Consider the following 144,179-nt stretch of genomic DNA (forward strand, 5'->3'; position numbering starts at 1 on the left):
CACTTTCTTTCCCCTCTTCTCTCACGAAAGATCAACTACTATAAAAGACGCAGACAGGCAAAAAGGACAAACCCGTTGCTGTATCTAAACGAAGAAATCAAAGGGGTTGCTTTTACGAAATGCCACTCAAGGAGCAAACGCTCGAGAGATAATCAATAGTCACATTTTGGATGTTTTCCCAGTTCGTCTTCTGTCATTTCTCTCTACGTAGCGGAAAAGCAAAGGGTTTAATGCAGATTTTACAGAGGCAAGGACCTTCTCCCCGGGGAACGAGCCACCCCCGGGCGGGCGCGGTTCCCGCCCGGGGCCCGGGCGGGAACCGCGCCCGACCGGGGATGGCCCGCGGTTTCCCCTCCCTCCTCCGGTCCCCCCCTCTCCCCGCTCCGCCTCTGCGGACAGTGCGCATGTATGGGGCGGCCACCCAGCCCCTGACTCACCCCCTCTTCTCCCATCCGTTCCCCGGAGGTATTTCCCCGCCGCGGGCTAGGAGGGAGAGAAAAGGCGGCCGCCATGAATCGCTTGGGGAAGAAAGGGAATGAGACCCTTATCGAGATGGCTCTGTCTGCGGATGGTAGGAGACGACGGGGATGGCGCGGGGGCGGGGGGGGGGATCGGTGCTTTGTTCCGCCTCCCCCTGTGAGGAGGGTGCTGCGGGGACGGGCGCGGCCGGGGCTTCCTGCCCGGCGGTGACTCGGAGCCCGTGGAAGCGTCGCGGGTGGGAGGCAGAGCCGGAGGGCGGCGGGGGGTCCCGATCCGCCCCGGGCCTCTGCAGGCGGGCGTCGGGGGTTGGGGCTGATCCCGGAGGACTCCTGCCGCCTCCCGAGTCTGTCTTTCATCCTCCGGCTTCCCCTGAAAACAGCAAACAGCAAGCACGTTTGCATGAGCCCGAGCGCAGTTTCATTAAGTCTTCATTAACCCTAAATAAACCTTGAACAGAACGGTTCCTGCATCAGCACGCTGCTCTGAACCAATACTAGAGATAGCTCTTAATTTTTATTTTCAAACACCCTTCAAATGCAAAAGTTGCCTTGGCCTAACAGCAAACTTTTAGCCTTTCGCGAAGCACCAGCTGGCCTCAAGGTTGAGGTGAGCCTTCAGGCTCAGGTGAGCTTCAGGCGGAGGTCTCCCAGAGGGGCTGCGATGGCCATGAGGAGAAGGGTCAGAGCAGACCCGGTCACCCCGCATCGGAAGGTGGGAGCAGCCCCTCGCTCCCACCCAGGTGCGCCGGTGCCCGGGGCCTCGGCACCAGCTGCAGCGCGGCCGGTGGGTTTGTGTTGGGGCCTTGCTTTTTTGCAATAACCAGGTTACAGTTTCCAATTCGTGTCAGCGTGTAATGTAATTACTTATAATAAATGTGGTAATAGTATGATTTTGTAAAATAACGTGACGAAATGCTAAGTGTGTATTTATCAGTACCTCACCTGGCAACATGAATCAACAGTCAGATGTGAGACAGTATGTTGATATTTTCAGATGGATTCTAAGATACTTAAAACCAAACGAAAAATGCTGACCTAGAAAAATTTCTTCATGCTTTGCCATCAGTCCTAGAAGTGAAGATCTTAAAGCAGGAAAGAACCACTAAGAGTTTCTGGGTTGGCTGCTTGGGTTGTATGTTTTCCCTCACAGCTTGACTACACTCTTTCTTTCAGAAAAACATATAATGCCATTTTAAACACCTCAAGCACTAGTGTAAAATCATGATTTTCGAAATATTTGACAGTCTTGTTTCAGAGAGATGCGACAGCAGGTAATGGCTGTGAAAATTATCCAAAAGAAGCTGCTTACAGTGACAGCAAGGAGCGGTGTCCAGCTGTGGCGAGGCAGGTGTCCGCAGCAAGCGTCAGACAAACATTTGCCCTCTCTGTGAAGGCCCGGTGGAGCTGGCAGGCTTGCTCGGGAACCGGAGCAGATGGGTGTTACAGCCTCTTGGCCAGCAATGCATTTCCAAAGTCTTGTGGGGAGGCCTGAGTCATTGCCCGTCCCGCTGCCTGTGAGCAATGAAAAGTGCTTAGGACTGAGCTGCTCTAACCAGTGGTTGTTCTTGAGACTGAAAAATATTTACAAAAATACGCAATAACCATTTAGGGAATGATGTTGGAAGCCAGGTTTGTAACTTAATTCTGCAACATTCAGTTTTCCCATGAGCGTTTTGTGGGTTTTTTTGTACTCATAAACATTGAATATAAGGAGATTTGAGGGGTTTCAGTGAATGAGGATGATTTAGTAGGATTTACCATACAGTAGCACATAACTGTCCATACAAAATCCTACACCAATTCTTTTTTTTTAATCAAACGCTTTTCTGAAACAGAAACAAATTGAATTTGGGGTAAAGTGAGTAGACTTCTTAAAGTTTATGTTAATTTGTTGTCCAAAAATCTCTCAGGGGTAAAAAAAATAAAATCTTCTTTAAATTATTGTTTAGAAAAGTTAACAGTATGTATATATTGCCGTTGGGACTTCTCCTAGATCTAAACATCTGCTTTGTGCTTTTAAGGAACAGATAGCCTCTTAAGGAGGCTCCAGGCTATAGATGTCTGACGTGCACAAGCAGGGTCTATGGGAGTCAATAGGAACAAGGCAGAAGAAAAAGCATCTGCTACTCATTTTCCTTAAAGATCTGATTATATTTGGATAGTACATGTATATTTAATTCTGGTTTACTACTGCATTTCATCAAACTTGAATGCTGAGGAACAGGTTGTGCGGGTGAAAAACTACTTACCAGCAGCAGAAAGTTTAGCTTGCAGAGTCTGTGTTTAGAGACCGTGTGCCAAAAGCCACCTTGAAGGAGGCTTTCTGGCTTCCTGTTGAATTACACCCGTGTGAGGTAATAACTTCCATTTTCATGTGCGTGATTTTGCTTTCTGTTGGAAGATGTGTGGCATTTATCTCAAATATTAAAAACTAAGAAAAGTGAACTTGCAAAAGCGGAATGTAGGTATCAGAGGAAGAAGACCACAGTATGTTGTTAGGAATATTTCTTTATGTCTATGCTATCTTTCAGCATTTTTTTTTCCCGCATGAAATGTTAGTGCTACAGTAGCTGTGTTGTGGGATATATCCCCAAGACTGTGGATCTTCTGGAAACTCTGAATTGGCTCCATGACGCGATTTGAAATATGCTGCCTTTATATGCATGGTTCCTTTTTCAAAACTTCCAGGAGTCTGGTTTGAACTCAAAATGCTCTAAGACTGATCTAAGTTCAAACACTTTCTTAGGTTGGTTGTCATCTTGCTCGTGTTCCTTCTGAGAAAGGCAGCAAAACATCGGGAAAAGCCAATGGCGTGACTTGCAAATGGTGCTTGTGCCAGTGTGTCGCCTTCTCAGAATGCCTCAGCATTCAGGGCCAAATACTGCTGTCGTTTAATAGAATGATACTTCATTTATTTAATCAGAATTATTATGATTCATACTTGTAACGTAAAGTACAGGCCTCTGTTCAAAACTACATCTGTCTCTATTTGCTGGAGCAATGTATGTAGTAATTTCTGATCTATTTGTGGAAACGCTGAATGGGATATCATGTTCCCACAGGGCCAAAGCAGAGGGTTTGTTAATGTGAAAGCTTTTTTTAAAGATTATTACTAGGTGAAAGCTTTTTTTAAAGATTATTACTAGGTAATAAAATAAAAGCTCCGAGAAATTTAGACACAGTTCAGAATATAAAAGGCAGGAGAGAAAATACTCCCTTAGACCAACCAACGGGTAGTTCCTGAGTGGAATTTCTTTACTGGCTGCGGTGCGTCACTGCGGGGGCACAGTGTAAATGCAGGTTGGTTGTCGGAAGGTAAACCTCCTTTTAACGGAAAACTCTGGTTTGTAGTAGGAAAGCCTGCTTTTGGGAACTGATCCCAACAACTTGCATAATATCGCCTTATATATTTTTTTGTGTACATGCTGTGGTGCTTTTAATGAGAAAATGAAAATGTCAAGCCCATTCCACCACAGCTGTTAAATATGGATTTTATCCAGAGATTGTGTTAGTTTAAAAAAAAAAAAAAAATTGCCCTTGGACTGGTGACTGAGACGTATAGCACTTTTCTTTTAGATGAGGACCCTGCATATGAGGTTAAAGTCACTTTTATACCCTCTCTCTGCAGCCTGGTGAGTGGCAAAGCAGAGCAGCTCCACAGGAGGGATTAAGCATCTCTCGCATGCCTTCTTAACCCAGTGGCAATTATGTGGGAAGTTTAAGCCATGCTTCAGAGAGCTGGGAAATACAGCTGAATTCCCTCAGGTAAAGAACTGAGTGACTGTGCTGCCCATTGCAGGTAAACGTAGTTTAGCCTCTATCTAAAAAAGGGGTCTGCAGTTCACCTTTTTGCTGAGAAAATGGAAGAAAATGCTCTGCAGCTCTTTCTCCCTTGGACGGGTTCCTGGAGGAAGGGCTTGGTTCCAGCTGGGGGCAGAGGTTCTGGGCTGGGAATGCCAAATAAATGCTAAGGAAGCAACTGAAACCCAACTGCAATGTGAGGCAGAGAGATGTTCTCTCCATGTTTCCCTCCCAGGCAGGTTCCAGCTAAGGTACTGTCTGGTATGGTGTCCCATTCTGAGGTGTTTATAGGACTAATGGTCCACAGGTTTCCAGTGCATAGGGGTTTGACTATCTTTTTTTTTTTTTTTTCAAATAGAAATTTCGCTTTGGATCTGACTAAAATTCAAAATTTTGAAAGTAGAACTACAGCTGGAAAGTTTCCAGTCTTTGCTGCTGGTCAATGAAATTGTGCCTTAAGTATGGTGTCACACCCTGGAAGGTTTTTTTAAGTAATTCTTCTCAACTTACAAACAAAATTCAAAGTTACTTTGCTTTTCAAGCTTTTATTTAACAGGTGCATTAGCAGCACGTGTAGAGAACTGAAAGCTGTGTTGAAATGTGAGTTTTTGCATTCTGGAAAAGTCTGTACAGAAATGAGATAACTGTATCATGAAATGGAAGGGCACTTTAACATTTATGTACAAATGATTAATAATTACTATGATGCAAGGAAAAACTAGGATAAGATATAAGGGAACTACTGAAAATGTGCTTTTAAAATTATGTCGAGAACTGTTGGCAGATATTTTGTAAAAAAAACCAACCAACCAACCAAAACAGAAAACCAAACACCATTGTCTTCATATTTAGTATCTGTAAACTAATTAATGAGTTTTATATACACGTGGAGAAGTACAGTCACATAATATAAACGTGTAATTAAGAAGCTATAGGTAGTGTAAAAATGTGGTGAGAGTTGCTGTGTCAGATGTTAAGCGGCAAGGTAATAATACAGTGAACTTTTCCGCCAGTGTTTTATTGTTTTCTGGGGGTTGACCTGAAGGGCAGCATAGTTGCCAGGTTGTGCCTCATTATCTAGCAGTAATTTCATTATATTTGGTAGTAGCTTTTCACACGTGCACGTGTATAAGTGCAGGAAGGGGAAGGAAGATCCTTGTGTCGTGTTGCTAGGGATAGTTCTTGCAATTATAACACAGTTATGGAAGGATTCTGAGGTGTCAGCTATCTGCAGGAAGCTGAATAATATGTCAGAAATTATTTATAGATTAAACATTGTGTGGGGGAGGAGTTGATTCTAGGTTGGGACTTGGTTACTTGGATTTTACTAGAGAGACGTGTGTTTTTGTTTGAAGGGCCTCTTGCAAGAACCTACAGCTGTTAAACCTGTGGTGGTCATTGCTTTAGTCTGATGCGTGCCAAGAAGAGGCATGCTAGCAGGCTGCTTGGCTGCTGACGATAAAAAGGCGCAGCATAAGGCAGGACGCCTGAACCCGTGCTGGAAACTTCATGTCTTGTGCAACTGTGCTGACATGCGTTGTAAGCACTAATTACCTCTCTTAATGTAACGTAACACAATTCTTAACTCGCCTATCTGCTAGGCTAAGGGATATAATGTGAAAATCTCTGTGTCAGTGAAGCTCTCCAGAACAACTGAGAGAACACCTTAATTCCATACCTGCAATACTTATATTGCAGTAATCCAATAAAGGCTTCTGAATCTGTTTCTGTGTACTCAGAATACATCCACGTGTAAATTTGGATCACACTTTTCACACTGCATCATGGCAGAACTAGCATGTATTCTCACACATTGTAGGCCTGCCTCCAGTCTCTTCAGCCCCTGTTTTCATCATTGGTTTCTGCTAATGTAGGGTTTCTGCTTTAGTTGTGTCTGGTGCCCAAGAAATGAGGAGAGAAATTGTTTTAGGTCCTGTTTGCACAGTTGTAATCTGGAATTTTCATTAGATCCTGTAGATTAAAGGGTTATGGGATCAATGACTTTTTTTTTTTTTTTTTTTTTTTTCATTTTTAGTATAGTAGTCTGTTACAGATCTGGCCATTAAGAATCAATTAAGAATAGGCCAACATTTGATGTTACTTGTGTTAAAAGACTTCATTCTAGGCTTCAAATCAGACTTTTTTTCCAGCGCACATGGATCACTCACACACAACAGTATGATATAAGCACCTCATTATTTCGTCTTATTGGTTTGTCTGGATCTTTTGGTACGGTCAGAGCCATTCTCCGCTGGTTCTCAGTGAGGACCAGTAGAGGTAGTGAAGTTCCAAATGCTGTTTTTTAGGAAGTGAGAGTATCTTTGGGTGAAGTGCAGTCTTATAACTGGAAATCCCAAGTGATCCCCTTGTCTTCCTTAGCAGGTTCCCAAGGGTAAATGTGAAATTTGAGGCCTTTGGCAAGATAGCAGAACCCCAGCGAGCCATGTGGGTAGGGCTCGTGATGCAGATGGCTGGCCTTTAATTTTCTGTGCTAGCCCTAAATTAGAAAGGGCCTTGTGGTTTGTTATTCAAAGAGGTTTTCTTAACTATCAGGTAGGAAATCAGAGAGCCTATGTTTGCACAACTTCAAGTGTGCTCAAAATATACCATGCTAAGGAGTAATGACTAGCAGACGTGGTTTTGAGGCCATTGGCAAGTTGGATGCCTTTGGGTACTTCAGTCCTTTTAATCGACTGGTGCTTACATAAATGACTGTAAGTGATGGGAAGCCATGGTCCATTGCCCTCCTCATTTTCTTGATTGATAGGAACTGTTTCTCTTTGGGGTCAGTATATGACTTGCAGTTATTCTGTCATCTTTAAAGTAATTTGGACAGAAAATGTTATGTCTTGCAAACTCATACTTCAGAAAAAAAAATAATTGGGATTTGTTTATAAAAAGTCTTTCTATACTGGTATATTTTTATGTTGTTTAATATGAGAAAATGCAGTACTTGTCCTGGGGAATACAGTAGCAGAATTCTCAGTGACACATTTCATTGGAAGCATAACCAAAATAGCATTGAACTAGGTAGAGCATGAGGACCAGAAGGAACAAAAAATTGCAGATGAACTTGGCCGTCTGAAGTTAAATGTCCAGGTAGCATGAAACTGAGGAATACTGCCAGAGGATAGTAAATTTGAGATGTAGTTTTTTATATATTGCTTTTCACTTTCTTAATAAACGTACAAGTCGTATGTTCCTAGTTTACGCTAAACTTATCCCCACCCTTTTCACTATTTCCCTATCTTTAGTTCCCTGTTCACGTATCGCTTTTCTCTTACAGTATCTATAGAAGATCTCTCACACAAAGATGGGAATATGCTGTGCGTCCGTAGAATGAACAGTAGGTTGGGCCCTCCGCTGCCCCTCCGCTACTGTTGAAAACTTGTGTATTGCAAATGACGGCAGATACCAGAGACTGTGTTGCTTCAGGGTTACATCGGTGATTCCAGTGGAAGTTGGAGAAATGCATTAATGAATAATGCTATAAGATTTTAAGTGTGCCTCTGGGAACACTGGGAAAGCAGGTCTATGCCTAACACTTTTTGAAGTCCTTGTGACTCCCTCGGGCTGTGATGAAAAGCAATACCACCGCTCCCCTTTCTTCATCTTTTCTTGAAGGAGATGTGAGTGCACCCGGCACTTTCATATATGTGCAAGGCCATTGCCTGAGCTGTTAGTTTGCCTCTGCAGTCAGATAGTGCTGATGACATCTGGCCCTGCGCATATAAATAGTCTTAAGTGCAAACAAGCACAGCTGTAGTGCTTCAGGAGTTGTCGGGACTTCTGCAGTCTGGTGTTTTACCACTCTGCTCTTCTGAGGTTTATTTGTCGTTCTGTTTCCCTTACTAACATGCATCTAAATGCTACACAATTTAAAAATACCTGACTTTATCCAGCTCTCACTGGTCCGGGCTTTCTTTTTTTAATTGCATTTCAACCTATTAATCAATTTACATGTGTCATTCTGCAAAATGATGATACCTAAAAGGTATAAGTGCTAACTTCAGTGCTCACAGATGCTTTAAGTCTTGTCTATGCTGGTACATACAATACGGTAATGGTTATTGCCTTAACCGCATTAAAATGCCATGCAAGTTCTGTGTTGCAACACTATGCTTGTGGTTTTTTTGCTAAAAACAGATTTACACAACTTTTTTTTTAACCCAGAGCCTTTTAATCAAAAGGGAGGTTTTATGGTTCTTTAAAAGGAAGGCAGCTGAGGGTAAACTTCAGTTCTGATTTAAAATACCCTTTTACTATACTAGAGATTAGAACTGTGGACTTCATGTCTTTTCCAAATACTAAATGAGATTTTCTTATTGTTAGGAACAGATTTCTCTTCTGTATATTTATGCCTATGTAAAACGCTGTTATTTTTTCTTTTGCTTTCTGTGTTGATAAATACCTGTTCTCTGGAATCGCTTGTTCAATAATAAAACACATGCTGAAAATTAAGATGTCCGTGAAGTAGACTATACTTGAATGCAATCTTTTTTTTTTTTTTTTTAAAAAAGGAATCATAAAGTTCTTTTAAAATGTTCCCAATAAATTTTCTTGGATTTACTGAGAATTTAATGTTTTCATTGTTAAGGCATAGTTTTAAATTTTTAGGAACAGCTCTTGAGTATGCATAAACCACCACTTCAAGCATAATTTTGAGATGGAATCTTTGGTTCAGCAGTGCAGTTATTACTCTTTAGATGATGCCAGGTGAAGTAATAACACTTATTTTACTTGCTCAGGAGCCAGCATACTGGGTGGGTCCTTAGTTCCCCTAGGCCCCTCAGTTGTCCAGCTCTGGGAGGGTATGGTCAATATGTGCATAAATTTAGTTAAGAAGTCATTTTAAAGCCGTGTTTTTCTTAGATACGGAAGCACAACAGCTTACTTGGAACGAGTGACCTTATTCTGGAGAGATCTTTGTTCAGTATGCATTTTTGTTAGTGACTCAGTGTGGAATCAGACTCCTTATCAAAGATGGAAGTCAGTCCACATAGATCCCACTACAGCAGGAATTCCATGGTGATCTTTTGGGAGCAAAGGACGCAGTACCGTAAATAGTGCATTGATTTAGTATAAATAGTCATGTTTTAAATTGAATTCTCTTTTCTGTCAGGCAGGCCAAGTTATTGAATAATAAGATGGTAACTTCAAGACATCTAGGAATAAAATCTTCTTTCATTGCTTGGTGAGAATGAATATTAAGAAGTTTCTATGTAGTGCAAAATAGCTACCTCATAACAACTGCAATGTAAACTTTTTTTTTTTTTGATTTATTTTACCCAGACCATCAAAAATTTGCTCTAGGGATATGTACGTGTGTAAACTGATATGCCGAAGGCATCAGACATACGCAGGACAGTATGACAGGTCTGCAAGTTGTTTTTACCTACTTGGTTTTGTTGACTGAAAGGGATGCTGTTACTATGTCTAAGAAAATTGTGGAAATAAATGGAAGCAGTATTTTGGAAAGAATGCTGAAAGTAATAGCAGTACCAGTAGTTATACTGTCTTACTGCTGCTAAACAATGAACAGTTTGTCAGCACCTGCCTGAGAATCCTGGCTCCAACTTCGCCTTTGGAATAGCTCTGTCAGAGGTCTTAGGTGTGAAAGTGCAGATGATGTTCTAGTTTTAGTAGCAAAATGAAAATTTTGATCCCTAAAACTGTCTATTCAGCTGCCACTGGGCTTTAGAAGCACCTAATATGTTAACACTTTTACTGGTGGAAAGACACCTGTCAAGAGCAGGTGAATCAGGGTGACAGAAGTTGAGAGAAGTTGAAGAACTGAAATGCCTTCTCTTGCTCAGTTTTCTGACGCAGAGTTGCTCTGAACTGTGCCAGACTGCAGCATCGACACACCAGCTGCTCTGTGCCCCGCTGTATCTTGAGTACAGCAGCATCGGCCAAGCTTTTTTTCCTTCCCATCTCCCAGCAGACCACAGCTTACCTAAGGATGCTGAAGTGACATAGATCATCATCTTCCAGGGAAATTGCTGTTGGGTACTGTTAAAGATGCTACAGCATCCCAGGCTGTGCCTGTGCTAGTAATTAAAAAAGCCAAGAATTTTTCATTGGCCTAGAGGGCAAGTAGCACAGTCCAGCCACATCCATACAGCTGAACTCCCTTCTTCCCCAAGCAGGGCAGACTTCTCCAAAGACCATATCTTGGCGTGTGGTGTCCTCCAGGGTGTGTTTCTGCTCTGTCGGGGAGAGTGCTAGAAGCCAAAAGCCATTCCACAAAGTGCACTAATAATTAAGTTGAGTGAGCAGTCCTGGACCTTTTATTTTCCTAGTTGAGGCACAGCTGTTGTGACCAGGACGTGGCCTGTGAGGGGTGCACTTCTGGAGAACGTGCAGCTCATTTTTGGTGCGGAGGGATGCATCGCTAGTCCTGTGGCATCAGTGAGCCGTGCTGCTTACCTCGCCCCAGCTGTCAGAAAATAGGAGGGTACAGGAGACCTTGATTTATAACAGCATCCTTACTTTTTTGCGACAGCGCTGAATACACTTATTTGTGTTTTATGAGGTTTTATAAATTAAATTAAACAGCGCTTGTCAAAATAAACAGAATTTATTTTCAGCTGCTTGTTTTCTTGCAGGTGACTTTAATTTTTAATTTTATAAAGCCTGTGTTACCATTGTAGTCATCAAAGAGAATTTTCTACTTTGTGTCATACTGTCGTATAAAGGGTAAATAGGTCATGCATGCGGTCTCCCATCCATTTGTCTGGTTTTAAGTACATGATGGCCAGTCGTCCTTGAATAGCTCGCGTGCCAATTCTGTAAATTGCAGCTACAGTAGCATCTTTGAAAAACTGTGAGCATGTTGGCATCTAGACCGCTAAGGGTTTTTGTGTTTCATCATGGAATGAATAGGAAGGTTTTGAAGGATGACTTTTTGATTCCTGAAATAGTAATCATATGAAACCACTTCTTTTAACCAGTAGATCCAGATGTGGAATTAAATTCCTTTTATTTTTTCCTAAAACGTCAGTTTTGCAACGTAGAAAAAGAAAGGCTCTGTGAACAAAGTTAAACTATTGTAGAATGACTAATCGTTTCATTACACGAGAGCCATTTTCCATGCTTGTTACAGGAATCATAAGATTGAGCTAATAAAAGTACCTTTTTTTTGTGGGGTAAACTACTTATATTTTAAGAGGCGAAATCAATCTTGATTATGTTCTCCAGTCTTCAGTTCTGAATGTTGATTTCTGTGAGCTGTTTTGGATTACTGTTGGTCTGATCATCTGGGTTTGTAATTGAAATAGAAACGGTCTGTAATTCTTAGGAGCGGCATACCGAAAGTTTATACGTAGGTTGCCCTGCGGTAGGGCGTAGTTTGGGAAAGCATATGTTAATACTGCAAAATTATAGGCCATGAGAAGCTCACTTATTTCCAATAATGTACAAACTCCTAAGACACGCGTGTTTAAGGAGTTACAAATAGCTGTGTGCAGAACTATAAGGCTGTTGGAGACAATGGTTACATTGAGAAAGAGGTATTGCTTTCAGATGGGATACGTGCATGCCCACGAAAGGCCAATGATTTGGATAAATATTAAAATTATATACGTTTGAAACAATTTTAATGGGTTCTGATAGTCATAGTGTGGTTCTGGGACTAATTTTGAACAAAAAATTTGCAAGGAGTGACTGCAATTTGTACAAATGGATTTTGTCTTGAAGGGCCACTTATGTTTAGTAGGTGTCCTCATTCGTTCTCCTTGGTGTGCTGGTATTTCTAGATCTCTTTACATACAGTAGAGCATGAAGTGTCGAAGAACAAGGCCGTGCCCTTAAATATGATGGTTTTGTCAGAATATTATTGTTTTACTCCATCTTTAGATACAAAGTTGTAATTTCTTGAAGAATTTGAAAGGCATTTTCTTGGCTAGCAGAAACTATTATTGGCCCCCCTGCTGCTGATACGGGAAAGTGGCATCCTGGTTTGTGTTGCTGAATAAGGTGCCTGGACAAGAAAGTGAATGTTGGTGTTTCAAGCGGAACCTGCTCCGTGCTTTCTGTCTCGGCCGCAGTCTCTTGTTTCCAGGGCTTGCTCTTCTGTTTGGATATGGTGGCCGTAGAGTAAAGGGTAGAGGAGAATTGTTAAATGGGTTCATGATAAAAGTGGATTTTACTTCTGGTTCTTACTGAAGTGTTTTTTCCTTTTAAAGATGACATTGCGATTCTCACCAAGTTCAAGCCATTGCGGTCAGAAGGTATTGTACTAACCGGCGTTACGCCTTCTTCCCTTTTGTGTGTGTCCTCTGTCCTTTTTTTTTTTTTTTTTTTTTTTTTGCCTGCTGAGAGCCTCTTGGAAATCAGACTTAAGTTTATATGAGTCATTGATATCACATATGAGCTGAGCTTTTTGCAATGTGATTTACAAGGCAATTTTTAGCTCTCTGTGGGCAGCTCTCTTGGTTAAGAACTAATTGGGCATCTCCATTCCCGGTGCTTGTTGCAGTTCTGGGTTGCGGCTCCTTTATACCTTCCTACATGACTTGGACATGCATTTCTTACAGCCCTTGGGAACCTGTTTATGTGTTTTTCAAGGAGTGAGCATATTAAGTATCTTGTACTTCTCAGTTAATACATGTTTTGCATTCTCTTTTTGCCTTCTTGCGTGCTGCACTAGGGTTATTCAGTTTTATTCCCCTGGATCAGAGACACCAAGAGGATTTCCCTTCACAAGTTCCATAAGGAACCAGCTATGGTACTGGGAGAGCATTTAAAATACAGAATTCTGAATCCTGCTTGTCCCTGAGGTAAAACTTTCACAACTGCAGAAAGGATAATCCAGAAAAAACAAACAGCAAGGCTGCTGCTGTAGGCCATGGGATCAGTTCAAGTCCTCTCAGCAGCACAGGCAGATTGAGTGTGACTGCTCCAGGGACAAGGCCAGGCTGCTACTGCCATGGAGGGCTGTGTGACCAAATGCTTGGGCTTTCTGCTCCTGGGCTTGCTACCTGCAGCCAAAGCTGCCGCAGCCGCCTGCTTCCCCGGGCTGCAGGCAGAGCAGGCAGCAGAGCGTGGTGGTGATGATCCCTTTCTTTCATCAGGCAGCGGTCCGCTGTCCTGGGCAGCTGCCACGTTTGCATGTGCTTAGAGCCAGCCCTGTATGAAGGTAGACCCTCTGCTTAGGAGTATTCTTGCAGAAGCAGTGCCTCAAGTAAGTTAATCTGAATATTTTGCTAGTTGGTTTTTTTTGAGTCAAGATTTCTGTGTTCTTACTATAATATTCTCCCATTTTGTGCCATTTGTTTCTCATACATGTTGAACGCTTGTGCTGTGTTGGGAGGTGAAGTGAATTCAGTTCTATGCTGAAGCTGTTCCTGTAAACCTTTTCTGTGTTTGGCGGTCTGTCTTACAGTGTAGTCCCTGTAGCATTTATGATATATTTGGGTAGGCAGAATGATCCCAAATTATTTACTTCCACGCTAGCTTTTTAGAGATGGCTTAACGCTGGTTTCCCAACTTGTATCAGCATATGCAAACATCCCTCTACAAGTGCATCAATAAAACTTCAGTGTTCAGATTATATCAACTAATACAGATTTTGCAAGCATAGTTTGCTTTAGCAAAATAGCATGCAACAGCTTTGAATGTCTTAGCATTCAGAAACTTCATTATATGTTATATACCATTAAATACTATTGCCCAGTTTCTCATCACATCGTATGTGCAGTTATAAATTACGGAGACCATTTTCTGTAAGTCAACTTAGGCACAGCTTGAGAGCATTTTGTTTCCTCTAGTTTTTTTCTTTTGTCTAAGTAGTTTATTACAGATTTTAGAAAAAACAGTTTATGTCCTGCCTGGATGCAATTTTGACATCAAATATTTGCAGGTTACAAAAAAAAAAAAAAAAAAAAAAAAAAGAGTAGGTTGGTTTTATTGCTAGGAGTAATCTAGCCATAGTTATCTGACAGTGGTCCAGTCTAAGCTGTGCTAGTCAGTCTGTCCAGTCTAACCTATACCCATCAATGCTCCCTTGCTGTTTGATGAAGAAAGGAGTATGATGAATCCTTTTTTTTTTGAAGAAAAAGGCAACTTTAGTAGATGCCTGCTCTAGATTGTGATGAGCTGTTTTCAAAACTGCTTATCCTTTTCCATTGGTGGTGGAGTTATTTAGATGCCTGATTTAGGAGACTTGGACCGTCTGTCTAATCAGCAGAGAGGTGGCTGTTTACAAAAACTTTTTGGAGCAGGAGCCTAGCTTCTGGGCTCTGAATTGCTCTCCAGAGGGAATTGTTGACAGAGCAGGTTCAGCGCCACAAACCCAGCAAATGTCTCAGTATCGTTTAGGGGTCTGAAGATATTCAGTGTGATTTTTCCCTATAATGTTAACATTTAAGTAACAGCGTCCTTGGTGGACTGACTATATTTGTGGGTAAGTTATGTCGGAGTTCAGTACTGTTGTTAAAGTGAAGGTGTTTTTTTGTTTTTTTTTTTTTTTCTTTTTAAACAACAAGTAGCTTGGTAATTTAAGTTGATATTACTATTCTTGATCCTGTCATCATATCTCCATTATGTGGGCAATCTTGAGGTTATGCACCATTAATCCCTTAGCAACAGAAAATTAATTCAATTTCTAGCAAGCAACCCCAGAGAAAATTGAACTTTCATAACTGAGGCAGCAAAGCTCCAGTTGTGAGACTCTCGTAGACAGTCACCTATCAGACATTTGAGACAAGAAAGAGTTTTATCTTATCAAATAGGTGATGCTGACAGATTTTTGTTTGTCACATTTAAAAATGTGTTTCTGTGACTGCAAGGTAGTACAGACTGAGTATATTGTGTCTCGCATTGTTTTTTTCCCTTCAAAGATCCATTCTTGAAGATTTTATGTAGCTGAGTGTTATTTTCCATCTTTTGCTTTTGCTTGTTCATAGTTCCATGCCTTCAAGGTTCACTTCATTTTCAGATACAATCATATTTTAAAATAAGAAATGTATTTATGTGAATCTTTCTTTCAATGTTCCTTAGGGGAAGAATGCAATGGACCTTTGTGTGAAACTATTTCAACTTCAGGATCAGAAATCCCAAGCAGCTCTGAGGTAAGCTCCAGTACAGACGATGTTAACACACTACTGGTAGTAAGAAAGAGGAACAGTTGCTGTGAAAGAGAGAATTAGTTTTAAAAATAATATTTCTTTTAGATTGTCTTATACCTCCTTTTTCATCCATGTAAAAATTTTCTTCCTCTAGCGTTCTGAAGGAGCAAAACCGTGAAAGCAACACTGATACTCACTGAGTCTTATAAGACTTTGAAGTGTTAGCACTACAACACAGTAGTAGTAGTAGTAGTAGAAAACGGTATGGGCTTAACAGTGTTTCTAGTATCAGTCTTGAAATGAGAATCACACGATCATTTAAGGTTTTGGCAATTGGAAAAACATAATGCTTCTGCACAAACCCAACACTTTGTTTTATGCTTATTATATTGCTGGCTTGATAGGGAAGTCACGGCACTCTTGCGTTTCTCTGCTCTAGGAACTTTTTGACAGTGCGGCAAGATTTATGAGAAAGCAAATGAAGATTTGAGTTGTAAGAATACCTCTTCCTTGCAACGTGTGCAATCCAAATAGCATCATCAGCTATTAATTTTTTTCACAGTACCTCATTGCTTAATATGTACAGTACACAATAGCTTAAATAGGATAAGAAACAGATTAAAAAAGAATATTGAAAGTATGAATTCTTGAAATCGGTATTTTATTTTAGTATCTATGTCTGATTTCTTTATTATGGTTATTATATGCTCAGAGGAAGATAGGAAGAGTTTTAGATAGGAAAACAAATAGTTGCTCAGTTAAAGTGGAGTCTCATACTTGCCAGGAGCACTCATCAGAAATGATGTCTATTGAATTGAGTGTTGGAAAATTGGTGTTGTTCTGCTGAACTTCTTAAGAGTAAAACATGTCCTCACCTACCTCTAAGAGGCAACTTTGGAGATGGTCCTGTGAAGACAGAACTCAGAAGTGCTTCCTAGATTACACAGATCTTTATCTTGCTAGCGCATGCAACCATATCACCAAAATGTTTTCATAAATCTGCCATTCCATCTTAAAAATTGTTAGTATGTTCACCCTGCTACTTTCTCAGTCTGTTGTAGGAGTTGTAGTAATCTTTTCCTCCAGGAAAATTTTCAGTCAACAGCCATATCGAATACTTCACTGAACACGATTTCAAATTACAGCGTATGAATCATCATACCATAATAAGCATCAGAGTCTGAAGCTGATGCTGAGTTCCTTTTGCGTGTCTCTGAGTAGATGGACTGAAAGAATTCACTTGATGACTTAGGACATAGGAAAAGGCAGGAAACATGGGAGAAAGGGTGGAATGCATGGGTCATATATGTAAAGGCATGGGACATCATTATTTTTCCTTACAATTTGTTCTTAAACATCACAAAGATTGTCATATTAGCACTGTTAGTCTGTAGTTGAATTGATGACTCGGGTTTTTTGTTTTGTTGTTTTCCTCTCTCCCTCTGAGAAGAGATGGCTGATTTGGCTTTAGATAGTTTGTTTCTCCAGATCAGCTGGTTGTCTGATGTTCGCTTGCATTTAAGTTAGTACTTTTCTGTGCTTTGCATTATCCTAGCTCATGTCCCCTAATACAGTCTCATTTGTCTGATTTTTGCTTTCTATGCATTAGCCAGACATAAAGTTACAGAGTTACTCTTAATCTTGCCCAGTTCCACACTCTGACCAGCCAGGACAAGCTTAGGTCTTGATGATTAATGTCCTAGATATTCAGGTTAAGTCTATCCTTAAAGTTTTTCCATGAATTCATTCCAACAGTAAGATAGTCCTGATTTTTTTTTTTTTTGTACAATGCTAATCCTTTATCTTCATGTGTTGTCACAACTTCAGTTTTCTTCGCTGTAAACTGGAAGAACTTCTATTCCCTCAGTTCTTCAGTAGGCTGCCTTTTGTCATCCTTGATGCATTCCCATAGGAATTGAGCAGGGTCGTCTATCCTGGCGTGAAGGACAAGCCATGGTTTCTCCTCTTTTCACCAAGACCCTTTTGAGCTCAGGTCAACATGCTTTGTTCTTGTTTTGACAGATAGCACGTTTCTCTAATTTTACTCTGCTGATAGTTGGTAACTTTCTTGTTGCTTAACCATGTACTTAACTTTGTTCCTGCAATTGGAAAATATGAATGCTTGGAAGTCTTAAAACAATTTAAGTCAGGTAATTTTAAATAAGAAATGAAATTCATTCATAAAAAGACCATTGGGAAAGAGTTAAATAAATTTACATTCAGGTCACAACTTCATTATGCTTGGGCTGTCTTTTCCTTTGGAAGAGAAGGAATGTAGCACGCAATGTCAGTATGCTTCTGCTCAGCAGTAGGGAGAAAAAGCTATGGCCTAACTGCAACAGAAGGGAAAAAAAGAAATCTAGATTCAAATACGGAGCAGAAAACATTACCTATCCAGAATCCAGTGGCATTTTTTTTCTTTTGTAATCCGTAAAGGAATACGTGATTTCTACATAAGGAATGATGCAAGTAAAACAAAAATGAAGGTGAAACATTGTAGTGAAGTGTGCCAACATATACAAAAGTCAGAAGAAGTCCAGGACTCAAAAATGGTGCATTTGGTCCTTCCTCCTGATTTTGCATTTGTGCTCTAATCCACTGCTTCTTCCCTACTTTTACCTTGTTTTTTTCTTTCATCTCTTCTTGTTGAGTCGCCTTATTTTTTTTTCTTTTTAATCTCCTGCAAAGACAAAAGAAACAGGATCGCTTGGAGTTCGACAGCTTTTCATATTACCAGCCTTCTAGCACGCATCATTTCTAGATGCTTTGTCATGCAGGGAGGCAAGGAGGTGTTTTCAGCACGGTGCATCTCTGTTCAGTGATTATCATTGGTTGCTCAAGTTGCAAAGTAAATGAGGATGAGGCCCACTTACAAAACGGAGTTCCTATTCTTAAGAGGGAAGAAGGTCAGTTAAATAATTCAAGATTGGAAGAAAGGTTAAAAAATGGAATTTATATTAAGTTTCCTGATAGTAAAATTTTAGGTCGTTCAAGTGGGGTAATTGTAAAATTAGTACAGATTTTATGGAAGATTGAATCACTAACTAGTTTGTTGTTTATCAACATCTGTAAGAGGTGCATACCGAGGACTGACTGTTTGTCTGCTATTCCAATTAAGTAGTACAAAGTACAAAGTCACTTAAAATGTTTGCTTTGTATGTATGTGGACCCTGAGTTTGTCATCCTCATAAAAGGCAGGTGGTTGCACTACTCTCTGAATAAAGCTGCAGGATTGTGGCCTATTCTAGTTGTGAGAAGGTAGGAATTAATTTTGCACAGTTATATATGAAATTTTCACCTTTCCTGTTAATTTCACACTAGTGAAATGCTCACTAAAAATTTCTGTTAATCAGGATTTTCCATATGGTAATTGGATCATGAGAAAATCTGAGAACAAGCGCTCTTTATTTAAGCCAGGTTGCCAGAAGTAAATTCGCAGAGCTCCATCAAATGTATTAAAGCAATGCATTTTACCAAAATTAAGGGTATGACACTGAGTTGTTTGTTTTTTTTTGAGAGCAGCAGGTACTGCAGGTGTTGCAAATTAATTGATCTTTTTTTTTTCCTGAAGAAACACCATCGTAATGTACATTACTTTTCATGCTTGTTCATTTTTCAATTCAGACCAGTGGGTTTTCAAGTAGAGAGAAACATAAAATACCATTATTACTATTGTGAAGACAGACCAAATCAGTTTCAAAATCTAGAAGGAAATACAAAAAGGCTTCTTTCAAGTGTAGCTACAAAACACAAGGAGTATTTTGGGGAGAGAGAGAGAGGGCATTAAAGACTTACGAGAGTGGATTCCAAAGTACGAAGGACCAACCCGCCACTGCTGCCACCACTGCCAACCTTCTTTATTCTTGGTTTTCATCTCAACAAAGGTGGACTGTTTGAGTGTTTCTGAAAGCACTGGTTGGTTCTTGTTTCGAGGGTCATGCGTTATCAAGATGGGAGCCCCTTTGTGCTATACACAGACTTTGGCATATAATGAAAAAGTGGAGTCTCTCTACAAGAGTCCTTACATTTTAAATGTGCCGGAAAAGGTATGTTGACTATCACCAGTTTTACAATACTTGCCCCAATGACTTGAGCTAATTGATTTCAGGCAGATGTATTGAGAGCAGGGTGAGTTCCCTAGTTTAACAGGAAAGCATTTCACAAAACACATGGGAACGTACAAAGGGTTTTTAGCAGCTGGACTCTGCCAGCTGTGCGTCTTCATCCCGCAGTTTAGTGTTTCACTAAATGTATTAGAAGTTTATGTTGGAGTGAAGCAGTTTGGGCAGCATATGAGGGCAGTGGGTGGCTAAAACCCGTATTTACATCCCCTCGTGGAGGAAGTGGGAGGCTGTGGGTGGGAGGAGCACAGGGCGGAGAGGTGGAAGAAAAGCAGATGGAAGAGCACCGGCTTGGACGGGGGCAAGTCTGCAAGGGAGAGGTCAGGAGCCATAGGGCAGCAGTGAAAAGCAAGGCCGCACTCTTATTGATGTCAAATTTGTACAGTACTTTCCATGGCAGATATTTTCAGTGTATAATTGGAGAAAAACTTTCCGCTTAACTGTCTCAGCCCTTACTTCTCCACAACTAGTGTCGTTTTTCCAGTAGCATCAGTGACGCGAGGATTAGACTTCTAAACCCAGTTCAGACTATCTTAGGGTAAGAGCACAGTGCAGCTGTTTATATTTGCACTGTTTCTCATGTGGATTCCTTGCCAAAAAACAGATCGATCTTTTTGTGTTGATATGACTGAATTCAGACAAGGATGTTTGTATCTTATTTAGGTAAGCAAATACTCAGAGATGGTATCATTAAGAAAGAATGTAAAGATGTATGTATGCATTACTTGCAATATAAATAGGAACAAAAATAGCATGTTTGTTTCACAAAATTATAGGAGTGGACCTGTGTGGTTTCTCTCTAGTAAAATTGTAATAAGGGTGAAAAATATTCATTTCTAATTTCAAAAATCATAGACAGTACTTTATGAAAATTGGATTTTGGGAAATATACTGTTTGAAATATTACAACTGTAAACAAATAAATGATGATACAATAACAAAATGAAGTTAGTATTCTGCTTCTGTTGAAAGTTAATTTAATTCCATAGAGAACGGTCATATTTTCATAATGCGCTTACACTATTCAGTTGCACTGTTTAAACCTGTCTGTGATTTGTTTTCAGACGCAAAAGAACAATGCGAGAAATTATTGACTACCAGAATTAAATATTGCAAAACAGCTTAGGTATTGCAGACCATCGTTCATTCCAATAGCGAAGCCAGATCTCAAAATCCCTTGCTCATGCAGTCACACAGCTGTGGGCCCGTACCCCAGGTAGCTTACGGACATGTCTTTGTAGGATAGCTGCGCTCTGCAGGGTCCTCTGCTGTTGGTATTCCTGTCATCCCTGTGTTGAGCCTGGCCAGAGGACGTTGCAGCACCCTCCAGGCCCACATACAGGAAAATAATGAGCACCCAGGTCTTGTACAATTAAAATCAGGGTAGGGCCTCCCCAGACGTGGATCAGAACTGGAAGCTGGAAAGCCCTCGCTAGTCTCATTAGACATAACAACTGCAATTACTGATACCAATTTGCCTTGTCTGCATCATGAGATTACTGATTTGTCTCCTCACATTTATTTTCCTTCAGTTCACATGGTGTAATTTCAGTTCGTATGGAAAAAATAGCCAAGTAAGGGGTGTCACGTTTGTTCTGAATGCGAGTGCGGCCGTCTGTACTATGTACATTTTCTCTCTTTGATATTAAAATAACAAAAAGTACTGTTCGAAGTTGTTTATCAGCTTGTAAATGGAAATCTGTGCCAAGTTGTTTAGACTTTATTTTTTATAATGGAAATGCTGAAGAGTACTGTATGGCTTTTATTAAAAGTTACTCTTATTAATATTTAAAAATCAGTATGGGCCATGTAAAAGTCAGTTGTGTAGGCTAGAGACCCAGCTCATCTGGGGAAGTAGAGGTTTGTTTAAACTTTGACTATCTAGACTGAAAATCCAACTGTCGCTCAGAATAGCTTTTCAGCAACTTAAACCAGGAGCTACACTGTTTCTCCTGAAATAGCCTTTTATTTTAAAGCATCCTTTGCATCATTGCTAATAACATTATGTTTTTCCCGTGGTGCCACTGGCAGGGCCTAAACAGCACTGAGACTACTTTACTCATCCCTGAACATCAAGTGGTAAGCAGTAAGCGATATTCATGCTTCCTTGCATGAATTTGTGTGGCGTCTTCTACTACCGTATGCCAAAAAGTCCCTCACCAGAAAATTTTCCAGTTTCAAGGAAGCCATCCTTCCAAAAAGAATTGTTTTGCTAGCGTATAAAACTGAATGTGTTTTTTGAGTTTATTCCTAGTGATGGCTCAAATGATAAAGTCAAGCAAATCGAAAGGACAATGCACAAAATTGAACAGTATCGGTGGAGTAAACTGGAAAGTTCGCTTTTTTATCCTTGTTTTGGTTTGATGGGATATAGGATACATTCTGACTGTGGTGTTATTAACAAATGTGGGATTCCTTTTCGTCATAATAATCTGGAGGGCTCTCTGAGTCAGCATGATACTTTAAAATGCTCTAAAGAGCAAGAAACAAACACTGACACCATTTGAAATGCGTTGCCTTTTTTTTCTTATTGTAGTAAGTAATAAGGAAAGGCTCAAAATATCCTCTTATTGAAATTCACAGACAAGGTAATTGTATGAATTGTCAAATATATCAGAAAACCTAAAATAACCATTTTTCTTTTATGGAGAAAAAAAATGATAAAAACTCATTTAAGCTAACGGAAGAAGTACATGCTGAGGTGTATTAAAACTGTCTGCTTGCTTACATTGGGCTCTGGTGTCTTACATTAACACATACGCTCTCCTAGCATATTTTTTATTTTTCTTTGTTCTGTTCTTGTTTGACGTGTTCTTTTATTCAGAGAGGCTTTTTCTGTGCGTTTAAATTTTAGTGCAAACATCTGGGTGTCTTAAGCAGCTTTGAAATGCATGTTTTCAAGCTTTCAGATTTTAATGTGGTTCAGAATTGAAACCCAAGTGTGGTAAACGTGCAAAAAGTAGCTTGCAAGTTTTAGCTACAAGAAATACGTGGGGTTTTGTGTTTCTTTGAATGGGAAAGGTTATAGTTTTGTATGCAACTTTGTAGCCTGCATGAACCATAACTGGAAATCGGTGTGGCGTTAAGAGTGCTGTTAATACACTTCTTTGAAGTGGGTAAGCACTTCACTTGCATGGATTCCTCCAAGGAAGAATATTGAAGAGAACTTCGTGCGAAGGGGATCTCTGGTATAATGGGAACTGTGTTTACTGTGCATAAACCTGGAATTTGCCTTTTTGATTTTCGGTAGAGTGCCTATATATTTTCATATGTTGTGGAAATGCATTTCCAGGAGCTTTGTGCTTTTGGAAATAAATTCTATCAAACAGTTATATTTAGCACAGCGGCGCTTTAATCAGCATGTTTCTCCTATAGCTGTAAGCATGTTTAATTCTGTGAAAAGGGGGATATATAAATATTCTGTGTGAATGGGGCATCTAAGTGAGGGTGATAATTTTGTTTTTAAGCCATTGAATGTTTCCTACTCTTGCAGTTGTGGAGGCTTTTCTTGTATTTTGATTCGGCTTTCAAACCCTTATATTTTTGCCCATTTCTGTGTTCTGCAAATTTTTCTGCAGTGGATTGTTAATTCATAAATTGACTAATTGCTTTGTAATATAGCTATTTTGGTTTGTTATATTGTCTGTGATAAAATCTAATTTGCCTGTATGATTATCAACGGTATGCCATAAATAAAATAAATATTTGGTTTATAGACTGTATGTTATAAGTAAGCAAAATGTTGCAAATCAATTTTATTTTGTAATTTCAGGCGGTTTTCTTGTCTGGTAATGCTGGACTATGATAATATAATTTCTCGATGTGCTGATGGGGATCATGTTATTGACGTAACTTCTCAGCATACCCGCTAGTCATAGCCAGAGGTTCTTCACTGCGCTGTAACTCTAATGAAGCTCATGTACTGGGTTCCTCCGTCTCAGATTAGTGTTGGTTACTGCTTTGTTACTGAAATTGCTGCTGTAAACCATCTTCCCACTCTGAGATACAAAAAGCAGAAGGTGAAGGATGCTGAGGTCCGAACCTGCAGTCCCAGCTCTGCGAGACTGGACACCTGTGAAACCTTGAACTCCAGGGAATTGAATTTGGGAAGTGTGTTTCTGAATGTAGGCCCCCAAGAAACTTGCAGTTTTCTAACTGAATATTAATCTGAAAAGTATTGCTCTAAGCCAAGTTCTTCCATCTTTGAAGTACGGACATGGAGAGGGCTGGGATATTTAGTACCAAGGTGTATTTGGAGGAAGCTCCATTGCCTGCAAGGAGAGAGCTGTGCTGTAAGGACATAAATTTCCTGTTAGGTGGATGACCAGAAACAGAAAACCCTCTGACTCCTGTGAAAATATACAGGCTTAAATCATTCTGGTATAATCTGCAAAATATATTTGCTTTTCAGGCACTGCGATATCATTAGACCACCGAGGGCTAGCTGATTGTACTGACCAAGGTCAGCCGTGTGTGCTTTGGTGGGTGAGCAGGGCCACGGAAATGTTTACTGCGGTCTCTTCAGCTTCAGTCCAAAGTCGTTTCTCTGAAGCACTTTCTGTTCCAGTGTTTAGCGGTTGATGCCACATCCAGCAGCTCCCTTTCCCCTCTCCTGCTCGCGGTGACCAGCGTGTTTGCTTTGGCCCTGAAGCAGCGTATCTGAACCACCTCGGGGAGCGAGGTGGCCAAGTCCTGCTCATCAAATATTTAGCAGTGCGGGAGAGTTTCGATGATTCTGAATATAGCATGCGACCACCAGCCAGCATTTACACACCTTGTCCGAACCAGTTTGGGCAGAACTGAACATGGGGTGTTACAGCCTGACTTTGTCTTGAGCTATGCTTTATTTATTTGTGTACTGACACCTTGGTCTTTCCTGTCACCTGTTCCATTTGAGTCAGGATTTCCTACTGCAGGGCTTTAGTTTGTGTCTAACGTGAGGATTGCAAGTCTAGGTACTTGGAGGGTTGTTTGGTTGAACATGGTCCAATACCTTGACCTCCGCTGGATATCTAGACAGAAGTTATTGATTATGGGGTAACTAGAAGTATTAATATGATTCCGTATGAATCCAGTAAGTTTGCACTTATTTAGACTCTTAAAACTGGAAAGTTACTACAGGAGAACAGGAGGGCAGTATTTGTTTTTGAATAAGTATTTTTTTTGTAAACTTCCTTTGTAGCTGATGGATTTATTCAGCTTTTTGGAAGCACTGGTAAATGCTGAACACTTGCAGTAACAGCATTTCATAGAATCCTACAGTAACTTGGATCGGAAGGCACCTCTGGAGGTCTCCTTGGCCAGCCTCCTACTTGGGCAAGGCTGACTTCAAACTTAGATCAGGTTGCTCAGTCAGGGCCTTGCTTGGTCAAGCTGTGTGATCCCCGAGGGTGGAGATTACGCAGTGTCTCTGGGCAACCTGTTGCACCGGTTCCTGCTCAACCATGCCCTCACATCCAGTAGGAATTTCCCTTGCTGCAACTTGTGGCTGTTGCCTCTTGAGTTTTCACCGTACGCCTCAGGGCTCCATCTCTTCTGTAATTCCTCGCTGGGTATTGTTCAATTATTGAAAAGCTTCTGTTTGCTATCTGTGCTGCATTGGGAAGTTTTAATTTGGTTACTTGTATTCCAGAAGGTACACGTCACAGAATATCTGCTCTGATGAGGTATAACTTCATTTCATAACTGCAGATTGTCCAAGATCAATTATTTTGAATACAGTTCTGGAAGGAGCTGTTAAGAAATAAGACGTACTAATCCGTAAAGTTCTATGATCCACTGATGCAACCAATGCAAATTACTAACATTTTATATATTTTAAACCTGTAAGTGCACATGTATGCACAGAATTGTATGAATTTGCAAGACTGATCTTGTTCTTCTTGTGAAATCCAAATGCAGCAAAATGGCAAGGAATAATTTATGGGATTAATAAGTAGGCCTGTCACTATCCATGATGAATAATCCTGTGTACAGAAGGAGAGGGAAGTGATAAGTATTCCCCTTCTCAAAGCAGATCCAACAATGACTACTGCATCTTCTTAAATTGATAGTCAGACCTTCAATGACTGAGCAGGATTCTGATACATCTTAGAAAATGAGCAAACTTCAATGGCACTGAAGATAAAAGTATTACTTCGGTTGTATGGAATAATCTAATTATAACTATGCTACCCAAAGAATTTGGGACAGTCCTTTGGCAGGAGCTTTTTTGAAGTAAATATTATTTATTGATTTTGTTGTTGTTGTGTATATGGGTTTTGTTAGTTCACTAGGACAACATCTGTGCTCGCACAGTCTCTGTCTTTTTAAATTAGTGGTTGGGGTGGTCTGTTTTTAGGCTGATTCCCAACATTGTAAGTTGGTAGAATGCACTTTGGGGTTCACTTACTGTAATGCTGAATAATTACAGTACTGTTGATGCTATGTAGATGTCAGCATGGTTCTATGCACCATGTTAATTTGATTAAATTAACATCTAAACAATTGCAATTTGCTTGTAGTCACAATTATATTAAAAAAACCCCCACAACTGTAAGCACAAAATAGAATGGGAAAATGCTGTTTCTTTTCTTCAGATTGGACTTGATCTTAAGGGTCTTTTCCAACCTTAATGATTCTATGACTCTATTGGATTCCATGATTTTTTGAGCTTCTTAGTCTTGCATGATTATGTACTGCATTTGGAAGCAAAAGCATTTTCTGAGGTAGCTGTCCTGATTTCAGTCTTAAAAAGTAGTCTGCTTTAATTGATCTCTTGTAAAGATTTCTCAAGAAGACAGACAACAAAAAACCCCAACAAAATTGCCAAAGAAGGAAGGCAAAGAGAGGATTTCTTTACCATGAGGGTGGTGAGGCACTGGACCAGGTTGCCCAGAGAAGTTGTGGATGCCCCCTCCCTGGAAGCGTTCAAGGCCAGGTTGGATGGGGCTTTGAGCAACCCAGTCTAGCGGAAGGTGCTTTTGAATCTGCTTAAGTATCCAAATGATGGCAGTTAGCATTATAGGAGTCATTATTTTAAAACACTCGAGTTTATTATCAAAATGGATGCCAGCACAGCTTTGCCTTTGATAAAAAAGACATTATAGTCATAATGTTTGTGGGTGCTTGTGTTTTTCTAAAAGTTGGAGCCTTTCCCTGGCTTTTTTAAGGACACGGATTTCTTGCTAACTTTAGTTGGGGGGTATGTGCTCGAAGCAGTTGGTTTGGGTCTTGGAGAGGAACAGTGGGCTTGCTAACTTCTTGTTGGTTATTCCAGCAGAGTGGAAGGAGATATAATCTGTTCCTGAAGCGACGTCTCAGGGTAAAACAGTGATGAATGATATTGCAAGTGGCTTGGATGGCTGCAGTAATAACATGCTTCACTGTGTGATGCCTTTTGTTAACCGGGGGCAAGGTTCACAGTTATAAATATACTGTGTTTTCTCAGGGAACTTTTTCACGTGCATCGTTGCATGGTTTAAGAGGGAAAAGACAGAGGTATAACCCTCTGAATTATTCTTTTTTGTTTCTACTCTAATAAAATGAAAACCCAATTCAGTCCTATATACACTTCTGCTGATGGGTGTGTTTAAAAAAACCACCACCAGCCTTCCTTAGCGTGGTGTTAAATTCAGACAAGAGTATTAGCTTATCTATGGAGAGCACTTTGCTGTATGAACCTCTAGTCTTGTAAACAATTTGGTAGAGGTGAATACTGATATGATAATAAATAATATTACCTAATATTACGTTAACTTCCCTAGGAGAGTGAGGCGATAGTCTTTATTTGCTCAACATTAATTGCTGTAGCCTAATTGGTGAAAAAGATTAATGTTGTTGTTAGGACATTCTGGCATGCTGACAAATAAAAATATGACCTTTAATAGATCAATTAGAATGATAATCACCCTGTTGCATTGATACATTTTATTAGATTTTTTTTTCCCCCTAGAAAGTAAATACTCAGTTTTGAAAGGTAACCCCTCTATTGTTTGTGTGCTCTTTTCGGACATGGTTGTTGCTGGGACATATTTCTCTGTGGTGGTTGGTTTAGTGAATCTTGTTATATAGGAGCAAATGCATGGAAGTTACTTTTTGCTGCCTGCTTCAAGTCTATGAACTGTGCCCTAGCTGGCTTTTGGGTAGAGCGGCATTCTTACTAACTGCAGAAAAAAATCATGCTGTAAAATAACACTTGTCTTGATCATTTATGACACACTGTAAAGACTGTGAAAGCATAAATGGTAGCATTGTTCCCAAGTATGGCTACACTAACATACATGTATTCTTCATATACCAGTTATTTACATGTAATGTTTGTGAATATAAGCAGTTAATTTTGAAATCATTTTAACTGGATATAGCCCTTGTTAAAACTTGCCCAAGTGTAGCTTCAGCTATGAAGAAACTGAAGAATTGAGGCAGCTTGGGGAAACAACTTTGTCTTCTGTTATATATTAGAGCAACAGCAATGCTTGTTTTTTTTAATCATATGCCTGTATCTTCCACAGATTGATAAAAGACATCAAAGCAAAGATTCTATTTTCTTCAGGGATGGTGTCAGGAGAATTGATTTTGTTCTTTCCTATGTGGATGATCTTAATAAGGAATGGGAAAAAAAGTTGGTAAGTTTGTCTTTTTGAGGTCCTCTTAATTCTTATCTATCATAACCTGAATATCAGTTAGTAAGCCTTTCAAATCACTACACTCCGCTGGAATTGGACTTAGCTAAAAATTTGATAGCTGTGTAAAAAGCCATTACATGTACTGAAATTTCTGTGTCATTTACTGTTGTGAATTAGGACCCAATTTTATTAGATTTTTGGGGCTTTATTTACTGAATTGGTCACTCTCCATTACTTAGGCTGGTCAATATATTATACAGTCAATGCCAAGTAATCCAAATGATTTTGCTTTCTTCATTTAACAGTCTTAGCTGTGGCTTTGGTGAGACCGTATTTGTAAATAGTTAAATGAAGGAGGTTTCTTCTAAATAAGCAAAGCATTATCCAAATGAGAGGTAACAATAATTTTTTTTTCCCATCCTTTGACTTCAGTTAGAGCAGAAATGGATTCTGAAATCCAAGAATCCATGCAATTTTCCTTTTAAGACTTCTAAGACTTTTTTTTTTCATACTCTGAGCAAAATAAACACAAAGCTCCTCTTTGAGCTCTTCCCTGTGCTTCCCTTGATCTCTACATATGTGTATTCATTCTTCTAGAAGAACATTTAAAGTGGCTTTGATAAGAGACCTCCTATGTAACAGAGCATGAAGTACAGGCTTTCTCTAAAATGCCGGGCAGTGATCATCCCCGAACTTCCCAGCAAGACCCGGTTGCCTGAATGGTAGCAGCAGGCCAGACAGAATCAGTAAATGACATGTATTTGCTCACACTGACACTTGAGATCTAACTTGACTAATACATAAGTTCAAGCTATTTAAAAAATCCGGTACTGTGAGATGCAGTGAAGATGAACAGTAAATTCTAGGTAAGCATAATGTTTAAAAAAATAATAATTGCAGGGATTTTAATTATTTTGTTTCTCTGTATTGGCTGCCTTCTTTCTGAGCCAAGAGAGGTTACATTTACAAACTAGTCTTTCCAATATATATCTCCAAAGTTTGTTCTTAAAAAAAAAAAGACCAAAAAAGACTTCATTCTCATGTAATCACATTATTCTGAAAGATAAGGCTTTCTGAAGAAAACTAATTATATGGAGGCTTATGACAAAATCATGATCAAAACTAAAGGTCTGTGAAGTAAAGAACATTTCTCATCTGTATCTTGTCATATTAAAGTGTTTCATAATTAAAAATTATAATTCCCTTTGGAAAAAAAAAAACCTGCACAATTGGGCTGTTCAAAAAATTGCTTATTGCTTACATTCCTTTATGAAGGAAATACTCTTTTCATTAAGGACTTATGCTGCCTATATGCAAATACGATCCAGTGTAGAACACAGCTCCTGCATCGTATTCTTGTTACCTTAAAAAAAGCAAGTATCTCTGTCATCATCTCCGATGCTTTTCCCAGCTTAAGCATCTCAGTCTGCTTTCCTCAGCTAGCCACGTGCAGAGATTTGCTTGGGAGACCAGGGTTATATTACAGCTAGGGTACCATAGGTTTATATAAAGGCATACTTTTTCAAACCCACGCTGACTCTTTGTCAGGCTGTAATCCTAGCTAGATTCCTCCTTCTCCCATAAAACAAAATGCATTTAGAAAAGAAGGAAGAGGAGACACCAGTCAGAGAGAAGAAAGGTATCCATGCAAAATATGCGAAAGCAACTCTTAAAATAAATTTTTCCATTAGTCATACTCAAATAACATGCGGAGAGAAATGGAGACTATTTAGGTAATGCTTCAAGTGGGGAGGAAAACGAGCCAGATGCTCAGTCTAGTCACCGATTCGTGTTGTGTGCAGCAGTTTCCTTCTCATTGCTTTATGGGTCATTAGGGCGCAGCAGGAATCTTTGCCAGAGCAGAGGCAAAGACCATGTACATGGGTACATGGGCGTCACTATTGACCGAAGGATTCACATGGGGAAGAACCCAAGAGTTAGAAGCTAATATTGTAGTTCCCCTTTGAGGTAAAAACACGCTTAGTTTGGAAGAAACATCTCTATTTTGCAAAAGGCTAGAACATCCGCATCAAGTTTTGTGAGATTTAATTCTGTACGTGTCTGTGACCCGCGAGAGAGTTCCTGGCCCTGTGGAAGAAGGCGTTTGGTCTGTGGCCCTGTAGGTTAGCTCCGTGATCACAGAATGGGCAGGCATGAAGATGTCAATGTTACAGCGCATCAGTTTTTACACAGTTCCTGGGGAATCTGCTTAGAAAATGAAATTTGCCCTATATTTATGTCCAGCATAGACCTTTATACAATGAATATGCCCATAAATTAATGCAGACTTCTTGGCATAGAAGTTCTGTGCTGTTGTCTTTGTGGGAGCAAGATTTAAATATTGATGCACTGCAACCTTTGGCATTTGGCTGACATACTGTACTTGCTATTGTACAGTCATCACAGGAAAGAAATGTGAATGTCTTTTACTGTAGTACAATGATACAGCAAAATGGAACAGCTAAGAATAGAAATGCTCATAGAAAGAGACTAACAGTTGTGACAAAGGGTTTTGTTTCCTTGTCTCAAGGAAACAGCTTTATTCTGCATTTCTAAGAAAGGGATGAATAACTTCTTTGTGTGTTTCAACATGGCCCTGATAAAGATGTAAGAGTCAGGCTGCTCATCTCCTCCCTTAGCTTCACACAGAACAAATGCATTGACTTATTTGATGTTCCCCAGAAACTTTTCAGCTTAAACTCTGTTTTGAACTTGCCTTCTATAAGCTGCATGAATAAATCCTAACCACAAAGTCTCTCTAAACAAAAATTAGGATTACATTTTTGTGAGACAACGCTTTATATTTTTCCTCAAAGCCTCCAGCAGATAAGTGGAAATATTTTACCCACATATGAAATGCATGTGAACATGGAAAAATAAATATAATTTTAAAAAATACCTAACAAATTATTCATGTATGACCAGGACATGATCATTATTGTCCATAAGTGTATTTCTTCACAAGAAACTCAGAGCAGTAGGGCTCTGGGATCTCTGTGCAAAGTAACTTGTTCCTATGTTTACTGGAGGCAAAGTCCCCCTGTCCTCAGTGGGGCATGGAGACACAGAAAGAAATTTTATCATCTAGTGCTTTCTTACAGGCACCAGATAGTCCAAAGGTAGGGAGCCAGGGGCAGCAAAAAATCAGATGCTTGTTGCTCCTGCTGCACCCTGCTAGGCTGCCGACTGGGAGAAGCCGTGTCCCCAGCTCTGCAGGAGCAGCTGAAAACTGGGCTTGATCCAAACTGGGCACCTCTCCCTGCTGCTCTGCAGCAGCCTGGCTGGTACCTGCCGAGGGAAGGTGTTTGGCACCTCCTGCACTTGGGAGGGCACGCAGAGCAGCCTCCCCAGCCATGCCGGCAGCCTCCCCAGCCATGCGGGCGGTCCCTGCGGCAGGGCCAGTTAGCGCATCCCTCTCGTCAGTCCCCCGCTCGCCTGGCTGCCGGTGGGTGAGAGGAGAAGGAGCCTTTCCGAAGCAGGGTCGGTCTCACCTGAAATGTTCTCGCCAGGGAGGTGCGTGGGCAGCCTGAACCCGGACTGAACCCATCTGCGCTAGTCCTGTGAAGTGAATTGTGCTTCCTCGGGGTACAGCTAAGAGCAGAGTTCTTGTACGCTTTGCAGTAGCATGTGATTGTTCCTGGAGGTCGTATTTATTTCCCAATATCCTACATGTGAGTGCAGTTAGAATAAGCCTGAGCATCCCCATATGTAAAAGGCTTTTGTAAGCTTGACACTCCCTGCTTAAAGGAACAGGGAAGTGAGGAGAAGGAGTTTGATTAAGGAATAGTATGTTGTAAACTTAAAATTATTTCATTCTCCTGTTTATTGATTGTTGTTACTAGCAGTAACAGCATTGTTATCACGAAACAGGTTTATAACAATTGTCTATCTTCTTCAGGTAACTAATCATGCAGTGTTGCATCTGCATTGGGCATATTAGTGCCGCTGGACTTTGGATCTTGCTTTGTTAGTCTTATCGGGATGGTTCGTTACAGCCAAGCATATGTTAGATGGTAAAGTTACTCTGTACACGTACGTGGGATATCCACAGCGGTGTTTGGAGAGGTGAATGCCCTACTGGCCTCTCTCCTGTGTAGGCCACAGTGGTCTCAGAAAATGTGGTTTCAGTCTTTTACAGATGCTTTGGAGAGGCGTAAGAACTGTACTTAAACAAAAGGTGAGGAAGGGCATTAGCATGCTACTACTGGTCTTCACTAATGTGGTTACTTATGTTGCTTCCCTCTGTGACTGCAGTGGCATCTATAGCGGAGTCACAAAGAAAAAAAGCTAGACCAGGTCTAGCTCTTTAGGTTTGGGACAGTAAGCTTAAAATTCTTACAAGTACATATTAAAACAAAACAGCCCTGGTCCAAGGGTACATTTTGTCCGTTTTAAGCCTTTGACAGCGACATGAAGAAATCCAGTATTTGGCAAGAAAAGGAGGAGCAATGTTTTTTGCAGTAGATTGATTTCCTTTTAAAGGTGGTTGTTTCAAGTGCCTGGAAAGTACAGTACATTCGCATGGGTTTCTGAGAGAGTGGCTTATGGGAAGAGAGCAAGGTGGTAAAAAGAGCATCATTTCAATCCGAGCGCTGCGGTTGATCACGCTGCGTGTATAGTAAGGAAGGATCAGTAAGACGGGGCCGGACCCTTTGGCTCTGTCTGTCCTTCAGCTGCGCAGCTGGAGGAGGAGCTGGCTGGCGTCTCTGGTGGCAGAGGACCCTCTGAGCTGACTCGCTCGGCTCTGCGCCAGTGGTCGCTGGGGCAAGAACGCACGCCAGCATGCTTTATTTGGAGAAAATGTAATCCAGAATAGCACACAGCTTTGGATACCAGGCTTGAATGTCAGCTTTCATGTAGCGCTTTCGAATGTAATCATAAATCACCTTTTAGTTGTATTGTTCTCCATTAGATCAGCAGGTCAGCAAATGAGTTCTCAGGTGTGTTTATACAGGTGCATGTAGGCAGGTTTGTGGGATAGATGAGTTAAAAAATAATGCATGGAATTGCATTTGCCCCCAGCGTGTGCTAGAACTCAGGAATTATCATATTTGCAAGTTTATCTAGGCCAGTGTCTAACTTAACATCTAATAATATTTGGCAAAATCAGATGTGACAGGGAAAAATGCAAGGCCACTAACACAGGAAAATATATCAATGCATCTTAAATATAGATTCGAGGGCCATTAAAGCTATTCTTCAGTCAGTATTCATTAACCTGAGTGGTTTATGCAAACTGAAATGCACATGGGGCAGCCTGCTCCTCGCAGACAGAATTGGCTGAAAACTATGGTGTGCTGGGTTTTTTGAGCTGGGTTTGAAAAATATCATTTAAGACCTTTCAATAGAGAAAACATCACACAGCATTGCAGGTTTTAGCTAGAAATAAATTGGTAGTTTAGCTAGTGCGTTCTAAACAGGCCAGGGCTAAATATTTACTTTAATTGGTAGTTATTCTGGCAGTTCTTGAGAAAATTTTATGTAATTAAAAGGAAATTAATTCAGTCTCCCAATAGGAGCAAAAATTCTACAGAGAAGGAGGGGAGGAAAATGTTCTTACCTTAAGACACCACCTGGGAATGATGTGGCAAAATAGAGAGCTCAAGAAGAGTCTCAAACTCGCCGAAGTCATGCAGCCATCACGCACGGCCAGAGGCAGGTTTATTTCTCTCTGCATGAAGTCCGTGCTGACTTTATGCAAGCTAAGCAGATGTAAGCTTACACGGGATGATGTTAGTCTTAAGTCATTTTACAGCTATGCTGTTTGTGAAGCATACTGTTTGAATTGCCGGTAATCGGCACTTGAACATCTGTATCAGCATGATTGTTAAACTGCTAAATAGATGTTACTATAAGTGATCAGTCTTCCAGATGCTTCCAGAATTTTTCTTTTCATGTGGTCTTAACATTCTCTTAGAAAATAGCTAAACTTGAACGATAACACACCACCCGCATCCCCCTCCCGAAGGGTCAGAAACGCTGAAGACGCATGACTTCATTTACTTCTTTGGTTAACAAGACTGGACAGTTTATGAGCCTATGCCTAACTAACAGCTAGGTTTCCCATTGCTAGTCAGTGCGGTTCCCGATGTGTGGCCATCGCTAGGCTGGCCGTCACTCGCAAGTGGCCTGGTGTGCATCAGCTGGTTTTTGTCCGTTGGTCTGCTTTCTTTTACAAAGGTCAGATAGCATTAAGGGGTTGTCATCAGGGCAGTCGGGAGGAGTGAAACTCACTGAAGTCATCAGTAAGTGACCTGTTAGTTGGTAACTTCATCATTTAATAAAGTGTGTTTATTTCTCTTCAGGAGAGAAGAAAAGAATTTGAGAGCAACCTGCAAAAGGCTGGTTTGGAACTAGAGACGGAAGATAAGAAGGTAAAAAAAAAAAAAAGGAGAAAAATTAGGACCAAAGAAATAGACCTGCAGATTACCGATTAATGTATACCACTTTGTTTCTTTGAGACAAATTATAAATTTTTCTAGCAGGTTGCAGTGAGGTGTGACTATTAAGTGAAACAAGCTTAATTTGTCTATTTGAATTATTTTTCCAGATACGTTCATAAGAATTGCGGAAAGTAATTTTAATTCCAGAGGACGTGATGGCTTTTGGTTTCATAACAAAAAGAAAGCAGTTCCAAAATAGCTGTGACTTCATTTAAACGCATGTAAAAGAGAAGTATGCTCACAGCTAGGTTTAATCCCACCTAACAACTAGTAACACGTTTGGAAGTCAGTGAATAGATTAGCGTATGCCCACTGGATGTTGTAATTATGGTGAGGAAGGACTCTGGTGTAGCAGCTTGAGGACGTTTGATTAGCGTTACTGCTTTGTTTCATAACTTGAGAACATGGGATGCTGACTCCTTCAGTCAGCATGCTCTTTTTTTCTGCCAGAGGTTGAGTGGGGTAAAATAACTCTTGATGAAGTTTAGACTCTGTAACATCCCTAGATGGGGATTCATTGAGCAGCGTGTTAAAAATACCTTCTGATTGCCATTTTCTCTGTGTATGCAGAGGAACACTAGAAGAACATATACTGTGGGGTGAAGTCTCTGATAAGATTATTCCTTAGCATAGCTGTGAGGCTGTAACAGATCTGAGCTCTGCTTGGTAACTCCTTTTTGCAAGGAGTCTTGTATGCTCTTCTCCGCTGGATGAAAACTGCCCCCGCCAGGAAAGAGAACAGCTTTACAATGCAGCACGGTGGGCTGCAGGACGGGTGGGCTGCCCCGTGGCCAGCCCTGCACAGCAAGCCCTTGTATTTCCAATGCACTCACAGTGTCGTGAGAGTTTTCAGGCCTCAGTGTACAAGGTTAATGTAGTTTGGAAGGCCTTTGTGAGCTTTTAGTAGTGCAAAGATTATCTTTATGAACAAACAACCACTCAGATAAGCTTTTCAGTTTAAAAAAAAAAAAAAAAATCCCCTTATTCCCCCCTCTTTTCTATAATTTTTAAAGCTTTCAAAAATATGTAAAAGGCAATAAATTTTGTATAGCAACTATTCTCATAAATCTTGCAATAAAGCACAGTTTAGTCTGATGTCTGATTCAACTTTCCTGGGGCAGGAATCTGAAGATGGCAAGATTTATTTTGTGAAGATTCATGCCCCGTGGGAGGTTCTGATCACGTATGCAGAAGTGCTGAACATTAAAGTTCCCATCAAGGAAAATGACATTCCCTCAATGGTGGAGAACCCCCTGGACTGTATGCTTGCACCGCTCAGGCTTCCCGAGAAGGTGATGCACCCCGAGCCGGATTATTTCACAGCCCCATTCAGCAAGGAGAAGCAGGAGCTGTACCTCATTAATGACCAGAGCACTTTCTTCTCACCGTCCATGAGAAACAGAATAGTACGTATGTGAATTTGTCTACTTTTTTTTACGTGTAGATTTACACGGTCCCGGAGGAATATTCATGCAGGAAGGAGTATATAAACTGTGATATCTGTGGGTAAACATGAGGAAACCTAGGTGCCTGTGCATCTTTCTTAAAAATCTGGAATAGTATTTGTTGGAATGGATCTTCTAGATGTCTACAAGGCAAGCGTGCCCTCAGCCTTCTGAAGAAACACTTTTTGCTTTTGCATATTATTCCTGCAGATTATACACAGTGCACAACCATTAAAGGTTTCTGTTAAATGGCCTTAAAGCAGGAAAGGTCTGAAATCCTTGTGTTTGAATCTCAGGTTAATTACATTCTTACACGTTGCCCATATGGAACAGAAGAAGGGAAGAAAAAATTTGGGATTAAGAGACTGCTAAATAATGGCACCTATTCAGCTGCATATCCTCTTCATGATGTAAGTATTTTAGCTTTCTGCTCCCGTGAGCATTTCCCAGTGTTTTTACTCTTTTACCTACTGTGACATTTGCTGTTCCCAGCGGAAATGAAAATGCACTCAAACCCTTCCATTTGTCCCAGTAATTGATTCTGTTTTATAGTACACAAGACATATCTACCAGCCCTACTATTTGGCTTTTATGCGCTGAAATGTTTCTTTCTATGCACGCGTACAGGAGCTGAGTTTCTGGGATATACTTGTGTGTCAGTCACATAATGTGTAAGAGATTTATTCCATAGACTATTCCTATAATGTTTACGATACGGATTATGCGGTAGTACATTAGGAAGATGATAACAAGGAATGAATACCTACTGTAGATGCATACGTTCAGCAGTGTGTGTGTATAGGGTGTGTACGTACAGATACTGTGGTTATAGGCGTGCTCTGGGGATCATGCCATGTTGGGACTGAAGGCAGATGAGTTGGGTGAGCCCTGCAGTTCAGTGTGGGGCAGTCACTCCTCCATCTCCTAGTGAACTTCGGTGAGCAACTGCAAATACTGCAAGTATGGTCAGGGTGGTAAATACTGGTGTTTAGGTCTGCTCTAGGGTCAGTTTTTAATACAACATATATGAATTTAGCCCTGAAATCCCCTGGAGAAAACAAGAGAGATGGATTACCATATTTTATGGATTTTTTTTTAATTTCTTTTTTTTTTCCTTCTGAATGTTGTGTTTAATTTGTTGCTTAAATCTTAAATTCTCTCCTTGTTTTTAATAGTCATTTGAGATTTGTCACAACGCTTTAGTGAATTTATATTCTTATTTATATCTGTGAATTCTATCACAAGATATTTTTAAATACTTTATATAGATTCCTATTTTTAAATGTTTTTAAATAATTTTTTCTCCCTTAGAAAATGAAAAGAAATGGATGAATGGACATTCTGTAGGTTGTCAGGGGGAAAGTTTAGCTGACCAGAATCTAGGCTGGGAAGTATTTTATACTGTTGGGACTACCAAAAGTACAGATAATAAAAAGCAGTTGTATAAGAATCTCTTCTGTACAAGCACAACCAACCTTAAATGCTAAGAAATTGTATGAAGAAATTCCAAAATCATGGGACAGGCTCACAAATTATTGTCTAAAAAATAACTATTTAACCTTTTAAAATATTTTAAAAATGCAAACTTTAGGTTGTTTAAACTTCTTGATTTCGATTTGGAAACCGATTTTCATGCTTTTCTTTGTGATTGAGAGACATTCAGAAAAAGAGGAAAACCAAGATCACAAACTGAATATTTGACATAGCCAAGTATTTGTAAAGGCAGAGTTCTACCATACAAAATGAAATTACAAGAGCTGTCAGAAACTGCAGTTATTTTGTGCTGTGTAATTTCTAGGAAACAGATGAAGTTCCAAAATTTTCTTAGTGTTTGACAGGTAGGTACATGATAGTGATGAACACCGCTGAAGCTAATTAGTGTCAGAATTTCGTTTTGCATATCCTCGCATTACAGCTTGAGAAACGGCAGCACGGAGTGCGTTACAGTGCTATGGCTGGAGGCAGGCAACAACTTCAATTTATATCCCCTGCTTTCCATCTCTCGGTGAAATGCTTTTGGCTCTGCAATTCACAATGAGAGCCTGATTCAAAAGTACAGAGAACAGGGTTTAAATTTGCGTTATTTTTAATGAAGCGGGAGTAAAATGGTGGTTTTCTACTTCAGGGAAGCTTGAACGTCTGCAATTGCATATGCTACACCAGTGTAAAGGACCAAACCGGTCACTGCAGTAATCTACCAGTGCAGATGAGTATCTTGTACCAGCACAACACTGGTGTAAAGTAACGTGATGGGGTTACAGGACAGGTTGACTTAATGTCTAAGATGGATAAATGTTTTCTGACAACGTGTATTATCTTAAAACATATAAAAAGGGTTCTACTTAAATAAAGTGGTGAAGTAGTGCTAAGTTTGAACTTCAAATAATTGGCATAATCTTAAGAGGATGCCTCATCATCATTAATGTTCATTTCTTTTAATGTAGTACTTGAGTCTGTCGATGAGGTGTTTTGCCTTTACTCTGATTTGCTTGCAGTGCCAGTACTGGAAAAAGGCAAATGATCCAAACTGTGACAACGAGAGATACACGCTGTACATGGAGTGGGCCCGTTTCTTGCGGTTCTACAAAGAACAGCCCTTGGACCTCATCAGGTAAAATACTGCCCGTGTTTCATGGTATTCGCTTGGTTTTCACTGTAATACAAGCGTGTATTCATTTGTAGCTTGATCCAGCCGGGAACTTTTTACTACTTTTAAGATCCAATGAGAACTGGATACTTAGTTGGGCTCTAGGTCCTTGGAGGACACGACACAGGTTTCTACCAGCAACTGGAAGAATGCTTTATCTCAAATCAAGCCCCTTTCAATCTAGCCAGTGCTCCCAGGGTCAGGTATCTTACAGATAATTCAGCTGTAGAGGAACACATAAGAAGAATACCTTGCATTTTATAATCGGTGTCTGCCACAATTTTTAAAGATAGATTTGGAATTTTGAAATTTCAACGGAGACTTGAAAAAACTGATAAAATCAGTTTCTGAAGCTTGACTCTTAATTCAGTACTAAACCCCAATTTAAACTAACCTTGCCCTAGATTTCTTTGATTCAGTTCATATGATGTAACAAAAGCATTACTTTTTTCACGGGTTACGGTTGCCCCATTCATAACACAACCAGTTGTATTTCTGTGAATTACCCGCTCATTCTAACCATATGATCGGAACTTGTGCCCGGTTTCATTTTGTGTAACTCCTTGGAAAACCAAAGAGGTAAATCTTCATTTACATTATCCTGTGGGAAGGGGAAAGAGTGATTTTAAAGCTGGAGCTTCTGCTAGGAGGAAAAAAAGGGTCAAAAGAGGCCATATATTTTGTTCATTCAGCTTGCATAACTTCTCCCAGCTAGCTTCAAATCCCATTTTTCCAATGTACATCAATGCTTTTACTCTTCTGTTAAACGAGAATTTTGCCAAGGGTTTCATTTTGACTCTGGCCAGTTTGCTCTATTGCAGTTTTAAATTTTGCTTTGTATTCCTATTAATGGCATTTTTTTTGCATTCAGGAAGTACTATGGTGAGAAGATTGGAATCTATTTTGCCTGGCTAGGATTTTACACTGAGATGTTATTCCTTGCAGCAGTTGTTGGCTTAATCTGTTTTCTTTATGGCTTGTTTACAATGGATGAAAATATGAGCAGGTGAGTGTAATGTTGACGATCTCCTGGGCCTATAGTGGAAAAAGCTAAGCAATGTGAAAACTTTGTTCTTGCAAAAAAACAGGTAACAAGCTTTTAAAGCTTGTCAGAGCAGACAAATTTCTTCTTCAGCTATCTTTATTGACTGAAATGGTGGTGGGCAGCTCATGCAGAACTTGTGCCTATTAATTAGTAAGACTCAAGTTGTAGGTGAAAAGCAATATTGTGTTGCCATTTGGCAATAGCTTTTTATATTGGAGTGCCTGCAATACATAAAGTCCTAAGACTACCACGGACTTCCCTCACAATTGTTTGTTTCAAGTGTTTATTGTTGCCTTAAGCTTTTCTATTTTAATCTCTCTTGCAGAGTAGTCTGTTGACCTTTTTGTGTAGGTCATACTAACTACCAAAAGCATGAGTACAGGACAGATCAGTGTTCTCCCGTCAAAGAGGGATCCAGTATCTCGGAAGCCAGAGTTTGCTTCTTTTTAAATAAGCGTTGTATTTGTTTCTTCAAGGGCCCCAAGATTTATTGTGTTCAGGGATTTGGGGAGGGGTGGATGGGTAGGGAGAGGAAAAGAGGGTTGACATTTCATTGCTCACCCTTTTTTTATAAGAAGGCTTCCAGAAAACTTTGAGTTTTAACAATAAAAGATGAATAAGGGGTTAAAATTCTCATCCATTCTATTGAATTATGTCATTTTGAGTCTTACATTTTAGCTAGGTTCAGAATTCACCTGGGAATACGGCTATACATGTTCAGATTTCTGTGGATACTGAAGGACTATCATAGGATTGTAAACTTCGCCCACTGTAGTTGTTAAATTGAAGTAGCAAATTTTACTGTAGATAGCAAAGCTGAATTAATACCTCCGCTTTAGAAGTGTTTTGAATGCATTACTAACCTGAAGAGAAATAACATGGTTTATATCTCACCTGAAAGCAGTGCATGTGCAGTACAGCTCCTTACAGACTTCTGATTCATTGCTGATGGAATCAGAAAGCCCATACCGGGTGAATTGCTAGTTCTCCTCCTTGTAGCAGCTGCTACGTTTCTTGGCTTGCCCTACCAGCTACAGGTTAACACCAGTGAATGTGACAAGACTGGGCATCTTCTCTGTGAAGCTGCAGATGTTGAGCTTTGAACAAATGAAGCCCTTAATTATTTTTTTTTTTTTAATAAATTTCATATAGCAGCTCTTAAGATGCTACGAAAATAGATACTGTACAATATTTTCTCCTCAGCAAAGAAATCTGTGACCCTGAAATTGGAGGAGAGATCATCATGTGCCCTCTTTGTGACCGAGAGTGTGAGTACTGGAGACTAAACACCACCTGTGTGTCCTCAGAGGTCTGTATCTGGTTCTCCAGCCACTTGTCATTTTTGTTCACGCTGGAAACTGTTTTGGTACTGACCTGTTCCGTGTATTCTGTTGCAGTATTCCCATTTGTTTGACAACGTGGCAACTCTCTTTTTTGCCATTTTCATGGGCATATGGGGTGAGTACGTTCGATAAGTTTTATGTGAAGCAATAGGGAGATCTTGCCCAAACTGCTGAGGGACACTGGAACTGGGAAGAAGAGGAATAATGGCTTCGCTTTAATATCCTGCCTCAGATGCAAAAGTGATGGAAGAGTAAAAATAATTAAAGTTAATAATTAAAGTTACAGCGGGATTGGACATAAACAAAACCAAGCAAAATCCAGCAGATATCTAGGATATCATAAGCATTGCGTACTCTAACTGCTAACATTTGTTTCTTGCCTTAGTAACCTAAGACAGAGTGGTCCAACCTTACACAGTCCTTGTAAGAGTCCTCTCCGCTGAGCCCTGCACGTTATCAGTGTCCCTGTGAGGGAGTAGAGAGCTTTTGTGTCCTTTCACTGGGTGGTGGTCCCGCACTATCGCTTCATGAGCAGCACTTTTAGGATGAGAATCAGTTGGTTTCTGCTCCAGTGAAGTTCATACATTATAGTATGTTTTAATGATGCAGAAATAGGTGGATTTCCTGACTCTCCCTATAAGTAGGGTTGCACACCAAGCGATACTCGTTCAAACTTTAAGATCATATTGTCTTGAATACATGTTCTTTTCATAAACTTTGTGAAGGTTCATAGATGCAGGATAGTGTAGTTATTGTTTCTTCTTTCCTTAAATACCTTGTCTCCTGTTTCATACTGTTTGTATGAAATATCATAATTAAATCTTTGATTTGAATATAGATATTAGATTAACACACAAAGATCTCTGTGTACTAGTAGAAAATCTATTTGTATATGTGTTATCGAAGGACCTAGCCACTAACTTTTTTGTAGAGAATTCTCAAAAAAAAATTGAACAAGATGATGTTGTATGGCTGTTTTCCTGAACTTTTCTTGGTTTTGAGCACTAGCCTTTGAGTGACATGGATTAGTCATTCAGGAAGTGCCAGGAAAAGATTTTAGCACTGCAGAAGATAAGCTTTCCTGTGTTTGTGTAAACCGTTAAGCCTCTCCGCGTCAAATAAGAACAGTTAGGTCACCAAAGGTTTATGTTTTAAAGTAGTTTACAGAGGGCTTTTTAAATGTTATATAATATTACAACTTTTATAGTTCTTCATTTTATATATGAAATCAGTTCCCTCTAGTGTCTTAAAAATTTCTTACACCAGCCTCACTCTTGAACATATGAAAAGCATCAGACATTCACTGTCTTCAAAATCACCATGATATCAAACAATCATCAAACAGCAACAGAAATCTTAGAACATCCTACTTGAAAACAGTTCTGCTTATTTGTAACAGTTGTTCATGTGTTACAGGTTTCTACACAAGCAATTACTTCAATTATCATGTTCCTTTGTTAATTCTGTGTTGCTATTTGCGTATGAAAAGTAGTTAAACTGTAATTGCACGTGGTCGTCATAACCATGGAAATACCCATATCCTGTCCTGGCATCTTCCTTGTCATCCACTTCTGGAATTCAATTAGCTAATAAATTACTTAATCCATATTATGGTTTTAGCTGTGAACTTTAATAGCTAGTCAATAAAAATAGATGGGTCGCACTATGAGGATAAATAATAGACCGCAGAATAGAAACCAGCGCAGAAATAAGTTTAACTTGGTTCATGAACTTGTTCGCTTCTCCCTTAACTGTATTTTAACATTTCCAAATTGCAGTTACACTTTTCTTGGAGTTTTGGAAGAGACGGCAAGCTAGGCTGAAATATGAGTGGGATTTGGTTGATTTTGAAGAGGAACAGCAACAACTCCAGCTGAGGCCTGAGTACGAGGCAAAATGTACCCAAAAGAAGAAGAACCCTGTGACTCAGGTAATGAGCCTGCTGGGCTGACGTGCATGCACATGCAGCTGTGTGCTGAAAGAGAGTTTGGTAGTGGGGGAGTTCTGCCCCAGGAACAAGTCTGCATCTCATGGCTACGTAAAGAGCTGTGACACACCTAAGCAATGCCGCATTTATATTGGAGCAGGGCAGGCCCTCAGCTATTAAATCTCCACAGAGCAGCATTTATGGTAGCAGTGAGTTTGGCTTAAATATGTAGAACGTGATGCCAACCACTCCCTCACGGAACCCAACAGATTGCATCGAATATCAAAGCAGAAGCTGGTAACGCATCGTTTTCTCGCCGAAGGCATCCAGTTGATGAGTGCTAAGGTTTGTACTCTGATAGACTAGTATCAGAGAGAAACACTTTAACTGCCGAAAGCAGCGTAGCTGTGTTAGCATCAGTAAGTTCTGGAGCTGATAGCCCTGCCTTTTGAGGGTCTGTTTGCCCTGGCGCAGGGCCGTTGTGGTGTGGCTGTCCTGCTTTCCAGTCTGAAGGTGACAGTAACCGAGGGCGCTCAGCACTTCAGCCTCCTCTTGCACATGACAGGCATGTCCCATCTCTTGGACCGTGGCTCTCTTCTTGCAGATGTCTTCTGTTATCTAGGCTTTTGACACAGAATAAATGAGAACATGGGGGAGAACTGCCTCTGGAGCGTGCATAACTTTCATTAATTATCCTCTATTGATTTTAATTTCCACAGGAAACTGATTCATTAAATCAGAAATGCAAAAGCAAAGTTTATAGCTTTTACTTGGCTAACACCGTCTTTACAGTGTCCTTCACATTTCAGCGGAGCGGTCTCTGAAATCTTCATGCCTTTAAAAGCACTCTTTCCCATCCCCGCACAACGTAGGAAGGAGCAGTCATCTTGATCTAAAGACACAAAAGTGAGACTAGCTGTGGTTTTGTTTCTGATATACAAGCACTTCGGGGAACGCTAGAGAGAGATGAAGGTTGCTGAAGCCCTTTGTCTGAAATCTAATTGAGATACAATTAACCACACTATTTAACTCTGTTAAGTGCTCTATGTAAATACCTACTAGATGTTAATTGTCTTCATTTAAATTTAATTTAGGTAGGAGTTATTTGACAAATTTAGGGATCAGATGGCTGCATTCTGATACAACATTTACCATCTCAATTTGATGTATTTTTAAATCCTTCCTCTTCCTAGAATTGTTCATTAGTCATAAGTAGACTTCGATAACAGTCTTCAGAAAAGAAATAGCTTAGCCAGAACTATATAGCATTGCTATATAAACAGTAGCCCTGTCTGTCAAGGGTTTCTCTCCTTAATTATTTGGAAATATGTACACTAATCTTACTTCTCATGAGAGAGAGTTTTCCTGTCTCTCCTTCCCCGTCTGCACGTGCAGCATTAATGCTGTTGTTCTTAAACCTGTAACTTGTACGCTGGAGTCACACAGAGAACTTTGATAACCATGCACTGTGATTTTGAGTGTAGCTCTGCCGAGGTATTGATTTCTGCATGCTCAGGAAAACAGTTTCAGGTAAATCAATTTTTGATTAGCTAGTTCAGCTAATTGAAAACAGATGCCCACCTGTTCCCTGTTATTTGCTAGTTTGCATCCCTGTGTGTGCTCAGGCTCAAAACCTCCGCTTTCTTCTATGGCTGCACAGTGCCCAAAACCAGCTGAACCCCTGTGGTTCTGCTGCAGCTGAAGGAAAGAGCAGGGGGAAATCAGAGAGGTGGTTCATGGCCCTTGCATGCTCTGAAGTACCGGGCTGCAGCAGAGGGTAATGGTGTGAGGATGGGGAAGTAACGGGCTGACTTGCAGGCAGTGGTTGCCTACGGGAGGGACCAAAACCCGTGGTCCGGAGAGGTGAATCAGCCGCAGCAGATTACTGCCAAAGATGGCATGGGTGAGGTGCGTTTGTGGAAGGGACAATTCCTCCTTCTGTCCTGAGGGAGAAGATTGTTCTCTCTCTAAATTCATGCAGATGTCTTAGGTAGGATGGTTTATTTGGACTTTTTTTTGGAAACAGAAGTTGGACCGTAATATATTTTTCTTATCTCAGAGTGAGATACTGCACTGTTCTGTGCTTTCTAAATATGCATTAACAATTACCATAAAAATTCAATGACTGTACAATCCTTTATTTTATAACACATCAATTTATTACCTTGGTGGATTTTCAGAAGCTTTTGTGCGGCAGGGTGTAGCAGTGATCCTTACCAATCCCCAGTTACAGCAAACCATACAGGTTAGCCACACTGTGGTGTAGTTTCCTTTCATTAGATCACGTGCAGTACTGAACACGTGAAAGGACAGTGATTTCAACAGGACAAGGGGTAATGGTTTCAAACTAAAGGAGGGGTAGATTTAGACTAAATACAAGAAAAAAATTTTCATGATGAGGGTGGTGAAACACTGGAATGGGTTGCCCAGAGAGGTGGTAGATGCCCCATCCTTGGAAACACTCAAGGCCAGGCTGGATGGGGCTCTGAGCAACCTGATCTAGTTGAAGATATCCCTGCCAATTGCAGGAGGGATGGACCAGATGGCCTTTAAAGGTCCCTTCCATCCCAAAGCATTCTATGATTCAAATAAGTTAATTCTGCAGAGTGATAAGATAATACGGCTACAGGTCACTGAGTTTCTTGCATCCCAAGGCTGCCTTTGCTTTGCTCAGAAAATTGTTCCCTCATTATTCCTGGCCGTGATTCAAAATTCTAGGTGCACTGAAACAGAAATTGCCCATCTTGAGGCTTTAATTAACGCTTCATTTGGTCACGATGCTAAACTATTTAGCTAGATTATAGCTAAAATCTGGTTTCGCTGATGACAGTAGAATCTTAATTTACATAAATAATGAAGTGTTCCATTCAAACTTAGGCTCCGTCATTGCACATCATTGCCTACATTTTATTCTAAAGTGGAAAACTTGTTGAATAGCCTAGAATGTGCGAAACATTTGTTCGTAGTATAGAATATACGTATTATTTATTAATACGTAATAGGTATAAAATGTTATGAGCCTATGTAAACCCACCTGATACCTGTGCTTCTATCTTCCCTTCAGCTGTTTTTTTAATAGTTCTGTTAATAGAGCCTTGAACTGTTACCATCATCAAACAACTTCTGACTCGAGACTACAGTATAGATATAAGGGTGTTTAGGTATACTTAGGCAGATACAGGGAGTATCTCTCTCCTGAGAGAACAGCACTTCACACTTCAAACAGAATCACACTGGTATGAGCATGCTGAAGAATGGCGCCATCAAGAAGCAACGCTCGTCAAACAACTGCTACTGCTTGGTTGTGTCAGGGAGAAACGTGCGGCTCCGTTGCGGCCGTTATTCTCAGCGTAATTACACCGTGTTACGCCAGTGCGTTCGGCACATTCTGGTCTTTTGTGCAAGGGAAAATAAACTCCCACAACCTTTTACGGGTTTGATATCTTCTGTTGTCAACACAAGCATTTCCTGGTTCAATGTGCTTATTGATAATATAGGTAATAACTGCGCTCGCCTGCAGTAATCTGTGCCCCTTTATCCCAGAGGAGCGTAAGCATACTACAATGCCTTATCCCAAAGATTTATCAAATTCAGATTATTTTTTACTAAATCTTCTCCCACTGGCATTAGTTCTTAAATGATCCTTTCTTAATACACGTAATCTGATATTTTAGGAACTAGAATTGGTTGCGAAAAAGAGAACTTTACACGAACACGGAAAATTGTTCATGTGCTATATGGGGATACTCGCTTGGGTAAGACCTAGCTGCCTGGGGCTGCAGCAGAGGTTGGCAACTAATGAATGTAGCCATTTCTTCAATTAAAAAAAAAAAATTGAAGGAGTGGAGGAAAACACTCTCTGGCTGTGTGGAAAGACATGATACATTGAACTAAATGACCATTTTAAGAAACCTTGACATGAAGAATTTCTTCAAATTCAGTCCAGTTTTGGACTCAGAGCTGTATGACAGCTGACCTAGCATTACAGTCGTAGTTCTGTCCTGTTCATCTAATGAAGGAGGTGGTCTTTTTCCTTCAGCTACCGAGTGATTTTTGCAAATGTTTAACCATTCTTTCCACGTACTGCCTTTACTTTCAGCATTGTTATGGCCACTGCTGTCCTGATCTTTTTTTTTTTCCCCCCACAGCACATTCAAAATCATGTCCTCTCTGCCCTTCTAGAGAGGGGGGTTCTGAATGGCTTTGCTCAGATGTGGGCGCTTTCACACAGCTGATGAGAGCTCTGTGTGCTGCTTGATATTAGAATAAAACTATGGATTTGTGAACTGTGCTGTGCTTGCTTGACTGTTTCAGGAGATGGAGCCTTATTTGCCTATAACTAGCCAGGCTGTGCGGTTCTGCATCTCAGGAACGACAGTGTTGTTCTGGGTGAGCATCTTTTTGAATCCTCATTTTAACATGTATCAGAGCTGCTGATCATCACTAATCATGACATTAACACATGCTTTTATTATTGTCCTGCAGATTTCCTGCTGTCATGCAAAATGCATTTCAATTCAGATTTAAAAAAAAAGACTTTGGAAATCTGTCATTAATTAGTAACTTGATTGGACATTTTAGCATAGGAATAACTTTTTCTCTGGCTTATGTGCTGTTAACAGACCATACTGAAAAAATTCACAGTAAAGGCAAAAAAAACCCAAGAAAGTATTATTCACTACAATGAAATATGTAGATATTTCTCTGTAGAAATATCTGCAGAGTGAATTTCAGGGTGGGCAATATAGTCTAACTTGTCCTTTCCATCTCCATTTCTATGCATCTGTATCCTTCTGCATTTTTTTTTTAATATTGGTATTGGATCATTTGCTTTTCTTGTGTTAACAAAATAATTTTTTTGGCTTTAATATATCTAATATAACAAAGTATTTTGCCTGTGCACTTTGCATGTCAGTGCTGCTGAACTCGTACCCATAAAGAATAAAATTTAAAAACTATAAAGCACGGTGATTTACATCTTATTTCAGAATTTGCATGCATATAGCTATACTGAGTTGTAAGTGTATTTCAAATCTCTGTCCTTTCCTTAGGTGTCTCTGATAATAGCTAGCATGATAGCTGTGATCGTGTATCGTCTTGCGGTGTACGCTGCCTTTGCCAGCCTGATGGAGAACACTCAGACTTTACAGCCCATCAGTGGGTTGCTGACCCCTCAGCTGGCAACTTCAGTCACAGCCTCATGCCTGAATTTTGTCATCATCATGATACTGAATTTCTTGTATGAGAGAATAGCCATCTGGATTACTGATATGGGTAAGCAGTGCGCTTGAAGACAAAACTTTCAAGGAATCACTAAAGGTGGAACCCCTGGAGAGGTGCTCTGCGTAGCTGATCTCGCCTCGGGCACAGTGGGAGCACTAGGACGTTAGTCTGTAGCTTGCAGCTACAGTTGTATCCGTGGCCATACTGAACATTTTCCCTGCATTTGAATAGTTATCATAAGCTGGTTTCTCTTGGTGTAATGTTTGCTTATATTAAAACTAGTCTACAGAGACAATCATAGTTCTGAACATAATTAAAAATTATCATGTGTTATATTAGGGTCACCAAAGCAAGATCAAACTGTCTTGATTTAGCAGTATGTCAATTAGAAATCCTAATTGGAAATTAGATATATTTTTAAAAATAGATCACAGCTTTCACAGCCATCTTTCTTTACAAGAAAAAAGACTAAATAATCATGTCTCTTACTTTGGGGGGAAGGTAGGAGGCTGGGGGATGGGATAGGACAGTATATTTTCCCGGGTTTTCTGTTGGCACTGTGTTCCTCAGCTGTGGATTCACAGATTTGGAGTTAGTACAGAGGGAAAGCAGAGCCTGAGGAGGCTGAGAAGCTGGGCCCAAGATGTGTCGTCGTGGCTGCAGCCAGTGGTAGCTACAGTTACTTGCAGCAGGCTCGCTCCAGAGCTGGCGGAGCTGGCAGGCAGGCCCAGAAAGATCTATTGGTTTTGTAGCGATTTTATGTTTGCCTGTTGCTTGCTTGCTGGAAATATCCTTCCCTAGAGCCCTTCTTACGTATTTTTCTTTGTTTGCCCTTAATGATTTGATGTACAAGTCCCTGCAGGTGCTTTATAGAAAGAAATAATTGCAGAATATTCAGCTGGGGAGGGAGAGCTGAAAGCGTTAGGTGTTTGTAGTTTGTACAGCTGTCGTAAACACAGCTGGGTGATCTTATTTTATGAGGTCTTACAAGTGGCACCAAGAATTGAAAGGTTTCTTGCAGAAACTTAATGGGATGTTGCATTGGGTTGATTTTGATTTATGGTGGACCATCTCTTGGCTCAGAGATCTGTATTGCTTATCTCATGTGGCCAAATTAGACCAAAGAAAGACGGAACAAGTAATAAGTAAAATTGCCCCTAGCGAGAAAAAAAAAAAAGCAACAACAAAAAAACAGAAAAAAAACCCAGAAAATCATCATTTTTTTTTAAATCTTTCTTTCTTGAAGGGCATGAATTATAAGCATGAAAGCTCTGCAATGTTAGTTTGCTGCTTGCAAGCGTGGAGGATTAATTTCTTAAGTGTCAGCACTAGCTGTGGTTATCAGTTACAGAGGGAAAATAAATCTGTTTACTTCTGTGGGACTGCTGCCCTCCGCTGGCGGCCGTGGCTCTGCGCTTGGGCCCGGCTTAGAGGCAGGGCTGGGTCGAGGGTATGAAATGTTGGCTGCGGCCGCCAGGATTGCCTGTTCTAACTCTTTTCACTCTTGAATTCATTAAAAACGTTAGGCCAGATTTTGTTTTCAGACGGGCAGGTATAACCGACCTCTGGTGCTCTGAACAGCGAGTGTCTGACGGAAACATTTGAACAGTTCACTGCCAATAAAAATACTTTAATGAGCTGCAGCCTAGGCAGGCTACCTCACCTGAGTACTGCCTCCTCTGTAGCACACTACACGTTCTCAGTAAATGCCTTCTGTCAGGCAAACTTATGCCAAGCTTGGAAACGTTAATTTACTCAGATATATAAAATAACTTTGCCCCAGGGGCGGTGAGTTCAACACGTCCGCCAGGTCCTGACCAATTCAGAGGGATGTGAATGCTTGTGGTGTATTTTCTTCCCCTTTCACCCAGCTTGTATTGGTTATATGTTAACATTTAACAGGACATTTTACCAATAATGTGCATAGCGCTTCCTGCTACCTTTAAAAATGTAAACATGACGGAGAATGCGATTATGAAGGCGGCAAAACCTTAAGCAAAGGCTTGGCGATGTTCAATACCACCAAGATGCCTGTATCCTTCCCTATTCTTCCCCCCACAGTGAGCCTCATCTTTCAGAGGGACAGGACCCATCCAGTTTCTGCTGATTTCAGTATAAGTTACACACATACAGCATATTGAAAAAAAAAATACTGTAACGTACTTCTCTACCACAAAGAAGAAAAAAAAATTCTTTATCATGTGCATTGCCAACAGTGATTTTTTCATAGTGTAGAAGACCCTACTAGTTCATGTTTGAAATTCATCTTGGATCTCCTAAAAATAGCATAAGATTTTGGGATAGACAAGTGCTAGTGGACACTACAAAGAAGGGGAAATTGAAACTTATAAATGTTTCAGGAATGAATTTCACTTGCTTGTCTACTCAGAGCATTGCATTGTAAATTAAGGGCAGGAATTGCATCTGCTGAATTGGGATGTAAAGGCACTGTTGGTGATGAGTAATTATGAATCTGTGTCCTTTTAAAGGGAATAAAGGAAAATAAAATTACTGTTTTCTGGTTTCACAGAGATTCCCAGAACTCATATGGAGTACGAGAACAGGCTCACTATGAAAATGTTTCTGTTCCAGTTTGTCAACTACTATTCATCCTGCTTCTACGTGGCCTTCTTCAAAGGGAAGTTTGTTGGTTACCCGGGTGCCTACACATACATGTTTAATCGCTGGCGAAATGAAGAGGTAGGACTTTCTTGCTTAACGTGGATTGAATAATAATAAACTAGTTTAAACTCTTTATCCCCTCCAACCTGTGCAGTCAGAAATTGCCAGCTGCAGGTTTGGTTTGGAATGAGCCGGACCTCAGCTGGCCTTCCTGAGGCTGATGGGGGGGCTTCCAAGGACTCTCCCTGCTGTTGCTAGTCAGGGAAGCACCAGCAGTGAAAATCTGTGGCGCTCAGTCACAAGGGTGGAAAATCAAAAAGCTTTTCTTGGCCCCAGTTCTCCAGAAATACCAGTGGATCTTGCCATAGGTCTTAAAAGTGATCCTCTAGGTTGAAGTAAGCTAGTATAAATGGAAATGGTCTCTGGCTTTTGGGTGTCTTCATAAGCTTTTTGAGGCACTACATTTTCAGAAAAACTGTTTGTTAAGAGGCACATCTGTAAGCTTTTGCGTTTTTCCCCTCATTTCATTGCTAATTATGCTGTTTGTACAGAGATGAAATACAATATTTAATGTGAAGCATTACTTGGGAGTCAATAGTGGAGGAAAAACTTCATGCAAAACACAATGAAGTAATGCAGTGCACTTACTGAGGGAGTATCTCCTAACACGGGTCTGGCTGCTAAATTCTTAAGAAGGCCTCAGTAAAGAGGTGAAACTTTAAAACGAGTGTTCTCCGCAAACAGCAGAGACCAGATACTGGCAGGTATTTAAATACCTCTGGTGTCGGGATATGAATAGAAAATGCAGGGCGTTGCTAGGTCAGGGTGGGTCTGGTGTTGGGAGCTGACCAAGCGCCACAGAGTCACCTCGCTGGGGCTGTGGGGTGGCTGCTGCATGCGGGCCCTGCTGCCCCCTCTTTGTCTATGCACAGTGGTCAGCCTGAGGCATCGCTGAATTGCTCTGTCTTTAAACGGTCCTTGTGTCTTGGTGTCTGTTTTATCAAGCACGCTGAGCATTGAAAGCCCTTCTGTAACAGCCTTCCTGAGAGGGTATCGTAGCTGGCAGTCCAGCTGAAAATTAAGTATTGTCCTAACAAGTTTTAAGAACTCTTCTTCTCTTCTTTCTTTCATTTATACAGTAGTAGAATATAGTTTGTCTGGGTAATGTCCATTATTGATGTCCATTAACGCCCCATTTGTCTCTGCCAGTGTGATCCTGCGGGCTGTTTGATAGAATTGACGACACAGCTCACCATAGTCATGGCTGGCAAACAGATCTGGGGAAATATCCAAGAGGCCATTGTACCGTAAGTTCGCTCTTACACTGAGACGCCCATATAGACAGAGGAAATGCTTGGAAGGAGTGATAACAAGTATTGCCATATGAAGAAGCTAAGAAAACTTGTGTAAATTAAGAACAAATCCTGACAAGTAGACTCATTCTGTAGAGGCTTTTGGCCTCTTTTTGTGAAAGCCATGCTTGTAAAAGCATGTTGCAACAAGGAGCTTGCTTAGAGAAAGGGGTATTGGATCTGCTTCTCTCATTGTTAACTTTTTCTGCATGTACAGCTGGATTTGTAACTGGTGGGGACGCCGGAAAGCCAGAAATAATCCAGAAAATTTATACAGTCGCTGGGAGCAAGACCATGATCTGCAGATATTTGGAGCCTTAGGCCTGTTCTATGAATATCTAGAAATGGGTAAGTTTAAAAATACACATTTGGAATTGAGGACAAGACACCTTGTACTGACAGTTCCAAAAAAATAGCTTCTCAATTAATTTTTATGGGTTGATGCCACCACTTTCATCTGGTAAACAGTAGACGGATAACTGCTGGAAATCATTAAGTAGGTCAGCCCAATAAAAAAAAAAAAAAAAAAAAAAAAAAGCTGCCTTTGCATCTTAGAACACAGGGAATTTCATAGAAACACTCCAAAGACTGTTTCCCTCATTTGAATGGGGAACATTATTCTCAGTGCAGCCAGCTGTCTCGATGTCTGTTCTGTTCTTGTTCCCAAGCGCATATTCTCAGCTGATGTCAGTGGAAACTGTATGTATGGGATGAGCGCCAAATATGCTGTAAGGATGGGTGCTGCAGATAGGAGATCTACAAGCTGAATCAGGGCGAATCCGTTTAGGTTTAGGTTTGCGCTGATGAGTGCTTCCCTGCAGTCCAGTAGGCCAGCAGAGGGAGCATGGGGAACAGAACAGGATTTTTCAAAGGTGATGCGAACAGGCCAGCATACAAAATTACTTTACAAAACCTGAGAAACCAAAACTAGAAACTGAAGCCAAACTAAATCTAAATGACGCTAAAAAAAAATTAGTATTTGTCTATTAGAAGGACAAAATTTGTTGAAAAGTGGTCCCTTGTATTGTTTTATTTGCACAGAAATAATTATTGCCTAGAGCTTTGCAACTCTATTATTGTCGCTTCGTACACTTCATGATATTTCATCCAGGGCTGTGATCTTATAAAATTCATACACAGTGTTGTCAGCCGTGCCTGTTAATAGATGTCCTTGCTCTTCCTGAATCAGAACTGAACCGGTACGCTCCGGCATTGTCCTGGGGCTGCTAAGCTAGTAAGAGTTTTGTTGCTTGTCTAAGATGAAGGACTGGTCGCTGAAATCAGGGAAGAGCTGATGATTGCTGTATGGGAATTTATTTTTATCCACTGCCGAAACCAGACAAGCTGTTCTGTTTCCTGTCTTTAAAATATAGCGGCAGTATTGGCTCTGCGCTGAGGAATGTCACATTCTGTACCAAGAGCCATTTCATTTTGGTAATGACTAAAGGGATCATTTGTGTACTTTATTTGCAATTCTTAAACTCATGTTAAGACTTCCCAGTGGGACTATTATATACAGAATTGGTATTAATATTTTGGCTAAATCAGTAACAATAGGTGGAGGTAAGGTTGCGATAAAAGTATTTCCTCTTTTTCATTTAGGAGAACGGGCTTCCTCTGTGCAAACTGCAGGAGAGGAAAACTAGCCTTTTTTTTTATTTAATTGAATTTTATTTTATTTTATTTTATTTTATTTTATTTTATTTTATTTTATTTTATTTATTTTATTTTATTTTATTTTATTTTATTTTACTCCTGTCTTGTAATTCAGAAATTGGAGGTATGAGTACCTTCCCATTCCCCTACAGTTACGTTCCATTCATGAGAGGAGAACTGCAGCACCATGGAAGACCTGGCATCCAGCACTGCTGGCAGCATGCTTTGGCAGGACCCGACTGCCCTGTTCCCTTGGGTGCTGCTGAATGGCAGCCTGAAGAGACTAGAGAAGTCTTGGGGCTGGGGCAGGTTGTCCCGTAGCTCAGGCCAGGGCTGGAGATGACACGTTGTGCAGCCTGGCAGAAGTTTGCCATTTGTCTGCGAGCGGCAACTTGCGTGTTTCACCGTCACCCTGAGGGTGCTTTCATAGGGGCAGATTTTGGCACTTTTCTCTTCTCCCTTGCAGTCATTCAGTTTGGATTCATTACTCTCTTCGTGGCGTCCTTTCCCCTGGCTCCCCTTCTTGCCCTGATGAATAATATCCTGGAGATTCGAGTAGACTCCTGGAAATTAACCACTCAGTACAGGAGACCTGTGGCTGCGAAAGCGCATAGCATAGGAGTTTGGCAAGAAATCCTGAATGGAATGGCCATCTTGTCTGTTGTCACTAATGTAAGTATGTTAACTGTGCTATATCAACTTCGATTCTTCCATGTACTCAGAATTTGCAGATCTAAAAATCAGCCGATGCTTTTTCTCCTTCATCAACAGTACTCACTTCATCACGTACTACCCTACAGAGACATGGTCAAACCATTTGGGTGGTTTGGCTTGTCCGTATGTTGACGACACGCAGCTCCCAGTCCACATTTCATTGGACCATAATGTTTCACTCATTTGTCTGTCTTTTCCAGTGTTTCGTCATGGCATAAGCCAGTCTGAAGCTTAGTCTGATGAAGCACGCTGGTTGCCCAGAGGGGACCGTAGGGGACAGAAGGGGTGGATTAATTCTGTCGGCCAGATGACATTTCTGGCTTGTCCTTATGAGGCCTATTCTGTGGGAGTTCCGCTCGTTCAGCTGCTTCTGGATGCCCCTGTGGGGCAATGCCTCAGAGTACTTTTTATAAACTGGAAACTAAGTGCTATGCTAGTATTTCATCTTAAGTTGAAAGTAAAGCAGACTGCTGAGCAAGAGAGTTGCCTCTCTTTAACGTAGAATAGTAACCAGTATCAGATCTGCAAGTGTCTTGGGCAACAAACTCACTTGCAGGTATTGCCCAATTAGCAAGGTACCGGAGCATCTTAAGTATCCCAAGTTTCTTGGCAAAATGTGCGGGTAGCCATTTTTTCCTTTTTAAATACAGCTGGAGAAAATGGTTGCCCTTCTTTCATAAAGTGATCACACACTGGATTGAAGTTCATCCTTTCTCACAAGAATTCAAACCCACATCTCCTCTTTCAGTAAGCAGTGCTGTTAGCACAGATAGAAGACAGTTTGGTGTGAGGGGATATTTGGGATTCAGTGCCTCTTGTAAGGACTGTTCACATATTTTGATCACTGAATGCCGATCCTTGCAGCAGAGGCTGCAGTCAGCATCTCGACCAAGGTAAGGTGCCCCAATCGTGCTCACCCTTGCTTAAAAGATCCTGGGTTATGCCACAGAGTCACAGGACGAAAACCCTTTTATGAATCTGCTCACGAGCTTTGTGTGCTACTTCCTTAGTTTCTTTTTCTGTTTTCTTTTTCAGGCTTTTATTGTTGCATTCACATCAGATATGATTCCTCGTTTAGTTTACTACTATGCTTATTCTGAAAGTGAAGACTCACCTATGTCTGGATACATAAACAATAGTTTGTCAGTGTTTCAAATCTCAGATTTTCCTGAAAGAAACAAGCCTAAACTGAATCCAGAAAACTTTGTCATATGCAGGTTGGTGTTGGTGTAATAATAAATATTTTATCACTTTGTTTAGAACACAGCATAAAAAGTCAATGCAGATCTAAGTAGTCCACTAGAAATTAAGCGATGTCGTTCTCATCATTCCGAAGTGCGAGAGGTAATATTTAAGCTATTAACAAGGCAGTGCTTGAGATGGTAAGAAGTCATGCCAGTAACGAAAAAGCCACCTCTTTGTTGTTTAATAGTCTCATTGCTAATGTTTTTTTGTCCGTTTTTGGTTTTTTTACTTAATTGAACTATTGATTTTTTGGGTGATGGAGGAGATTTATGTCCCTAAGGTTGCAGCTTTAGCCCATATTTTCAAAGGTTTTTCGGCTGCAATGCCTAAGTGGACAAGGAAGTATCATTAAGGGGCGGTTTAGATTCCAAAGCTGAAAATGAGGTGTGGTATTTCAAATCAATCGTTATTGTGCTAGATGTCACTGAGGATCTGGGCCATCCTGCTTTCATTAAAAGAAAGTCCTTTCTCACTAGAAGCAGCATTGAAGGTTCTAGAAGAATTGAGAAAGAACTTTGGAGAAATACGTGGTAAAAGAAAAGGATTGATTTAATGCAAAAAAAAAAGCCCAAAACAAACAAGGCAAACAAAAACCCGCCAACATTTTAAGAAGCAGCTACATTTGTATGACGTTTTAGCTTTAAAGCCCCAGGAGTCTTTATCCTACTTATACATGGGAGTGGAGAACTCAGGGCTGTCCTTCCATTAAACCGGCATCTGTCCAGTCCATAATCTGTCAACATCTGTCGCACTTATTCAGTACTTGTCCGTTACTGGGCGATACGTTCCATCGCTCTGTCCTGTATTATTTGATCATTGCCCCCCCGAAAAGTGACCCATGTACAAAATTGCACTTCTCGCACGTCCTCACCTCTACTCTGTTGCTGTGACTGTGAGGGTGTTTAAGGAAACGTAAGACAGAAACAAATTGAGCCGCAACCTTTTTGTGCAAAAGGAAACAGACCATTTAAAACAAGGTGAAAAGGTTCCTTAAGTGACAGCTGTATTTGCCTGTAAGTGTCACCGAGCTTGTAGTCTGTCTCAGACTGAACATGACATTTCACCTTTGCATGTCTTTCTATCCAACAGGTACAGAGACTATCGATACCCTCCAGATCATGAGCGGAGATATTTACACACTATGCAGTTCTGGCACATTCTCGCTGCAAAACTGGCCTTTATCATTATTATGGAGGTATGTTCCCTACAAAATTGCCCTCCGAAATTGGTACCTTACAGATTCACTAGGTAGTTACTAATGTTACAGAAAATATAATTGCTGAGAGTATGAAATAGTTTCTTCGCTAAGTAATAGCAAATATTCAGGTCCTAAATGCTTACTATAACTAGGTCTTTTAACTCCAGGAAGTTAACCTCACAGTAAGAACAGTGAAAGCAGCTGAGGAGACTGCTCGATTTGATTGAAATAAAATAGCAGAATAAAAAAGGTCTTTACGCAGATGGAAGAGACATGAACCACCAGGACTAGCACTTTCACTCCTCCTGGTTTCATTAAAGTATTGTATGCGAGATAACTGTATTCAAAATCCAGAAACCATTTTGCAGTGATGTACATTGGCTAAAAAAATTGGCTAATAATAGCTAAATCAATAATTTGGATAACTGGCACTTCAGTATTAAGCCACTGTCTTCCAAGTTCTGAAGGGAAAAGGGAGTTTGGAATTAAAGTTTCTGTTTAAAAGGAAGGGGTTTAATCCTTGTGCACATCTCGGATACACATTGATTTGTTTTGTATTTTTCCCGGACAGCCACATGAAATGTATTCTGTTTGTGAACAAAAAGAGAAGTGATCTATTTGGTGTTAGATAAAACAAGAGGTGTTTCATTTGGTAACGAGTTGTTACATTTCTCCTGGCTTCCTTTATTTTTTTTTTTTTTTGGCAGCATGTTGTATTCATCGTCAAATTCTTTGTAGCATGGATGATTCCTGATGTCCCTGCAGACGTGAAAGCCAAAATAAAACGTGAAAAGTATTTAACACAGAAAATCCTACATGAGTATGAACTTGAAAAACTGAAGGAGCGGCTGTGTCAAGGTGATAAACGAGCCACGGAAAAGGAATTCATCGCCACAGAAGGGAGAATGGAGTTATCCAGGGCAATGTAGCTAAAAAACAACTGTTCGGGATTTAGCTCATTTTAGCTTTTTTATCTGTGATTTGCTCAGTATGCATCGTGAAAGCTATAGGACAGTTCCAACCCTTGGCTTTCACTCCAAAGATTTTAGACTTTTCTTTTAAAGTCTTACTGAGCATCCTAGGTTTAGTAAATCTACTTAACTGTATGACTTCAGCACTGTTTTCTATTTACCCATCACTTTGAGTAATAAGCATAATCTCGTAATCCTAGAACTTGGATTCCCAGTGTAGGGAACATTACCCTCAAAGGGCTCACAGGACGTGGTAAGGTCATTACCACCAAGCCCTCCCCCTGTCGCTGAGTGCCAAGTTCCAGGCTGTATCCCAGCTGAATGAAAAGGATATTATAGAGGAGTCCTGCTGTGGAAAATGCTGAGAATTATTATTTTTATGACATGATCATTTAAATAGGAGAACACTCCTGATACAAGCGTTTGGGGCTTTTTTTGTATCCACTGTGTCTTATGAGACGTTTATTTGCAGCTTTGAACTTCTATACACTTTCTAGAAGGAATGGATTTTTAAAGATGTGTTGGCTTAATTCCACTTGGAATTATTTATAGGCACAGAATTCAGTTAATACATACTAATGAAGGAAAAAAAAAATCCATTATTTATTTTCATAAAGATATCATCCGCCAAAGAGTTTGCTCTTTAAATGCAAGTATTATGGAATCTTCTAATGACAGTGTTTTTTGAAAAGATGTATACAATTTGGAGAAACACAGCTAATTTATTTCTCAGTCTCAAAAACTGCCATTGGAAGTCTTGCTTGATGTTAGTTTTGGCCAGAGCTGCCCCTTGGTTTGGATTCTGTGTTTGGCTTCGCTGTGAACGCCAACCCAGGACTAAAGGCCTGTGCCTGCGCTGGGTGCACGCTACGGGGGGCGACCACGCAGTGCGGGGGGCTGGGGCTGGGCCGCCGCGCTGACTGATCGGGCTGGATGGTTTCTGCATCCATTTGTAGTCAAAAGATTTTAAGCATGCCAAATAATCTATGTTTACGATGTTATTGTCCTTATACATAGGAGCCTGGGGGGTTGGGTTTGGGTTGGTTTCTTTTCTTTTTAATCTTTAAGAAGAATTTTTTTTCCTGTTTTGTCATGGGGCTTTTCTACAAAGTTACTGAGTTTATAAATATATAATAACTACTTGCGCAAAGTAGCTACCAACTGTTTATGAATGTGCCCTCATTTTATAATTTGAAGCAGTTTGGCAGTTTTATGATTTTGCTGTATATTTAAAACATATCAACACTTCCATGCTTAGTGCCTTGTTTATTTGCATTTGGCAAAAGATGTGAAAGCGATCGCTGTGGGGAAATGCGTGTTTCCAAAGCGTGCTTGCAGGCATCGTGATACTGTGAACCTGCCCACGGAGCTGTACAGCGTCAGCCAAACCGCGCCTGCCTCGGCACGCTTCTGCTTCAGTGCTACGCGAACTGGTCACGCAGAGCCGTTCGTACCTAGCCTGCTTAGATAAAGTAGCAGCAGACTGTTGAGCTCTCTCATGCTGAAGTACACTGGCTAGAGAGATTAGAAATTTTACTATATTTGCACTTTGAAAGTTATACTTCCTCGCAAGTATGCACAAAACAAAATTTAGATTTGTATTCCGTATCAGCCAAATGATGTACTGTTTACTAGATCCACAACTTAAGGTTTCTGTATTTTCTTTTAGCCGACCTAGCCTACGTCTTGGAATACTTGGCTACTAACCTTAATGTTGTAACAGTTTTAAATCAATGTCTTGGGTGGAACCGTCATTATTAGCAACAGTTTTAACGTTGAAGTGCCTACCTCGAACAAACATCACATGGTTTGGCTGCCAGTCAAGGAGCTGAAGCCGATGTACATTTCTCGTTACTGTAAGTTATTCAGCTTTGGTCTGGATGTTTGCTTGATAAAGCAAGCATATTGGCAATTCATGTTCATGATGAACTGACCATGTTCTTGAATATTCAGATATATTTGAAGTAGTGGATTTATTGGAGGGGTGCATGTATAAATAAATTAGCTCTGCTGCTTAATGTATAAGCCAAAGAAGAGTATCAGTCACCACAATTATATATGTGACACCAGAATTTACACAATGCAAGCACTTTGCCGCTTCTTACACATATCCTGTTAACTAAACTGCTTAATTTAGATTTCATGGGTTTGTTACTGTTAGCAATGCAAACAATTGCTTCAAATGGTAGGGTAATGAGATGCAAAATGATATTTCTATGCAAAAGATACAATCCGATTGAAGCTGAAAACAGAGTTGAATATTCAGCATTAGCTGCACTATTCCTGCTTACAGAACCTTAGTTTCTTCAGGTCCTGTAATAAAGTGTCCTAATATACTACGTTTGAAAAGGTGTCAGCAAAATGGATGTGTTGTGAACAAATAATGCTATTTAAAAGCAAGATGGAGGAAAACAAGGAGGTGCCTTAGTCTGGGATACAGCATTGGTACGCAGGAGCCCTGCATGCAGACCCTGAATTTGAATTGATGTTTTGACCCCTACTTCTTGCTTCTTTCAAACTTGGTTTTTTAAATCACTTCCTATTTAATGCTATTACAAACAGATGTTTTGCATATGTTGTGTCATACAACAGAAAGTGGAAAAAATCTGGGATCAGCTTATTTAAAAAGAAATATATATATCTTAAAAATATATCATTACCCTTCATAGCATTACTTCCTCCTATATAGAAACTGTTGAAAAGAGAATGTCTTATCCTATTAAGAGCTAATGTCACATAACAAAATAAGTCTAACACCTCTTTAGGTAATAGTTTGCCTTTACTTGTCATTAAGCAGTATTTTGACAAACGGTGATGAGTATGATTAGGATTCTAATGGCTCACATACCTGCGCATTTCCTGAAGTGTTCTTGGAAAGTGACGAAAATAAGAAAAATGGACTGGTCAGTTTGGGAATGTGCTTATTCTTCCTGTTGGAATATTTGATTTTGTTGTGTTTAATATCTAAAAGTGCCCTTGAACCAAAGCGAAGATAGTTCTGCGTTGGAACTACCGTAACTGAAGCAACAGTAGATTGTTTCATTAGAATTAGTTAGAAAAAGAGCATTGGCCTTTCAAGTATAATACAATCAGGGAAATTTTTTTTCCAATTAAAATTTAGTATTTTTACCTTGGAAAGGTGTAGTGTGGTATGTTCTAAGCAAACGACTGCAAAATAAGTGTGCTACTATAAGACACTATACTGTTTTTTCTAGAAGACTTTGTTATTATGCTTTTACTTTTTTATGTGATATACTAGCAGTTTAAGACAACAGAGAGAAGTGACAATAGATGGACTTTCCTGCTGTTCGATGTGTACTGCTTGTTTTGACTTGTACTGTCGTGTAATCTGAGTGGCATGTTTGTCTGCTAAGTATGTTGCTGATATATCTATGACACACTAATGTTGGAATGAAGTTTTTAAACAGTGCATTCAGCTAACTTATATATGTACATTTAATAAGATCTGAATCTGGCAAATAAAGCAGTGTTTATTTTTAATGTGCTGTCAATTTGTTTTTGAAAATTCCAAGAATTCAGAGAGGAGCAGAAGTATTAAAAGCTAAATGCCCAGAGAACCTCATGGAGAGAAGTGTCCGTACAGATTTCTGCAACTCATTGCAGGATATCTGGGCGCTGTGTATAGATTTCCTGCAGCTGTAACTTCACAAGTTTCTTCCTCAGGTTAGTGAAGGCGGCCTCCGTCTGACTGCCATCTTCCACTTGATAACCACATGGTGTAACTGGCCTTTCTGTCTTCGTGCATTTCTTAAGAATGAATTACCAAGGAAAACCTGTACAAAGTTCTGTGTATGTTGGAGGTAATGCACAGGACCGAGATGGCATGAGTGTGTGATAGCCCAGGAGGGAATTTAGCTTTGCAAATTCCTTGCATTAGAAGACCACAGTTCAGAGAAAAAGGCTCGGCGCTTTCATCTTCCTTTAGGTACGGTACAAACAGTCTGGTAACACCCCTTCGTTTTCAGCCAGGCTGCTTTTCCCTTCATTCTGTGGATACGGTTTTTATTCTTGGGATGCCAGGACCTGAGGTGACTTCTCAAGTTCTCAGTCAGTCACACACACGGTTTTCACACGCAGTGCGAGAGGTTCACGTACGTGCACTTAAATAGCTTTGAGCACATGTACTGGAAAATATGGCAGAGCTGAAGCTTTTCCAAGGGACTGGTGAAGTCGTACTCTTCATAGGTACCTCTACATATTTTAATCTTTCTTCAAACTCACTTCTGGCACCAGGGCAGGGCTTTGGATTAGATTTCAGAGAATCTGGATTCAAGTTTATGACTTGGTCTCAACAGATAGCAGCAGCACGTGTTATCACTTGGGTTATACCACGCTATCAGAACTTCGCTGGGAAGAGCATCACCTGCCAGCCTTGGTAGGTCATTTCCTTTGTAACTTTGAAATGATAAATTAAGAGAGATGCAATAGCAGCAATCGAATGAAAGAAATGTATGAGATAAATGCAACAATCTTGTCTATATTAAAAAAAAAAAAAAAAAAGGAAAGGGAAAAAAAAAAAAAGAAAAAAAAAAAAGGAAGAAAAGACCGAAACAAGCAAGGTGTGATTCTGTATTACACTACTACTGCTGTGCTGGTTACTGAGGTGCGATAGGTTACTTAATTAGGTGTCAAAAGGAAAAATAAAGTGTTGAGAAAGACGGAGAAGAAAGTGGTAGCAAAAGGAAAGTGAGAAAGGAAGAAAAAAAAAGATGAAGGCGCAGGATAGAGGGGGTATTGATGTATTGGGAAAGTGTTAAAAGTCTTCAGGTGCGTTCAGGCTTTGCTCTTGGAGGTTAAACCTCGCCTCCATTGAGGCCTGTGGTAAATGGGTAATGAAGGTTAATTGGGGATACAATTTCACCCAAAAGCAATTATATTTTATAAGAAAGAGTAATATGGTAACGTGTGAGACATTCACAAATCTTGGGACATACCTACTTGTCCCATGATCAGGAATTGTAGCTACCCTTCAAAAGTCTTAATTCCTTCATTTATCTTGTGCAATAAATGAAGAGGTGCACCAGAATTTTGGTGGTTGTACTTTTTGCATCGGAAAAAGAGGTAAGGCACCTAATTTGCTCAGTGTCTTTGTCCACTCAGATTAAAGGGTCTTTCAAAAAATAAGTTCTTCTTTATGGTAGGGAGTACTGAAATAGAAGACATTTTGAACATGTGCATCTCAGTCAAACTGGTGTAAAATACATTGTCTTACAGGAGTAGAAATGTAACCTGTCACTAGTAGATCAGTGGAAAAGAACAGCAAGATGTGGAAGACATGATATCCCAACCTCTGCAGTCTGCACGTTTCGTGCCTGTTTCGGATGTGTGGGCTCTGCAACAGCTGAAGTCTTGTCTAACATTCCTCAAAATGTTCAAAATGAAAAGAAAACCTGTTTTTCTGACAATAACGTCTTGAACACGTCACTGAAAATACTCGAGGTCAGCACAACTGTGCCAAGGGCAGCTTCTGCACTCTGAGAGCCCAGCCGGTAACTGGAAGGAGATGTGGAAGGCTGAGAGACGCAGGGGACGGGGTCGGGGTTCCCAACGCCTGGTGCGGCAAAGAGAGGCAAAGGCAGCCCTCGCAAAGGGCTCGTTTAGACAGGAAAATCTTTCCTTCCCTAAACAGATGGAAAGAAGTAAAGGGACAAAAACGATGAGCATTGCCATATGAATGATAACAAAATAATTTCCAGAATATTTGAATTACTTTGTAACCTCATTAAGCCACAGCTACCATTTCTTGTCTGTCTTTCTGCATGCTCAGGGTGGTCACAACAACGCTGCGGCATAGTCTTGGCATCCTTAAAAAGGGATAGCTAAATTAAATCTTGTTCTGGTTTTAAATAATGAGTTGTCTCTACCCAACACTTACATCATTCAGATGCAGCTCAGGAAGTTTTTTTTTATGTAAGCATGTGTACCGAGAAATCTGCTGGGAGATGGGTAGGATGTGAAATTCAGCAGACGTCTCAGTTTTTGGAAGGCGCATATGCACATTCCCCTGCACTAATTAGTGACTATGCTTTCTCAGTCAGAAATGAGTCAGTCTAAAACATTTAGTAAGGGCATGATTCTTTTTAATTCTTTTTTCAACTCCTCAACAAACCGGTGCTGTTAGTTAGTCAGAAACACGTTTGTGTTTGAATTACAGACTGACCTAGCTTTGTCCTTGGCTGTTCTAAACATCCAACGCTATTCAGTATTTCCATTTTGGTACTGAACGATGTAGGGGATGTCATAACTACTTCTGCAGTCGAGAGGCATTGAATAAATGAGCCTTTTTGCTATGTTGTCCCTTCCCTACCACAGTAGGTTTGACACGGTTGACGTCGCTAGTGTATCTGAACCATACCAGCAGCAATGAAGAGCCACGGTGGAAAAGTTCGGTATCTGATGGCCCCGAGCTCCAGGCATCTCCCATGCTGACGGCTTGTACTAATCTCTCTCAGCTGGTGCTTGGTGCGATACAATAGGAAGCCAATGTTGAAGCGGCATGCGCTGCATGCTCCCTGGCTTTTAAAATATGGTTTGAAAAAGGAATAAAAATCCTCCAGACAGAAGGTTTTAGCAGGAAAAGCTGATAGTAAGGCTGGATTCTCTGCCATGTTACAGCCTCATCACAACAGACAGTTTTGCTATCAGATTCTCCTAAATAAACATTTCTGTTGACATTAGCCCGTTTGCAGCGTGTCAGCAAACAGTAATGCCACAGTTAAGCCTGTTTTCTGCTTGTGGCATCTATATTATTCTTCAGATAAAATCCTGGCTCTGTCTATACTGATGGAAATTGCACTATTATTTTCAGACGTGGCCAAGATTGCAACATTTCTCCAACAAAGATCCAGGTAAAAAAACCCAGCTGAAATGGGTGGGCCAAGAGATTTCCATACAGCTCACCATTCAATGGCAATCCGTTAATTTTAAGCTGTCTAGCCTTCATGCTGCTCTAAGCAAGCTGCTAGTGCATCGCCATCGGGAAGGATTCCCTGCTTGCCCCTTTCACATAGGATTGCCTCTGTGTCATGACAGCTTTTTTTGGCATCCTTCCTCAGAGGCAATGTGGCAGTAGTACCAAACACCGAACCCTAGGCGCCAGGTCACACTTCCACTCATCTGCTAACAGAGGCTTCCTCGCGTGGCTTTCAGTTTCTCAGCTAAAAGTGAGGTTCATGTGCCTCCAGAGCATCCTCCCAAGGTGCTGCAGAGCGTGAAGGGGCACATGTCAGGCGATAGAGAATTGTGCTGGGGAGAAAGATATTCGTGTTGATGCTACGTTGCATGAACATTTCAAGAAATATTCCTTGTATCTCAGCCAAGAACCCAGAGCATCCTGAGTTAATGATGGTTCCTGCCACTTCAGCTCCACTGAAGCTGGTGTGTGTAGGTTCAGGCCAGAGAACCGACGAGAGCTAATCCTGTGGGGTGTGTCAGGGGTGCTTCCTTGGGAAAAGACAAACATTCTAGCCCTCTACATTTTTCTTTTTTTAAAAAAACGGGACAGTCTGACATATCACCATGAAGGGATTTTTTTCACAAAGATTTCTAAGTAGAAAAGTCCCATGTTTTGAGTGAGGAAACAACAAGATCCCATGAGTTTCATGGTAAGCAATAAGTGGCTCAATGCTTTTTCATTATATTTGTGTTGCTGTGCACTCATGTGAAAATAGCAAATGACTCTGTGGCTACAGCCAGCCTGTCACGATGACTCGTGTTTTAATTAGAAGGTGCCCAGTCACCACGTACCAATGAACAGCATTCCACTTCTTCATCAAATGAAAGTACTCTCCCTGGGACTGGTAACAAGATGATGATCTGGTTAATGGGGTCACTACTGTGATTAGAGCTGAAGGAGGTGACATGGGTAGAGGAAATCAATGCGGAAAGCAAGCTGCTTTGTACTTTTACTGGAAGTTCAAAGGGCTAGGGTTACCTGCTGAACATGTGGAGGGAACTGAATTTAGCTATGAAGTCCTTGATATAATGACTTTATCTTTAAAAGGGGGAGGGTGAATAAACAGAAGTGTAAAGGCTCATGAACTGGAGAAGACAGAAAAACGGAGGCACCAGACAAGCTTGAAGCCAGACCATGTAGAGAAACTGCTATGGAGACTTGTTAATATTCAGATGTGTGGAAAAGGCCTTTAAATGGGAATGCTAGTCTGTCGGCAAGTCTCCCCTTCCATGAAGAGAGAAGCCAATTTTATTAGCAGTGAATACAAGAACCGAAATGGGGCATCTGAGAGGTTGATTCTGCGGGGAAGGGGAAAACGGGCTTTCCTCTGCTTTTGCACCTGGAAGAAATCAAATGCAAAGAAAGCATTTGGAGCACTTGCTTTACTTTCAGTGCTAGGATAAACTCTGCTTCAAACGTCTGTCCAGCATAACCAGACACCTCCCTATGCACGGAGCAGCCTCCCCGTCTCCTGCGCACACACCACCGCTCATCAGCGGCTGATTCACGCATCTGTCACTGCAGGGCCCTGACTCATTCCTGGGCACAGAGACAGTCACAGGAGCAAGCGCTTTGCCCAGAGAGCTCAGGGTGTCTGACAAGGATGGGGCAAATGCTGAGGAAGGTAACTTCAGGGTTTTTTGTGGCGAGAACAATTACAACTTCCTATAAGGCTACCTCAGTGGGTTTCTTCATTCGGCAATAGATGCCAATTATTTGGCGTATATTTGGCACACACGCACAAAATTCTGAGTCATTCTGAAACTTTATAATTAAACCTCTAGCCTGCAAAAGGTTTGATATTATTTAGCATAAGAAAAGCAAGTGATACGGGATCATTGCCTTCAAAGAACATGTTCCTTGTCGCTTTTTAAAGTGTGCTGGAACAGCAGCTAGGCCTGGAGGTGTTTTGATAGGGCCAATCCAAAGCAGTAGGTAGGAATTTTTCTGTCAATTTTAATGCCTTTGATCAGACCGTAGTGATTTGTCAGTAAAACGTCAAACACCTAAAAAAATGAAGATGGTCCCAGCATAAATCTCTTCTCAGAACTGGCAATAATGATACAGGCAATCACAAGACGTTCATGTTAAAACTGTAACGCAGAGAGGAGACGTCTGTCACGTAAAGTGGAAACATCATGCTTTATGCCTCTGCATTTGGACAGAAAACAGAGACAGATTTTTGTGGCAATGCAGATACCATCTTGGACACTGTTCACAGGAGTCTCCTTCAGGGACTTTTTCTTCGTCCCATCTGTGGGGCTGACTGAACATCTCTGTTATCTGGATTTTCATCTTCCAGGGGAAATGCTAGACTCAGAAGCACGATTTTCCCTTGCAGCCTGCTCTTAGCTGAAACCATGTGGCTCCTAACCCTTCCCTTTCTGATTGTCTGCCATTTGAGCCAGCTCCACTGTACCTTTTGAGATGTTGTTTGCAAGATAACCAGGGCAGTTTACCATGTTTGCTACTACGGTACCATCTATTTTGTCACATGTCGGAGTGCAGATCACTATTTGGCCCTGATGCATTCACTAAAATCCTTGTGGGTGTTAAACAGTGGTGGGTTCTGATTTGCCCCCCCATACGGACGATGACTACCCTGACCAGCGTGCCATCACCTCCGTTGTCAGTGCTCAGACGTGTCCAAACAACAACATTATTTGTTGCATCTATGTAGTTTCCAGCTTCACCTCTCCAACACTCCCCCTTCCCTTGAGCCGTGCAGTTTCTGGCTGCTTACCTCCTGTCATTGGTATTTGCTACTCTTAACTGCAGCAGCATCAGGATACTGACAAATGGAGCCCTCCTTTCCTTTTCTTAACAGGAATAATCTCACCAATCTTAGGTATTCCACTCTGATAATTTTTGCCTTCTTTTGTTTTCCTTTCCTTGTGAAGAAAAACTTGCGTCTTTTTGAGAGCATGGTGGCCCACTGCCAGGAAACCCGCCGGGTGAGTGGATACTTTCTGAAGATGGCAGCAGGCAGCCTAAATACTTGCATCAATCCTTTCTTCTGCTTCTTAGCTGGTGGGGATTTTTGAGAACAGGTTGCTGTCAGAGTAGCCTCCTCATTTTGTAACAGCACAATTCAGAAAAGTCAGCAGCGGAGGGCATCTGTATAACCAGTATAACGCCAGCCTCCCGCAATACTAGCTGAAGAAATGAAAACTTTTCCGCCATTGAAATCAATAGCAAAGCCCCGGCGACTTCCCAAGATGGGATTACACCATATATGTTGGAAACATAGTGACACTCATGCTTATATTGTAAAGACTACTAATTTGGGCAACTTCGGGAATCATGCAAAATGCCTTTAGGCACCGCAATTGTCAGTCTCCAACCCTGAATGTTCTGTGATTTCGAATGAAGTGAAGGAGGCAATGAGCAGAGCTGGCAGAAAAACTAAAACCCTGACAAAAATTATGCTTTTAAAATTTTGTTTTGAAGACTCACAGCTGATCTCTTCATCAAGATTTGTTCATTTATTTCTTTTATCGCTTTAATAGAGCCCATGTGCTATTAAAAATGCCAGTGAAAGGAGTTAGCACATTTTGACCCACCTTTTTTTGCAAATGAAATGATTCCCCTAGTTTTATTTCCTGGTTGTTAACCCAACTTTTCTAAAATAGGATTTTTCATAAAAACCAAACTTCTATGTGGACAGTTTTTAAACTGAAAAAAAATCCTACAAAATTTTCTAAATGTTTGTTAAGTATGCTTTTGGGAATATTTTAAAATATTAAGAACTGAAGTTTTCATTACTTTGTGTTATCACCAAAGGCAAAAAGTTTTCTACTTCTTGTGATTCTCGATCTTCCATCTTGTTCTGCAAGACGGAGTTACCAATTCCCGCATTCAAGCTGCATTTCAGCTACTTGCATGTGTGGGTTGTCATGTGGCCATAGTATCAGTCAGATTATATAGGGTTATATATATTCATATTAGCTGGAGAACTAATCTCAAGCCAATTCATAAATAAAAATCCTGAGAAGTACCAGGTATTTGAATGTAATCAAGAAGAAAAAAGTTCTTGCACATGCTCAGTTTACTCAGTCTTCCCTCCTGACGCACAGAGAACAAAGAACTTCTGAGCCTGATTTCTCTTGGAGTAGCTACTAGCAGAAAAAACGATGAAGTTACACTTTGGTCAAGTATTTGTTAAGGGTATCACAATTGGGCCCAAATGTTTAGCAACATGATCAACTGCTTAGCATTATTTTAATTTTGAAGGTGATCTCTTCTTGTTTATGTCCCTCTAACCTTTTGTGAAATAACAAGGATTAAATTAAGAAAAATCTTGGAGAAGAAGGTGATTCAGCTCTCCTGTACATTTGCCATCCCACTTCTGCTGATAAAGAGACATTCATTCAAACTCCGGGAACCACTGGATCGGTAAACTGCTTGTTACCCTACTACAGGGAAATGGGGTAGATGAGGCATGGGATGATGAGGCATAGAGTATTTTGGACAAAAGGAATATATATGTGAAACAGAAACACCCTTCACACACCGCACCCTCCTGAAAAGGCCTAGTTACGGTCTGCTTTCAGGCTGATAACCTGCCTGTGGTATGGGAAAGCAATACCAGAACGTGAATCGTTGTGAGATTTCCTGCAAAAATGCTAGCACTCGTGAGAAGGTCCTATTGTATTTAAGGTCATATTCCTTGAAATTGAGTTCAAGTAGAGAAATTTGGGCTGGTTTTTACACTATCTGACTTCCCCCATGCTTCACATGGACTTAAGGATTGATGAGGATCATTTTGAAGTGTATTAGAAGTGCTGGAGAGTATAGGGCAGCTTTTGAAAGACAAGCAATCGATTTATGAAGCCTTTTGGAGAACACTAGTCAAGGTACAAGACACGAGCAAAGGAAAGATGCCCATGTAGACTGGGAAAGCATGCACTGCACGAAGCCCTTAGGTGTAATGTTAACCAGATGCAAAAGTACCTCTCAATGATTTATGACGTGCACTGATGATGGAGCACGCACCATTCAGAGAGTGATTAATATTCTTGTCATAAATGGAAAGAAATGGGCAGCCTGCCAAGTAAATTTGTCTGTGAAAGCAGAAGACCAACTCAATTCACCAAGAGTGACTCAGTAATATGAGACTGATTGAACTCCTGGATTCAGCAGAGATTTTTATTAAAGATAAGCTACCTCCAGGGAAAGGTGTTTCCATGAGCCATGGGGGCCTCATAGTAAAGGAGAATTTGGAAGTGAAGAAGATGTGACTGACAGAACGGATTTTTAGGGACTACTTGCTTTCCAGCCATTCAGTTAGGGGATATGTAGTTATTTCAGACCTTTGATTATTATATGATTATTCCTAACAGAAAGTCCATGAACAAAACCCATGAACCTTGTTGTTCCAAAGGCCACAAAGGCTAGCCTTTGCAATTTTTCTTATGTGTTCAGCCCTTCAGAAAGCAGAAGACATCCAGAAAAAAAGGAATATATAACAACATGTTAGGTGTGAATGAATTGGCAGTCTCGGACCAACTACTGGACACATGCATCACTCTGAACCAAAACAAAATAAAACAAAACAAAAATAAGTACAACTAGTACCTTCCTTACTGAGTTAAAAGTCAGTCTATCATGATAAAGGGAAAAAATGATCTGCATAGAAAACATATGGCATGATTCAGATCACTGTAAGAAAATTTAGATCCTTTGTTCTGGAAATAGCCCCAGTGATTTTATTAGAGTTATATACAAAGTAAAAGACCTACAGTTGGGAACCACAGGAATATATTAAGTGAGAGAGAACAAGAAAACAAACAGCTAAATTTAACAAGTTATGTATTGCAGAAATTAATTACCTCGCTGCAGCCTCCAGAGTGTGATCTCAGGACATCTGGTGAACAGCAACAGAGCTGTGCTTATAGCCTACCTTTTCTTACTTATTTATACACATCTCAGTCTTGATCTTTACTTGGCTGTAGCATAATGCATATTTTTCATGGCTAAAGCAGGCTTAATATCTAAGAAATATCAATTCCTCAACAGGGCTTTAGAACAACCAAATGGTAAGACAATTTTTGAGGAACTGGCATCACTTCTGAAAGGAGAGCATAGAGGACATGAAACTGTGTATGGAAGGATTCTCAGCTAAAAAGAGACCACTGGTGAAATGCAATGTGCACATTAAAGTTAGTTCCATCCAGAAGGCCAAATCCTGAATTCCTTTCTTGATATTCTGCAGAGACATGCCTCCTGCTGAGCTAGGTAGGAATACAGCCCAAGCAGAGACTTTGGCATTTGTCTTTTTCCCCTTTGAAATTGTTATTTTCTAATGGATTGAGAAGTTTGTGTAGCACTAAAACAGAGAATAAGTAGCATTGCCTTATAAGAGCTTTCTATCTACACTTCAGTATTTGGCTTTGACAACCAGAGTGGGATTCATAGATCATACACCAGAGCATACAGAGATAGCACTAATGGTAACACTGATCACTTCTCCAGCTGTGAGAAAAAAAGCCGGTTAAGAACTGCCCATAAAACAGTGCCCTTTGGGTAGAAAAGGGAAGCAGCCACAAAATCTTTGCCACAAGAGGAGCCAGAAAGTGCCTCAAGTACAGAATGAGTTGTAATAATCAGACATAACGCAGTAAAAGTCCATAGTGAAGGCCCAGTAAATGTCAGCTGTTAAGCTGAAGGCTGTTGGGCTGAAAACCCAAAGACAGAAAAGCTTGTCCTGGCTTTCCTGATGAAAATGCCAACTTAAGAGACAGCCAAGCAAAGCCTGAGCCTGGTAAGGTCTTTTGAACTGTTTGAACTTCCAAATCTTGTAATAGACCACTAAATACATAATTAAAATTCACCTCCCCTGTAGAAGAAGCCCTGGAATAGCTAAAGACAGCAGAACTGGTCACACAGAGGTTGAGCCACACAAGAATCGATGGGCTCAGTTTGACTCAGATGGAATTGAATAAGCCAGAGGCATTCCTTGAAACATCTGAATTTCTGGCTAACTACATCCAGAGGAACCTGGGAAGGAAGAGGAAGGACAGACTTGGAAGTGAATCAGGATCATGCTCTTAAATGTGTGAATGTGCCTGTCCGTTATCTGGTATATCTATATATAAAATTCAGGTGCTAAATAAGGGTCCGGAAGCACCCCAACCATTTCAATTTGTGCCTGTAGAGCCTAATCATGCCAGCGCAGTGCCACTGTAGTGTAGCTGTCAAAGCTAATATCACCCCATGGCATTACACAATGCATTTGGAGCCACAGCTTCCTTTCATGGAATCAAGTAGTTAATCCACCAGCTCTGTGATGATTTATTTATAACAAACAATAAGAAAAAAATAGATATAAAGTATTTACTCTTAAACACCAGATTATAAAATGAAATGCACAGGAAGGCTAAGCTTGAGGGTGTTTCCTGTGACATTTAGAAAACGGATCTAAACTGAGAACTTGATATTTTTAGTTACGTTTAGAGATCACAGATATTTTGAAACAGATGGGTCGGGCACTTTGGCCTAAAGCTAGCAATGCGATACCCCGATCTTCCCCCTGCCCTGTGGAACACAGTGTAATCACCATTGAGCTCATTAGCAGTGCCCTAAAATAAAGCAGAGGTTTTCTTGTCATCTTGATTTATGTGCTGCTCTAATGTTTCCAGGGGATGAGGAACATCTTATGTATTCAACAAACCAACAGGAATAGCAGTTCTGTGCTCAGATTCCCTCAAAACCTTTTACAGTCTTTGGTTTTCCTTTGTATCTTGTGGTAAGAAAAAGAACATTTGGGCTTTTCTGTCTTCAAACCCATGGACGTGTTCTCCAAAGAAGGTATCTAGCACTTCTTAAGTATTTTTTGTATAAAAGAGGTGAGACCTTTGTGGTTTATAGAAAGCAGAGGAATTGTTTCTCAGAAGATAGAGTAATATCAAAGATAACTTGCGCTATTAATGGAACATGAGATCAACAAAAACAACATCTAATGCTGATTGTTTCGGTCCAGTTTTCTAATCAAATGAGACTTACACATTTTTTTGTGTGTCCGTTCCCCTTCATAATCACTTTTGAAGCTATTTTGGTCAAATTTGCCAGAAACATAAAAGTGCCAGAGTTTAGAGTTCCCTACAATTTTCAGAGAAATAGTTTACCAAAAGCAGTTTTTTGAAGAAAAACAAAAGAGACACGATGAGGGAGAGGGAAAAAGCATGCTGATGGCATGACAGGAACTAAGGATGCTGTCAGGAGAGCATTAGGGAACAGGCAGGGGAGGACTGGAGTTCCCATAGATCCTGACCAGAGCCTGGTGAGAGGAGGGGGTAGTAGAAAACTGGGGTGACTGAAGACAGGAAGCCTCAGGGAGCCAGATGCCTTCATTCTGATGCTCAGAGAACAAGCAATATTTGATTTTGTAGTATAAATAAAAAGGTGGGAGTCTTTTGATTAAAATACTGGTCATTTGAGGATATGCTGGCATTGCTAGCTTGGATTAGTGTTGTCTGATGCAGATGCAAACACATGACATAAGAAACCCCCTTATTATTTTAATTATTTTATATTATTTTATTATTATAATCCCCCTTATAATTCCTTCTTTTCCTATTTTGGATCCAGATTGGAGACATTTGTATTAGGCTGATCCCAAGGAACTTTAAGAGATGAAATGTGATTGCTTTCGGTCTTGAATTCATGTGATGGTTGTCAGCTTGTCAAGAAACAAAACTAAAGAAGGAAATATGGGATGAATGGAAGCCTCCCTCAGTGAAAAACATGGTTCTTTCTTGGGAAGGCATGAGAATCACTTTCTACAGACTCCACTAACCCCAAACATCAACTAAAGACACATGCTTCCTTCTTATTTATTTTTTGCTACAGTTATACACACTGTCTCAATATCCTTCTACAGAGAAAAGCTATGGCATAGCAGCTGAAAATACACAAGTGTCCTTAGATCACTGGAACCTCTTCTGGCAGAGTCTAGTGGTGAAGGCGAAATGTGTTGGCTGTCTGTATCATTAGCAAATTATACTTTGTGGATATAGATTGCTAATTACAGTTTTATGTATGTGTTTCTCCTTAGAGAAGCCACTTTACATGTAATAGAATCTCCGTACATTCTTCCTGCACAGCATTTTATGTATTTTGGTGTAATTTAGTCTATTGACAAATCAATATTTGTCCTAAAGAAGGATTATTCTCCCTCTTTCATAACCAAAAAAAAATGAGGCATGGAAAAAACGAGTGACAAATTCAGGCTGTAATACCAATCCCAGACCCAACACTGGAGTCTAAGAGTCTGCCCGCAAACTCAGATGTCAGTTCCCTGTTGTACTAAGCACAACTATTTTCCAAATACCTATTATGAGTTGTGTTGGGTTGTTTTTCCCCACCAGGAATAGTTTCCTGATCAAATGATGTATCTGAAGTTACCTTTGGTATCTCTTTAACAGTTCTCCTAGCAAATGATTGTCTGTAATAGATTTAAGCCCTGTTCAAACCAGTGGGACCTGTGATCTGAATCAACAGAAATTCCTCCGCGAACTTCTCTTAATACATTTTAAAATAATGTTAAGAGACAAGTCAACAGAAAAGAAAGGACTTCTGCAGCCTTAGAAAATCTGGTTCTGATTTTGTAATTCTAGCAATAAAAACTACCATAATACAGTCTTCAATGTGTACATTGCCCTCAAGGTTTTTCATGCGGTGAAAAGAGACCTGACTATCAGTAAGACCAAGCTGACTCTTGCATAAAAGCCTTGCCTAAGCTGTTAAACAGTCCAACGATGGACATCACGGAACAAAAAAATAATGACAGATTAATTATATAGAAGCTCATTAACCATCATATTAATAAAAGATAGGATAATACATGCAATCCTTGGCTAAATTTCATGGTGGGTAATTGCATCCCACTCACCAAGTGTTGCAGAGCTCTCTTGTCTACGAAGAGAATTGTTACTCTGGCTCACCCCCAGAGGTAGGTGCGTTTCTGCCTGTGTAACATGACAGATGGCTTGAAGTCCTTCGGGATCCTTTGCATTTAACTCATGGGGCAGTACAGGAATTCAAAGGAACAGATGTTCCTGTAATATCTGGGAAGAAGATAAGCACCCCCATTTATTTTCAAGATAAATATACTCGATACTGTCAAATTTCTCCACAGATATACCAAAAAAAGAGAAGAATTTTAATATGAATATCATCGCTTTCATGATTTAAAGGGCATTTGCCATCGCCTGGATTTTTATTAGATTTTCTTTTTTAATCTAGTTGCTAATATTAAAAACAAACTAGATTTTAGACAGGAAAGGGAGGGCGGAGGAAATAAATAAATCTTTATGTAATGTAATGGGACAATTTCCAGCCATGGAGTAGTCATATATGGTAACTGCCAGTCACCCAGGGTTTGTTTTTTTTCTTCACGGTGAAATCCGCTATACTACTAGAACATAAACACTGACTGCACTTGGAGCGCCTTAATGGCTTTTACCACTAGAGGGCTGAAGCGACAGCGTCAACACCATAGCGAACCTGCCCCGCTACGCGAGCCAAACACACTTTGGCTTATCTGAAAATTAGGCATTGCCATTAGAGTCAACACTATGAATTTACCTACTTAAAACCAAGATATTCCTTAATACAAAAAATGCAGCTTTCAGATACTTTTATGCCTTTTTTCCTTTTTTTTTAAAAGACCGTTGTTACCTTCTCAGAAACCAATAGCAACTTTCCAAATACTGGGGTTTGTAGCAAGTCATTAGAGTATTTCATCACCTATGTTAGTGCGGAGATTTCTGGGAAAAGTACCTCCAGTTCGGCTTAAAACTAGAAATCACCCTGAAAAATCAGTGTGCAACTTCTGTCCTCATTATGTATCATTTCTTGTGCTTATTAGGCTATTGGCAAAGCAGCATAATAATGTTCTAGCAGCCGCATGGGGGCATTTGAAAGAGAGTAGCCCAATTTACAAGCTCTAACTTGTCATATATCCCACTTAGCTGAAGTAGTGGAAAAGCTACACAACTTTGCTTGACAAAATCCACAGTCATAGTTTATTTTGCCCCTGAAGCCAGCTTCCTGCTAGATTCTTCTATTTGTCCCTGTGATCTTGGCCCAAAGTTCCAGACTTCTATTTCCAAGAAGCACGAGCTGGTTGAGAGTGACCTTCCGTGTGAATGTGTGTGTTCTGCCCAGATGCATGCATTCTTTATCATGTTTCAGCTCAAGCGTGTTCTCTTTGGGCCACGAACCGAGAAAGACAAACAGTCTTTGTGCTGTTGTAGAGATACAGAGCCAAGATCTGATCCAACAGTTCAACTTCTGCCATGTTTATTTTATAGCATACATTACCAATCTGTCCCGCAGTTCAGGAAATTAAAATATCATTCAAGATGTAAGTGACACAGATCAGGAGGAAACAGAAAGAAATTCTGTGAACTTTTAACATTACGGCACATTACAGCTACTCCTTTCAACACCATTGTGTTATACACTTCTCAACAGGACATCATAACCACATTGTGCACACAACCTAGGTCTGGAGTTTTATGCACAAAAAAGAACAGGGCCATTTCATAAAATATATGTTTAGCCACTGCTGGATATATCTCCAAAGGGCAAAATCATCTATAAAGTATTGTCAAACCAACTTCATGTCGTTTTAGCTGGGATTTGGGAATCTTTACAGGTTGGAGTGCAGGATTCAGCAGAGACACATCTTTAATGTGTCAATACATGGACACTACAGCTAAATCCTCAAATTGCTCCCTTGTGTGATTTTTCAAGAGACTTGTCCAGTTGTTGCTGTGAATCAGCCTTCATGACACTGAAGGATGAAACAAAAGCCTCCCAACAAAAGTTGTTCTAGGGAGTGACCCTCACAAACTGTCAGGGAGAATGAGGAAGCTCCTGGTTTAAAACAATCTCTTCGTCCTCCTTTTCTGCCTCTTCATCAAGGGCCTGGCACAAGATTTTATTTCAATAATTTTTTGAAATATTGAATATTTATTTTCAATAAATAGTTTACTGAAAAAGAGTTTACAAAGCTATTGCTTCTTCCAGACAACCTTTTTCCTGGTGGCCTGACAAGCAAGATCATTATTTTGGCACTGCTTTGGGATTTTGCAGTTCCATAGTCCCAAAGAAGGTAAAAAATTGCTTTGTTCTTAAGGTGACATCAAATTCCATTGGATTCAATGGACAGCTACCATAAATAGGAGTGAGAATTAGATCATAATTTTTGAGGCGTGTTTATGCTATCCTCAGTCCCAAATGACTCTGTATTACAGACACGCATTTAATGGCAGAGCTAAGATTTTAAGCAAGTAATTTATTTCTGAAGATGATACTGTATCATTAAGAGCAGTATTTTGTCACCTTTGAGTAGATGGGGAAACAAAATCTCTTAGATTTTATCTGTATGATCATATGAATTAATAGTAACGCTTATGATTATTTTTCAAAATGGATCATAAAATACGTATTCATTTATAAGCTCTGCATGCATGACACATGGGAAAGAGCAAATCCATATTGCAGTGTATCAGTAGCAAAGATAAGGTCAAAAATGGGATTGAAATAATTCATATTTTTAAATCACTGGTATGTATCACTGATGAAAATTTTAGCTTAGGGTGTAGTTTGCTTCAGCAAGACAAAAACTTAGAGAAGAGAAATATATATTGCTGTGTTGACTTTGTAGTCCTCTAAAATGATTATACTATATTTAGACACTATTCTGAGGGTTACTGTGGAAAATTTTGAGATTAGATACATAGCAATAAGAAAAACCACACTAAGAACCACATCGGTAATTCTTCTGCTCTTTCAATTAACTTGTTGAAATAGCTCAGTCAGAAACTTGTAAAAAGGAACTAGTTATAGAAACAAAAGGGCAGGTAAGGACTCAATCCTTTAGCCTTCACACAAGCAAAAGAAAAACAAAATATCAAGTGAAGAGAATTATATTTAATTACAAGATTTCAGCATTAAACAGTAAGCTTTCTGCTCTATGTGAAAAACTGCAGGCATCTGCAGCATCATGCATCATACCATATCATCCCACAGATATTCTTAGAGCTTTTTCAGAACTGCATTTTTTACTGGGTGACTTTTGACTGAATCTCTTTCCTTCTGGTCAATATGTGAACATTTAGCAGTGATATCTGGACTAAAATTTTCTTCATAACTTCCTATTTCACCTGCCACCGACACCAGTGGAAAGAACTCACAGTGGTTTCACTGGAGTTTGAATGAGGCCTTTTGTGAGAAGAGTCTGTGTGTGACAGGTATTCATTATAGAAATAATTATTGATAACGATTTTGATAAAATACATTAATACTATGTGTTGTTTCTTCTAGAAATGGCTTATCCTACCAAGGTTAAATAACTAACATATAAAGTTAAAAAAGCTGACAAGTCTGTACCTATTTTATAAAACTAATGACATTAGCTTTCTACTTCTTTTATTAGTACCTCATGTGAAACCAAAACAGCTGAACTTGATCAGGATGGGACTCAGTAAGATACGGGTATAACACGTGGTAGACATAACATTTCTACTTCAGATGGCTACAGCAGCAGCCTAGTCACTATAGCAGTTTACTATACCAGGGTTGTTTGCTATTTTGCATATTTTATCCGATTCAGCACTAACTAATTCTTCTCTAGTAAGAGTCTATACCCAGGAATGTGTCATCTGGCCTTGAAATTCATTTTTGTGTGATATGATAAATTATTCATCTTTCCCAAGTCAGTCATCATTTACTTATTAAATGCTATTATTTTACGAATACTTATTGCTGCTGCTTAGTACCCATAGGATCAAAAACATGCCAGTGCTGAGCGGTCTAAAAAACGGGCCGGAACTCCTCGTACGTAGTGTGCAAATAAACCAAGCACCCTTGCCCCGCAGACCTTACTGTCTCAAATTTCAGCTCAGAAAAGGGCTCGGTACTTTTCTGAAATGCTTGTGTTATGGAATCCGGTCCCATTTCCTCCCTGCTAAACAATTTCCTCTTCCTGCTGCCCCTCAGAGGAATCTATTACTCCAGGTTTCCTCTGAGCATCTGCAATGGCACAGTGGAGCCATGAAACACTGGAAGACTTGCTTATATAACTGTGCGGCTTTGCGTGTACTGGGAAAAATCCTTTCGGCAGCGTACCGGTAGTGAAGATGCTGCACTGAAACCTATGCTGAAAGCCACATTCAGTACCTACCATGATTTAGAAATCAGCTCTGTGTTATGATGCTAATTAGCAACATTTCAATTACATATAGATTTAATTTATTTTCTACTCTAGTACTTTGTAGATCTTCTACAACTTTGAAAGGAAATACTGAATTCTACATGGATTAGTCTTTATGGGAATTTCAATATTAAAATAATTGGTCTTTCTTGCATAAACGTGCTTTGCTGCTGTAAAACTTCATTAACCCTCCACCAGAGGGCAACATCAGAAAAAAATGTTTATATAAATCCAAAGAGCACTGGCTTTTAGGATATTGCAGCTCCAATGCACGTTTTCCTCAGGGAATCTTACTTTTAAAATACATTTTGTTTCCATTTTTTCACCAACTAGGCAAGTGAAGGGGCTTAATAATTTTAGAAGGATTTGTTCAGAGCACAATTAATACACTATTTTTTAAAATTAACAGATCTACGGAAACTTTAAGACTAACATGAAGCCTAAGAGAAACAGAACGGTTATGACTTAGAAACAAACACTATGTTTTGCATCTTCAGTCTACTTCAAAGTAGTTACAGTCGGAAAATTAGTACTAGATTCTGGAAAGAAAAATAATTCTGTCCGGAATGTGCCCGGCTCATTGCGGTGCTGTAAGTCCCACAAATCAAGTGTAAATGTTACGCTGGCCTGCTCAGAGGCATGAAAGCAGAGGACACAAAAGAGATGGAAAATATTAAATGTGTAAGAGAAAGTAGTCACTAATGGATGCCTAATACGATATAAAATAAGCTGTGCGAGTAAATATGGGTATAGAGATAAATATACCTTTAGAATAGACGTTATCTATTTATAGCAAGAGCAGTGTTATTTGCAGTTAATGCCCTCTTTCCTCCGAAGTGCGACCGCCTGCAGGAAGGCCATGTCCTTTCTCCGCCCGACCAGCACAAACGGATCAGTGACACTCGCCCCGACGTGCGGCAAACCCCGCGGCGCGGCGCTGGCCCCGGCCCCGAAGGGGCGGGGGCGGCGATGGTCCCCCAGGAGGCCCCGCTTGCGCGGCCCCGTTCCCCGCGGCGGCGGGAGGAGGCGAGGGCGCGGCTCCCCGTGGGCTGCGGAGCGCGGTCCGCCCCCGCGGCGCGGCGTGGGCGCGGTGCTGCCCGCGGCGCTGCAGGGGGCGCGGCGCTGTCCGCGGTGCTGAAGGGCCGCGGCGCTGCCCGCGGTGCTGGAAGGGGGCGAGGTGCCCTCAGGCTGCCGCTCGCCGCCGCCGCCGCCGCCTCGGGGCGCGACCTGCGCGGCCGCGCTGGGAGCAGCGCTGCGCGGGTGGGCGGGCGCGGGCAGCGCGGACACGCCGGGGCTCCTCGCCGTCCGAGGGATTTAGCCAGCGGCTCCGGGGCGCGGGGTGCTTCGCAGCTGTCTGCCTACGGCGGCGAATCGCACCCCTCCCCCGCCAGCTCTACAGCCGGGGACACCGCCAGCGCCAAACCGAGATTGCTCTGAAACGCTCCCGCAAAGGGATCTCCGTCCCCTCCCAGCCGGGCATGGCACTGCCTCCACCCGCCACCACTGCACCCTGCAAGGCCGAGAAGACTTTCTGACCGTGCCTGGCAACTCGGCGCTGCCGGGAAAGCCGGGGGCTGCCTGCAGCGCTCTCCGACGCCCCGCTCGCCGCCGCACACAGGCGCGCTCCCTCGCCCTCGCCCTCTCCCCCCCCGGCTCCGCACGCCGTCTCTCCCTCTCCCTCTCTCACACACACACGGGCGCGCACGCTTCCTCTCACTCTCCCTTCGCCCGGAGGTGCACTGATAGCCATTTAATGAGGGGGGAAAGTTAAGAGATTAAACCAATATGAACCATCGTTGCTCGTAGCGGTGCCCTATCCAGAGCAGAGCAGAATCCAGCGAGCACCCCTGCAGGAATGGAGTCGGTAAAACAAAGGATTTTGACCCCTGGCAAGGAGGGATTGAAGAATTTTGCTGGAAAATCGCTTGGTCAACTCTACAGGTAAGACTGAGATCTCTTACAGGGCTCTACTTCCTAGGAATAATTGGAAGCTTTTCTTAACCGCCAGCTGCTGAAGGAGGGCGAATGCTTTGGGGAGGTTAGTGGCGGAGGGGCTGGGAGCTGTTGAGATACTGCTGATATAATCTGGATCCTAGAAACTAGTGCTGAAGCTTCTCAATATGGCACCCTCCTAACTTCTCTATCTGATTCGCAGACGATGTCAGTAAATATGTAGCGAAAGATTACCCCATCTTTCTCCCACAAAACCAGGATCCCATCTTGAAATCATAATCAGGAGAGAGAAGCTCCCTGTATTTTTGTTCCGTGTTAATTTTGCAATGCAGTCACGGGATCTTTCCCCCTGCCCTTACCAATCATTAAAAAATAATAATAATAATCTTTCCTGGTTTCGATTAGTCTTGTCCCTTGTGTAATTCATCGTCATAGGAAGATAAACATGGAGATGTATAAATAATTGATACCCGAACGATTTTTTTTTTCTCCTGAAGCTGAAACACATACAGGGATGTGTTTAATTATTTATCCGTCTGCCTTGAGAAGCATCCACTTGTCTTATAAGTAATACACAACTGCAATTGCTAAACTCAAAAGCATCACTCAACAGTATGTTTCTGTGTGTACAGAACATTTGTACCGTCTTCGAGCCCTGCACAGCCAGAAAAAGAAGCCCAAATTCTCGCATACCTAAAAAGTGTATGCGCTCAAGTTGACACACCGTGCTCCATCCGATCTGGCGACTTTAGTGACCTCCAGGACGTTTGAGAATAACCTGTGAAATTCCAATGTATTTTCGATTGTCCCCTCTGCTAGAAATTACCCCGAAGGTGGTTTTGGTTTTGTTTTTCGAATTACAGATTAAAGGTAACTGCGGATTTATCTGCCTAGGGTAGGTCACGTAAAAGTCTTTTTTCCATACCTATGCGGCAGTGTTGGGCACCGGCACAAGGCTGTTCCACAGCATGAGTCACAACTTCTGCTGCCATTTTCAGGAAAGGGGACATATCAGTGAAGTGATAAAGACAAAATTAAGTTTTCCATTTTAGTAGGAAGGGTACAATTTTGAAAAGCCAAAAGCAAAACCAAAGCCATCAACAACGCAGTGAATATCCTATAGTTTTTGGTCATATTTAAGTCATTTTCAATGGTCAGAAAAAGAAAAAGAAATACTGATAATCCAGAATAACTGCTTAAAATACAATTAAGGAAACAGACCTCTTTCTCGCCCTAAAAGTCTCTACAACATATAAATAAAACGGTCGTGTCTACTGCTTTCTATGTAGTCACACAGCGAGTAATGGAGAAACGGTGTTTGTCTTTTCCAGCAAAACTCCGTTTGAGCTCCCCCTTCATTAACAAATGCGCGATTTACTGATCTTTTTCAACGCACGGGACTGAAATATTTGGTTTCCGATTCTTAGGATTAAAATAGTCCCCCCGTCCCTAATACCTCAGTGTCTTTCCGAGGACAAGAAGCCCATTCAGGGAGAAGACACTTCCACACCATTTTTTATTCACACGAACGAATTTTGGACATAAACCCACCGTGGTTTATTTTATTCACAACTTTAAGATATTTCTTAATGCTGCGGTCTTCAGGCATGGAAATAATTCTCCCAGCAAAGAAAAATCGGGAGGATTTCAACCGAGTATCTATTGGAGAAAATCCCTGCATTTGGAGAAAATACTGGAGAAAACCCCTGTGTTTTCTCCAAAGCACGGAGAACCTTTTGAGCCTTATTCTGCTAATTGGTACTGCCCCATTAGCCGGATGAGTTAACCTCAAAGAGGTGCTCCTCCGAGGAGAATTTCTGACGTGAGAAAACGCTCCTAGAGCAGGGGTGAGGGCGGCGGTGGGAGAGCCCAGAGTGTCGGGAAACCGTCAGGGAGGCGCTCCTCAGGAGCTGGAGCCGGGCTGGAAGCCGTCAGGTTTTCTGACTTTTAAATACCTCAGTGACTACAAAAGAAGATTAAGAGATTCCGCATGGGACACTTGTGCGATAAACCCGATCTTTCTAACTACCGACACGGCATTTTTAAAGCTTTTGCACCAAAGAAGAAATAAAATGAAATGTTCTAAGTCACCTTTCGTGGATGGCAGGGGGTTTTTTTCGGTAGTTTTCTGTTGATTCGAAATAGCTGCAAATAACCGTTCCCCTTCAGATTCCTGCACATTGTTTTCTAGGAGGTGGGATTCTCACGTAAAAACAAGGGAGTGGGGGCAATGAGATCGATCTGGGAAGGTTAAACCTGCTAAGCGATCACACGTTCACAACGGGTAGCTGATCAGATGCGATCTTTTGGAGACTCCTCCGGAGATGCCAGTTCTCTAAAGACGGTCATGTTTTCTTCCACTGCATGTGACAGCCATTTTGCAAATCTAAAATAAGTAGCAATATCGCTCCTCCTCCCTTTTTGTTAATATTTCTTTTGTTCCCAGACCCGAAGCGAGGTGCACACCAAGATCACCCCCCTTGGTGTTTCTAATAGAGCAAGGAGGGAATAAAACCTTCTCCAAAAGGCTGTTTCGGTTTCCATACTATGCCTCTTGGGCTGCCCAACATGGCGCCTCTGCAGTGGCTACAGATGATGTCTTCTTAATGCGTCCTACATATTTAAGCAGAAGTCATTAATGATAGATGAGCAATTCTCAGCTAGAGCTCCTCCCTGGGCTTCTGCGGCGGGGTGGCGGGGGGAGTTGGGGATGACTAATCGTGACTCCCACAGGTCATTGCTAAAGAACAGCTGAAGGTGACTGGAAAACAAGGAATAAATCCTCAAATCAATCCAAGCCGAGCCAAAGGGGCGGGGGGAGCGGTGAACTTAAGCCTTCAGCTTCCCGAAGTGGCTGAGCGTTCAGGCAGGGGCTTGACTTTCCCTTCTTGTGTCGGGCAGAGTCCTAGAGAAGAGGCAGAAGCCCGGGGACACCATCGAGCTGACGGAAGATGGAAAGCCCATGGAAGTGCCCGAGAAGAAAGCCCCGCTGTGCGACTGTACCTGCTTCGGGCTGCCCCGGAGGTACATCATTGCCATCATGAGCGGACTGGGATTCTGCATTTCCTTCGGGATCCGATGTAACTTGGGAGTGGCCATCGTGGATATGGTCAATAACAGCACTATACACCGAGGAGGAAAAATTATTAAAGAGGTGGGAACCCTTCCCTCGTAAATCCCATGTCCTCCCAGTACAACTCCCAGCTCAAGCCCCCTAGAGCAGGCGAGAGGGGCTCCGCCGGGTCGGCGGCATCTCCCCCCGCTGCAGCCCGCCGTGCTCCCGGCCCCGCCGCCGGCGCCCCCCGCCCTGCCCGGCCCCGCCGCCGCGCTTCGGAGCACGGAAACCCCCTTCTTGAAGGAGAAACAATTCCTACCGATTTTCCCTTTTCCGTTCCCAGCCCAAAGCCATTTTGCGGTATTAATTTGCGGGCAGATTTTTTTTTCCCTTTTGCACACAACCTTTTAAAACGCAAAATAAATGTAAGGGATGGGGGAAGGAAGGCGTCGAATAAGCGACTGCCAGGGGATGCTCCGCGCTGAAACGGAGACGGGGAGGTTGTGCAGTAATGTTTGAAAACACCAGGGTGAAAGAATTTGCGCTGATAAAAGGCGCTAAATGATAAGACCCGTTTTAAAGCGACTTAGAGCGCAGTGAGAAAGAGGTGAATGCTAAATACAGATGAGTGTTAAATATACAAGTCCGGAGACAAACCAACCCCTATAGCTCACTCCCTGCCCAGGCGAGAGGTAGGTGCTTACAGGGCAGGAGGGCACCGACGCCTCCGCCCCCGCCCGCGCAGGGCTGGGTTTGCCAGGCCGGCAGGCACGGCCCCGGGGCGGTGCGGCAGAGCCCGCCGCTCCCCCGGCCCCGGCTCCGGCCCCACTGCCCCGGCCCCAGCCCCCCGGCCCCGGCCCCGGCCGAGCGGCTCAGGGTAGAAGGGGGTCTGGTCACTCATGAGCGACCCTCGTGTCCCAGAGAGGCGCGGAGGGTGCTATTTTTATTGCTATTATCGAGTTCGGTTTGCTGCTTATTTATCTGGCGGGCAGCTGGGGTATTGGCTGTGGTGGGCTCAGGCAGAGCGAGCAGTTTGGGGGGCCCGGCGCCCCGCGTCCTTGTCCCTGTGCCCCGGCCGCCGAGTGCCACCGCCGGCGCTAGAAACCCCCCCTCGACTGCCCGGTATGAAGTTACTGCGGGGAATGCTTTAATCTGGCACGATTACAGCCTTCCTCTTCTCTTTCTCTCCTTCTCTCCCGGTCCCTTGCATTGGAAGAAAGCGAAGTTTAATTGGGATCCTGAAACAGTTGGCATGATCCACGGCTCTTTTTTCTGGGGATACATAATCACCCAGATCCCCGGCGGGTATATCTCGTCCCGGCTGGCAGCTAACAGGTAACGACGGCCTAAAGAGCCCCGGGGTCCTGGACGGGGCCGAGCGGGGGGCGGCCGGGGAGCGCGGGGCGGCGGCGGGGGGCCCCCCCGCCCCGGGTCCCTGCAGCAGCCGCCCCCGCTTCAAAGGCAGGCGCGTTAAAACCGGGAAGGGTCACTTGCATGACGTCTGGAACCGCGGATGGGATGACGCAGTGGTCACCTATCTTCAAGCTACCTGCTGGTTTTGCGGGGGCTATCTCGCGTTGGTTTCTTTTTTTTCCCTTAAAAAGTCATTTAAGGAGGTTGTGCAATGATATTCAAACAACCTGTATTCAGAGGCAAATTCAAAGAGTCGTTATTTCATCAAAGCTTGAGAGAGGTTTTTTTTTTTTCCGTGATTGAATGAAAGAATTTTATGATTTTCGTTTTCGTGAAAACCATCAGCAGGAATTTTCCATTAACGCACAAATGAATTTAGAATGGTCGAAAAACATGTTTCAATGAGACTTCCACAATGAAAAGAAAGTGCAGATGGTGCGGGGACTTAAGGACTCGTTTCTATGGTGTCTGGCAATTTTTCAAGCACCCAGGGTGCGATTCTACCTGTTAATTAGATCCACTGAGTATTCAAGACACATGAGGCTTTCACATCCATGCTTAATGCCATAGGCTCATCGTTTGCAGAAGTAGCGAAGGTCCTAGTGCCACTCTTCAAAACAATAACAAACTAGGTGTAAAGGGATACTAAAATCAGCAATATATACCTTTAACTCTTCTCAGGAGTGGGCAACACCAAAGGTAGGCCTGGACGGGCAGGGAGGCTTTGCCTGGCGAGCAAGCTTACTTGTGTTTGTTTGAGAAAGAGGGGGAGGAGAGAGGGAAGCTACCGCAAAAATGCTCTCTCCAAGGTAAATACATTTTAGACAGAGACCTACATTAAAAATAATGAGTATTTACTAATGGACAGATGCTCTGTAACCGACATAACCCCAATATCCCTCCTTTTAAAGCAAATAAAACAAAATACAGCATTTATTAAACCGGGGCATCCATTGCCTGTCTGTTTACAAGTGCCATCTTTCTGATAATGGTTCAGCAATGTAAAAGGCTATTTCAAACAACAATTAACAGCCAGTTAAAGGGTTCTTTTCCTTTTCTTCCTCCTTCGAGCATTTTTGCATCTTTACAGTCTGTAACTCCTCAGGATTAACTGGAGTTTTGCTCGAGTAAAGAGTGCAGAATTTCACTCAGAGAATCAAAAATCTGTCTTCGTTCACTGGAGCAAGACCAGTGAAGTCATTTGAAGCAATCCAGATTTAAAGCGGCGCAACTACAAAGATTTGCAAGACAATGGCAGGGACATTCCCAGGAAAACTCAGTAGTAGAAACACACAACCTGGCATATGTGAATCAAATTTCCCTCCTCTTCACAAACATTTACATTTACAACAGTAAATGAAGACTAATTCCAGTTATTAACCTGGGTGTATTTTAACTCAGCAATTTTCACAGATTAGTGGTTAGTTATTACTATTGTGGAAGCCTCTGAGACAACGCCAACACAAGGCTAATGACTATGTAAATCACAGATTTAATTAAGGAACTAGCTAGGACATACCTGCCAGTAACTGCAAATAGTAAAATACGGATAGTGGCTGTGATTTGTAATTAGTTTGTAGGTAAAAATGGCAGAGAATAGAGTGCTGAGTGGTTAGATGTAGTGGTTGGATAATAGGGTGTTGAGGAGGTGAAAATACAAGTTAGCTCCTGCATGCTACAAAGAGATTTTGACATTTACACGTTCAACTTGCAATGAGCAGGATGACCGTAGGGTAAATGGGCGCCCAAAATAGGGTGCAAGCCTTGATGTCCACACCCTTTCCAAGAAACTGCATGAGAAACAGTGAGACAAGCGAGTACGCAGGCCTGCAGCACCAATAGAATATGAGCTACTATAAAAGTCTCTGCTGATTTACGTGTCTCGTGCTACAGCCACAACTGGTCCCTTCACACTGTGGTGGATGACAGCCAAGTAACTTTTTTTTTTTTACAAACCTCACTGAATATCTTTGTGACATCAATGGTTTCCTTTGCATTCAGAACAAGTCTAAATTTATACAGACAAAAGAAGTTCAGATGTGCTCTACATAAAAAATAATAGATTCTAGAATAGCATCACCAGATTCAAGACGATCTGTGAGAAACTCAGTCTTGAGCTCAAGAAAAAGGGAGATTTTCAAGAGATTCATTCTCTGGAAGGGAAGGAGATAATGATTACATGGAAAAGATAACATGGATGGAAAACTGACTCCAAGATGCTAAGGGGAAGGAAATTGGGAGGAAGGTTAAGGTGTGCTTTGTGAGCTTAATTTGTTATTGACAGGGAGTTGCTGAGTGTACGGCACTGAGTTTGCTTGACATTACGCTTCGGTCTAGCAACCAATTATAGAGATTGGGTTGACATAATTCGAAAGTTTCTCTAAGGTATAACACATGGAAGAAATGACCTTCCTGTGGTATCAAGAAAACCTTTCTACAAACAATGCATTAATTTCAAGCTAGGCTGAAACCCATTATTTTGATTCTGACCCTGTTTTAAAATGCTTCCTGCCAATCAAGAATTAGCAACCCTGAGCTCTGAACTCTCTCATATATTTTCTTCAACTGAGTCTGTCAATGGATAGCATTTTACTGAGATCCTTTGCTAATTGTAGAACTCAAGGCTGTTGCTGCATAGTTATTCTGTTCTGCCTTGACCCCTGCTCTTATCATGCATAGCTCCCCATTACTTCTGACAGATCAGACTTAGTGATTTACAGATTTACAAGTAGTAAATGGAGTTTCTCAGGAATTTGCACTTGATAGCTTGGGTCTCAATTTATCTCATATTGCATCACTGAGAATTTTCCGTTATAGAGTATTTTGTGCCTAACACTAAGAAAAATGCTTTATTTAAAAGAGGTGTATTTAAGCTGCTGTAGTACCAACAAGGTCAAACAAAACTGTGTTCAAAAATTCCAGAGAACATTGAGGAACAACACATCTCCTGAGCGCTTACCTCTCAGGTGGTCAATAGAAGTTGGGCTAGTATGTTACAAAGGTAGCTCCTGAACGCTATCAACCTCTATTGACTTCTGTAGGAATAGGGTACCTTCAGTACACTGCAAGACAACATAATTTTTCAAAAGACACAGATTGGGCCTGAGGTGCCACCTCATCTGCAATCAGTGAAGCTTTAAACTTGCATCCCATGAGTAGTGTGTGAAAATAAAAAAGGATTCCCTTTTGCTACAAGGCTAGAGACCTCTTCTCCCAGAGGAGGATCTGCCTCTGGAAGGTGCTGGTATGAAACCACTATGCAACCAACCACAGGAGACTGGAGGTACAAAGGAGGCACCATGTGGAGTGCCATGGGTAGGGTTTATTACAGCTATACCTTTTCTCAGGGTGAAGTTCTCAATGAACCATTAACCTGGCCATCGATTAAGCATGACACAATGAGAGCAGAGAGTATTGAGCAGGCTCTAGTAGTTTAGAGAAGGCATTTTGTCACATGGACATCCAGGTTTGCAACTAAGCTAGGTTACTTCTCCTATTTGAACATGCCTAGTTTTACACTAAAAAAAGCGCCCTTCTCCCCAGGCTGCAGTGCACTGGGAGTAGAATTCATGGTCCCTGCAGAGATCTTTATGTAACTATCTTTATCGAGAGAAAATCGGCTATAATTCAGAGCTTTTGAGACTGTAGGGGCAAGAATAGACAAGCAGATTCCAGAGACAAATCCAAAATTATATAGATGTTTATTGGTTATAACCCTTTCTGATCAGTAATAGCAAAGCTTTCTCCCCAAAAACTGAATAAAGAGTGAGATTTTGTTTGAGATTGTTGGGGATTGAATGCTATGTTTTTCACTAAATCACAGTGGGTTTTGACTCGTGTGAGAAAGGTTTTCAAGAGGAAGGAACTGAATTGCTTTTGCATTGTTTAAAAGTATTTTTCCTTGAAAAATACAAGAAAACATGAGAATTCAAGTGTGATGCCCTAATACCATGTATCCACACTGTTTAGTTGGCTGAGCTATTACTCATAATGGCAGTTAATGCCATTTAAAAGCACGTAAAATCTCATTAGAATGCTTTTAAACTACAGGTTTTAATGTCAGCATTACAGAGGCTCCCACCAGAGGGGTTGTCATTATATGACTACGATGCGATGTGAACAGAAAGGGTATGCAATGCTGACAGTCCTCCAACCCCACCTAGTCTTACTTTCTAATTACTCCATGAAAAGAACTTTGGCTAGGGCTGATAAGAATTCATCTAATCTTGACAAATTTTAAAAAACAATCATCATTCTCAGGGACTGAGATCTTATTAGCAGAAAGAAAAAGAAATTTGTAGTTTGGTCATTCTTCAACTCTATCATTCAAAATTGATTTAAATGGAATGCATTTAAATGTCAATGGCCAAGGTGCTTAAATGTTTTGAAACAACGCAATGAATGCAATATTCTGATATGAAATTCAGAAATGTCACTTAATAATTACATTTTTTTGTGGTATCTTAACAACTGTATTATCAACAGATTTTTGCTGTTCTGATGCTTTGAAAACAGTAAACTGGAAATGGCTGCAGTTTTTCTTGATTTTGCACTCCTCCAGAAAGACTTCTATTGTTTAACTAAGCGAGTGAGTTAACAAGCGCTTCAGACCTCAGGTGTACTGTGTCATTCCCAGAACATGCGTATCTCTGCCTGTCTACTGTATAGGGACCCCAGCTTACTTGGGGTATTTGCCTGGGTCATCACGAGGTGTGATGAAACCCCTTCTTTTGTGTTCTGCACAACCAAGTGAGTGCCTGTAATGGGACTAGTGATATTTATCACACTGGGAGACTGATGATTAACTGGCTAGTGTTTATGAACCTTTCAAAGATTTAGATACCATTGTGATACTGCTGAATAGTCCTTAAACAAGATCTACTGTGTTCTTCACATTTCATTAGCAATTTTGGGAATATGTATAAGTGCTGATAAACTTGTGGGTACAAAAAGGACCAGACAATCAGATGATATATTAAATACCATTTGGTAAACTGGGTTCTGTTCAATATATACGACACTCAAGTGAAAAGTAACATCTGGGAGTAGGGAACCACTCTGGAAAGCAGTCGCAATGAGTGGGATCTTAAGCCATGCTGGACTAGAAATCCATCATGAGCTTCCAACATGATGCTCTAATAAGGAAGTCGATGTAATCCTGGGATATTTATTTTTCTGTATGTAGTTCAGTCAGTATATTTAGGTCAATAACACTGACCTTGGATTGTTGCAGGTAATTTGGGTACTTGCATATTATCAAAAAATTAGACATTTATTTAGAGCTTTTTAATTACTTAAAAGATTATAGTATATAATGCCATATAGTGAAAGAAATAGCAAGAACTATGTATTCAGTATATAACAAAGCATACTAGGAGGTAATCGGATTACAAGGTATGCATATAACTCCACTGGTAAAAATTGCTGGGTATAAATGTGTGCTTTAGTCCAATGGAAACATATGACAAGAATCAGTAAATGACAGCCATATAAATGAAAAAAAACATAAATATTAACAATAATGACTAGCCACCATTGGTCCAACCACAGAAATTATATGCTAGATTCTCCTTTGGGTGTTAAATTCCTATATTGGAAGTTATATTTTAGCTATTATGAACAAATGTTTTCAGTACAGGAGTAATGAAGCAAAATATAAAGGACAAATGCCATAGCGAATGTCAGGCTAGATGGCCTTCAAACTAAGCACTTGTTTTGTCTTTAATCTAGAAATATAATAATTTTATTTAAATTAATGTTTCCTATTACACATTCACGCTATTGCAAAGCTGCAGCTGTCTGTGAACAAACTACCTGCTGTGCTGTCACACATAAATGGAAAGGTGTGAAACTGTACTGGTTTTTACCACCTCATCTCAGGATAATTTAAATATTGTTATATTTTAGCTTCGATACACTCTTAAAATTCTTTAAAAAACATGCTGGAAATCTACAATAAACCCCTTGCCCATCAAAAACATTACCAAAATGCTGTGGCAGTGTTTCCTCACTGAGTTCCTAGGTGAACAGTTTAAGCACTTAAAATCGGTAAAGATTCTCTGAAATTAATGGGTCATTGTTAGATTACACAGGATAGGGAATTAAGTCGCAAGTTTGCAGTTATATATTTAAAATAGAAATGCAGGGTTTGACTGTACATGCCAAGTACTCTTTCAAAAATAGATCTGCAATAATCACAGACTTTTTTTGGTGAAACAAAGCTGAGTGACCATTTTAGCTCATTTGTGTATACTCAAACATTAGAACTCTCTTACACAAAGAAAAAGAAACAGCAGAATAGAATGACATTTTTTTAAAAATTAAAGTCACCTTATAATTCTATGATAATGACATATATCTCTCATTACCTGTTAAACAGCAAGTCCTGGCACTATTCATATTAAGAATCATCACTACATAACTATACTAAATTTCTCTACAAGGCAATTATCTCTCATCTATGTTGAACTCTTCATCACTGTCGCATTCTAACCTGAATGAAAATATATAAATCAACCTTTCACTTCAAATTCATCTTTGTTTTCAAAGTGCCATTCATCTTGTCATTAAGGGCTAAATCCTTCTTCCCAGCAAGTAATCCGATAGGATTATTTGCATGAATAAACTGAACGATATTTCAGACAACTGTATGTCAGTGCATCTCATCTCAGAGTCCTAAAGATTTTCACTGAATCTGTGTCATTGGTGTGTCAGTGAAATCAGAATATTTCTCCCTAACTCAGCCTTAATGACAACAAGCATAAAAAATGTAAGGTAGAGTATTGGTTTAGAAATGCAAGCCCAAAGATTTCCTAGAACTTTACATCTTTACATTTTCCTGGTTTAAAGAGAGAAATTATTCACTCTCCTTTAGCAGGTAGACATATTGTGTGTTTTTCTGATTTGTAAACGATGTATAATTCACAGCATGACCAGGGGATTTATGGATGGTTAGACAAGAGCCAACTTCTCAACCTCTGAAGACGTAAACTGACCTTGCACTGTAAGAGATAACCCCGAAGTTGTACTTGCCAACCCCACCTTTCACAGTCGGTTCAAAATCCTGCAGATTAAACTGGGCTCTGATCCCAGGCACTGGTGTTGGGTTTGTCTGCTTCCAGGCAAAGAAGCCAATATTGCACAAAAAAAACGAGACAATTTTGTCACCCTACTGCATTGCAGGGTCTTTTAAGCACCAGTCACTGCAAGAAGGGGACTGGGGAAACATCTACGGGTGGCTGGTACCGCTGCTCCCTCTGCCATATGGCTCAGGCTCCTTCCATTTTTCTGTCATGAATGATGAAGCTGTTTTCACAATTTAATGATGCAACAAGGGATTTGGATGGGGGTTTTGGTTGATAAAAGGGGGCCTCAGATGTGTGACAAAAATTAATAATGTATCCAAGCCCTTATTATACTAGATTAGATGGCGGGAGGTCGGCTTTTACATATTAATGCTTCATGAAGGGCTTATAATAGGATTTAGTATGAAGGGCACACAGACGCATCCCCCTCCTCCCTTGTACACATATGAATGAAAATAACCTGTTTTATCACTTCTTAAAAAAGTCAAATAAAGCTGCTATACTATGGCTTCTGGCCACAGACTGTTGTTAAAGAGGATTGGTTTTAAGCAATTCTCTCATGAAGCATGGTCAACCCAAGACTGGCACTTGGGAATAAGTGTTCCTCTCTAATGTCAAAGGTAGCTTATTCTGTCTGTTTTGCTGGGCAGCTGAGTTCATCAACTACTCTAATATTCATGGCATAATCCCAGCTTTGTTAGCCCTATGCTGTTTTATGCAAATTAAAGGTCCGATTCAGAAAAAAAACACTACCTTCTGTCTATCATTTATGAAGTCATAAACTGTCAGGGTGGGCATTTCACAGGAATATGTCTACAGTAGAGGGGTCAGCAGAGTCATCAGGAAATTAGCCTATACTAGAGAAAAGTTAAAATGATGATATATGTTGCAGAATAGCTAAAGAGTGTCTCCCATACTGGGTTCATTTCCACTTAGTCCATTTCAAATGCATAAACATAAATAGAAGTTGTTCCAAGAAGAGTAAACAGCATGATTACAGACTGAAAAGACAACTAGAGTAAGAGAAATATTATGAGGAGTACTTAGGTTACTCAGGAGATGAATAAGTGACGTGATAGGTACATACTTAATAAATATCAGTATAGGTAATGTAAATATTCCAAATGAGTGGCTACTCACAGTTCACAGTCAAGGAGGTAACCACTGATGGACGGAGGAACAGCTGAAAAAATGAAAAAAATTGTCACACTATATTACCAAGGAAAAACATTCTTTCAGAAGTCAGTAAGAGCACTGTTTATATTTACAGAAATAGGAAGCAAGTAAACCATCATTAATGGTGTTAAATTTTTAGCTTCCAAGCAACCCTCAAGCAAGAACATTATAGGCTAAAATATTATTTTCTCTGTTACTGAGAAGCATCTGTATAACTCTCAGTTCACAAATGTGGACTTTTCAAACTATTTGGATATAGAATGGCAGTGATCCTCAAGACAGTAAATGCAGATAACTACGTTTAGTCTTGATGAGTTACTTCAGGACTAAATATAAAAATTTCAGAATTTGGCCCTGCTTGTTCAGATATAACTAACAAGAGTAGGATTATGTCTGAAATTTGGACTTATTTTTGCATTCCATCCTCCATTGATCCAAATCCTTTGAAACAGGTATCTGTAGAAAATTTGCTACACAGTTTACATAAAATTACACCGGATGTTTTCAGACCAAGCTGATAAAGAAACTTATTATTTATTGGGATTATGTCATCCAGATATGTTAATACTGTCAAATAACTTTGCTCCCAGTTCTCTCCCAGGTCCCAAGCCTCCACGAATCCCTACTGCATGTATGATATCTCGTAACCAGGGTCCCTTTCAGAGGGGAAAAGACTAATCCTCTCTGAAACAAAACCCATGTATGCTTCTGACATAGTTCATTACAGGCACTCTATCCAGCAGGTATCCTTCATCACCTCTACCTGCTTTGATACTTCACCCCAATACGACATGTACACCGGATTTCGTGCAACAAAATGCTGTTTAGGTTGGTTGCGCAAAACCACCAATGTCACAGTCACTTTGCTCTGAAGGAATCTGCATTTGCCCTGAGCAATCCAGATACGATCAGCTGTAACGCGTGGCCCATATGTCAGAAAACACTCCACAAAGCAGTACAGATGTAGCTTTTGAGTCCAACACATGGCAGTTAGCCTCCCAACCAGCTCCACAAAACATTTTAAAGTTAAAAACACAGATGATTTCTTTGATAAGTGTATTATATATCTCTAAATCAACAGAGACAGTTGAATCACAGCCAAAGCCCTGGAACTTGGTAAGGTAATTTGAATGAGATGGTCTTGGTTTGAAACATGATCTGGCAGATTACATATTTAAAGAGCAAGCCATCCCAAAGCTAATGAGCTAGAAGGAATGAGTCAGAGTTTTATCTAGACATATATGGATATAATGAGTTGTAAAATGAAACCGCAGGCTTGAGAGATTCCCCAGCTGAATTCAAACAGGAGACAGAGAGGGTTGGTAGGGTGATCAAATGAATGAAGAATAAAGACGATGAGGTGAAGAGGGCCTGGCTGCTTAGCGATGCAAAAGAAGGAAGATAGGCTTGCTATTGGAGTAAACTGCAGAGATTAAAACTGCTAAAATAAACCAGCATGGGTACGAGATACCTACTGGATGTAGGAAGTAACAAGCTGGAAAGGCCTCCAAAATGAGTAGGGCAAATGCTAATTAATTCTGAGTTGGAACCTGATCTGCTTATGAAAGGATGATGTAATGCACTTGCTGGTAAAAGCAACGGACCAGAATTTAATGACCCAAGAGTCTTTTACATTCAGCATCAATTGCAATGATGCTGTCATCCAACAGTGGCCAAGTTCTTCATAAAATACACACTGACACATCAAAAATAGGTCTGTGAACAGGCAATGGAAGGCGCAGGCTGAAAACTATTTAGGGTCTTGGTTTGACCTGTATGAGTCAGTGGCATTAGCGGGGCTTGGAGAAGGCAGAATGCTAAAGGGACTTTGTGTTACTGATACATGTTGAGTTAGTCTCTGCATGGCATTTCACTCTGGTGCTCGATCCAGTCCTTGTATGGTCCATCTTGCTAAAAGACTTGTGAATATTTTGGGATTTATTAATCTTCAAAGCTGGCAGATCAAACCACAGCAAATTCAGACTGTCAAAATGTTCGTGTTCTGTATCAAAGTCTTAGAAGGCCCTCATCACACCTGATATGGATAGAGACACACTTTCTAAGAAGGGAAGTGCTAACTGGCAGCTAAACCCCTGACGTTTCTATATGTTCAGTCACTGCACAACTCAAAGAAAAACATAAGTTAAAAAGGATGTTCACAAATTGTCATTGCTAGCAACATTTTCAGAAGGAAGGATTCTGAAAAACTGCTGCGTGCCTACAGGCATTCCAGCTAGCTCCTGTCCTGTTTCTCCCTAGACATTATGTTTTGCTCCAAAAATTAAGCATTTAATCCAGCATTCAGCACTGCAGGTCCTCTCAGACAAGAAATTCTTCGGGTTGTATAAAAATATAACATAATCAGTACTATGTTGTGTTGTCAGGCTTTTGCATGAGGAGGTGTGTCAAAGACAAATGATAGTAGGTAGAGTAAAAGATAATAAAATTTAGAAATCTTGAGCTGACAGGGTAGTCTAAAAAGTCACTTTGTGCGATACATGTTGAACTGCTCAGAGCTGCTGCTCCTCTGGGACTCTCCCAAACAAGCACTGTTCAAGAAAGAACACCAAAGGATAGTCAAGACCCAGTTTATTTTTTATATATGTTTGATAAAATAGATCTTTGTTCAACATATTTTAGTGTTTTCTGTAAGGAAAAGAAATGGCAGTAACCAGCTCAGCAGCTTGAATCCAGATGAATTTCATTTTTTTTAATGACAGAATTTTCATCTCATCTTTAAACTAGGTTGGGAAAACTTTGCAAGTTTTCGCTCCTCTTTAGTTTCCACCCTTACCTAACAAAGGACTCTCATCTAAGACTAAGAAAAATGTTTTATCTCTGTTTACAAAGAAAGTATTTGCTCAATACAGATACTTTACCCAATGAAAATAACATCCTCTATAATATGATCAGTATTACTGTAAAATTGTCAAGTGCAGAGGTTGTATGCCCCAGAAAAGAACATGGGCTACATTTTCCATAGGTTCCCGTTTACAGTCAGAATAAATCACCTTACAGTATTTTGATTTAATTTATTGTAGCAGTGTGAAATGCTTTCATACACCCCTCTCCCACGATTCCCTAGAAAACTAACAAAATAATCAACATTTCCTATTCCGTAGATAGGCCTTCCATAAAATTATGATGAGTGGCTTTTTGGAGGTGAAAACTACTCAGTTACAGTCCTGAATGAATTTTATATTGAAGCCTTCGAAAGCTTCTTTAGGTTATCATGAAGGGTGATGTGAAACCTTCTGTGCCTTCATAGTTCTCAGTGTAAATCCATTATAATATCTGCAATCTTTTTTTGTAGTTGTCAGTGAGCAACACTTACTATTCTTTAATTATTTTGGATTTTAATGAAATGGCATTCATAATTCATTGATACAGCATATATTTAAGCATCTTAAACCTACAGTATTTTGTCTTTTAAATAAATACAAAAAATGCTGTTTTGAACATACAGAGTTACTCTTTGATTTTTACTTTTTTTGAAAGATAAACTTTAGTAAGGTGCTTCACATGCTTTGGAACAGACTTCTTATTTCGTTTCCATAACAGTTTCGTTTTCACAAAGTTGGACCATTGGTTCAGAGAATAAAGAGACATAGATAATTGTGGAATTTGTCAACTGTATTTAAAAATGACATAAATAGAAATACACGGGATTCAGACAGCTGAGGAACTGACACCTCCCCATACACATATGAAAGGGGTTTTAGCTTTATAGAGGCATTGTAGCAATTTTCACTCGCAGTCATTGGGGTGAAAGGACGCTTCCAACCAGGACCCCTTACTTTCAGATATCATATGTGTAACCCAGTATGTCACCCATCTGGCTTTCAGCATTTGGCATGCATCTGTGCTCCCACTGTTCTCAGCTCAGTTTTTGAGCTGGCACTTCTTCCAGACGAGTAACAATATCTATAATGCGCTTCCATGCAGAATGCTCATGTAATACGAATTGCCTGGAAAAGGTAGATGAGAATAGTGCTGCACAGATGCAGAGATTAGAAATCCAGAGATGAAAATAAATACATTTCTTTCTCTTTAGTTTGTCCCCAAAGAGAAAAATGAGCCAATTGGCTTGAAACCCAAAAAGATTAATTCCCCCTACAACCTCATTCCATTCTAAGCATTTTTCCTGAATTGTCAGAGCCATTTCCTTCCTCCGCTCCCATCCCAAATGTCTCTTAGTCAAATATGATTTTGCTATTATTACTACTTGTGTTACAGGAGGACTAAGTCACAGCTCATGACCTTCATATAATGCCAATGTCAGTAAAACACTGAGGAGCGATGTTAGATTCTGTCTTTTGGGACTGAGTCTACTGAGTCTACAAATAGAAATAGATAAGCAAAGCGTAATTCTTTGTTTCAGGGCTTATTCTGCTCACTTCTGAGGACCAGGATTTACTTTTTTTCCTCTCCTTGACATACTACTACTGTATTTATTCATCTTCCTCTGTATAGGGTTATTTTCTTCTATAGATAGTTATACAGTTGCTGATTCGGGTCAGAAAGGAATTTTCCCCTAAGTCTAGGGACTGCTGAAGGCATGTCAGGGCATTTTAATTCCCTCCTAATGCCAGGTCCAAGAATGATAGCAATGTCACTGGTCTCTCCTGCTCTGTCTCTTTGGCATACTGTCATTTTCCCAGAGTTTACCTTCAGTCTCTTCATTTGTGCCATGGCATTAAAGTATGTTTTGTGGGGTTTGGAGTGCGCCCAGCGTGAAATGGATGTTCAGGGATACCTCTGAATGAAGATTCAACAGCGCAGCTACATGGAATTCCTAGGCTGGGCTCAGCCCAAAGGGCACCACGCAGCGAGGCTTTGCTGACTCTGTAAGGGAGGTGAACTTTAGTGGTGTTGATGCACAACAGGGCATGGCAGCTTTAAGACTGTGTATTCCCTAAGGGCCACACCTGTCCATTCAGGGTGATATTGGAATATCAAGTGGACAAACAGATACGTGTATAAAGAATGCAGTGGGGTGTGGAAGAGGAATGACTACTCCTAAACACGCTAAAAGTCTTATTTTAAACAAGGAACTGTGTCTGTCTGAGAATGAACATAATCCATCTTCAACTGCAATAAATACAGCTATGGAACCCCACATATCGTCAATTTGCCATGGAAACTTAAGGATCTTAAAGAAAAAGATGGTTTCTAAGCCATGTTTGGAGTTGACATTGCAGCAAAATTGAGCAAATGAGAATTGTTTGAGAAGTAGAAATGAAACTAAAGAGCATAACAGATCATAAAACACTAGCTTAATAAACATAACAAAAAGGCAAGCACAAAAAGAGAACAACGCAATTTTGAAGTTTGATGTGTGGGTCAGTAAAATGCCTTAGGAACTACCAGAATGTTCCATTTCCCAATTAAATATATTAGAATGTGAGTAGCATTCAAATATATTTGGATTTATTGTCGCTGAAAATCATTCTTATTTGATGTAAATGATAATAAGTGTAGTTAGCTGAGATACTTAAAACAATAAAACAGTAAGTTTGGACAAAAAACCAGAACTATATCACAATTCTCTGTTAGGAAGAAGAATTTGGTATTTATGGAGGTGAAATAAATGTAATGAGAAAAGAGCACAAAGGAGAAATACCGATTATATTTAGGGATGTGCATTGAGAGATGCAAAGCAAATGTAGGAGGATGTATTTGCTCTCGACTAAGAGTTGCAGAGGAAACTGGCTCACTAAAATAGGCATGCACGAAATTCATGGTACCACTTTTAATATGCATTCAAGAAAAAGGATAAAAAAGCCATTTCTGACAAGAGTCATAATTTAACTCTAATTTATTCTACCCCTAAATCCATAGATTTTTTCAGGGAAAAATTCATCTGTTTTTGAGAAGGCTGTTCCAATAAAGCATAGTTCCGAGAGAGAACTGACTTACTAGTGACACTGTGGAATTATTTCTTTATCTGCTCCTCGATGTAACTAAATATTCACTGGTACTTGTGTGTCTAAATACAGGCAAGATTTTCATTTGAAAGATGCATGTGTCTGATCATTCCTTAAATTACATTTTCCTTTCTCTTCTAGAAGGAACAGACTCAAAGAAACAGCTTCTCTTTAGTGAACATGAGAACAAAGGCAATTCTGGGAAACACAGCTTTCATTTGTGGCAAACGGAAGCTGATTTCAGATACAGAATTGAAAAACTAGAGTAAATTTCCTTGAAGAAACAGTTACATACCATAACAATTTTGCAAATCTCATCCTTAGAAAGAGATGGCATTTTTTAATATTCTATCTTAGCGTGATTTTAACAGGAATAGTGATTTAGAAAGAGTTGCACTGATTCACACTAGCTAAGAATCTGCTCCAGCAAGACTATGCACAATCACAAAGATAAAACCGTATTGCTGCATTAGGCATTTAGCTAAATATCTATTCAGAAAAGAAACAGGAAAGGCTACGAACCAAACCGTCCTTTCTTCCTGCTTCCAAGCAAATAAGGATTTTCTTGACGAACCTTTAGGACAGTTACAGTCTATTGCTCTTCAAAAATTGCTAACAAACAGGAACATCTAACTTTTTAAAAGAATTTGTAAAAATCACATGTAAAGCTCCTATGAGTCCCAAACTATTCTCATTAATAAATAAAGAAAAAAAGCAAATGAAAACCAAGACACCATTGTGGTTTATGTGAACATATGGGGGGGTATTAAAATGCAAGGAAATGAACTGCACGTACTTTTGGAGTGGAAAATTACACATAAAGAAATTAAGAGTAAAGACAGAATTCAGGCCATAATAGTTCACACAGCGCAACACAAACACATGCACCAGTCAGTCCCAGTAAATGTATTGAACATGATGCCAAACAAAGCCAGAAATGTACTGCACAGTCAGCTAGATCTTGTTTAACATGAGATGGGGATCACAGGGAACACAATGAGGAGACCAGATTTAGAGCTATTTAACAAAGCTTCCTTACCGTGCCAAGAAGCTTTTTTACTGCTGCCCTTTAATATTTGTCAAATAGAAGTGGAGTATACTCAGTTTGCTGTGTAAAGATTCGTATCAGGCTGTAATTCTAAATAGAGAATGTGAAACATAGATGTCTTGGGGAAGAATTTTCATCTTGAAACTTATCGCTGCTTCCTGCTTCTTTAGGCCAAGGTCTGTTTCTCACTAACTTATGGCACTGTACCAATTTCTGAAGAACACATGCTAAGGCTAAAGGTGTCTGTCAAATCAGTTCCACATCAGATACCGTGATGTCATATGTTAAGACATCTCCAGGATTTATCTTAGCATTACATAGTTTTGTATAAAGAAAGCGTCCAGTCGTTGCTACTGGCTTCATCCCTTTGCATAGTTCCACTGAAAGGGGAATGGGGGAAAAAAAAGGATTATTTCTACAATAAAGGAATGAATGAGCATGAAAAAAATGATATAATAATGCTGGAGAAAAAGCTTTCTCCTACAAGGGGCAGATATTAATTGAATCAAATTAAAATTTAGTCAGAGCAGTGGGATTTTGAAAATGAATCCTCACTTCACACATTTATTTAGACCTTGCAATGTGCCTTATTTGAAGCAATTCCTAGGATACTGTTGGGGTCAAAATCAGCACTACTCAATGAGTAGCCTCTGAAAAACCAGCAGAAAGAGTGATCTGCTTTCTATGGATGTGTGTTTCCAGATTGATGAACTCTTGTGTTTAAGAAAATCCCATCTCTGTTTGAAATTCTTCCTGCTGCTTTGGCATTTATAAAAGTGGATTCTCTTCTGCTTTCTAAGTAGTGAATGCATGGTGCCACTTTCTTACAATTAAAGCAGTAACGAGAATCTCTCTTTTACTTGGCCACCTCTTTTAGCAAACCATTTGGAGACCTGATTTCTAATTTCTCTAGAGGGTGGTGAATTCAGTCAAATTTGGTTGAAATAGATGTGATAATTAAAGGAAAGAGTGGGGATTTATAGGGAGAGTAAGATCTACACCTGTGGCTGCATAAGATGTATTTCCTTAGGAAATTCAGCTAAATAGATGTATACGTCCATGTTTGGTCTGGGTCTTATCAGACAGGTTACACTAGATGGAAGTAGACACTAATCCAGTCCAGCAGTTAGTATATTCCCTCCATAAAGAACATATGTTTAAATACATCTATATGGATATGTAAGCATATGTGGAATAAGACAACTGGAACAACACTGAAGTTACTTCCTTTCCTTTTCATTTTCCCCACCTTTGCAGAGTATTTGGTGCTGCTATACTGCTGACATCCTCCCTCAACATGTTAATACCGTCTGCAGCCAGGGTGCACTATGGGTGTGTCATCTTTGTCAGGATCTTGCAGGGCCTTGTAGAGGTATGGAAAAATTAGAAAATAACCAGTAAATGTGACAGATGCTTGTTAGCTTTTAATTAGTCATTGTAACTTTTCAAGGGAAAATGGGAATTTCTTTCAGTTTATTACTGATTTTTGGTGTAATAGATTTCAATGCATGAATCACAGCTATTTGATTTTCCTTTACCTATAAAATTACATAGCAAAGTTTTCCCCTGCTGAGAAGCCAGTGAGATATGTATTTAACACTGAAGTTTCACTGAAATCCTGGACTGCATAGGGCTTATACTGGTGCCATTCTCAAGAGTTATTTGCTCTCCAGCCTCCCAGATTAAGTCTATAATAACAAATTAAGCTTCTATCACAGGCCCTGACCATGCTCTTGTTGGTATGAATGATCTACTGTGATTTAAGAGAGAAAAAAAATTGAGCCTGACTTTTAAATTTATTTGGTTTTTGTTTCTTTACTGAAAGACAGATTTTTAAGCCTGTGATTGCTGGTTCTTTGCTCCTCAGGGCTACACATTTCTGTTGCGTGAGCTGATTTTAACTCATGCACTTTATTGTATAAAAAGGCTCCAAAAGAGGGTGCAGAATGTGCCTGAAAGTCAGGGAACCATTAATCAAGTCCTTAAAGTATACATGTGTAAATATGGATCCATTGCTGAAAAGTGATCTGGATGTACAGAGGTGTGCTTGACTGCAAAGAGGAGAGGAACAGAAGCAAGTGGGTAATTACAAAATAAAATAGCTATTTTAGACCCACTCATTTCTGTGCTACTGTTCAAAGGGATTGTGAATGCAAAACATCTCAAACAGGACCATGTGAAGGAGGTTTACAATAAATCGTAACAATCTTAAGATTACGTTCTTATATTTTTTTGAAAAATTAATGAAAGACTGAAATGAACATGAAATTGGTTATAGGATCTTCTTTCAAAACAGAATAATGTATTCTACAACTTTTTTGTATATTGAGACTGATAATCTCAACATTTATGATAATCTCAACATTTGCCAAAAGTTATTAATTTTTTCTACTTCTTGCGTAGGAAACAAAATATCAAATTAAGAGAAAAGTGACTCTGTATAACTAAGCATATATAATCACAATTTTTAAGCATGAATTTTGTGGAAAATTAATGTGCATTTCATATTAAATTTTCTAAAATTCCAACACTGCAAGATGCCAAGATTTCTGTGTAGGTTTCCTATCATTAAGTTAAAGGCTGGTTTTGAAGAGAGACCTAAAAATAACTGGTTTAAAATCAAACTAACTAATATCAGCCAAGTATTGCTTTAAGTGTTCAAGAAGATTCATTAAAGACAAAGGTAGTGAAAAACTTCTGTCTTAACATCATATTTTTAAGCTCTTATTGATCTTATCTTCTAGTTTTAGAGCAGTGGAACAGTAATCTGTATTTCCTAAGTTATATTTTAAATGTTAGATCAAAAAATGTTAGAAGACCACCAAAACTGAGGGGTGGAGAAATGAGCCCAGCGTTAGAAAGACTCCAGAGGGTCTGTGATTTCATCCTTCCTTTGACTCTGGTACTTGTGTATTAAGATTCTTTCTTTTTAATTCTTTGCAATTCTTTCCTGGGAGGGGGAGGAGGAGCAAAATGAAATAATTATACTTTATGTCTGTTTCACAAGGCCTTTTTAATGATTTGGAGTGATATACAAAACCCATTTCAACTTTAATAGAAACTGAAGTTTTTCTATGGCTGTGCTCAGACTTGACTATAGAAGTGCAAAGCATTCTCAACTTTTTGTTTGTAGCAATTAAAAAAAAAAATCATGCAAAGACAATGAACTGAGTGCTTGATGAGCATTAGCTAACTTCTGGCACACCCATTCCCCAGGGGGTCACCTACCCTGCCTGCCACGGTATTTGGAGCAAGTGGGCCCCCCCATTAGAAAGAAGTAGGTTAGCAACCACTTCCTTTTGTGGTAAGTACCTTTCCATTTTTGTCTTTCTTTCATTTGTAATGTAAAAGTATTTTGAGACTGATTTTTTCTCCCTTTTCATCCACACATCTTGTTTTGTAGGTTCCTATGCAGGAGCTGTTATTGCAATGCCTTTAGCTGGAATTCTAGTGCAATATACTGGGTGGTCTTCTGTGTTCTATGTGTATGGTATGCATTTTTGCTCATCTCCCTCCAATATTGTATGACCTTACTCTACCCTTTCTAAAAATGTAAAAGCTACTGTTAAGAGGCCAAAAAAAAGAGAACTGGGTCTATAAAGCTAAAAATACAGCCTAGAGAAAAGGACAACGAAAGAACAGAATTTAAAGGAGAGAGCAGGAAAGAAGATTATTTAATAAGAAGAGAAGCTAGTTCATGGTGAAATCTTCATCACTTCTAGTATAAGTAGTGCAAACTGCTATGCAGATCTATACAATCTCAGGTCATGTCACGTCGCTCTTTCATTTATACAACTGTAAGTTTAGAGTACCTGCCCTGGCTAAGTTGTCCTGATTTTTATCTGAAGACCTACATAACTTCATTCACACTAGTTGTGCTACCTGAACTTACACTGATGGAAAAAAATGTCCCAAAGGAGTTCATTCTGCAGTGTAAAATTGATGTGAATTAGGGGGAAACGTTATAGAAATTTAACACTACTCAGGAAGTGTATTGCTATGTTGAAAACAATGCCACAATCTTGTATTTTGCAGGTAAAAAATTTAGTGCAGTAATCAAACAACAGTGGCTTAAACAGAATGGAACATCATTTATAGTCTGGTGAAATGAAATGGAAGCTGTTTCACTGCATTGCATTGTACAAATTCATGTTAAAATATCAGTGAATATTCACAGTGAAATCATTCTGTAAATGAAACAAAGACGACTTTACTGTGGTCCAGCTCTGCATGTATTCTGCACAAATATTATTTGCAGGATCTGACTCTCTGTTAGAATGACTCAGTAGAAGAGCAGTAACAACAATTGCCATTTAAATTTCTTATAATTATTCACAGATTTTTTTCCTTGTTTGCTGCTTTACTGTGTGTCTTTTTAAAGTCTTTCTTTCCATTCCAAAGGGAGCTTTGGTATAGTCTGGTACATGTTTTGGCTTTTGGTTTCATATGAGAGTCCTGCAAAGCATCCTACAATCACAGATGAAGAAAGGAGATACATAGAAGAAAGCATTGGAGAGAGTGCCAACCTCCTAGGTGCAATGGAAGTAAGAATATTACTCATACACTTGTTGCTTATGAGATAGTAATAAAACCCCCAAAAAACAAATAGAAACAACAACAAAAAATCAAACATCCTCTTCTTTAAGACAGAAAAGCATGTTTCAAACAATTGAATTTTTTTGGGGGTGGGGAGCTCATGGTTTCTTATACCTAGAAGTCCTTTTGAAAATCTGACATGAATTGAGATACTTCAAAGGATGTCCATATAATTCTAATTTGGGCTGGATAATTTCTGTCTGTTTTCTATCGTTGCTTTTTAATTAAACATTTTTTGGAAGTGATTAGTTCATATCAATTGTTCAGTTGCTTCTAAAATATTTAGGCTGAAATTCTTCCCATAGTATCAAGTTAGCTTTTCTGGCTGCCTTCTCTTTAATTAAGTCACACTTAATCCTTAGCTCTCATTTAAGTGCAATTTAATAGGTATAAAAGGTATTGCATATATCCATCTATGGGCTGTTTTTCTTTGAAGAAAAGCCAGTATTCAAATCAACAGTAGACTAAATTCAGCCTGAAACCTTGCTGAAGTGATTTTCAAACACTCAACTGGGTCTGGATCCTGTATTTGGATGAACACAGATGGGCAGAACCCTGGGCTCATGGAGAGGTGCTGGGACTCAGCAGGATTGTAGTTCTGTCCATCTGTCATTTTTTTTTTTTTCATTATGCAATTCATTTTAAAAATACAATAAAATTAACAAAAAATATACTGACCAAGCAGTTTCAGCTGAGGCTTGATAAAAAAATTATTCAGAACACTGAGATTGAGATTTAAGTGCTAAATTACATGTCTAAAACAAATCTGGATGAAATTGTGCACTTACAGTGTAAAATCTGACTGTTGCCTTAGATACAGCAATATTGCCTTTTAAAGACATATTTTTATTTTGCACTTAGTATGTTCATGTTTACATGATTGAGATAACGGCACTTGTACATGAGTGTTGGGATACAGCTAAGTATCACTGAGTTTCTCCACTCGTGCATTTTGTAGTAATTTTTACTTGCTTATGTTTTTAAATTAAATCTTGATCGTTCAAACGTGGATGCATGTACTTTACAATAATTGAAGTAATTAGAATTCAGATACGTAAAGCTGTGCATATATGAGCTTGTTGGAGTATAGGTAAAAACAACAGATAGGAAAAGGGAAGATAGATAGATAGATAGATAGATAGATAGATAGATAGATAGATAGTTGATAATGATCCAAATGGTGACTGGATCCCCCTTTCTATGTTTCAGAAATACAAAACTCCATGGAGAAAATTTTTTACATCTATGCCAGTCTATGCAATAATTGTTGCAAACTTCTGTAGAAGCTGGACTTTTTACTTGCTGCTTATTAGTCAGCCTGCTTACTTTGAAGAAGTGTTTGGATTTGAAATAAGCAAGGTACGTGAAAATAATGTGAAGCTTTTACCTTAGCTAAGTAAATATCAGAGCTACATTTGTGGTATTTATTAGGAGGAAGAAAGAAAAGTGTTCTGTGTCTTTATCATGGGTTTACAAGTCTTAAATCTTATCCCTCCCAGTTACTGTTCCCTTGACCAGCACATACAAGTGAAGTAAGAACAATGACAAAGGATTGGATAGGGGAAGGTGAAGGCAGGATGAGATTTAGTGATGATCTACCTGGGGCCATACTGCAAAAAGCCCTTCAGTTAAGCGCTTGAAACCAGATCGTGTATGGTGTTAGAAAGGTATCGAGAGACCCATTACACTGCTGTCCCTGACACTCCAGGGGATGCAGGATCCCACTCAAGCTGTAAAGAAAGCATTGACAAGTGGTTCAATTTTTCCAGGTGCATTTTACAAAGCAGGACCACCTAGTTTTAGGAAGGATAGTACAATTCATCACCTTTCTATATCCCCCTTTAATGTGGTGAGAACTGTTCCCCCTTTTTCACTTAGGAAGTGAAAGAGATGGTGGCAAAATCTGAGACATAGGGATGATCTAAGGTTCCACATAATTCGTAGGAATTTTGGATCAGACCTGTAATGTAAATATGGATACCTGCAAACAAGCCTTCAGAGTGTATGGTATGCTTTCTACTAGCACAAATTTCCTTCTTGTGAAAGTGGCGGGGGCTTGTGCTTTTGAGAGACCTGCATTTTTCCGGTATTGTTCCATGAGATATTGTCACCCTGAATTGTGGTGCAAATGACAATTAGATGAGTAGCTTCCAAGGTGTTGCTGTATTATGGAGTATTATCAAAATCATGTAATGCCATCCTGCATTTAAAGACGGGTTTCCCTCTTTAGCTTGGGTTATTTTAAGAAGCTTTGCTATGCTTGAAACATCATCTGTTATGCATGCAGTAAGAATGGTCATACCCTATAGAATTAATCTGATCATTTTGTTCTAGAAGATTTTTCTTAGACTGTATTCAAAGAAATGCAGAGCTTTGGAAACAATGACAGCAAAGTCAGTTTTCCCCTGCAGTGGCTATGGATGCTCATAAATGAATAGTTAGCATGTAGCCAGGAACACCTCAAAGCAGTAACAGCAATACCTTCGTTATACTTAATATCTGGCGTATTGGGAGAAACATCCATTAACGGGAAGCTAGCTGTCACAACGGAGTTGCCACATACATAAACTGCAGTGAAATACACAATTTCACAACTTTAATTGAAGAGTAGAGAAAACCTGTTTTCTTTTTCTTCTCATTGATTCTGTCTGCCCTGCAAGCTGATGTAACTCAAGTCAGACATCAAGGGCAGACTGATACACCGTTCAGATAGGAATTGCGCAAAAAACTCTGGGTGTAAGCACATGTTCAGATATGCACAATAATCAGAATTCCCTGTTAGAACAAAATGCCATGCATACTAAAACAAAACTGCAAGGCAGTTATGTTGACAGGAGATAACAGGCGACAGTTTGTGCCACACTCACTTTGAAGGAATGGTCTCAAATAAATTATTACATTTGGGACAGTCATCACAGAATTACTGTCTTACTTTGCCAGTATGTACAGCATTTGGAATATTGTCAACGGATATTTAGTATGTTATCTTTCACTATGTACAGAGTTTCCCAGAGATATCCTTTGCCTGCCTGAAATTTGAAGCTTGAGGGATGGTCAGAAATCAAAGGCAAATGGCCATTGTGCATGTGAGGATGGTCCACAGGGAATCTGTCTAGACACATTAGGTTTGCTGGGCAATGCTACACCAAAGATATCACCCACAGAAATATAGCAAGTCAGTTCACAAATTTTCTGAAAAGAAAGGGCAGAGGGACTGTAAGTCAGGAGAAAAAAAAGCCATTAGCTTAAATACAAACCGTGAAAACAATCTATAAACAAAAAGTGTCATGGCATCAGAGAGTCTTAAAAACTCTGGCTGTCCTTCATAAAATACAATGACAACTTAAGATCACCGGTTTTGTTCATTTAATAAACCAAGTTAAGATTTTTAGTTTTAGCACATAGCCAGAAATTGAAGAGAAACAATTAATTAGTTGCTGAATGCTTCAGAAAATGAAGAATCAATATTCTCTTACGGTTTATTCTCTGCTACTTCTAATGATTATTTTAGGTGGGTATCTTATCTGCTGTGCCGCATTTAGTGATGACAATTATTGTTCCTATTGGGGGACAAATTGCAGACTTTTTAAGAAGCAGGCAGATTCTTTCAACCACTACTGTGAGAAAGATAATGAACTGTGGAGGTAAGTTTTCCTGTTTTATTGAAAAGCTTCTTGTACAGATTCCATGTCCATATAGCATGCTGTATACAGTAAACAAACTGCCTGGTTTTATGTACTTATGAATCAATACTTTGTGCATTTTTTGTGTTTACAGATGTGGGTGCTAAAGTAAACACAGTTGTTCCTCTTCCCAGTTTCGATATAGATGTTTGGTATTTGAAAAAGCAGTTAGGTTGTTATAGAAACAGATGAGCTTTTGGGGGGTAATTTGCCTGCCCTTAGCTACTTACTGAATCTTAGCTCCTCATCTAAACACCCTCTGCACTAAGAGAGCCCAGACAACTACCTGAGATTACACAGCTGACTTCTGAGAGGTTACAGTCACATGAGCTGAATCCTGGCTGTGATAATGGCTGCAAAATTCATAAGCAGGTTAAGTGTATATTCCCATTTGGGTTGGCTGGAATGACCTAACGGAATCACAGGTATTTCTTTTCATCTTAAAACTGACAGGAAGTAACAAGAAATTAGCACACAAAGAATAAAATAAGGATTATTCGAGATAGCAAGAAGACGTGTTTTTTAGGGATGAAAGAAATACCTGGTTATACTCCACTCTGAGGCAATGTTTTGCCTCTGTCTTCCTATGAAATGTTACCATATCCTAAGGCCTGCAATATTTGAGAGGGAATTAAATCTGATGCCTGATTTTCTTTATGCTTTCCGCAGGTTTTGGTATGGAAGCAACTCTTCTTCTCGTGGTGGGATATTCTCACAGTAAAGGAGTGGCTATTTCATTCTTAGTGCTTGCTGTAGGCTTTAGTGGATTTGCCATATCTGGTAAGATTTTATTACTGTTATTAGCAAATTATTTTATCTTAAGAGATAGAACATCTCATTTGGTTTTTATTCATTGACAGTAATTTGAACAAACCTCAGAATTGCAGATGACATTATTTATGATCACTACAAAGGAAAGTACAATCAGTACCACGTCTTCTATATTAGATTATTTCTGTTGAAATACTTAAATCGTTTCCATATTCATTGCAGCAAATTGGACTTTCTTTTCAGTGAGGTGCTAATGTACACCATAGATTTTTCTTGAAATCAAACATATAACACAAATGGACTGATATTATACAATGATGCCTAAATTTACATCTTTGTTTAAATATAGGCCTTTTACTGTTTTTTCCACTGTGTATTAGTTAATGCTTTGTTAGTGTTGCATTTTTTAACTACTTTGGGGCCTAATTACTAGCAATTTTTTCCTGAATTAAATTCAGCTCTTCCCCTTTCCTGCTGATATATCACCCCTTTGCCTTTGCCTTTGCCTTCGCCTTCGCCTTCGCTTTCTCCTTTGCCTTTGCCTTCCCCAAACACAAGTCACCTGGCCTTCCCTTGTTTTCCCACTGTGATCTTCGTATCCTCTCCCATGCTGGTTCCTTATGTCTAAAACAGGCTCTCTTTTCTTTTGTGCCAAACATCTAAACTCTCCTTAATCAAATTTGTCCTTAATCCCACGTATTCTGCAAGGTATCACGCCTGTTTTGTACAACTTGAAAAGTGTATTGCACTTTCTCTAACAGTTATCCGTATCATACTGCCTGCTTTTTCCCTTTTATTATATTTCTGTATCCAAAGATTTGGTTTCTGTTTTCACTTACTTAAGTGCTTATTTTGTGGACAATGAGTTCTGTCACTTCAGAGAAGCATGTGTTTTTTCTAAGACTGTTTAAATAATCACTGCATAAATTTGAACAGAATTAAGCTGCTGGAAATACAAGAGAAGAAACAAATGTTTATAAAAATAATTAATAAATAATTTATACATACTGTCTTTTTACTCCCTTCATTCTACCACTCAAGAACAGAAGGGAACTCTCTCCTGCTGGTCTGTGTGACAAAAATAAAAATGTGGGCAATAGGAAAGGAAAGTGGTACAAGCTGGAAGAAGAAATGCCATGTTATTTACAGCATGAAATAGTCATGAATGGCACTGGGAAAATATGAACTTTCTCCCTGCCTAAATATCTTCTGGGTTCTCTACGCCACACAGTCACTACTGGGATTTTTTTAAAAACTGTAATTTTGGGAAGAAAATACATTTGGTATCCTTTTATAATATATTTTTAAAAGAAAATGAAACCCCATAGTTTCTCTAGGAATATTAAACAATTATGAGCCTTTCAGAGAAGCAGAAATGCAATTAAAGAGCCCGAATATGTTATAGTAAAATTGTCAAGTGATAGCATTACTTTTCAGAACTGAAGTAATGCTCTGCTTTGGTATGAACGTTTGCTGACCTTTGTATTGCAGGATTCAATGTCAACCACTTAGACATTGCCCCGAGGTATGCCAGCATCTTAATGGGGATTTCTAATGGAGTCGGGACCCTGTCTGGAATGGTTTGCCCTATAATTGTCGGAGCAATGACAAAGAACAAGGTAAATGGTAATACAGTTTTAAAATCTTCCAGTTTAATACCATTGGTTTCAAGAAAAAGACCTTTCCATGTTATAGCTTGCCAGAATATCCATATTGGAGTCTGGGACCCTCGGGGATAGCACCCGGGAACTTGTGAATTTGAAGCATGCTTCACTATATGTTCACTAGGTCAATCCTTTTGTAAGCAAATAAACAGTGATTTTTCAAAGGAAGAAATAATTAGAAACTGGACACTTAAATGTTTTAGTTGTGCTGACTGTCACTGCCTCAATCCCTAATTTAAATCTTTCCACTCAGAAGAGTTACTACGCACTAGTCTGATTTAGGAATTTCTTCTTTCCAGACACGTGAAGAGTGGCAGTATGTCTTCCTCATTGCTGCTTTAGTTCATTACGGAGGTGTAATATTCTATGGCATATTTGCTTCAGGAGAGAAACAACCCTGGGCAGACCCTGAACAGACAAGTGAAGAGAAATGTGGCTTTATTCATGAAGATGAACTTGCTGAAGAGACAGGGGACATTACTCAGAATTATGTAAATTATGGTACCACCAAGTCTTATGGTGCTACAACCCAGGTCAACGGTGGCTGGCCTAATGGTTGGGAGAAAAAAGAGGAATTTGTACAAGAGGAAGTACAAGACTCATACAACTACAAGGAAGGAGATTATTCATAACAAACATAAATATTGGATATATTTTGTAGTGTTTGTGATTAAATTCATTGTGATTGTTTGCACACAGAAATAAAATGTGGTATAAACATGTAAACACATATCAAACAGGAAGGTCTTACTGTAAAAAAAAATCCATTAAAGTGCAATCTGTATGAGTTGTGACATGTCATCACTTTCATTAGGTTATATTTGTTCTATAAACATTAGAGTTTTAAGGGTTTACTGGTCAAAACTATAGAGGCAATTAGATACTTACAGTATACAAGAGCTAAAACTCATAACTAAGGACTAAAGCACAACTAAGAAACCAAGTTGGCACATCTAATGCTCTTTTTAGAAAGCCAAAATTACTTGATCATTAAAAATGCACTTATATATTTGTTACACTGTATTGAAAGAGATTGTGTTAAATACACACGTTTACTCAGTGCAATGTAGGAATTGTGTGTTTAGTCTAAGACAAGAGCTTTCTTAAAGAAGAAAGGTTGAGTCCTAGGCATTTACAGAGGATTGATCCAGTTCCTTTAATGGTAATTGTATCAAGCCTAAAGAACAAATAGGGCATATTGTATGTTTATCGTGATTACATGCTGCAGGCTACTCTGTGATGAATAAAGGAATTATTTAGGAGTTTTATACTGAATGTTCGGGCACAAATTCTTATTTGTATTCTTTACAGAATCTTATGAAATTATAGTCATTGTCATGTTCTTCCCTGCATTTATCAACTAATATAAAAACAATATATAATGTTAAGTCTGACTTTTCATGCAGACTGTCAAATCCCTTTATCAAAAACCAAGTTTTATTATTCTTTTCTTTGCAGTATACTCCAACTTTGTACTGGTGTCTTTAGAGAGAGAGAGAAAAAAACAATATAAGCTAGAAAAAGATATAGTCTTCTACAAAATTCCAAAGAGAAGTTTACTACGAGCAAGTAGCCCTATGTAAAAGGATGTATTTGTTTTGCAGAATATTTTGAAGCCAATAGAGGAAACAGAGGATAATTTAACCCTTATTCTTCCCTTAATAGCTTTCATATTTTTACACATTGTGCCACAGTTGTATACATAGATATAAGTTTATTGAAGATACTGTAATTATAGAAAATGTTGCTATTTTAGAAATCCCTGAAATAAAATTGTATTTGTCTTTCGATTAAACCTAATAATAATGGACACTGAATACGAGTAACATATAAACTCACAATAAACCAAAGTGGCAAATAACTAGTGTTGGGTTGAAAGAAGCCAACAAGCATCACGCTTGTCTTTTTAGCACAACTCAACGGTGACTGCAACATTAGTGTACCAAGCAATAAGTGCAATGCATTATGAAGTGCATAATCTTCTAGACTATATATTAACCTTCATTTAGCTTGTTGTATATATTTGGGGTTGTTGGGACTAAACCAAACTGAAACAAACTGAAGTTAGCAACACCAGACCACTTCTTAATACTCTAAAATGACAACAATGATCCATTTCTTAATTCAATCAAATGATTATTATTGTATGTAATAATCCATTCTGGATTCTTGGTCTGTTCATTGTATTGTGCTAGTGATTGGAAACCCTGCTACCGCAATATACAACTTGAGGATTGTTTCTTCTCCTTTTTTTTAATGCAAATCATACCTTGACCTTAAGAAAAAAAATATTTTGCTTTGTGCCTCAAAGTGATGTAAAATGTGACCATAGCTTTTGCTGTGTTTAATGAAAAAGATGTGGACTGTGTCACTTTTGTTGCTGCAAAAAGTGTTAATAAAATGCTCTATTTATCCTTTTATATAAAAAAAGGACCATTGTAGTTTCTTGTCATTTTTTTAGATGCACTTTTAACAGAGATGACTAAAATTATAGCCACTGCAGAACAAATTCTGCTATCGATATGGAGATAATATCTTATGGCCCATCTGAAAGGTATGCTGAATACCCAGTGTCCTGCATTGTCTACTCGCTCCTCCAAACATGCACAGATGTGTGGTGGGAGAGGCACCTAACTCTAGATTGCTGTTCCTCCTCTCATAAGGATGGCTGGAGTAGGCGTGGAAGAGAAAGGAGGAGGAGGAGGATCAATGTGCCAGCCAATGCAGCGAAACTGTGTTAGCTAAAGAGCTGGCATGGATCAGCATTCTCTAAAGCAAATGAAAAGCATCACAGACTGCTGTTCTTGGAATTTGTTTCCTTTCTTGCTTCTGCAACAAGACTTCTTAACTGAACCATAATGTTACTTTTTGTCCATATTTGGGTAGACCCTACGGGAATTGGGGATAACAACAAGTCCTATATTAAAAGTAAGTCCTTTTCTAACAAAATTTTTACTCCTCAATAATTTTCTTGCACCCAGTAGAAGAATATAGAAACATCTAACCGAACAGCAGGCTGCAAAACACTAGACAGAACAGTAATGGGCCCAGTGTTTCTCACCAATAGCCATGAGATGCTGAGTCGGGTAACACACAAAGTTGCTGCTAATTGTTTTGATGGACTGGTGTGACGTTGCCATGGAAACTTCCTGAAAGATTCAAAAGTGGGATAAATAGGGGCTGTAGAAGTACTGTTGTATTTATCGTGGTAAGTGGACAGCTCAGAAAATGAAAACTAATTAACAAAATTAAAATCAGTTCTTCTTAGTTTTCAGTCTAATCTTACAGGTTCTCTATCTTTCGAAATTGTTTCAATAATTTTCTTTCATTAAATACAGGTATTTTTTTTTCTTATTAGCTTGAAACCTTTTAATTACTTAGAACAAAGGAGAGACTTTAATCTAGGCATTAGACATTGCACTGTCCAGCCATGCACAACTCAGTCGGAACTCAATTGCCTTTAAACGCTACACCACTCTAAGATCCTCCACAATTCTCTTTCTTGCTCTCTGCTTGTGCTTTGACTCCCTTACTTCCTCTTTAAATGGCAGTGCGGAGGAATCCGTGCTTCTGGGAAGAAGAGGAGAATGACAATTTTTACTGGATCTGTTTTAGGGAAGAGGAGAGTTGAGGGGACACGACCCTTCATCTAAACTGCTATATTTCTTCTCAGTAAATAAGTTTATGTTTCTCCCTTGCTACTTCATTTTTATAAACTAGCATTGCTAAAATATACCTCTTCAGCCTCTTCTGAACTGTGCCCTTTCTGCCCAGAGATTTCTTTTCTGCACTCAGATTCAAAGACTGCCTCTGCAGGCGCGTCGCACTTGTATGGAGCAGTGCTCCTCTTTTGGAACTCTTAGCAGCTCAAATCATCCCCGTTTATCAATCAGACTGTGTTCACAGTCACTTGATCATTTTGTCCTGTCACTTATTTCTGTTCTGTTCCCGTATCTGATTCCCCCTGCTCACTTACTATGTTGAAAAAAAGGAAAGGAATTGTTACTCACATTTTTGTTTATCAGTTAGTTACGTTTTCAGTGAAGAACAATAAGTAAAAGGAAGGGCCAGAATCCAGGCTAAATCCAGTTTAGGTGGGCTAGAATATCACCCCAAAAGTTCACCTTTATGTCCTCAAATGATTTCATATAGATAGTACCACTCAACCAGTGACAATTTTTTAAATATTTGAATCTACATTGGTCAGATCCCTTCTGTTAACACATACTCTTTGTTGCAGAGATAAAGCTATCATACAGTGCTCTTTGCTTTCAGAAGTGATCACAAAATTCAATGGACCAAATTTCATAAAAACACTTTTCTACAGGGGAAAAGAAAGCCTCAAGGTAAAGGTTGAATAACAGTGACAAAAGAATATCTGCAAATATGAATGAAGTCCTCTTTCATCATGAAGCTAGGAATAGGAATGTATGTGGAAGTCAGAATAAATGTCACAGTTCAAAGCCACACTGTTAGAAAGATAACATCACAGTCTTAGTTGCTGCCTCTGAAAGATGAAATGTTTTGTTCCTTTCAGGATAAGCTGTGGAGGAGTTTGAAGGCTAGTCTAAGTCTAGATTAACTACTTAACAGCAGCTGGTTTTGTGCTTATTTTGAATTTGTCTGTGGTTTTTGCTTGAATAATTTTCATTACACTGGGAGATTTAAGAGTAAATAATCAAAGGACCTAGAACTACGGTCAGATATTTTAATTAGATATCTATGTATATCCTCTCTGATCCAGCTAGTGTGCCTGGTGTTGCTATTCTATGTTTGCTTAACACTTTTTCACTCTGTTGTAACCCAAGGCATGGCAAAGAATGAAATGTATTATATATTTACATATGTACCACTACTGAAGCCTGTGTATTTAGTTATACGGAGGTCAAGTGTTTAGACAGTGTCTTCCATGTTTGAGAGTTAATGTTACAAAATGATTGTTGGCAAATGCCTCCTTGTTAAGGCTTTTAACATTAGAAACATATAATCCTTGCAATTTTTGCTTTAGGTGAAGCCACGCTCTCTCAAATGCCACAGGTGAGGCACTAGAAAACAATACAAAATAAGATTTTGAGTGACAGTCCAACCTCTGGCAGGCTCTTATCTGTAAGAAAGTAAGTAGACAATAAGTATGAAAAGCAGATGTAACGTCAAACATAAAATATAAGGATAAATTGGAAGTTATAGGAAATAAAGTGTTGTAGGAAATTTAAGGAAAACCTTATAGAAGAGCTGCCAAATTTCCTCACTTTTGCTCATGGCAGTAGTGACAAGAAAAAAACTGAATATGAAGTCCTAAATACCTGCTCCACCCTATCCTGAGTCTAAGGTATGATCAAAAGTTGGCTCAGAAGCTGATTACCACATTCTGGCTGCACTCTACCTTGTCCTAACATAGTTTCTAACACATTTCTCAGTCAGGGCCACGAGGGCACTTAGAGGCCTTAATTGCCCTGAGCATCCTGCCCTGGAACCCCCACTTGCACCCCAATCCATGATCCAGGAGCCCCATTTCAGCTCAGGCCGGGGCTTCCCTGTCTCTCGTCTCCTGAATAGAAGTTGGATCTATGTTTTGTCCTTGTCTCCAGTCCTGCCTCTGGCCCACCTCCTGTTGCTCCTGAGAGGGCTCTCTGGATGGACCCTGGACTTGATTCATTCCTTGCTGTCTCTGTGACCGTCAGTGGAGCTAGCACACTGCTCTGCCCATGCTGTTCAGACCCTGTGGGACTGCACCCTGGTCAATAAGGGCACAGCCAGCAGCTGGGTCACCCTCGGCTCGTGGCTCATTTCCCTGCTGAGCTGCCCTTCCTGCTCTTTCTCCTCCCTGCTGGACCCTTTCCATGATGCGTTGGTGATAGTCCAGGGGGACCTGCTAAAGCTCACCCTATGAAAGTGCATATGGTCAATTCACAATCCTGAAATTAAGCACCATTGCCGGTCCCTGAAGAAGCAGAATGGTGCATAATGATCCCATCATTATTTTCTTAAAACACAGTGAACCATACTGATGTGTTGGGCAGGAGATTTAACCTGTCAGAGCATACTGCTTCATTAGTAGTAGGTTTTCGATTCCTACTTAAAGTCTGTCTGTCTCACAGACGTACTCTGCCATCATGGATATAGTCAGGGTGCCAGTTTCCTTTTCCAGGAGGAGCTATGTTTCATTTCTTAGTGTGTCTTGATGGAACCGAATCAAGTTTTCATCCTTGCACGCACCGCAGGCTTTCTTCACTGTGTAGAGGAAGCTGCTGTTACTATCCTCAGTCCTTCTGCTGGAGATGATCAGCAGTTACTTGTACTTTAACTAGTTTTTCAAAACTGATATATCTTTGTACTACTTCTGGTTGGGCACTGTTGCATAATGGCATACTCTGCTCACAAAAGTATGCAAGCAAAGGATGTTCTTGATCTTTGCACTAAGCAGGGTCAGCAGTTAAAACTGATGGTTTGCAAAACTGGCAATCGAGGCATTATAAAGAGTAACACAACCTTGTACAACTGACAAGGAGTTGATGACAAGGTGCTACTTGTACTCCGAGGATCAAATGGCAGGTTCTGTGCACAAAGAATAGTGAATGAGATGAGCATTTGGCATGGACAAACAGCACAGCTGTATTTGGTTTAGCAAGATCCCAATTCATACTAAGTAGTATGAATTCATTCACATCTACTCTGACTGTGGCACCTTGAACACTCAATATATAATTTATACATGTGCAAATTTACTTCCTCTACTGCTTTTCTTTCAGAAAATACAGAGATTACACATGTCATTAGCAACCTAACAAAATAAACTGGTTAACTTAATCAGCAACAGGAAGGATTTTATTTCAAATGACAAACACATCTTATATGAGAAAGACAGCAGCTGTCCACAAAAAAGATGGTTATTAAAATTAATCCAATTGTAAAACTTCACTGAAAATTTAACCTGAACCATGTTAGAGTATTCTTCTAGGTTTGTATATGCATACACATACATGTACATACAATATGCACATATATATGTACGTAATATACAGGTATTTGGAGCAGTAATAGGAGAGAAATCTCAGTGTACACAGAAAGATTTTAGTTCTCTTTTGACCTGATCAAAACCCTAATGTACCCTTGGCAAGTACAAATAGCACTTACATAAGTGTCCTCTCAAAACCATTACAATCTACAATAAACACGGACATCAGCAACAAGTAACAAACAATTTAAATCATACAGAAGAAGTTTGGTTGGTTTTGTTCTCTCTGAGAAGATCTTGAAGCCTGATAGCTTGAGGGAACTTCAGAACAGCAACCCAAAAAAGGTCTGTAAAACCGAATGGGGATATTGGCAGGAAACACTTGGTGTTATATTGCTTATCTTGACACTTCCACCATTACATTTTCCAGGTCACAAATGTAGAATAATCTATTATTTATTTCCCCATAGCAGGAATGTAGTATTTAGTTGATTAGTACTTAAGTTCATAATTAACGTTCATAATATTTCTAGAGGTAAGAATAGCTTAATAATATTCCCCATTTTAAGGGATCTCCTCGAATTCAAAATGTACTTTTCCAGAGCACCTCTTTTCTCTCTTGAAAAAGAAATGTGAAAAAGACTTTTCCTTGAAGAACGGAATTTCTTTCACTTATTCAAACAGTTGCACTCCTCCTGCCAGGGTTTTCAAGCTTCCTGTGCATCACACTGACTGAAAAATCTGAACCGATTAAGTAGGACATGCACGGGAAAAATAATACCAGGAACTGTTGGACTTACTATTTCCATGCCATGCAGATGAACAGCACACACACTGTAAAAATGTGTCAAGGTCCACACAAACAGTGTTTGGTTTAAATCAGTGGTCAGAAGATGCAAGTGGATGGCTAGATGTCCAAGGATCCAGAGAGAGGCAAAAATTCCTCATATTTTGAAAAATATTTCTGCGTGATACAAAGAGTCATATCTAGAAGAATCCGGATACATGTATGGTAGCCCTACTCACTTATTTACTTTTCTCCACCTTTCTGTAGCATCTGGGAAGGTCAGCAAATCAAAGAGAAAGGCCACTATTATGCCAAAAACAGATATAAGGATAAAGTAAAAATGATGCTTGGAAGCAGAAAATGAACTAGATGATAAGAAAGCATTTCAAAAATAAAGGATAGCATTGTTAAAACTGGAAGATTGCCATTTAATTAGAGTTTGTCTTGTACAATCAATTAAATGTGTCAACACTGGATAATTGCCACAGATGGCAATGAATTAAATAAGTTTGTGAGGAGGGTATGATAATTTTCTTCAAGGTAAACATCAGAACAATCAACAGAACTGCTTTCAGTTTTAATCTGGAAAGTTACAACATTATCTTCTTTTTTGTAAATGCTGCTTTGTGGAATTAAAATTGAATCAAATAAAGACAAGGTCAACCAAAGCTCGATGTTTTTCTCAGCTGTGTTTTTCTGTGCAGTTATGTCTGATCATAGGATCAATAAAGCACAAACTGTTTACCCTCTCTAGATGACGCACCAATTAAATGTGATGTATGAAAAGATGCTTGTCAGCATGTAAAAGTCTTACACAGAAAGTCACAAGGCAGCACTGTAAGGTGAAGACTGACCATCTGTCTCTGCTCTAGGAGTCCTGAAGACAATGGTCCACAGGTATTTCTTGACTGGTAATGCGATGGTATGTAATAGGATGGGACTATGAAGAAGTGGACTGGCTGTGCTTTCTGAGTTAGTATTCTCCATTGCATGAACATGCAAATCCCAATTACTGTTGACAGATGCCCTTTAATAATAAAAATATAATAATACTCTCAGCCTGAAGTCTAATCAGAAGAGCTAAGTCACATAACATGTACGCAGATATCCTCCAAAAACTTTTCAGGTCATTTTAAGCATCCTGGAAATTAAATACATTAAAAATTGAATTAAATACATCAAATATTTCTTTTAAAAAGGTGTGTTTCAGGAAACATAATTTTGATTTTTTTTTCCTGTTTCTCTTATATCTCAATCATACCTGCCCAATTAAAACCAGATCTCTCTTTCTTTTTCAGATATGGTCTGGGTCATGCTGAGAAGCTTAAAATTTGACTTCTTCATAAATCAATACACCTTTCTTGTCAAGTCAAATAATCATTTTTATATAATGAACACATTCAAGTAATGAAATGAGACAGAAATTAAAATCTAAGAAACCAGAATTACCTCTTTAGACCAATTATTTCAAAGGACTTTTTTTGTGTGTGTGTGTCTGTGTTTCATATGAGTAAAAAAGAAGGGGTATATGTTTAAAAAGCATTTATTTTCTTGTCTTAGAATATCTTTATTAGCCTAGAAACTTGTTCATGCAATGCCAGCCTTATTGCAACTGTCATTTACTCTTTATATAACTAAATGTAAATACTCCATGTTTTATTTAGAATAAAATCCTTTGGGCCATCAGTGGTTTATTTGTTCTTCTGCATTAATTTGATGTGAGAGGAGACAAAAACTACTTAGCAGAAAACATACAAGCTGAAATAATTGCTGTGGAGTTGGAATACCAGCACTATTTAGCATTTAACTATTGCCACTCATTTAAGATCTATTCCCTAACTGACAGTTTAATGCACAGACCATGAAACTTTGGAGAACTGGGCCCTATCCTCTATCAAAATACCCGGTTCTGCTCCCTATGGAGGCAGTGTGTTTTGAAGACATTGACTTCAATACAAGGAAGATAAACCAAGTTTCTCAAAATTGCCACTGTCCTGCCTGTGACTGAACACGCTGCTATGTAACAGCCACACTGCAAGCACTGAAATTCTGTTCTGGCATAGCCACCGCCAGGTAGGAGGTTATCTGCAGTGCTTCTTCTCACTAGATTTCAATCTGTATTCCCATTTAACAGAGTGGAAGAAACAGAGAGAAAGCCCTAACTATGTTTGCCTCAAATTCAAAGCTCCTGGCACTTGTTAGTTCTCTGTCAGAATGAAAGCTTTATCTTCACAGGACTTTGCAACGAAAGCGGATCAGCCCCAGAGTAGTCCTGGGCTATGGCTGCTGCTGCTGCAGTGAATCGGAGCCTCGAATGTAAGCCTCTCATATTCCAGGCAAATGTTCAAATCCTTCTGTCACTGAATAGATCTTCTGTAATCTCTTGATCTCTTCTGTTTACTTAGCATGAGTTGGGAAGAGTATTTGAAGCAAAGAGAAATGATGTCTTTGTGACACCGAGTAGAACTGGGGAAGGTACGGCTCCTGGTCACCGAGCCATGCATCCGTGTCTGCCTGCCACAGCGCCCAAACGGCGGCCGTTCCAGGTGTTCCGATTCCAGCATCAGTTAGGTAATACACCTTAATGCACACCTAAGTTTCTGTCAGTAGTGACAACGGTAAGTCACCCAAGAAAGACAATCCCATAAAATAACAAAGGAAACAACCTAGAGGTGTTATGTCATCAGAAAAAAAAAAAAAAACTATTTGACTAATAAGTGAACCTGGAGGCACTGCTTGGAAATGCTTATTTTCTCTTTTGTTATTGATTCATTTAATCTTGTGAATCTATCACTTTCAATTATGTTATAAAAATGAAATAGTGGATCATATGTAAGTTGATTAACAGCAACATGTTGGTAGCATGACTTAATCCCTGTGGGATTACTATTGCCTTTCTTGTATCTTTCATTTCAAGCAACTTTGGCTTTCTTTTTCTGCAATGAAATCACAAAACATGTGATTCACCCTGGAATAATCTCATAAAAATAATCAAAAAGGCATACAGAAAAAGGAAAGTGTGAGAAAGAATGAGACAGAAAAGAATCCTCCAGCTGAGTAAGGGGAGAGATTTAAAGGTCACCATCAAAACAAGCTGCAAAACCAAACATCAGAAAAGACAATAAAATCAATTAGCAAATTGTATTGTTGATGTTTGAAAGTTAACTGTCTTAACAGAGTATAGACACATTATGTATTTAAACACTTTTGGGAAACCTCAACCGCTTCCAAAATAAAAGGTCTATGTAATTTTTATTAGGAGCCAAAGTTTCTTTTAAAAAGATTTTTGATGTACATATGTTAGAGTTTATACGGACAAAAAGTGTTTATAGAGTAGCTTGCAGCCCGACATCGCATGAAGCGTGACTTTGCTTCGGGTGCCTGAATAAAACAGTGTTGGACCCGCTGAGACTCTGTGTCATGTGCAGTGAAATGGTGTTGATCTCCCCGGGAAAAATGCTGGAGTCCATCATCTCATTTGTTGTGTGTAGCCATTAATTTAATTTGTGCTTACTAGCAAAGTACAGGAAGATATATACAGATGAATTATTGATCTGCTTTTGGGCAGTAATTAGAACAGGTTTACAGTTAATCTCTAAAGCACTCTTTGTCTTGTATGCAATAAAAAGAAAAACAAATCTAATTTGTCCTCTCTTGTTCTCGTGATTAATTGAATGTATGAAAAAAAAATCGGCATTATATTCCTAATAAGGTACTTGCGAATGAACATTTTGGTTTGCAGACATCATTCTCCTTATTCTATATCTGTAGAAAGAACAGAGGCTGTCAGTAACAACTTTGACAGAAGGCAGGGCTTGGGGTAAATTTAGCTATATGCTAATATTTGATTTGCACCAGATAAAATGCTTTACTAAGAAAATATAGTAAAAATGAAATTTCATAGCAGTAAAACAGTAATTTAGCATATGATTATATACTGACAATGTCTTTCTCCTTTTCCTTTCTCCTCCCTCACCTCTCTCAGCCTGTGATATGACATTTAGTATCATATGGCAGCAAAGCTGAAGCTCCATTGAAAGCTTCCTCCGAGACCGTGCCGTTGTCAGCTGCGTGGGCAGTGTTGCTGCAGTAGCCCTCCTTTCTTCCCTTTGGCGTGAGAAACAACTGTTTCAAAGAACAGCTTTGGCCATAGACAGTTTAAAATAAGGAGCCTGATCACCTGCACTCCCAGCATAAATTTCCTGTCACACTTTATTGTTAGGTATCACTTCCAGGTAAGCAAACCCAGACTTTACCAAGCATCAGCTTTCAGCGGGATCCTCTCTTACTAATTCATTTCTATATTGTTATTAAAGGCAACATGTTTTAGATGATACTTCGTTTGATATGACACAAAAAATGTGACATAATCCATATATTAAATGGGAGAAATGAAGATGCCCACATGAAATAACAGTTCTAATTTATTTATCTTTGTTACTTTAAATACTCTATTAATGCTAATTAAATTCACGTAATAGTTTTTGCATTAACATTGACAATTACCTCACTACTTAGTATTGGATTTATTATACCTTAAAGAACAGAAAATCAGGAAATCATCTCTCGTTTTTCTCTTGAGGTTTAAAAGCAGGCTTAGGTCCACAGACAGAAAAATACACACATCTTGTAATTCCTCCTGCCTTCTACCACCTCCGGATGATGCTCAGACACCAAACTGAGCAGATGCAACACACACTTGCTAAAAATTCTGGTTGCTACACTATATGTTTGTATGTATATACACGTGTGTGTGTGTATACAGATTTAAGATTGCAAAAACAATTATTAACAGTTAGGAGACATCAGAATTAAAATTTGCATGTACAACCCTAATTGGCTTCTTTTCCATATATATTCTGAAACAATGCACGATGAACTAATGTATTTTTCCATGAGAGCTCCGTGTCACTCAGTACACAAATGGATAACATAAACTAATGAGCAGCTATTGAATATGTTGTTTTCTCCTCCTTGTTCAATATTATCACCCCATTTAAATCCTAATTCGAAGACAGAATTATTAACTTCCTTATTTACTCTTCAGTAATACTCATCACTACAGTGTCCTAGTGCTTCAGACATTGATCCACCTTTCCTCAGCACCTATGTAACATAAGAGGACCTTGACTGCATGCTTAGGTAGAGAACTAGATCAAAAAATGAAAATGATAACTAATTTATAGGGCACTAATTTGAGAGTTTTTAATCCTGATTTTTCAGAACAATTGGTGATAAATAAAACTATGTGAGTTTATAATATAGCCTTCCATATTGGCTGCAGTTAAAAATGCTGTCAATCAGAGGTATCATCTGACCATAATCAGGCTGTATCATCTCACATTATCCTCCCAGAAATAAGAAATGCAGTTATTTAATATCTATGAGAAGTTTTGTTTGTTTTGTTTAATAACTCGTTTAGTTTCAATCTAGAAAAATGGAAAATTGGTTCATTTGGACAGCATTCAACAGTCTCAAATAAAACATCATCTCCTTTTGCTAGTAATTTGCTAGCAGTCTTCTACCTTAGTCACCACACATTTTTCAACTAATATGACAAGCCACTTTTATTCATCTCTAGAAACTATTTTCTATGTAATGAATTAGTTGATGATCTTGTGAGAACAGTGGTGCCCAATCCCCGGCCTGTGTTCCTTGCCTCACTCTCCATCAGCCCAAATCTGCAAACTTCAATTACCAGTCCCAATCTATAATCTCAATTTCATTTGATTCCTTAGTCCAGAGGACCATTTGGATAGCAAAATTGTTGTACCTCATCTACCCACATGCCAACCCTTTTAAGCGGTTGACAAGAGCAGCCGTAATGGTCTACATCACCCATGGAATCTTTTTTACAGGGGTTCTCCATGAGCTGGAACCCCATATGGAATTTATTTCAGTGCATGAAGATAAATATTTGTGCATTTGAGTATGGTGGAGCGGGGCATCTTTTGCTAAATTTCAGTGGACAAATAGAATGACTGTACATCCTACTCCGGAGCCCAAATATCTGAAAGCATACTTCCAAAAATTTCAAAGTCTAAAGTATTACGTATTGATTTAATTGTCCAAGTAATTAATTATACATTTCTGGAAAGTTTGTTTCTTACTCTGTGAAAGAATGTTTTCATTCTGTCATGTATATTGCAGAAATGAACAGAAGTAGATGGGATATGTTGAGAGTAACAAAGCAAGAGGGTTGCAAAGAGACAGTCATTCAACTTTGGTAGAGTAGCTCTACTGCCTTCAGATGATTCAGGCCAGTTCAATACGAGTAAGAGCATCCCCCATACATCTGCCATTTAAATTTTGGAGGACTTCATTATGTGCATTTTTTATGAGTTAACACACATTGAAAAAAAAGTCAGGCAAAATTCCAAGAAACAGATCAGTTTGAAAGTGAATATAATTAAACTCCTGAACTACTTTATAAAGGAATTCTGTCTTCAAATATCAGGCTTATTTTTCATGGTTATTTGCTCAAGAATCAAAACCTGTATGTACATTAAAGCAAACGTAGAAAAAAAACCCTTCAACAAACAGTGAATCATGTGCAGGAGTTCAGTCTAAAAAAGGCAACTCCACAAGGAGCCACTAGAGTATAAGAAATTTCACTTATTTGTAAATTCATGAGAAATATAGTTAGTCAAATCCAGACAATGAATTATGAATGGATCTGAGCAAAGGGGGAAAATTGTACATACTGTACAACTGACAAAGAACATTTTGGCATCCAAATACTGAATATAAAATAAATAGTAACTGACAATATGAAAACATTTCTCTATGTCAGAGCTGCCAATCTAGTGGTGAAGTATATAGTTTGAAGATGTTGTCCTTTATTTACATAAAGAATGAAATGCTAGAGGCATGAATTACGTCATCTATCTGTCTCTGGTATTTCTGAGTTGCCTCCCCATCTTTTAGTTAGTAATATCTGTTTCTCTAAACAGCTATTTTTAAAGAGAAAAAATTGCCGTTAGCTATGTTTTTTGAGTATACAAAAGCCAGCAGTGTGGCTACTGTATTAGATAACAGCAAAAAAGAGCTGGCAACACGATGTGCCAAAGGTCAAACTCTCAAAGTGGAGTTGCATACTTCTAGCTACTCCTCCTTTTGCATACTTCTGACATGTGTCTCACATCCTTCATTTCTGATTCCTGGAAGCTGCCAGTCTACCCACTCTATGTCAAACTGATTAGATATAGAATCGTATACACTAAGGACAGGAGCTTGACATGACAACTATTATGATTTTCCTTTCAGCAAGCTGAATTCCTTTCAAGATTTTCAGATAGCCTACATCGGTATGAAGAGAAATAATTGCCTGACCTAAAATTTTAAACACAATTCAACATCAAATATGGCAAATGCGTTGAGTTTCACTCGTATTCTGTCAAAAGCACACATTCCCCCTCCATCCTAAAAGCTTATTAAACCAAATCTTTCTTCCTTTTCTCCATTCCAAAATCTTACTGTCAGGACTCTGGCATAAAAAGATCTTGCAAATCCATAGCAACCTAATTTTTAATCTGCACCACCAAAAATAAGTGCGCACGCGTGGCTTCCTCCCCCTCCCCCTGGTCATATGCTCTGCTGACAAATTCAGCATTTGGAGGGGAAGGGATTAGTCACTGGAGCAGCAAGGGAGAACTAAGGATTCCTTACGAAAGAAGTGCCTTCAAACTGTGTGTCTGCTACTCATCACTCCCTTCACGTGAGAATTCAAAAATACTTGGCATGTTTTATGGCAAGTTGCCTTTTAAAAATAAAATGATAATAATGGGACCTCTCTGACAGCTGCTCCATGGTTTGGAATATGAATACCAGTCCCAGCGGAGGCAGATTAGAGGCCAAAGTGCAGATGAAATGGGGAGAGGTGAAAGGTTATTAGCTTGAGACATGTGTCTCCAAAATGTATCTTACAGATCTTCACCACATAGCTATGCTGTTATATTTACACCACCTTTCGAGTCTTGGTTGGGTGCTCTTTAAAATAGAGTATATATAAAAATATAGAATACATAGTCATTATACACATGATATATCTGAAATGGCACTTAGCAATCTTTAGAAAAGATTATGAATCATAATCATAAAGAAAACTGTGAATATTATGTATTATAATTAGGCAGTGCATTAATTACATGAAGAGGAAAATCTTTAGACCAATTTTTTTTTTCTTTCGTTCACAAATTATTTTCCTATTTACCCAAAGTATGCACTGTTACCAAATGTTAATTTTCCTGTTGTAGTGTTCAGGAAAAAATACTGACAACTACCAGTAATAATTAGCCGATTAATTTTACTGCACAGACAGTCTAGAACTAGACACATAGTCATCCTAGCAGCATCAGATATTGTACAGAGAACCTGTGGAAACTGCTGGAAGCAGCTATCAAGACTGGGAAATAGGATATGCTATGAGATCACCAAGAAATATTTCTATTGTTTCATTGTCTGGTGTAGCACATATGCAAAGCAGCCCATTTCTTACCTAGCCTTGCAGAGCACAATTCCTTTACTAAGAGAAAAAGAAAGCCGAGCACCTCTTTGCTCAGGCTGAGTCCCTTTTAGGATGAGAACATATAGTACATGCTACCATATAATTTTTACTGGCAACTACGTACCGTCTAAGGATTTACACACCACTGACACCATACAAGGAGAGGTCTGCTAAAATCTCACACAATGCAATTTAGTTTTACTTTTTCCTTTTAAAGATACCTGATACCGAGTAAATATATACAAAATTATTATTAAAAGAACATTTTAATTAAGCACTTGACATTTGGGAAATACATGAGTTATAGATGCTTCTGAAATTTCAGTTTGTGTATCTTTGTGTACATGCACAGCAACATTTTTCAAGGATCATTTCACACATTTTGCACTCATTTTGCAGGCACAACGTACACAAGGACAACATCGCTAAGAGCTCTAAAGCTATTTTAAATTTTGCTTTTTCAAATATTTGAAGTCTTAACTTATTTGCTACTTAAATGGAATCTTTTTAATACATTTTTGCATGAGTTTTTGCAGTATTTTATATTGATATTCAGTAAAAGCTTTTACATCCAGACAAACATTCTTTTATCACTCCGAACCTGCCAAGAGGTCCCTGCAGCACTCAGAGAATGATCAATACTGTAGAAAACATCAGACACATCCAACTTCCTTTTTCTCCTTAAAGCATTAGCACGTAGCGCATGTAACGATGCTCAAAAACTTCGCATAATGTCACAACCCCTGACAATTCAGTGTCGTATCTGGCCACTTTCAAAGGCTGTATGAAAGGCTACTTGAGTGGGAGGAGAAGATAAATATTAGTAGATTAATAGTAATGTCTTTTTCTCTAAATAAAATTCAGTGCAAATTTGGAAAAAGAAATATATGTTGGTAAGTATTCGAGACACTTGAGTAGAGCCAGTTACTGCGTACAGCAGGCACTGTCAATGTAACTAATTTAATCACTGGAACTAACTCAAGAGAAAACTCAGTTAATTGTGGTCTTATATAAGGAGTGACGTCAGTCCATGTCTCAGTACTGGAAAATAATGCAGCCTTGTGGGGCTTTTAAATCTGGCAGCTGGCAGACTGTGATGTTGACAAGGAGAAAGACTAGAAGCAAGAGCTCTTTTATTTTTAAAGTCAGAATTCTCTGTTCAAAGTTGGGAGAGATCTAATATTTTTTCTTTTTCCTTTTCTTTGCCCTCTGCCAGTTTGGAATCTACATGGAGGCAATTGTTCTAGGTTCAGGCGTGGCAGCTCTGGTACCTGGGCAATTTCAATTTTATTATCATCATTTACCTTTTTCAAGTTGCAGGTATGAATAGGCGTCATGATAATTCTGATACAAAACACTAATAAAAGCACAAATCACTGTGAATGCAGTATTCATGACAATGTTTTTCCTCAAAGGAATATTGAAGAAAAATATAATTAGTCCTTATTTCTCTATATTGCTTTTGGAAAATGTTCCTTGGGGATCTTTTCCATTATGCAAGTTGCTCTGTTATGTGAAATGGCCGGTCACTTGGCACGCATTTTGGAGATAGGATGTGGAATGTGCTGGGCTGAGAGACCAGCAAAGGTACTGGTCCAGCATTTCACTACACAGTCTCTCTTCTGTGACCATGCAGAATGGCTGATTCACTTGTCTGAGTCCATGATGGTGGGAAGAAGAGCAGATAGCAAAGAAGAAAGATGTGGCTACAATACAACTGATCTAATTGATTGTTTTATGACAATGACAGCAAAGCTACTGATTGTTCTCAGACTCTCTCTGACTGATCTCAAAGATCTTCACAGAGAAAAGAAAGCATTATGCTCTCTTACAGGTAGGAAAATCCAAGTACAGCAAACTGAAAGGACCAGGACACGTTTACCCAGTAGGCTACCAGCAGAGCGAGGAACAGAACCCATTTCCAGCTCTAATGTACTATTGAACTATGCTACTTTTTTTGGTGAAGAAGAAAAAAATAGACACATACACATAAACTTGGATTGATTGGATTGGACTTTGACTAATTTCAGCACAATTTAATTCCTGATTCTGACAGAGGACTGACTCATCAGAGTCTGGAAATTGTGGCTGAGCTGCTGGGAATGACACTTAACAATTCTTTACCCTTGTTTCTGTAAATGGGACTTCTGTAACATCAAGCTGTGGGCACCGAAGACGTTCAGCAACTCACTGGATTTAAAACTAAGCCATCACGTTGAGCTCTAAATAATTTGATGGGGAAAATATTTCTCTGTCTCCTTTTCGAGGCTCCCTTCAAGGGCACAGACTTGTTTTTCCACTTATAAGAATTCTATTGTTCTCCTTTAAGCAGTGAATTGCAAGAAACAAAATTTTACTGGGCACTTCAATAAACCACTTTGAGCTTCTTGGCTTTGCAGACATGCAATGAATGAGTAATAAATGCTCCTTGAAGGACCAGAGCAATTGCCAGCGAATGAGATTACATGCCACATCCTGCTGCTGTCTATCCTGGCAGCACTTACATATAGGAACTCTACAGGCAGATATTAGAATTGTATTACTAGGGGCATATACATTTCTAACTACAACTATTATCTCCTAAAACCCAACATCTGCATTTCAGGTTCTACACCTCTCAAAATGTAGCATTTAAAAGAAAAATGCATGAGCAAGCACAGTAATCCTATCTGAGGAAATTCAATTTTACTGAATTTTCTGCATTCATATTTCTGAAAAAGTTTTAAACAGTTTATATATTTTCCTCAAGGAATATCAGTCTGTGCATTCCTTTCTTTGAGAACTCAGGATATTCTATGATTCTATGAAATACGTTCATTTCTGCACGAATGTTACAGAAGAATACAGAATGCTTAATAGTTTATCATTGAGATAAATGAGCAAAAGAGCTCTTTTCTTTCTCATTCCTAAGCACAAGGGAGTATATTCCTCTGTGCCATAAATCACAAATATGCAAGAAGTCAAACCACTTTTCCAATAAAACATGCCTCCTTTGGTTTTAATGTACAAAACGTAAGCATTCTATCCAAAGACAATGACAATGCTTTTATCACAGTGAGTGACTTGACACAAACCAAGGGCAGCTGTAACTTGTGTTGCCAACAACTTATGGAGCTTTTCTTACCTTCTCACTGTGCTGTGCAGTAAAAAATGCATACAGGTAGTTACCATGGTAATTCCTGCATCACATGATAATCATAAGCTGTTGCAGAGATATAGAGCATCTCCTTAAAGAAGTATGCATAGATGCACACAGATAACAGACGATAAATTTTAGATAAACTCCCTTGTTCAGTACATCTGAAATTAGATCAGGTGTGAAAACATTAGCGTAGAAAAGATCGTCAAGAATTCCCAAGCTAGACAACTGTAACAGTGAAAACACATTTCTTGTAACTAGCTCAGTGGGCACAAACGATTGTTTAGATTTTAAGACTTTAGGACAGAAGTTGCATTACTTTCTTGTACAGTGCAAACAGTATTGCATATACTTCATAAATAATCATAACAAAAATAACTGATAATTTCCTCTGTAAAATAGGAAAGCACTTGATAGATATGCTGAGAAGGTATCTGTATGCATTAAATTCATGCAGTTACACAGAAACAGCAGACTGAACCTGATTTTGAAATTCTGTTTTTTTTTTTTTCAAATATGGAAGTAAAAACTTCCATTAGTTAAATATGTGTTTTAGTCTTTGGTCACAACCTAAACACCAATGCCTGAAGAAAATATCCCAGTTACTCAAACAGAAAAAAGCATTTCAAGCTTAGGAGTATGCCCTTGCCTTAGCTTCTACATCTGAGAACAAAGCCCTCTTTGCTTTTGAAGCAGTTTGTCTTTAACTGTGAAGCAATCTCTCTCATCAGAAGACTCTCTCTCTAAAGTTCTCATTTAGGTTGATCTAAAGGAATGCCTGATGTGTGACTAGGGAAGGACATGAAAGGATGGATGAAATACAAAATGTTTCATTAAAAGATGTTTGCTTACATATGTGGGGGTAGCAAGGAGAGGAGGTAGCGTATCAATCTGTCTCATCACTTTTCCTGTTTCGCTAATGCAGCTACTGAGTTTTTGTGTGGCTCGCAACGTGTAGAGCAGCAAAGCCCATTAGGCAGCCTTGTTGCTGTTCTCTGCACAATAGAGGCAAACAGGGCTTCTTCTTTTTCTGTTTCACATCAATTACAGCCTGTGACAGTGACTTTTCACAGAATCTTTCTGCACATTGGGCCAGACATACAATAAAGAGTAGAAAGATGGGCTTGGTACAAAAGCCTGGCCTCTTCTCCCTTACCAACCATCCCAAAACAATTCAATACAAAAAAGCTAAATTGATATTACCACTACTATCTACCATCAGGATTTATCACAAACTTAAAAGTACTGAAAACGGAAGTAATCTGGTAGCTTTCTCCTGATGATCCAGTGGTTGCCTTTTAATCCCAAAGACTTTGGCTCCTCAGCCAAATTAACTACATTTACCTCGTATCTCTACATCTGATGTTTGAATCCATCTCTGAAATCTGCATCCTAGACCTCTCAAGGTCTAGTAGCATTTTTGTAGCAGTTTTGCATGTATTTTAAAAAGGAAAATTATTAAAATGATTTTAAAAGCTACTAAAATCTTACACAGTCAATCACAACACTATGCACTGCATTTGTGCATTCTACATGAATCAACTGCTATTGTCAGTACTTACCCCACATCACTTGGTTAAGAATAATGGTGATGAGGTCCCATCACCATAAAAGCCTAGGAAAACTTTGGTTTTCTCTCTGAGTGGAACCAATATTACATAAGTAGTCTGCTAGACACTCTGCTTTTGACTCTTCAAGGCCACATAAGCAAAAGTTAGCATCTGGATTTAAGCCAGCACGTGCGGTGAACACAGGTGTAATAGGTTTAGTGTGAAAACACTGCCAAGTAACTAATTTTTTCATTTTTCCTCAATTTTTAGTTAATTTCAAGAAAAAATCATACAAAAGGGATTGTAGAGATAGTAGCGGAATCCAGTTGAGAGAGTGAGGGTAATTTCTAACTTGAAAGACAAGACTGGTACTCTTTGTCAAGTGAAGGTAGAGAGAGAAAAACAACTCTAATTAAGGACAGAAATTAATGACATTTGATTCTGTGTGTAAGCAACTGTGCAAGGAATGGAGAACTTCAGCTTCTACCAGCATCTGAAGACAAGGAGGGGTCATAAGCACTTCACAAATGTTTTTTCCAAGTTTTGAAAGGGTTTTTTTTGCATATTTTCTTTGTCTACTTTCCATATCAGAGCAGACCCTGTTTCTCCTGTTCATTGCCACAAGCTACTTACAGTTAACAAAACCTAGTCTCAGGAAAATGTCAAATATAATGAAAAAGAAAGAGGAAAAGTTATAAAAGAGAGAAAGTTGGCAACAAGTTCTCCTATGGGTCACATTCTCACAGGTTCGGCAAGTTCTTCTGTTTCATCCACTAAAAAACATGCTACCACCTCAGCTGCTTCTGCTGCTGCCATTGCTGCTCTGGTTTGTGTCACCAGGGTATTGTCCATAAACACAACACCTCCTAAAGCATTGCATAATGTCAATGCTGGTTGACAAGGTGGAAAAACAGCTTTACTCTTGAAAAACACCAAAAATGAACCAACGGGAGTTTACCCCTTTTCTTTCTTTACCATGAAGCAGATTGTGAAAGAAATGGAGTATAATGATGTTGATGAAGAAAGAATAAACTATTTATTATTGTAATGTGATGTTCAAGGATAATTTTGAAAATATTAGAATATACGATGGATCCAAAACCTGAGTAGAGTCTAGAAAAGAAGGTTTTGAGGTCCTCTAATATGAACTCCAACACTGAGAACCCTGAGGAAAGAGGAAATGCCACTGATTTGTCAGTTAGATATAATCAGTACAGTGAACTTTGTTCTAGCTCTGGGAAAGATAGAGAGCCACAACTTACCAGAAAAAAAAATTAAGGTTATGATTAAACTAGGAGCTAGTGGGCAAGTGATAAAAAATAACAGAAGGCATGTCAGAAAGTTTAAAATATTTTTCGTTAAATTGCCTGTTGATTCTGTATGTTGACAGCAATTGGTTTACACCTCAAGCAAAATTAATTCTTAAAGAATGGAAAAAATGACTTATCAGGCAGACCTCTACACAGATATAGCTGAGAATCTCCACAGAGATTTCAAAGACACTTTAGATTATAACTAGCATACTGAGACTTTAAAATGAGCCACAGTGACCATCAAGGTACTAATGACTGTGGGGAGAAAGTGACGAAATATTTCGCAACAGGTAATTAGGACCCTCCATCCACCACTTACTGATGTTTATGAATATATTCTATAGTTGTAGAAATCTGCAAATCTGACTTATCTCAATATCCTTCAGTGGTAACAGGAATCTGGGGAGTGGCTGAAGCCTGGGACAGTGTAAGATAAGTACTAAAGTACAAACTGATTTATAATTTAGAAAAGTTAGACTATCAATTGTGTAACCATCTTACCAAGAAGATCCTGGAACACCTTTCTGCATGGATGTTGAGAGGAAGAAAACTTAATACTTTTAAGATGAAGCTTAATAATTTTGTGGAAGTGTGCTTGCAACGTGGTTGACCGAATAGCAGCAGGGTACATATGAGGATTCACAAGTTTATCTCTAGTCCTTGCAGCATGTAGGTTTATTTTTAAAGAACCAAAAAGTACCTATGGGAAATATTCTTAACGCAGGCTCTCAACGTCACTTCACATCCACAACATGATGCTATTATTGTTTTTTTCAGTAAGCTGGATTCTGTTATAGAGATAAGTCTTTGGTTTTCTTTTACAGTGAATTCCTGAGGCAGAATTGCTAAGAATTAATCATTAGGCTGAAAAAGGGTTGCTCCAAGTGTTACCGACCACGTGATTATTATAATGCTGCTAACTGTGCCTGCCAGTGCTTTGGAGCTAACACATATGTCTCTATTTCACTTTCAGGTCTAGACCAAGCATGGCAATAGCAGGCAGTTTTCCATAACTGCTGTTTCAGACTGACAGGTACAACATTATCTGTTCTCTTTTTCCCCCGTATGTTTTCTGGTTGTGAAAAAAAGTTTTTATTCTCTAAATAACCAAATGCATCTTCTAACCTTCAGGAATATCAAAAAGTTTGAGACGGTCAAGGTGAATCACTTGACGCATACATATTTCACTGAACATGTGGGTGGACGCCAGAATGTTTTACCCTTACCGCTGTTAACTTTCAGGGTACAAAGTTATCAGGTATCAAAATCATGTCATTGATTCCACAGAATCTTCACTAACAAAATCTGCCAGGCGATGACTAAAGAATTATTCTGAGATTTGGAAGATTTAAATTGAACCCCATGTTAGGATATAGGCTTCCTGGGTGATCTTGTACGTGTTACTAAGGTCATTCAAATGCGATGCAGAAAATCTATGCTTTCTCCTCTGTACGAGGGGATTTGTTTCCAGTGCTCTCAGAACAGTTGTGTAGTCATCAGGGAATAAGGTTTGGTTTGAGCACAATCTTTTAACCCATCTTTACTGCTGAAGCATTTCCACATGCAAGGAAGGATTACAGAAGAACACAAGAATAGCCCTACTTGTTTGGACCACAGCTTACCGCTTTGACTCCAACAATAAACAAAAGTGAGCACCTACGGAAGAGTACAAACAAGGCAGGCATATGCAATATTTCCCCTGTTGATACTCTCCCAGTCTCCAAAAGTTTTCAGCCTGGCAAATTCCCAAAGCCTGCTGTATTTGTCTACTAAGTAATCCTCAATGAATCTCTCTTCCAAATACTTATTAGTCCCCTCTTGACACAACATATTTTGTCATCCAAAATGTCCTAAAGCAAAGAATTTCACAGGTCTAACACAACTTCCTTCTTGTTTTGTTTGGTTTTGTTTTTTGTCAGCCCCTACTGCCCTAATTTGGTGGTCATGATTTCTTGTGCTAGAAAAGACAAATGACAGCTCACCATGCTGCTCATGATTTTGAAGACTTCTGTCTTGATTAAGTTTTCTTAATTCCATTCTTTTGAATTCCTTTTCTCTGAAACTTTTCTGGTTCTAGTATATATTTTGTGAGGTCAGAGGACCATAACTGTCCACAATATTTCTGGTGTCAGCAAACCATGGATGTATTCAATGGTTCAATGCAGTTTTCATTATCTTTTCCTATTCTAGTAATTCTGAATTTGATTTTCTTTTTGACCTTTGCTGAGCACTGGGCATAACATGTGTCTCTATGCTATGATTCCAATGCCTTGTTCCTAAATGGTAATGGTCATCTCAGAGCCCATCGTATTATATATGTAGGCAGGACAATCTTCCCCCTGTGCAACGCTTTACACATAAATAGACCCAAATTCTCATACATAGTTTATATATAAATAATTTACTCCAGAAATGAGAACCAGAAATAGTAACACAGTCAGTGTCACATGGAAAAGAGAGATCAGGTTCCTAATACCTACTCCACTAAATAATTAAATTTTTATATTACTTATTGATTGGAAATAAGAAGCATATCTCACCCCTCCTAACAATGCTGTCACTAGGCTGTAGGCTTTCTCCCTTGTCTCAAACATGACTTCTCTCTCTCTCAGACCTCCATAAATATTTAATTGGTCAACTTGGTGTGGGACAGCTTCAGGCAGGATTGACTGACAACATAGTATTCTACAGTATTTTACTGGCTTATGAGTGAAACCAGAAGGAAGGGAGGGAGAGAGAAACAGAAGGGGGGGGGGGGGCGGGAAGGAAGGGGAAGTGGGGAGAGAGGGAAAAGGAAGAGAAGGGAGAGGGAGAAGGAAGGAGGAAAGAAGTTAACATTTGTTAGACAAAAGAGGGAACTGAATTCAAGTCTGTAGCCCACATTAGTCCTTGTACTACTGAGCTATTAGATACATTTCGGAGCACCTGCTTCTGCTATGTTTTGAAAGAAGATTGGCCTTACCTCAGAAAAAAGCTGAAATGCTTGATTCCCAGGGAGAGTTCAGGACTGAACTGAGAAAAGTAACTGATCAGTATGCCTGACAGACTTTTAATTCCTGGAAAGGAGATGAGTTCAAGCTATGTCTTTCTCATCGTGATTGCCTCTTGGCATTTTACAGTTCCCTGGTCAGTACTCTAGCCTTTGCACAACATATTATCACGAAGCCTGACTTTTCTTGCGTTGTGCCAGGCCCAAGGGCCTTTGGCTGTGGTTTCCGTGCGGTGGCAAAGCAAACGAGTTAGGATCTGCTGGGTGTGGCATCATGAGACCCAAGGTCCCCTTGCCACTGTAGTCTCTAAGTCTAACTGAAAATGAAATGGATTTAGGTTTAACAGAGTCTGAAGTCTGATCTTCAGAGTTATTAGACTCCTATCAAATAGAAATAAAATGGCTAATTATTTTTTAAGATCTTGGAGTAAATAATTTTTTTTAACATGACACTTAAATCCCCTAATGAAGTAGATATTGAAACAAAGGATGAAGCCATAATAAAGTATTTTAAATATATAGCACTTTAAGAGCCTCCACATCAGTTCAGTCGGTTTCCACATGTAAGGTTAGCATGGTAATGCTTTCGTTCATGCTTCATTTCCATGTGGATTTTATGCTTTTTGGGGGATATGGATTATTTTATACTGTATGCACAGTACCTAGTGTAGTGGGGTCCTAATCACAGTTAGGGGCTATAGTAACTTTGGCAATATAGTGACCATCTGTTTCATTTATATACGAGCCTTTTTAGTCACCGCTGTTTACTTTTATGATGTCTTTCTCTGTCACAGAGAGAAAAACACTTTCAAAATGGTGGCATTTGTGGACACCAATGCTGGCATACTCACTTAAAATATTTTCTTCCCTAAGTGTGAAGAAGAAACCTGTACAAAATCAGCATTCCCTTAAGGTGCTTTGAAAATCCAGGCCTATGGGATTTATACATTCATTTCCCATTGAAATAAAAAGGAAATAGTCAAATACCCTGTGCAACTCTGAAAACTGTATCTTAAGATTTATGGCAACGTCTAAAAAGCTAAAGAGGAAATTCTTTCCCCAGCAATAATACATATTGTTGATCTCTGTATTTAGCTGTATTTTCATTCTTCAGTAAAGAAGAATATATTAGTAAGCCTACCGATTTTATTTTTTAGTATTCCTGGCAAATATAGGATTGTTTACATTAGTGGCAAAACTACTTTTGCTCAGCTATGCACTGTGCATTCTGTGCTAAGCTGTAATGCAAGCTAAAAGCTTTTCTTAGGTATGCAAAATAGTTTATTATTACTAACAGTTACACACAACCAGGTTTAGTTAAAGAAATACGGCTGGATTTAAAGGGCACAAGCCCTCCAAAGACTGAAAAATAATCAATTCTTTAGGGGGTTCTGGAGCTTTTAAGTATTTTTCTTCAGTACAAAAATCTGATGTGGGTTATAAAAAGAAAACAGTGCCCTAATAGCTTACAGTACTATTTTACCTCACAAAATTGTAAAATTCAATGTGTACGCTCCATAACACAGAGCCAAAATCTGCCCTTCTATGCGTCCCCATTGATTTTAACATTATTTAAATTGTTCAAAGCAGGAAGAAAGCTATTGTAAATTTTTTTAGGTTGTAACATACTTTACTGTAATGACATGTATAGTATTAGCATATTCAGTGCAACACAGCAGAATTTTCACATGGGCGAAGTCTACCTCTGGCTCCAGAGGTGTAGAGGCCTCCTGGCAGTGAACCAGGGCAGTTCTACTAAATGAAGGATTACTACGTTTGAGCGCCGTACCAAATTAACGATCGCTATATGTTAGTGCAACGTTTGAGCATATGGAATCTGAGGATCCAGAATTTCATATCTAGTCTTTAACATTCATAAAGCATTAGTCAGGACTTAAAACCTAAGGGTTTAGAGGAAAAAAAAAATCATCATTTTCATGAGTTAAAACTTAGTTTAATCAGCTGTTCGCCTGTGCTGTGGTTTTTTGCTTTTAGCTTTCTGGATCATAACAGTGTCGTTATATTATGCTGTCCAGCTTTCTTCCATATGTATGAGGTCTTGAAATAGGCCTTTTTTTTAAATGAAAGTTTGTGATTCTCACCAAACTGTCTGAATTAGGAGGCTACTTCTTGAGCAAAACTGCTAAGCATGGTTACACCTTTGCTAAAATGCTGACAGTTCAATTAAAGATAGTTACCTCAGTGGTGCCTTTTACAGCTTTCCAAGGAGGATGTGCCCAGGCCATATTGGCTACATACATTAGGGTTCCACCTCTTCTTAGTTACCCCGAGAACAGAACTGAACCCCATCCAGTTTAGCTGTTTGTAGAGCTGAGTCTAAAGCCTGTGATGTGTTACCACATCTGCCACCAGTGTGGACGCCTGATGTATTGTAATCTGTAGAAATGCTAGGACTGGTAAAATATTTGTACAGAGGAAAAGTTCACTATTTGCAAAGAGTTATACACAGATGCTTCAGGACTACAGCTTTGTGTATGCAGGGAAGCACAAATAATACAGAAAAATTAATGTTGTCCATTTAAGGCACCTTCCATGGAGCCTTTCTATGGAGTCAGAGCCAAAGGTTTTTCAGCTTGCTTCCAATAGAAGAGTCCTGACGCTAAAGAGAAGGGAATTTTTGGCAAGGAGAATTAAACTAAATCAAAATGAAACTGTTGTTTAGAAAATATTTAATTGAAATATTTTGCATAACAATGCACTTCTCTGCCAAAAGCTGAAACACTCTGATTTCATTGAAATATCATTTACTTGAAAAATTAAAAGAGGTGTAAAGGATAAAGCACCCTGTTTTGGCACTTCTGAACTGAAAGTCTGTAGTTTTTCTTACACACAGAGTGGAAGCAAAATAGACTGTTTCAAAACATCTTAATTTTTTTCCAGAATTTTCATTTTAGAAATTCCAAAATTTAGATGGTTCTCCCCTAAATGGAATAGGAATAACTACTGAAATCTTAATTTTTCCACAGACTGGATTTTCTGTCTTCTGTGGACCATTCAAAGTGTTCCACCTTCTCAGAAAAGAATGACTATCTTTTGTCTACATCCTCACTGGACTGGTGTGCTGAGAAGCAAGTAAAAACCTGTATTATTGAGCTGCAATTTCTACTCTCCTGGCAGAATGAAAAAAACAGAGTGCCACATGAAGGCAGTAACACATCCATGGTATGACTTTAAATTTCCAGAAGAGTCTTGGTAACGCTTTCAAAAACACTGTCACATAGAGCAGCCATAAGATCTGTGCTACGTTATATTAGATGACTGTCTTGTCGTTTGGCAGTCCCACATTTGGAGAATAAAAACAAACAAACAAACAAACAAACAAACAAACAAACAAACAAACCAATAATGTCTTGAGCTATATTAAAATAACAAGACAGACTCAGCAACCTGAAGAAAATCATTGTATAGCCTCATGGCAGTCTTGTAGTTAGTTCTTGTGTGTCTTCAGCTTGCTCACATAATTAAAAGCAGGTAGCATAAAGTGGTGAAAGGAAATCTTTTTCTCAACGTACAAAGAAAATACTGATTACATATACATTTATTAAGCCAGCTTGTTTGACCACACCTATGAGTTCATGCTACTTACTACAAATGTAAAACATACGGAAGGAGAATAAAGATGTGTAGGTTTGTACACACTGCACGGTCATACAGCTAATAAAAGAGATTTGTGGTTCAAAATAATTGCCACACATTTCTTAAAAATAAATGTAGATTATTCTACAAACATATTCTACAAATTTATAAATAACTGCAGGTTTTCCACCACATATCCCTTTCTAGGTAAGCTGTTTACTAACTGGAATAATGCTAGCATAAAAAGGCACATGAATATTAAATAACCTTTTTTGTTGTTGAAAATTTAAAAAGTAGGTTTTTTCCATTAGGCAGAGAGATTTTGGCAACATTTACTTATCCTAAGCTTCCTATTTCTATGGGGGTAGGGTAGGTACAATGTATTAGAGCCCTTAGCATTTACGCTTCTAACTAAATTCATAGATGCTGGCAAGCTTTGCTCATTTGTCAGAATGCTCTTTGCTCTGCTTGGTTTCACAGTAGCTGTGAAACTGGTCTCCAAAGCCTATGCACACCACAGATATTTATGCATATACAGGGATGGAAGCAAGCGAAAGCTTTCAAAGAGGGGGCTGGCTGTTCCCATCTGGAGCTCTAAATGAGGAGCTTTAGCCTCACTCTGCCCCACAGGGGACGTGCACACCAGTGCAATAAGGTTTCCTATACATCTTGTTAAGCCAGTATTAGATGATTGAAAAATGCCAGTTTTCATCCACACGCCACCATCTCCTGAGCCCTCAAGCTTGTCCTCAGGTCTCATGAAATACTTGCTTCCACCTGTTTCCACCAGTATCCCCTAGAGTTTACCATGAATTTAATTGCCTGCCAGTTTTTATGTCTGCTTAAACTACAAGACCTTTAAATAATTTATGTCCTAATTACTGTTCATCATTTTTTAACTAGAAGGCTCAGTTCCATTCACACAAAAGAAAATTCATGGGATCCATTCTGAGGAAATACTTTCAAGGAGCCATATAAAAATAGCAAGTGTGATCATGGTTTTGAAAAATGAACTTAAACTTACTCTAATAAAATGTCATAAAAATATTAATCATTCCCTCCTGATATGGATCATAGTCATTTTAGCACAGCTTCTATTAAATAAGTTCAGAGTTCACGTGAAATGTAATACCTCAGATTTCTGGGAGAGTTTATTTATTGATCATCTCATTCAGGGCTACCATTCTGCTTGCAATTTATATTCCTTTCTCCCAAGCAGCAGGATTAAACCCAACTGATGTTTCAATCAATCTCAACTAACACAACCTCAGGCTATCAAATTCATCTACGATAATTTGGAGCAGAAGCCTGCAATGCCTCTGGGCCACAGTTCAGAATCAAACTTCTCCTTTTTGAAAGGGAGAGTGATTTTTTTTTCAGGACTACAGTATTTTCAGGTACAAGCAAGTAATGCTTAAAGTTGCTCTATGATTTGTGGCAGGGCATCTTAGGGAGAGGGGAAATCATTCTAATGGAGTGTTATAAGTTTCTTGAGTTCAACAAGTTAATAGAAGACACATGTCTGGAATGATTTTGCTGTTAGCATTTTGTCTGAGAAATATACACAAAGGAAAAACAGAAGATGAAATTATAGGACAAGGGTAGACTAAAGGCTTTTGAAGTTTTACTGTCGCTACCAGGAATAGCTGTAACTCTTTTACAGGTTTATGGTATTTCTGTTAAGCATATCCTGGCCAATACTTTAAAAATCTGATTGTGTATCCATGCATGATTGCTTCTCTGGTTTTGCCCAACTGGGCCTGTTTAACAGAGTAGGGGCCAAAAATTCCAATGGTCTATGCATCCAGAAGCTCCAAAAAAAGAATTCCTTGTGAATTTGAAATAGACATGATTTTGTAGACAGAATTAGGAGTTACAGGAGACCTTGGGTATTAAAATGTTTACTTAAGAAAATAAAACTGTTAGATATTGACCACTGTAGAAAACAAGAACACAAATAATATGACCGCTCAGACATATTTTTGCAGAACTTTACTTAAATGAGCAGTGCAACATTTATGAGTGAATTTGTCAATATGTGGATGTCCAGCCTCTGGCTGTGGGCTGGATCTGACTCACCAATGTAATTCAATGCCTGCTCTCCAGTTCCCTCTTCCCAGGACAACCACCTTCCCATGCAACCTATCTCGCCTTCAGGGTCCTGAAGTGCCACATCCTTGACCAGAATAGGTGCTTATACCATCATTGAATGAGAACATTTTTACACATGTATTCACGAAAACAGCGCCGCGTTTGCTATTGTGCGCCTCGGTGTACGTGCGTTGCATGCTGGTGCCTGTCTGCATTTGGTCACATAACAGATGATACACTTGTAGTCATGTAATTGGGGGAAGGAAAATATATGGCTCTGCATTAGAACAGACTATTGGCATTTCCCTTTACTCAAAAGATTGGGTAGGACTCGAACAGTTGGGAAAAAAGACAAAAATCTTCAGGTGAATCCACTCAGTTGTGATTGTAAGTTATGTAGGAGATAAAAACTTTTCAATCTAATTTTCTGTACACCTTTTGGAGTAAAGGTGCTACACAAAAAAAAAACCCCAAAGCCCAGTACAATCAATGACTGCAGATTTAGATTACAGAAGTAATTTCTCACTTACCCACATTTATCTTGTTTTACTTGAATACCTCATCACACCTGAGCTTTGGCTAGCCTAGACTCAGGAAGTGTGGTTAAATTTTTCATCTAATACTGAAAAAGGTGGCAAAGATTTCTGAGCCAATTTTGTTCCTCAGCTTTCTCCAAAGGCCTAGCAGATATTTTGCTTTTTCCCTTTAGGAGAGGCAACATATGGAAATAATATGGGGCAGATCCCACTCCAAGCCACTTTTATGCTCTTTGAAACCTGACTGTTCAGGCAGTAAAAGTATTTCTCGACACAACTGCTCTCAGCTACTATGTTCTTGTTAAAGCAGTTGGTTGTTTTCAGCCCAGACAGAATAAATATAGTGACCCACATACTCTTTGGCCTGACAGATCGATCTCTCTCTGTATCCCCAGTCAAGGCGTATCATGCCTCTATTGGTGTCTGCCAAGAAACCAGCATACAGCCACCGACTGCAGCTTAATACAGTGCAAATGCTCAGCACTGGGTGACACTGAAGTCTTTTAAAGATAGCTTAATGCTTTCCACCTGTTTCCGGAGAAATATACGTATGTCGAAGGTACAATCAGAATCCCACTTTCACATCTTCTCCCCAAGCTTCGAAGTTTCCCGCCCGCAGAAGCACAGTTTGCATGATTTCAAACACACAGTGGGATTACTGGGGCACTCCTTAAAGCTGAATAAAGAATTTCATACTTAGTTCAGGTATACTCTTCTGACCTTTTATCATTAAAAGGAAAGATTTTTATTGTCAAATCGCATCACATACAAGATTTCTGCTTTCACCATATCTCTGGTTTAAAATCAGATAGTTGTATTCATTACTGAAAGTACTGATGTGAATTCATAAAGGGAAAGCGAATATATGCAATCTGTTTAGCAATGCTAATATTGCTTTTCAAAATGTTTCATCCCAATAATTTTTGTATCAATAAAGGAAGTTCAGAGGATGTTGCTGTAATAAATGTTTTTTTCCTGAGAGGGATTAGAGTCCTCTGATGGTGCCTCATGTGTTGTAATGACCCTGGGCTACAACAGTTTCATCATGCTGTGGTATCCTTTGTTGATTTATTGCTTAGCTAATGGTCTTTAGAGGGGAGACTTGCTAATAATTTTAATTCACTCCACATACAGTTCAACCCTGATGGCATTATGTGTACCATCACATTGTGAACTTCTAACAGCCCAAAAGACTGACCGAGCAGCAGGCTTCATTCACAAGGAATGAATCAATATCT

At 39.6% G+C, this 144,179-nt stretch overlaps 2 protein-coding genes across 5 annotated transcripts; both read left to right on the top strand.

The window, feature by feature from the left end:
- Positions 1 to 381: 381 nt before the first annotated feature.
- ANO5 (anoctamin 5) lies at positions 382 to 61,408 on the top strand. 4 transcript variants are annotated; one of them, XM_087743149.1, is made up of 22 exons: positions 382 to 571; positions 12,467 to 12,511; positions 15,282 to 15,352; positions 21,502 to 21,549; positions 27,963 to 28,076; positions 34,382 to 34,450; positions 35,641 to 35,925; positions 36,261 to 36,374; positions 38,460 to 38,575; positions 39,483 to 39,617; positions 40,860 to 40,965; positions 41,054 to 41,114; positions 42,778 to 42,929; positions 47,241 to 47,315; positions 47,978 to 48,200; positions 50,680 to 50,849; positions 51,981 to 52,078; positions 52,341 to 52,471; positions 54,246 to 54,451; positions 55,529 to 55,710; positions 56,828 to 56,933; positions 57,644 to 61,408. In XM_087743149.1, the coding sequence occupies exons 1-22, from the start codon at positions 511 to 513 to the stop codon at positions 57,863 to 57,865; spliced, it is 2,790 nt and encodes a 929-aa protein (XP_087599275.1). In that variant the 5' UTR covers positions 382 to 510; the 3' UTR covers positions 57,866 to 61,408. The 4 variants fall into 4 exon arrangements, with proteins under 4 accessions (XP_087599275.1, XP_087599296.1, XP_087599286.1 ...); XM_087743170.1 differs by lacking the exon at positions 21,502 to 21,549; XM_087743160.1 differs by lacking the exon at positions 12,467 to 12,511.
- An 18,939-nt stretch (positions 61,409 to 80,347) lies between these two features.
- SLC17A6 (solute carrier family 17 member 6) lies at positions 80,348 to 113,919 on the top strand. The gene is made up of 12 exons (XM_009461400.2): positions 80,348 to 81,048; positions 83,962 to 84,214; positions 85,332 to 85,450; positions 102,022 to 102,136; positions 103,981 to 104,068; positions 104,168 to 104,254; positions 105,166 to 105,308; positions 106,570 to 106,719; positions 108,872 to 109,004; positions 109,713 to 109,823; positions 111,306 to 111,433; positions 111,778 to 113,919. The coding sequence occupies exons 1-12, from the start codon at positions 80,963 to 80,965 to the stop codon at positions 112,108 to 112,110; spliced, it is 1,746 nt and encodes a 581-aa protein (XP_009459675.1). The 5' UTR covers positions 80,348 to 80,962; the 3' UTR covers positions 112,111 to 113,919.
- The last annotated feature ends 30,260 nt before the right edge of the window (positions 113,920 to 144,179 follow it).

The sequence above is a fragment of the Nipponia nippon genome, unplaced genomic scaffold (assembly GCF_047370975.1).
Source record: "Nipponia nippon isolate SJK-2023a ecotype South Korea unplaced genomic scaffold, ASM4737097v1 scaffold_10, whole genome shotgun sequence".
Classification (NCBI taxonomy): Eukaryota; Metazoa; Chordata; class Aves; order Pelecaniformes; family Threskiornithidae; genus Nipponia; species Nipponia nippon.

What these genes read in the sequence shown, in the direction of transcription:
- ANO5 (XM_087743149.1), top strand. Translation starts at nt 511, where the DNA reads ATGAATCGCTTGGGGAAGAAAGGGAATGAGACCCTTATCGAGATGGCT. An exon ending in CATTTTCATGGGCATATGGG is followed by an intron (nt 41,115 to 42,777) that starts GTGAGTACGTTC and finishes TCCAAATTGCAG; the next exon opens with TTACACTTTTCTTGGAGTTT. An exon ending in CTATGAATATCTAGAAATGG is followed by an intron (nt 52,472 to 54,245) that starts GTAAGTTTAAAA and finishes TCTCCCTTGCAG; the next exon opens with TCATTCAGTTTGGATTCATT.
- SLC17A6 (XM_009461400.2), top strand. Translation starts at nt 80,963, where the DNA reads ATGGAGTCGGTAAAACAAAGGATTTTGACCCCTGGCAAGGAGGGATTG. An exon ending in TCGCTTGGTCAACTCTACAG is followed by an intron (nt 81,049 to 83,961) that starts GTAAGACTGAGA and finishes TGTGTCGGGCAG; the next exon opens with AGTCCTAGAGAAGAGGCAGA. An exon ending in TTCTGTGTTCTATGTGTATG is followed by an intron (nt 104,255 to 105,165) that starts GTATGCATTTTT and finishes TCCATTCCAAAG; the next exon opens with GGAGCTTTGGTATAGTCTGG.